This window comes from Lepisosteus oculatus, chromosome 14 (genome assembly GCF_040954835.1).
Source record: "Lepisosteus oculatus isolate fLepOcu1 chromosome 14, fLepOcu1.hap2, whole genome shotgun sequence".
NCBI lineage: Eukaryota > Metazoa > Chordata > Actinopteri > Semionotiformes > Lepisosteidae > Lepisosteus > Lepisosteus oculatus.
Genome location: NC_090709.1, coordinates 45,935,071 through 46,076,867, shown reverse-complemented (window position 1 = coordinate 46,076,867; position 141,797 = coordinate 45,935,071). Strand labels below are relative to the sequence as shown.

The 141,797-nt window shown below is 45.5% G+C and overlaps 4 protein-coding genes, 19 non-coding genes and 1 pseudogene across 23 annotated transcripts; 12 read left to right on the top strand and 12 right to left on the bottom strand.

Annotated features, from left to right (window-relative positions):
- Positions 1 to 4,635: 4,635 nt before the first annotated feature.
- On the top strand, positions 4,636 to 4,754 carry LOC138244865 (5S ribosomal RNA). The gene has a single exon (XR_011193480.1). It is a non-coding gene; the product is annotated as a 5S ribosomal RNA (ribosomal RNA).
- Positions 4,755 to 12,912: 8,158 nt separating this feature from the next.
- Positions 12,913 to 12,984, bottom strand: trnap-agg (transfer RNA proline (anticodon AGG)). Its single transcript has one exon. It is a non-coding gene; the product is annotated as a tRNA-Pro (tRNA).
- A 22,874-nt stretch (positions 12,985 to 35,858) lies between these two features.
- Positions 35,859 to 35,931, bottom strand: trnak-uuu (transfer RNA lysine (anticodon UUU)). Its single transcript has one exon. It is a non-coding gene; the product is annotated as a tRNA-Lys (tRNA).
- A 3,848-nt stretch (positions 35,932 to 39,779) lies between these two features.
- Positions 39,780 to 39,861, bottom strand: trnal-uag (transfer RNA leucine (anticodon UAG)). The gene has a single exon. It is a non-coding gene; the product is annotated as a tRNA-Leu (tRNA).
- Positions 39,862 to 43,524: 3,663 nt separating this feature from the next.
- trnay-gua (transfer RNA tyrosine (anticodon GUA)) lies at positions 43,525 to 43,612 on the bottom strand. The gene is given in 2 exon segments: positions 43,525 to 43,560; positions 43,576 to 43,612. It is a non-coding gene; the product is annotated as a tRNA-Tyr (tRNA).
- Positions 43,613 to 44,367: 755 nt separating this feature from the next.
- On the top strand, positions 44,368 to 44,679 carry LOC138242642 (histone H4-like). Its single transcript, XM_069198193.1, has one exon. The coding sequence runs from the start codon at positions 44,368 to 44,370 to the stop codon at positions 44,677 to 44,679; it is 312 nt and encodes a 103-aa protein (XP_069054294.1).
- Positions 44,680 to 44,958: 279 nt separating this feature from the next.
- LOC138243793 (U7 small nuclear RNA) lies at positions 44,959 to 45,014 on the bottom strand. The gene has a single exon (XR_011192411.1). It is a non-coding gene; the product is annotated as a U7 small nuclear RNA (small nuclear RNA).
- Positions 45,015 to 48,242: 3,228 nt separating this feature from the next.
- LOC138243711 (U1 spliceosomal RNA) lies at positions 48,243 to 48,393 on the top strand (annotated as a pseudogene).
- Positions 48,394 to 49,460: 1,067 nt separating this feature from the next.
- Positions 49,461 to 49,533, top strand: trnaf-gaa (transfer RNA phenylalanine (anticodon GAA)). The gene has a single exon. It is a non-coding gene; the product is annotated as a tRNA-Phe (tRNA).
- A 1,641-nt stretch (positions 49,534 to 51,174) lies between these two features.
- Positions 51,175 to 51,230, top strand: LOC138243792 (U7 small nuclear RNA). The gene has a single exon (XR_011192410.1). It is a non-coding gene; the product is annotated as a U7 small nuclear RNA (small nuclear RNA).
- Positions 51,231 to 51,536: 306 nt separating this feature from the next.
- LOC138242641 (histone H4-like) lies at positions 51,537 to 51,848 on the bottom strand. The gene has a single exon (XM_069198192.1). It carries the CDS (start codon positions 51,846 to 51,848, stop codon positions 51,537 to 51,539), a length of 312 nt encoding a protein of 103 aa, XP_069054293.1.
- Positions 51,849 to 52,602: 754 nt separating this feature from the next.
- Positions 52,603 to 52,690, top strand: trnay-gua (transfer RNA tyrosine (anticodon GUA)). Its single transcript is given in 2 exon segments — positions 52,603 to 52,639; positions 52,655 to 52,690. It is a non-coding gene; the product is annotated as a tRNA-Tyr (tRNA).
- Positions 52,691 to 56,308: 3,618 nt separating this feature from the next.
- On the top strand, positions 56,309 to 56,390 carry trnal-uag (transfer RNA leucine (anticodon UAG)). The gene has a single exon. It is a non-coding gene; the product is annotated as a tRNA-Leu (tRNA).
- A 15,262-nt stretch (positions 56,391 to 71,652) lies between these two features.
- Positions 71,653 to 71,724, top strand: trnap-agg (transfer RNA proline (anticodon AGG)). Its single transcript has one exon. It is a non-coding gene; the product is annotated as a tRNA-Pro (tRNA).
- A 2,115-nt stretch (positions 71,725 to 73,839) lies between these two features.
- On the top strand, positions 73,840 to 73,911 carry trnap-cgg (transfer RNA proline (anticodon CGG)). Its single transcript has one exon. It is a non-coding gene; the product is annotated as a tRNA-Pro (tRNA).
- Positions 73,912 to 76,026: 2,115 nt separating this feature from the next.
- Positions 76,027 to 76,098, top strand: trnap-cgg (transfer RNA proline (anticodon CGG)). The gene has a single exon. It is a non-coding gene; the product is annotated as a tRNA-Pro (tRNA).
- A 2,116-nt stretch (positions 76,099 to 78,214) lies between these two features.
- trnap-cgg (transfer RNA proline (anticodon CGG)) lies at positions 78,215 to 78,286 on the top strand. Its single transcript has one exon. It is a non-coding gene; the product is annotated as a tRNA-Pro (tRNA).
- Positions 78,287 to 80,403: 2,117 nt separating this feature from the next.
- trnap-agg (transfer RNA proline (anticodon AGG)) lies at positions 80,404 to 80,475 on the top strand. The gene has a single exon. It is a non-coding gene; the product is annotated as a tRNA-Pro (tRNA).
- Positions 80,476 to 102,952: 22,477 nt separating this feature from the next.
- Positions 102,953 to 103,025, bottom strand: trnaf-gaa (transfer RNA phenylalanine (anticodon GAA)). Its single transcript has one exon. It is a non-coding gene; the product is annotated as a tRNA-Phe (tRNA).
- A 1,717-nt stretch (positions 103,026 to 104,742) lies between these two features.
- On the bottom strand, positions 104,743 to 104,815 carry trnav-cac (transfer RNA valine (anticodon CAC)). Its single transcript has one exon. It is a non-coding gene; the product is annotated as a tRNA-Val (tRNA).
- Positions 104,816 to 115,713: 10,898 nt separating this feature from the next.
- On the bottom strand, positions 115,714 to 117,273 carry LOC138242739 (zona pellucida sperm-binding protein 3-like). The gene is made up of 7 exons (XM_069198286.1): positions 117,119 to 117,273; positions 116,865 to 117,039; positions 116,670 to 116,787; positions 116,385 to 116,485; positions 116,234 to 116,307; positions 115,884 to 116,066; positions 115,714 to 115,805 (listed from the first exon to the last, which is right to left on the bottom strand). Exons 2-7 carry the CDS (start codon positions 116,987 to 116,989, stop codon positions 115,798 to 115,800), a joined length of 609 nt encoding a protein of 202 aa, XP_069054387.1. The 5' UTR covers positions 116,990 to 117,039; positions 117,119 to 117,273; the 3' UTR covers positions 115,714 to 115,797.
- Positions 117,274 to 117,278: 5 nt separating this feature from the next.
- LOC138242738 (uncharacterized) lies at positions 117,279 to 118,162 on the bottom strand. The gene is made up of 2 exons (XM_069198285.1): positions 117,515 to 118,162; positions 117,279 to 117,413 (listed from the first exon to the last, which is right to left on the bottom strand). Exons 1-2 carry the CDS (start codon positions 118,148 to 118,150, stop codon positions 117,294 to 117,296), a joined length of 756 nt encoding a protein of 251 aa, XP_069054386.1. The 5' UTR covers positions 118,151 to 118,162; the 3' UTR covers positions 117,279 to 117,293.
- A 7,114-nt stretch (positions 118,163 to 125,276) lies between these two features.
- trnar-ucu (transfer RNA arginine (anticodon UCU)) lies at positions 125,277 to 125,369 on the bottom strand. The gene is made up of 2 exons: positions 125,333 to 125,369; positions 125,277 to 125,312 (listed from the first exon to the last, which is right to left on the bottom strand). It is a non-coding gene; the product is annotated as a tRNA-Arg (tRNA).
- Positions 125,370 to 141,020: 15,651 nt separating this feature from the next.
- trnai-uau (transfer RNA isoleucine (anticodon UAU)) lies at positions 141,021 to 141,114 on the bottom strand. Its single transcript has 2 exons — positions 141,077 to 141,114; positions 141,021 to 141,056 (listed from the first exon to the last, which is right to left on the bottom strand). It is a non-coding gene; the product is annotated as a tRNA-Ile (tRNA).
- Positions 141,115 to 141,797: the final 683 nt, after the last annotated feature.

The window sequence follows — 141,797 nt, the reverse complement described above, 5'->3', positions numbered from 1 at the left end:
GCCAGAGGGCGGTCCTTCTCTGTCCTGTCCCTAGTTTCTGGTCTGCTGTCCTTCCTGTCCCTCTCTTTCCCTTGGCTAAATATTTCAGGGTCTTGCACTCTGTCCTCGCTCAGCACTGACGTTCGGATGTCCTGAGACCCGCCTAGCACCAGGGCGCCCCACGTCCGCTCCCTGAGGGCACAGGTTTCTATACGGCATTCCTGAACTCTTTGCACTAATGAGCCCGGGCCTTTTTCCCGTATCGCTGCTAAGCATATGGGTCTTTTTCCGCCCTCCTGCTCCCCACGGTTAGTCCCCTTGGACGTCCGTGACAAGAAGGCCTCGATGCAGGAGAGGATAGCACTCGGCTCTGTTCTCTCTCTTCCTTCCTCATCAACTACACTTTCCATGACAGACTTGGAGCCTACCACTTTCCTGAAAAAGAAGCAAGTACACTTCTCATTTTCTTCCAAGAACTGCACTCTGCTTCTTAACAGCACTCCTCGACTACTTTCTTCCGCTATGCTCCGGACATCCTTTTTTAAAAGGGTGATATCCTCGAGCACATCGAAGCCACTGTCTCGTGTAGAGACGCTGCAGCTGCCTCTGTTTCCTGGCTAGCACTCTTCTCCGTCTGGCAGCAGCCTTCCTTCCCTCATCCATGAAAAAGGCCTTTGTCCTCACCTTCACCTCCTCCCACCACTCTCCTACTGACTCGTACAGACACTGCAAGGACAGCCACTGTGATAGTTTCTCCTTGTAGCGGGATACTACCCCCTCATTCTCTAGCAGCTTTGTGTTGAGTTTCCAGAGGCCTGGGCCAAAGACAGTCCCGCCCTGGAGTTCCACTCTACACCCTAAAGCCTGATGATCTGAGAAGAAGACAGGCTGAAGAGTGACCCCAACAACTTTCACTCTCTCTGAGACAAAGCAATAGTCAATTCTGGAGCTGCTATTCCTCCCTGACCATGTATATCCTGCTATTGTGGGATATATACATCTATATGTGTCTGAGAGTTTAAAGTCTTGAACTAAGTTTTGCAGGGCCAGTGAGCTGGAATCCAATTTTATCGGAGAGCTAGACTGCCTATCTGTGTGCTCTAAGATACAATTAAAATCCCCTCCCACTATCACGTCTGTGCTACATAACAATAGGGGAGAGAGTGCTTTGAGTAGCTCCACCCTTCCTCCAACGTCAGTAGGACAATACACATTGATTAGACGCAGGTTAACGGTCCACCATTCCACATCCACACACAGCAACCTGCCATCTATGACCCTCTGAATACTTTTCAATTTGAATGCCCATCCTTTGAAAAGAATGGCCACGCCAGAGGTTCTGTTGTTATTGTCCCCTGACCAATCAGAAGGCCCTTTATCCCACCTATCTTCAAAGCTTTTATACCTCTCTTGATTTACTTCTTTTTCTTTTTCTTCTTACCAATTTCCTGCCAGCCATCCTCTGAATGAGCCTTCATCAGGGTGGCAGCAGTAATAGCGTTCACGGAGTCCATTTCAAGGAAGGGGGTAGAGGGAGGGGTGCAGGGGTTCCAGCTGTCCCCATCACCATGCTCTCCTTCCTCCTCGCTCGGGGAGAAAACAGAGTCATTTTTCCTTTTCCTCAAGTCCAGCTCCTGGGAGCACTGAGGGGAAAGGGGTGCAGCCGATGCACCAGTCTCCTCTTCCCCCTCACCCACCAGCTGCTGCAGATCCTCCGTGATGGACTGGATGGAGGAGAGGAGGGCATCTGTAGGACTTGCAGAGTCTGAGAAAAGCAGCTCTGCTGAATCCTGGGTATCCTCGCTGGACCCGCTTCACCGGGGGACCCCACACTGGCCCTCGTTCTGAGGAGCAGGAGTGGGGGAGGGGTCCTCGCTGTTCTCGGGGGTTTTCAAACCCTCGTGCTTGTCTGGTGCAGTCTGCAGTTGTGGGGGCGTAGTGGATTTCTCTTCCACCGGCCCCGGAGCCACAGCAGGACTGATCCTGGCTGGAGGCTGAGAGTCTTTGTCCAACAAGGGTTCTTTGTTTGACTTGTTATTTGCTTTGGATTTTCAGGCCGGTTTGGCTGAAACAAGCACTGCCTCATCCTTTCTCATTTTGAGTTTATTGGCGTAGGCGTGAGGGCAGTTCTTAAAAACGTGTCCTTCCGAGCCACATAAATTGCAATTTGGCAGCATTGAACAGTCAGAGGATAAATGTCCCTGTTTGCCACAGGTCTTGCAGCATTTCACAGTGCAGGACAATGCCAGGTGTCCCACAGCACCACAGCGCTGACACACCTTTGGTTGTCCCACATAAAAAACATAGCCATTGCAGGTGCCCAGCCGGATTGTAGAGGGCAGGTGCCTTAAGCCTCCATTTACATTGTCCGGTAGCAAACGAACCTCGAATTTCCTTGCCTCCTGTTTTTATACTGTCAACATCTCTAACCTCAGTTCCATGGTGGACGGTGCAGTACTGGTTAAGCCAGGTTTGAATGTCCTCCGTCTTTGCCAGATTCGAGAACATAACAACATGCACTGTTTTCCTCTCTCTCTGTGTCAGAGGCTGCAAGTTGACCTTCTCAAGGGCAGGAACTTTCCCTCTTTTTGCCTCAAACACATCCACACATCGTTCAAACAGAGAATAGGTAGCAAAAACAACCTCAAATGCTTTCTGACCTGGGAGAGCGAAGATGAAATCCAAGTGCCGAGGTTCAAAGCCAAGTTCCTTCTGCAACACTTTTCTACTGAACTGCATGCGATCCATGAAGAGGTCATCCAAAACCTCAAAACGCACAGCATTCTTGCGGGATCCAAAAGTTGCCATTTCGTAAACTGCAAAACAAACACTGCTTCCACAAAACAAGCAAACAATCCAACTACTCCACCTACAGGATGATCAAGGTATCTCCACTGCCAGGTAAGTATAAGTTATATAAGGCCCTGCAAGCGGCCCGGACCCACAGCACAAAGTGCGCAGCCTAGCCCAGCTCCTCGCCCCGCACGCCACTGCCTCCTGCTGGGCCCACTCTTTCGCACACTCACACGCCACACTAACACTCAAAAGGGTGGGCAAAACGAGAAAACGAGCACGCCGTTTCCTACACATCTGCAGTCGCCAATGCGCATTCGCTGCATGTCCCGGGATGCAATTCGGCCTCATTTGCATAACACCAGACCCACAAATCGCTACGCAGGCTCGCGTCGTGCGCCTGCCACGCACCGAACAAACACTGGAGCCTTTTCAGCAATTTCCAAAAAATGGGCCTGCTCGCCTGCCCACAAGGCTCCGTCTCTTACCCGCTCTCCAGAGCCTGCTGCCTTCTGTGCTGTTCTCTCGGCACCACTGCAGCGCACACAACACGCTCCGCCGCAGGGAAGGCTCGCTCCGTGTGCACACGTCCTTTCAATGCCAGTTCAACAAGTGCTCCGCATTAGCGGCGTCAGGGCTCCGGCGTGTCACACCTCACCTCACCTCGCACAGCCCCCTCTTCGAATGTCTGGCGCTGGGCATGCCCCACTCTCCTCCACCTTATCTTATCGCGTGTGACCACCGACAATGGCCACAATGTCGGGGAATGGCACCTGTAAAGTGTTAATTGGGGCACAGGAACAGCCCGTCTCGTCCTGGGGGCCGGCTTCAAAGACAATAAAGCAAACACAGCGTGGCGGGGGAAGAAGACGACACGACACATGCAGGTACATTCAGCTCTGGCGGGAACGAGTCATTTGTCGGTCTTTTCAAGTGCTGGGAGCCGAGTAATCCTTCGCTTGTATCGTTTCTCCCCTGTGACTAGATCTCACCCTGCGACTCTCGACTGGGCTCACCCACGGCAGCCCAGCAGGTGTGAGCCTAGCCGGCACCCGGATGGGAGATTCCCCCCGGAAAAGCTCAGGTTGCTGCTGCTCCTGCAAGAGGTGTGACTGGGACCAGTAGGGAGCGCTCACCCTGCGGTTTGTGTGGCTTTCTTATGCCCCAGCATCCTGATGGCGACCCTCCTTGGCCATTAAGAAATCCCAGGGCGTCTCTCAAAAAGAGCCGCCGGGGGTGTCACTCTGGTGTTAGTGTTCCCCTTTACCAATCAGTCGGGGTCTCCTCCTAATCCCCGTCTCATATGTAACAATCAATGACGAGGCCCCCCTGTCCCGCGATATTGTATTTGTCCCCTGGCCGCTGGCTGGCGCCGTGAGATTTAGTACTCGCGCAAGAGAGCGCGAACGCGGTCCCCTGCCCCCCACAAAGTGTGCGCTCCAGGTTCCCTCTCGGGGCTCTGCAACACAGCGGAAAGGCAGCGAGAAGGAGCCTCTTGCTCTGACGCCGCAAGGCCACAAGAGGGCGGAGGCGCAGAGCGCCCGGCCGACATGTTGGACTGGTGTGCTTTATGTGCTGAAATAAACACGCGACAGCCCAGAAATGTTTTGAGTGCTGTGCACTGGAGGTTTTTGTCTTGTGAAGACTTGCCTTGTGCTCCTCCAAGCAGTTTGTTTGTTCTCCTCCAGTGCGGGACAAGCCAACACAAGGGAGCACATTCGCCAACATCCAGGTACGCAATGTGATTTGGAAAGCAGCTCCTTTCCAAAGAGTTGCACACGAACGATCCTTCAGTCCCGCTCGGGGGGCACGGAGCCCCAGCCACACACAGCTTCAAGTAGCGAGTCAGGCGCCATAGCTTTCGCTTGTGGCCACACCACCCTGAATGTGCCCGATCTCGTCTGATCTCTGAAGCTAAACAGGGATGGGCCTGGTTAGTACTTGGATGGGAGACCGCCTGGGAATACCAGGTGCTGTAAGCTTTTAAGCGCAGGAGGCGCCCTATCCCCGCTCGCTCATTCCCCTGTTCACACGTGCAGTGCGGCTTGTCCGTCTGTTTATTTGTCAGCTTTGGCGAGACACGGGTGCTTGTGTATTAGCGTGAGCGTTTTTTATTCTGATCATGAACAGTTTTACAAGTCCGCAAAGGATCGAGGAAAGGTTTATCGCCAGCTGAAAAGAGACACAGCGCTTCGGCTGTGGAGACTTGTTCGGCTGGCGTTCGGGGAGTCGCGTTTTTCAGAATTGTATTGAGATCGTTTTCCACAGAGCTCAGATGTCAAAGCACAGCAGCAGCTCTCCACAGCGATCCTCTATAGCGCCCTTTCAGCTCCGTCCTCATTGGAAGGAAGCAAGAGTGAAAGGCTGAAGTGAAATAGAGCGGGGACGAAGGCAGTGAAGAGAGAGAACGTGGGAAGAAGAGAAAAACGCAAGGGAAAAAAAGCAGCGTCGTAAAAGAGGTGACGGAGCTGTCCTCTCTATAAGAAGGAGAAGAAGAAGAGGATTTGTTTGTCTTTAGTAAGACTTTGTTTTTTGTGAATTTTTGTGTTTTTTTGGTGTTTTTTGTTGATTTTTGAAGCCCTCCCCTTCAGCCTAGCTCTGTTTGGGGAGGGGAGAGACTTTTGGTTTTTTTTTTGTTGCTTTTTTGTTGCTTTCTGAGTCCTGTTTGTGTTTTAATGGAAGGAAAAAACATGGAGGCAGAGAATGTTATTGTAGTGGAGGAGGAGAGTGGTGTAGGAAAGAGAAGGATGAGGAATTCGGACCGACCCCCCCGGCGGGTTTTTGCAAGGGCGCATACTGTTGTGGTGGATGTGAGCGGCGTGGAGAAACCGTCTGCGGGTGCTATTATCGCAGCTGTGCACGGCGTCTGTGGGGAGGGCTCTCTTTTTGCCTGCCACCCCCGGACGCCAAAAGAGTTTGAACTGACTCTGGACTCAAAGGAACATGCAGACACGGTGACTGTGGGGCTGGATGTGCAGGCCACACCCTGCTACTGACGCTGGCTGGAGCGGAAGGAGGTAGTGGTGTCCTTCCTCCATTTCCCGGCATATATCTCAAACGAGACTATCAAGGAGAAGCTGAGTAGCTGGGGGGTGAGAGTGATTTCGGACATCAGGATGTGCCACTACCCTGGGACCACCATTGCTGATGGCATGAGGTTTGTTCGGATTCGCTTTCCCGAGCATGTACAGATGCAGCCATTCAAAATGGGTGAGGTATTTCGCGGCATACCCCGGTGGGCGTGTCGCGGTATCACGCGGTAGCACGCAGTTCACGTGTGTCACGTGACTAACTATCCGGCGTCGCCTTGTAAAACCGCCAGGGGGAGCTTAACCTCTCATGTACAGCATTTGAGCCTTTAATTTTGAACTGTGTATTACAGCATGTTAATCATCAGTCATTAAAATGTTGGTATATTTTATGAAAGCAAGATTGCTCAGTTGGACAAAAGTACACAACCTACCTTTATCAGAAATATTTATGCATCAAAGCCTTTACTGAAGATATTACTAATAGTATTAATAATGGATGACTTTGGACAAGCTGTATACTCAAAGTATAATTTCTTTAGCACATTTGTACAAGCACTTGGAATCTGTCCAAGCCATACTTTGTCAGGCATTTTGTTTTACTTCAAAGGGCATAAAAACTTCCTTGCTTTTAACAGGGCGTTTCATAATTTCTGACTACGAAAATGATTTAAAATGCGACACCTATCATGAAAAGAAAAAAATACACACCAGTATTCCATTTCTCCCTAAACATTGTAAGCTTCGAAGTCTTTAACTAACGTGATACCGGAGTCAACAAGCATACTTTTAGAATTTGATTAAAAGGGAATATAATATGGAATCGCGTATCTCAAGAATTTAATAACGGTATGATTATATCCGTGTACTGCGGCAGAGCTGTGTAGGGCTGTTTCGCCTGCCTGTTCATGCGAGCTGTCTTGTAGCCTACTGGTCTAGGTGCGTGACTACCAACTAGCAGTTTGTGTGTTCAAATCCAGCTGGTGCTGGGTTTATGTTTCTAGGTTTATATTATGCATTTCATACGGTCAAATTACTTTTGAGCAACTAATAAGAAGCGCGAAACGGTATGCGTTTTACTTTCGTTTTGTGCTGGAACCCGTGGATTGATTAGAGATATCAAGTACATACAAGTCATTTTTTAAATGTTGTAGTTCGTCTTGAAAAAATGTTACGAGTACATCATCTATCAACAATCACACAGGTTCTGTTTCCATATTGCGGATTTTGGTTAGGTATTATCAAATCCGGTGGCGCTGTTAGTTTACTGAGTCCCATGTCACATGGTCTGTGATTGAAACCTGTAAAACTGGTTTAATTCATCACAGCCAGCACTCTTCAGGTGTGAGGGTCAAGGGGACAAGGGGATCGTGAGCTGTGTCTAGGTGAATGGTTCCCTCACGAGCTTCTTTCCAGTGACCTTGCCTGGGGGCACCGCCACCTCGTTGATCTACCAATATGCTGACGACACCAGACTGACGTTGGCGGAGATCTCGGCCATTTTAGAGGTGGTGCAGGCCTACTGCGCTGCCTCGGGCGCCAAGGTAAACTTGGAGAAGTCTGAGGTCATGCCGGTGGGGAGGGCAGACCTTGCCCCGCTCTTCGGCTACCCTTTCAGGGTTGAGACGGGTCACCTGAAGGTCCTTGGCATCTACATTAACGCTGATGAGCAGGCCACTGGGCTTCTCCTGTGGAAGGAGAAGCTCATTAAGATGAGGGCCAATTAAATCGGTGGAGACACAGGTCCCTGACCCTAAAGGGAAGGGTCCTGCTCATTAACACACTGTGCCTGTCCCTCTTGTGGTACCCATTGTCTGTGATGCCTCTTCCTGAACGGGTAGAGAATGAGATTAGGCAACTGGTGGTTGGATTCGTGTGGGAGGGGAAGCCTCCGCGGGTCACTCATGACATCCTTATTGGGGAAATCTCCAGGGGTGGGCTGAAGCTGTGTGATGTAGGCCTGAAGCTGAAAAGCTTTAGGCTGAAAGTAGTGAAGAAGTTCCTTGACCTGGATAATGTCAGCATTTGGAAGATTGGTATGGCAAGCTACCTCGAGACTTGCGGGGGCTTGGGGCAGGAGACCCTCCTGGTGAGGCTCACTCCGGGGTTGATAAAACATCTGCCCTCCTTTTACAGGGAGGTCCTGCTGGCGAGGGGGTAGTTCATGTCCCAGCATGTCTCCTACACGTCGGAGACCCGGGCCCAGCTTCTGGAACAGCCTCTGTTCCTCAACCCCCTGCTGGTGTCTCGATGGAACAGGCAGCTCTACGGGGCTGGCATATCCAAGGTCAAGGATCTTCTTTATGAAGTAAAGGACGGATTTCTGCCCACCCAGGCTATTGTCGACGCTGTGCGAGAGGTCGACGACGAGCTGCCTGTCAGTAAGATCCGTCAGGATTACGAGCAGCTCAAACTCGGTCTCCCGGACAGTTGGCTGGAGAAGCTCCATCTACAAGACGGGGCAGCAGGCCCGGGCTGGCCGGAGCTGAGGGTGAAGTGGGGGGACCGTGGGGTGGACCTCCTGGGGTGCACCACCAGCATGTTCTACAGGCTGATGATGGCGAAACGCTTCAGAGTGCCGGTCTCAGAGGTGTTCTGGGGTAAGATCTTCCCCCAGCTCGAGCCAGGGCGTACTTGATGGTTCTGCTGGATGGCCTGTTTCGCTCTGTTCGAGGAGCTGTTCTTGACGGGGTGCCCTAGAAAGAGCTGTTCCTCTTTGGGTACCGCGGGTCTGAGGGGGGGGGTTAACGCCATTTTAGTGAACCTCCTCCTCAGCCTAACGAGGACAGCTGTCTGGGAGAGGAGGAACCTCATGATGTACAATGGCCTGAAGCTTGTCAGGCTGTACATTGCCAGGGTGAAGGACTGCTTCTCTCTCAGCCTGGACTACTGCAGGGCTGAAAGGCGGATGGCCGACTTTCGCAGGATCTTCTTAAACAATAACATCTTTGTAGACCTGCGGGAGGAAGGCTTGTACTTCCGGCTCTGAGATGGGGGTGTCTTTGAACAAAAGACACACACGGCTCCACCCTTTTCCATCCCTGAATAGAATTGGACAGTTGAATAGCATTTAATTCACATCGAATAGCATTGGTCCCTGAATAGCATTGGTGAAGCTCAGCAGTGGGCCACTGGGCACAATTTCTCACCGTTTCCATAGTGTAGTGGTTATCACGTTAGCCTCACACGTGCAATGTCCCCAGTTCAAAACAGAGCAGCTTTTTTTGTTGCCACGCACACTGTTTGGGGATTCGCCTATGCGCTGTGATCGAACAGACCCACTCACCTCTTAGTGTGGCGGGATCTGCACAGTGCATGTCGCAGCGCTTTCTGCTTTCACTTCAAAGTGCTTCCTGATGTCGAGTCGTGTGCTGTGCAGAGGCTCTGAAAGCGAGAACAATGAAAAGGTGCACAGTGCTGTGAAAGAAAACACAGAGAAGTGAAAGGCAGTCCTTTCTCTAAGACCGGGGTAAAGTTAGCTTGAAGTTCGAAAACGATTTTGGCACGCCTGTAGTGCTTTCGCGAAATCTCTTAGAGTTACAAAAACACTTGCTTTGTGTATAAAATGCATTGTGAATGCTTTCTCAGCCTTCACTTTGTCATTTTTATGACTTTTTTTTACCACGCTCAAATATTGTTTTGTCCATATCTTCACAATGGAAGCACAGAACGTCTTCAAACCAAATGCATTTAAAAGACCACAACTTCTGGAAATTTCCACATTCTCTACATCAAACTTTCAGTGAGCTAATTTCGTTTTTCATTGATGCATAATTACGCACTAACTGGAACCCGGGGGACCGCTGTGTGCACATGTTCACAATGCGAGAAATACTGTTCAATACGGCTTCATGCGAAAAACCCGTATATTACCTTAGGAAGCAGAACAGTGCAGTCTCCAATTACCCAGACTGTAAGATGACAAGATGAGTTGATGGAAAGAGCACAAAAGTTCAGCTCGTACAATAGGCAACGAAGGTCCCAGCGTCGTCATCGCACTTGAAAGGACTGCCTTGCAGACCAAGGGCAGTGGGCAGTGCCCGGTAAGAGGGACAGAGGCGGTAAGACATGATGCTGAGAAGCATGAACCAAGGGGGATGAGCTCAAATGGTAGAGCGCTCGCTTAGCATGCGAGAGGTAGCGGGATTGATGCCCGCATCCTCCAGGTCTGAGTTTAGAGCTCCAGGAGCCTGGTGCTCTCATTTAGCCTCTGTGACTTCTGACAGGTGCTCCTCCGTTGCGGAGAGAATGTCCTTCAATTGTCAAGCGTTGAAGGGCCACACCTCCTTCCCAAACTCAGTCTGCACTGAGTGCGTCTCCGGCATTTTCTCGTCCAATTTGTCAGCTTAGCAAGTGAAAAGTATATCCGAGTGAAAACAGTGCTGATAATACTCTGAGGAATTGTTAGAAGACGTGCTTTTGATCATCGATTGCTTAACAATCACATTCGTTCGACTTGAGCAATCAAGCTCGTAGTTTTCCTTCAAATCTTGAAAACTCTCAGTGAGAACATCATAGGCTGCAGGACGCCCCGTAACTTGATTACTTCAACAGAAAGAAGAGCAGACAGCTCCACAAATATGCGAGGCGCAGAGAGCGCAAGGCGAGCCGCACACATTTCGGTGGCTGAGAGAGGGCAGTTTTTGCTTCTGCATTTCCCAAGTAAGGACGCATGACAACAAGCGATCGCGGTGCTCATCTACGACATAGTGGTGATGAGTTTTCAGTACGTGTTCTTTTGAACGAGCAATGAGGTTGCCGCCTCGGACAGCTGACTGCACGCTCTCATTGTGCCACGTGATGAGAATTCACCAGGCTCGTTCAGTCATTAGTCACATTCCATCGTTTGCCATAAGCAGACGCTGCGAAGTGATGTGGATATCAGTTCCCAGTCTTGTGGAAGAGGAGGAAAAGAGCACACAAGGGCTCATCCGGGAGTTGAACCCCGGACCTCTCGCACCCTAAGCGAGAATCATACCACTAGACCAAGGAGCCACAGCAGCACTTTGCATTTCACTCTGTCAGCGAGCTTGAGGATGGGGGAGAGGCGTCATTCGCTCGTCCAGTCAGACCTTCATCAATAAGTCAAGAAAGCCGCAATTACACGACTGCCTTGTAGACGAAGGGCAGTGAACTGTGCCCGGTAAGAGGGGAACAAGCGGCACTAAGTGACGCCGAAGCATAAGCCCCAGCGAGGGGGGTTGGTTTGTATGGTACATCGCTTGCTTTGCATGTGGGAGGTAGCAAGATCAATTCCCGCATCCTCCAGGTGTGTGCTTAGAGCTTGATGTGCCAAAAGGTGTCCTTTAGCCTGTGGTCACGCCTTGCATGGAGAGCATCGTGCAGCTGTCAAGCGTTTCGCAGCCACGCCCCCTTTTCATCTTCTCTCTGGCTTAAGCGTCCCCGCCACTCTCTCTTGACATTTCATGTCAGCTTGTCAGAAGTCCGAGTGACATTTTTAATGGCTGAGTGAGGGCACGATGCTGAAGCAGAGAGGCCACTTCAGCCAGAGAGACTTGTGCTAGGTGAGATCTGAAAGACGGACTCACAACAGAAACAGACCAAAAATGTATGGGTGAGATCAAAAGGCAAATGCAATATTCAGCAGAGGGCGTCTAAAGATTAGGGAACGGGCGACTGAAATCCATGTGAGGCAAACTTTCCGGTGTGTGTCCTGCAGCTGGGTTTGTTGGCGTAATTGGTAGTGCGTCAGTCTCGCCATCTGAAGGGCCTGAGTTTGATGCTCACACGGGGAAGGCTGCTTCCTCTCTTGCTCTTTTCAAACACTTGCGGCAACTGTTCGCTCATAACCACGTCTGGAATGCGTGACCTTTACACGGGCGAGAAGCAACGCCGCATCCCTTTTCTAAAGAACATTCACATTCAGAAATAAGTCAAGAAATTTGCCATTACTTTCGCTCGCACTGCTGTCAGCCTGCCCATGTTGACCAAAGAAAGATTCACTCGGCGTCAACATGACAGAACAGCGATCACTTGAAAACAATGTTCCACACTCCGTAAGCAAGAACTTCAGTGTTTGCAGTCACCCGATATGCCGATAGTCAAAGGAGCGCAAAACACGAAGCGTCAAAAGACAAGATGAGTTGATGGAAAGAGCGTTGAATTGATGAGCACAAAAGTTCAGCTCGTACAATAGGCAACGAAGGTCCCAGCGTCGTCATCGCACTTGAAAGGACTGCCTTGAAGACCAAGGGCAGTGGGCGGTGCCCGGTAAGAGGGGCAGAGGCGGTAAGACATGATGCCGAGAAGCATGAAGCGAGGAGGATGAGCTCAAATGGTAGAGCGCTCGCTTAGCATGCCAGAGGTAGCGGGATTGATGCCCGCATCCTCCAGGTCTGAGTTTAGAGCTCCAGGAGCCTGGTGCTCTCATTTAGCCTCTGTGACTTCTGACAGGTGCTCCTCCGTTGCGGAGAGAATGTCCTTCAATTGTCAAGCGTTGAAGGGCCACACCTCCTTCCCAACCTCAGTCTGCACTGAGTGCGTCTCCGGCATTTTCTCGTCCAATTTGTCAGCTTAGCAAGTGAAAAGTATATCCGAGTGAAAACAGTGCTGATAATACTCTCAGGAATTGTTAGAAGACGTGCTTTTGATCATCGATTGCTTAACAATCACATTCGTTCGACTTGAGCAATCAAGCTCGTAGTTTTCCTTCAAATCTTGAAAGCTCTCAGTGAGAACATCATAGGCTGCAGGACGCCCCGTAACTTGATTACTTCAACAGAAAGAAGAGCAGACAGCTCCACAAATATGCGAGGCGCAGAGAGCGCAAGGCGAGCCGCAAACGTTTCGGTGGCTGAGAGAGGGCAGTTTTTGCTTCTGCATTTCCCAAGTAAAGACGCATGACAACAAGCGATCGCGGTGCTCATCTACGACATAGTGGTGATGAGTTTTCAGTACGTGTTCTTTTGAACGAGCAATGAGGTTGCCGCCTCGGACAGCTGACTGCACGCTCTCATTGTGCCACGTGATGAGAATTCACCAGGCTCGTTCAGTCATTAGTCACATTCCATCGTTTGCCATAAGCAGACGCTGCGAAGTGATGTGGATATCAGTTCCCAGTCTTGTGGAAGAGGAGGAAAAGAGCACACAAGGGCTCGTCCGGGAGTTGAACCCGGGACCTCTCGCACCCTAAGCGAGAATCATACCACTAGACCAACGAGCCACAGCAGCACTTTCCATTTTAATCTGTCAGCGAGCTTGAGGATGGGGGAGAGGCGTCATTCGCTTGTCCAGTCAGACCTTCATCAATAAGTCAAGAAAGCCGCAATTACACGACTGCCTTGTAGACGAAGGGCAGTGAACTGTGCCCGGTAAGAGGGGAACAAGCGGCACTAAGTGACGCCGAGGCATAAGCCCCAGCGAGGGGGGTTGGTTTGTATGGTACAGCGCTTGCTTTGCATGTGGGAGGTAGCAAGATCAATTCCCGCATCCTCCAGGTGTGTGCTTAGAGCTTGATGTGCCAAAAGGTGTCCTTTAGCCTGTGGTCACGCCTTGGTCATTACTGAATGGTCAACGCCTTGGTCATTACTGAATTTAACTCCATTTCAGATGATAAAATGAATTACAGTAAATCTGAGGCTGTTTCTGTAGATGGATCCAACAACACTTCGGAGTCCTTTCCGAATGTTCCATTTAAATGGACTAAATTCACCCAACCTTAGAGAATTAGGGAAACTAAACTAAATGTCCAAAATCATTTGGAACTCTGGCATAATCTCCCTCTTTCCCTTCTGGGCCAGATCAGTTTAGTTCAAATGAAAGTCTTGGTGTACCTTCAGTGCCAACATCTCCTCTCATTGTGTGTTTTCATTATGTATGTCTTGTGTATTTTTTTGTTGTTGTCATTCTGTAAAGCACTTTGAGAAGCCACCTTCAAAAGCTCTATATAAAATATTTATTATTATTATCAAGTCTTTTATACCCTCTGCATTGCTCTCCATGTGGCTGACCAGGAGGGTTATCACTGACAAGCACATGCCAGGTGTATTTGATGAGGTGAGAGGCCCAGACACAAGCTGAGTTTCTTTCAGCTGCTTGTAGAGAGGGGTGGTCTTGGCTTGTCAGACAAACTATTTTACAACTAGGCTTGTCTCTCCTGGTCATTGTGGGTTTCATTCTTATGTTAAAGAAAGATGATGAACATATTAACTAACTTTGGGAATCTTTAAGACATAGTATAAAAAACATTATACACATGATTGGGGATTTATTTATTTGAGGATGGCATCTTAATGTGTTTTCAGCAACTACAATCACAATTTAATCTTCTGCAAGAACGTTGTTGGGTTTTCTGCACACATGACACTTCGTCACGATGTAGATGCCTGCATCCCCAGATATTTCTCCTTGTAGCAATGTAGGAAATTTCATTAGGAAGAATAAAAATTTCACATTTTGTTTCTTCCTTCTGCTCTGTGTTATACACACTTGTAACACACAGGTAATGTGACTAAATGAGTTCATAAATGGGCAAGGGATCTTAGGTATGAAAACATGAGGAGGAGGCTAGAGGTTGTAAATTCTGTCTGATGAATGTTTACATGCAATCGATTTAAGGAAAACCCAATATTTATGTTATTACAGAGATTACATACCACAACCTTTCTTTAAACAGAGTGAAGGATGCCCCTTTATGTGTACAATTCTGCAGCAAACTCAAAACATTCATTATTATTGAGACTGCAGATTATTTTCATGTTTTTGAGGTTTTATTTCCCAGGACCTGAGGGGTGGTTTTCATGTTAAAATAAAGGAGCCTGGTCTCTCTACCCTTGGCCTACCTTCTAATCAGCTGTGTTGATTAAAATACATTTCTGTCAGCTAAGAAATGTATCTTAATCATCAGAAAGAAGAAAAACACATCTGTTACACTTTGGTTTAGAGACTGTTTTAATGTACTGCTCCATGAAAGGCTTAGTGCATTTCTGAAGGGAAATGAAAGATATTTCCTGAAATCATGGTCACCTCTTATAGAGTATTGGCTAGTGGAGTTAAGAGAATTACTGCTGAAGGGTCACTGTGTGATAAGGAGGAACACCTTCAGGCCTTCCATAGACTGAGGGAGGAGGGGAGCTCTGCTGGATGGAAGGGTGGCTGGATCTGAAAAGAAGAAGGGACAAATGTCACTAGAGATCTAGAATGGTGTAAGAGATTTTATTGTTTCTGTACTCATATCCTGTTGTATAGTATGTTAGTTGTATCCAGGAGCCTGCAGTAACCTCACCCTGCAACTCACAACTGACAGCCCACTGAAACTCACAGTTCTACTTTCCAGTTCGGATTTTAAAAGCTGAATGATCTGTAAACTCAAAATAATAAATCCTGTCTTTTTAAAGAATATTTTACAATAGTGTTTTCTTTAAAAACAACTTGCCTGTAAGAATTTAAGAAAGTACATATTCTAATAAAATAATTCTGATGAAACATTTCCCTGTGACAGTTTTGTTACACCGTGGAAAACCAGCAACTGAGGGGGACAGATTTCGTGGACATCTGGTCTTTATTGTGCATAACTCCTGTCACAGAACTGCATAAACCTAAGTGCCATAAAGTGGTAACCCCCAAACAGAAAAAATGCAACAGTGTCTTCACCCGAAATGAATAACATTCCCTTTCTGAAAATGAAACAATCTTAGTTGTTCCAGACTTCCTGAAGTAGGCTGGCAAGCACAACAAAAGCAATTAAAAGTCAGTTATAAAGTTTTTAAGACTGTCTGGCCATGGAGAAGGGGATATGGACTGTTCTCTCACAGGAACAGAGGGCTCCACAGGGGGGTCGACCTCGTCTGGGAGTCTAGTAGGGGCAGCTTCAGTCTCAACAATAGCTTTGGAGGTGGAGGTGGTGTACCAGCGTGACCCATCAGAGAGGCGGAAGGTGGCAGGACCCAGCTGCTCTGTGGCCTGTAAAGGAGAAGACTAAAAGACTGGAGCTTGTACTCATGATTGGGTCTCCTGGTCTGGACCCGATCCTGCACAGTGATTCCAGGCAGCTTCACTCTATGTGACCTGTCATACCACCTTTTCATCTGCTGCGGTTGTTCTGCCATCCTGCTGTGGGTGCGCACTGGAGGGGTATGCCTGTCCAGCGGTGTTTGTAGCTCATGACCGAGCATGAGGAAGGCTGGTGAGCTGCCAGTCATGGCATGCTGTGTGGCCCTGTAGTGAGAGTGCAGAGGAGCACGGCTGAGAAGGAACAGCCCTCAGACAGGTGGGCTCTGATTTTTGAGAGTCTGATTGAGTCGTTCCACATCCCCATTCACCTTTGGGTTGTAGAACGCAGAGACCCAAACTCTCCAGACACAAACTGTGGCCTGTTGTCTGAGGTGAAGACAGTTGGCAGCCCCCAGCAGGCAAAGAGGGATTCCAGGAAGTCTGTGAATGCCTGAGTTGTGACTGATCCTGTGGATGCTACTTCTGGCCATTTTGTATGTAGGTCATAGACCACTATGAGGAAGTGCTTTTGGAGCAGGACACCATGTAGCTCCCCACAGATGTCCACCTGGAGGTGATCCCAGGGGCTGAAGAGGTGGCAGAGGAGGCAGGCCTCACAGTTTCTGATCAGTGTCTCTAAATCACGATCGATTCCTGGCCACCACACGAGATCCTGGCAACATTGTTTGACCTTAAGAATGCCCAGATGGCCTTCATGTGGAGGACACATACTTGGAGACTGGCTAGAATAACCATACAGGTCCCCTGGGCAACACTGGAGTAATTCCAGCAAGAGAGCTCGTCTTTGACATGAAGGAAGGGGCCCAGTTCAGCAGAGACTTTGGAGGGCCAGCCCAGGCATATAAAGGTGCGCAGCTGAGAGAGCACTGGGTCCTGTTCTGAGGCCCTCTGTAGGTCCTGGAGTGAGACTGTGGCCTGAAGTGGAGTGTGGAGCATCTGGATGAGGTCGGACTCAAGTGTGTCTGAATAACGGCCTCCAGGCAGGTTAGAAAGGAGTGGGACAGTAAATCTGCAACTACATTTTCACATCCTGGAGTGAACTTTAGTATAAAATTATATTGATAGAGTCTCTCAGACCAGTGGTGGAGTCTGAGTGGTCAATGTCCTCTTCCTGAAGTGGCGAGCAGCACAGTGAGGACCTTGTGGTCCATCTGTAGCATAAATGTACGACCATTCAAATACATGTGCCACATCTCACATGCCCAGACGCAGGCCAGGGCCTCTCAGAGTACTTCTGTTCAGTTGGACTGAGAGCCCGGAAGGTGAATAGGTTGGTGATAGGTTGTTTCACCCCATTGTGAAGATGGGACAGTACAGCTCCCACAGCGGTGCTGGAGGCATTGCTGGTGATGAAGGTTAGGCTGGAGAGGTCAAAGTGTGCCAGGACAGGCGATGAGGTGAGCTGATGGCTTCAGAGCAGGCAGGCATCCAAACCGAAGGGGCATCCTTTTGCAGTAGCTGCTGCAGTGGGGCTGTAGTGGCTGAGTAGTATGGAGGAAACTAGAGGTAGTAGGCAGTCATCCCAAGGAAGGAGGTGACCTGAGCTGGTGTGGAAGGCTCTGGGATGCAATGAATGGTATCGATGTTGAACTGCAGTGGGGTGAGGCCAGCAGCTGAGAGGCAAAAACCTACAAATCCGATGGCATCAGTGGCCACATCTCTCTATTGAGGGTGAGGTGGTGGTGGTGGTGCTCATCATGGCTGGCAAGGGTTGGGCCATGAACCGCAATGTCATAGAGACAGATGACCATTCCTGGGATTCCAGCAAAGATAGTCGACATCACTTTCTGAAAAAGCTGGGGGCGGAGCTCAATCGGAAGACACCAATGTGTGTGATGACAACTGTCAAGTTTCAACTGGCAGGGTGAAGAGGAATCTAGAGATAGGACTGACGAAGATCCAATTTCGTAAATACAGTGGAACCCGAGAACTGTGAGGTGAGGTCTTCCACTGTGGAGAGTGGGTACTTATCTGGTATGACAGCTTTGTTTACTGCCTACAGGTCCACGCAGACTTGCAAACCCCTGGACTCTTCTTCGCAACCAACAGATTGGACACCCATGGGGAGGTGTTGACTGGTTCAACGATGTCCCCCTCCTGGAGCCTCTGAAGTTTGGCGGTGACCTCACCACGGAGGGCCAGTGGGATGTGGTGCAGTGGCTGGACGACTGGGCACACGGTAGTGTCAATCAGGGACGTGATTTAAAGCAGTGATGCACCGCCCCGGTGGCGTGAGAGGGTGAACTGCAATTCCCGCAGCACCTGGGAGGAGACTCACACAGCTGCCACGTGTGCAGCATGTCTGGGTCTTGTGTGAGCGAGTCCTGGCTGTCCAGCCGCTGCGGCTACTCCACATGGCCGGCAGTGAGTGCAGGAGAAGGAGTAGGGCAGCACGCTAGTGTAGAGGACAAGGCAGCAGAACCCTGAAAGCTTTAACAACTCTCAGTTGTTTGTTGCCTTTTCCCCCGCAGTCAATCCATTACTAGGAATGCTTATGGCAGGTTGAAAACGGACCCTTGTTAGTTTAAGAAATCAATGCATTCATGATTTTACATGGTTTTAAAGACAGCTATACACACAGAGAACAAAAACGACACTGCTGATGATTTTTCCCAAGCTGAAACACAGTGCACCTTTCCAAGCCATTTGATAAAGACCACCCACTGAGAACTGTAGCAGAACTTGATGGATGCTCAGTTTTTAGCAACTTTTATGTCTTTGTTATACATCTGTGATTGAAAGAACCATTTTTGGATGTTTATCACGTCTTTATCCTTTTCTGTGTGTGCGCATTGATCTAAAAGTAACTGATAAGTCAGTAAGTTCTAGTAAAAAATGCAGTAACCAAAACCACATATCTTATTGTTTTTTGTGTAGTAATATAAGTGAACAACCAAAACAGTCACATAATGTCTTGATCTAGTTTAATACAGGTATTCTTTTCCTTTCTCAACTTTTTTTTTCAAGAAATCCATGCAAGTTGTGAAACATGAAGTACAGTTCATGATCATCAGGGCTGAGGAAAAACTTCCATCTGTGAAGATAGTTCCAGCGATTTATTTTCTTTAATAAAAACCCACAAATGGAGAAATGCAATGTCTGTGACTTTCTGTGGCGTAATCTCAGCGAAAACAGGTCGAACTACAATAAGTAAACAATTGAGTACTCAAGTCAATATCACCGGGAATGTCCAATAATGACCAACATATTCATCCATGGAACTGTTATCCTCAGCTAAAATGTTTAAAATTACACACAGATTTTTTGCCAATCTTGATCTTTCGCAAAAATGATAGATCGCCAGCATTTTTAGATTAGGACTGTAGAGTTCTGTCGTTATATTTTGGTATATTTACCTTAATTTTAATGAAAATGTAATGATAAATGTTTTAATCATTATATTAATATAGTAAATTGCAATATGTAGCATAAACTGTACATATTGTATAAAAAAGCTAAAGAACTTATAAAGTGATTAACATTTCCTTGATGTCGATTTACTAATTATGTCTCGGCTTCATTCAATTAATTTCCTTTGTGACAGGTAATTTCTTTCCGGTATTTTTTTCTGGTTCTGTTATTGATCACTTACGAACCTTATTCTCATTAGCAAAATGTCACCTACAAAGTCACTATGAAACTGGTATCGGGAAAAGTTTCTTAATATTTCTTTTGATTAGCATGCAAGAAAATTTGATTATTACCTATAGAATTTCCCGCCAGCGTGGAGCTTGAATTCACAACCTTGAGACTCAGTGTTCAAGAGTCACAGAAGAGGTCAGCCTGGTCTTCAGTTTGCCAACGATAAGCTCCGGCAGTGCTCCTCTGTAAAGCAGATTGTTCGGATCGGTTATGTGGGACGGCACTTCGATACTAAGATCGTTTGCAGCACACGCATGGTTTCCCCCTTCACGCAAAAAACATAGACGAAGGAAGCTCTCTTGTCTTGGGCTGCTGACTCCCGGATTTAAAGCGCTCTGGGTGCCAGCTAAGTCTTTAACAAGCACACTATAAAGACAGGAATTACACTTTGCTCACGTCACGCATGGAATGGCGAGGGTACTTGTTCCAATATTATCTAGTCTCACCTCATATGGTGCCGATTCCTGGTTTTCATTTAAGAAAGAGCACTGCAAACACCGTAAACAGTGCAAAACGTGTGATGAAAAAAGTCTTTTCCCCCCTTTGTCTAAAGCAGAACACAGCGGAGTCATGCCGAGGGTTGTGAGATCAAGATTTCAGTGGAGCACTGTCGTCTACGTCTTTAGCTACATGAGTTGGACATCCTCTTGTACACGGAAAGCAGATTGAGATCCTCTGACATGAAAAGTGCCATATAAAAGCCATTTCTCATCCTTTCTCTTAGTGGTGGAGCTATCGCATGTAAATGAGGCAACTTGCAAGGCGAGCAGGCTCGGTGCACACCGAACGCAGATGTCTCAGAGCAGTTGAAATGTGTCCAAGTGGCTGTCAAAGGACAGCACTTCGCCGGCACCGTGGCTTAGTTGGCTAAAGCGCCTGCCTAATAAACAGGAGATCCTGGGTCCGATTCCCAGTGGTGCCTTTCTTCCTGTCTTACTGTACAGAATTTATCCTTACGGGCAAATCCACCGGGGTAAAGTTAGCTTGAAGTTCGAAAACGATTTTGGCACGCCTGTAGCGCTTTCACGAAATCTCTTAGAGTTACAAAAACACTTGCTTTGTGTATTTCTCAGCCTTTACTTTTTCGTTTTTATGACATTTTTTTGACCAAGCACGAATATGCTTTTGTCCATATCCCCGCAATGGAAGCACAGAACGCCTTCAAACCAAAAGCATTTTAAAGACCACGACTTGTGGATATTTCCACAGCCTTTACATCAATCTATCGGTGAGCTAATTATCTTTTTTTAAACCTCCGGTTTTTCATCGATGCGTAATTACGCACGAGCTGGAACCCAGGGGACCGCTATGTGCACACGTTCACAAAGCGAGAAATACTGTTCAATACGGCTTCATGCGAAAAACCCGTATATGACCATAGGAAGCAGAACAGCGCGGTCTCCAATTACCCAGACTGTAAGCACGGGAATAAAGCTTTGTTTGATTTCTGAAACCCTTCCTTTACGTCCTGTTTTCATTCAGGTAAGGGTCAACTATATTGAAAATACCACTGACAGCAGGAAGATTAAAATATTCTTTACTCAGCAGCTTATTAAAAACAGCTCCCATGATGTTCAAACCGATTTTTTACACAGAACACTGACACAGCTTTGTGTTCTGAATCTCTTTTTCTCTTGCTTTTATTTAATGTGGCACAATGCACTGGGATAGGGGTATTCTGTTCACAAACCAATAGCATTTAAACCACAGCACCCACAATGCTGCAGGTAAGTGTTTTGCACACTAAGCAGGTCATCTGACTATTCCCAGCTTTGTTTTGGGTTATGGAACCTTTATTTTTTTATGATTTTCTGAAGATAACACTACAGGTGGGATGGGTGGGTCGTCTTCATGGCTCAATAGCATTTCAAATACAGCACCCACTCTGCTGAAACCAAGTGTTTTACACACCAGACAGGCCCCCGAACCTCGTACAACCTTGCTGTGGCTGTGGCCCCTTTCTTTATTTTTTAATGAGTTTCTGAAGATAACACTACAGGTAATACACTGGGACAGGTGGGTCGTCTTCATGGCTCAATAGCATTTCAAATACAGCACCCACTCTGCTGAAACCAAGTGTTTTACACACCAGACAGGCCCCCGAACCTCGTACAACCTTGCTGTGGCTGTGGCCCCTTTCTTTATTTTGTAATGATTTTCTGAAGATAACACTACAGGTAATACACTGGGACAGGTGGGTCGTCTTCATGGCTCAATAGCATTTCAAATACAGCACCCACTCTGCTGAAACCAAGTGTTTTACACACCAGACAGGCCCCCGAACCTCGTACAACCTTGCTTGGCTGTGGCCCCTTTCTTTATTTTTTAATGAGTTTCTGAAAATAACACTACAGGTAATACACTGGGACAGGTGGGTCGTCTTCATGGCTCAATAGCATTTCAAATACAGCACCCACTCTGCTGAAACCAAGTGTTTTACACACCAGACAGGCCCCCGAACCTCGTACAACCTTGCTGTGGCTGTGGCCCCTTTCTTTATTTTGTAATGATTTTCTGAAGATAACACTACAGGTAATACACTGGGACAGGTGGGTCGTCTTCATGGCTCAATAGCATTTCAAATACAGCACCCACTCTGCTGAAACCAAGTGTTTTACACACCAGACAGGCCCCCGAACCTCGTACAACTTTGCTGTGGCTGTGGCCCCTTTCTTAAATTTTTTTATGATTTTCTGAAGATTACACTACAGGTAATACACTGTTACAGGTGGGTCGTCTTAATGGCTCAATAGCATTTCAAATACAGCACCCACACTGCTGAAACCAAGTGTTTTACACACCAGACAGGCCCCCTAACTTTATATAACCTTGCTGTGGCTGTGGCCCCTTTCTTTATTTTTTTATGATTTTCTGAAGATAACACTACATGTAATACACTGGGACAGGTGGGTCGTCTTCATGGCTCAATAGCATTTCAAATACAACAGCCACACTGCTGAAACCAGGTGTTTTACACACCAGACAGCCCCCAGAACCTTATACAACCTTGCTGTGGTTGTGGCCCCTTTCTTTATTTTTTTATGAGTTTTCAATATGGCACCATTAGACAGGCGGTACATGGGGATAGTACATCGTGCTCTTCACGAGTCAATAGCTCTTCAAGCACAACAGCCACAGTGCTGCAACCAGGTGTTTTACACACCAGACAGCTCCCCTAACCTTATACAACCTCGCTTTGAGTTGTTTAACATTTCATTCAAATCACTTGGGTTCATCAATCATTTGATCATTTTTCAGCGTGGAATAAACCTATTACTTGTTCCTTGGAGATTACCATCTGCTGATAAGATATGATCGCTATATTGACCATATACAATTTCTTGCATAAGGAATTCATATTTTGCATACACCGATCCCCCCGGAGTCCCAAGTGATTCTGGTTTTGGAAAGCTAAAGGACAATGAGCTTCACGATACCAGGGTGACAGTGGGTGGTCAAGTCTCCCCTAAACAATGGATCTTGTCAGATTATGATGTCAGTGCATTTAATAAATGTTGTTGAACTCTCTTTAGCCCAAATACAGAGGAGCCCAGACCCAGAATGTTACACATACTGACAGAGAGTGATCTCATTATGTGTGTTTTGATTTTAACAACTATTTTTATTGTTTGCTAGAACCAAAACAATTTATGTTAGACATTTTCATCTTCAGCCAAAAATACAAACCTGTGTACGTAGTGTGGTGCAGGTTCTTGTCCCATCCTGCTCTTGGTCCAGGTTGGAGGGTTACACCGATTCTGAATCTTGTAAGCTGGTATGGATGGGTTTGGGGGTGTTGATACCAGAGTGGTCCAGGAGGGGGATTCAGGTGTCTCGGGGGCATTCTTGTTTTTCTATGAGTTCAGGTTGATTCTGTTGGTTCTGTCATGAATCTCCCTCACGCAGGCAAGCGCTCCCGCATTCCCTCGAGCTCTCCCCATACCAAACGTGCACATGTCAATCAGTCCTCTACTTAAACCCTCATCTGTCCCCCGGTCATTGCTCACGATTGAGATTCTCTCCCGGAGCTTACCTACTAACTACGCCTTTGCCTTACTATGACTTCTCCCCTGGACCTCGACCCCGCTTTTCCGACAACTGCTTTAGCCACTCGATTTTGTACCTTCGCCTGTTTTACGCTTTCTCGGATCCTGACCCCAGCCTGTCTCTTCATTTACGCCTCTGCCTACCGACGCAACTTCTACGCCTTCCCGGACTCCGACCCCTGCCAGTCCCTCGACTACACCTTCGCCTGTCGATTCTGTGCCTACGCCTGTACTACGCCTTCCCGGACTCGGGCCCCTGCCTGTTTACTCCGACTACGCCTGCGTCTCGCGCCAACCCTACCAAGGGCACCGCATTGGATCCCTATCCTCAGCAGTCAGCCCCTGCGTGACAGGTTCTGAGTGTCTTGGTTACATCCGTTTGTGTGTATAGATGAAAAAGCTATTGAAGAGCACCCCCACACCCCCCACCCGTCTCGGTGGAAGTTGCCATGTTCAAAAAATCCTAAAAAGATAATTAAAGTTGCACACAACAAAGCATGACTGTGAAAGGTCAGGAGGCCTGCCTAGTGAGCACAACACTTGATTACAGTCAAAAAAACAATTAAAAAATAAATAAATGTTCCACAACTCAAAGCGAGGTTGTATAAGGTTAGGGGAAATGTCTGGTGTAAAACACCTGGTTGCAGCACTGTGGCTGTTGTGCTTGAAGAGCTATTGACTCATGAATAGCACCCCCCAATCCCCATGTGCCGCCTGTCTAATGGTGCCATATTGAAAAACTAAAATTCTTATTAAAAAAATAAAGAAAGGGGCCACAACCACAGAAAGGTTGTATAAGGTTCTGGGGGCTGTCTGGTGTGTAAAACACTTGGTTTCAGCAGTGTGGGTGCTGTATTTGAAATGCTATTGAGCCATCAAGACGACCCACCTATCCCAGTGTATTACCTGTAGTGTTATCTTCAAAAAATCATAAAAAATTAAAGAAAGGGGCCACAGCCACAGCAAGGTTATATAAACTTAGGGGGCCTGTCTGGTGTGTAAAACACTTGGTTTCAGCAGTGTGGGTGCTGTATTTGAAATGCTATTGAGCCATGAAGATGACCCACCTGTCCCAGTGTATTACCTGTAGTGTTATCTTCAAAAAATCATAACAAATTAAAGAAAGGGGCCACAGCCACAGCAAGGTTATATAAAGTTAGGGGGCCTGTCTGGTGTGTAAAACACTTGGTTTCAGCAGTGTGGGTGCTGTATTTGAAATGCTATTGAGCCATGAAGATGACCCACCTGTCCCAGTGTATTACCTGTAGTGTTATCTTCAGAAAATCCTAAAAAATATAAAGAAAGGTTCCACAACCCAAAACAAAGCTGGGAAAAGTCAGAGGACCTGCTTAGTGTGCAAAACACTTGCAGCATTGTGGGTGCTGTGGTTTAAATGCTATTGGTTTGTGAACAGAATACCCCTATCCCAGTGCATTGTGCCATATTAAATAAAAGCATGAGAAAAAGAGATTCAGAATGCAAAGCTGTGTCAGTGTTCTGTGTAAAAAATCGGTTTGAACATCATGGGAGCTGTTTTTAATAAGCTGCTGAGTAAAGAATATTTTAATCTTCCTGCTGTCAGTAGTATTTTCAATATAGTTGACCCTTACCTGAATGAAAACAGGGCGTAAAGGAAGGGTTTCAGAAATCAAACAAAGCTTTATTCCCGTGCTTACAGTCTGGGTAATGGGAGACTGCGCTGTTCTGCTTCCTATGGTCATATACGGGTTTTTCGCACGAAGCCGTATTGAACAGTATTTCTCGCGTTGTGAACGTGTGCACACAGCGGTCCCCCGGGTTCCAGTTCGTGCGTAATTACGCATCGATGAAAAACCGGAGGTTTAAAAAAAGATAATTAGCTCACTGATAGTTTGATGTAAAGAGTGTGGAAATATCCACAAGTCGTGGTCTTTAAAATGCATTTGGTTTGACGGCGTTCTGTGCTTCCATTGCGAAGATATGGACAAAAGAATATTCGTGCTTGGTCAAAAAAATGTCATAAAAACGAAAAAGTAAAGGCTGAGAAAGCATCCACAATGTATTTTATACACAAAACAAGCATTCTCGCAACTCTAAGAGGTTTCGTGAAAGCGCTACAGGCGTGCCAAAATCGTTTTCGAACTTCGAGCTAACTTTACCCCGGTGTTAGGACGCGAGTGTGTACATGTGTTTGATTTTCGTTTCACTGATTCTCATTGAAGATTTGGGAATTAACGACGAAAGAATCAGTTGCCTCAGAAAGCAGAAGGTTTGGTTCTCAACGATATTGAAGACACGCCCATGTAGAGCAGCTGTGATGATTCGTACTATAAAAGACCAAGTGTTCAAAGTGACGTCTGCGTTTACTGTTTAGACTTTTCATCTCGGGCGCACTTTTAGAAAGCAAAGATAGAGCAGTTGTGTTGAATCACACTATGACTGCTGTCAGCAGAGTGGTGCAGCGGAAGCGTGCTGGGCCCATAACCCAGCGGTCGATGGATCGAAACCATCCTCTGCTATCTACACTTTATGCACGATTGATAAGCACACCATCAATTTAATGAAGTGCATTAAAACTGTTTTTTTTTTTCTCTCGTGTGTATGAAAGCTTCACACTTAAGGTACTCTTTCATCTTTACCGATAGCAGATGCCCAAATGTATCTTTGGTTGTTCTGTGATCCTTCATAGTTTCCTCAATTCCTTCAAATGAACATCCATATCAAAGCAATTATGTATATATATATTACAATTAAGGTACATCAAGTTCTCCAACAAATCTGTGTTCTAATTTTAAAATCTTTTTGCTAAGGATACAACGGGTGTATAAATGAATTCTCCCAACAGCCAGTTAAAGAAAAATTCCACACGTGAAAATGGTTTCTTGGACATTGACTTAGGTACTTAATTGTTTACTTGTTGTAGTTCCACACGAGTTAAACATGAAGATTTCCTGCAACATTCAAGAGGGTTTGCGAAGAAATCCCTTTTCAATTTTTAGCAGAGATTATGTTTACATCATCACAATCTGTAGCACATCCCTGAGTGCGTTTGACCCACCAGCCCTTTGTTTAACAGCTGCACAGGGACACATTCCCGTTGCTTTTCACAAATCACTTGCATTTTTTAGCAGCATTTCTTCTGTCCTGAGAAGCAAGATTTGTATTTTATCTTTCAGAAGTTGTATGAATTTCTTGAAGTTCAGAAACAACTTGTTCCAGAAAAGAAATGAACACTTGCTTCAAAGTAAATCAAGACGTATATCTCTCTCGCTGCGTTTGCTCTAATCTGTCCATCTCTCTCTCCTCTTCTCTCTGGCAGTCTGTGCAGAGTATCTGAAGGGGATGTAACACCCCTTGGAAAAGAAGAAAAATTCTGAGCCAGAATAAAAAAAAAACATTATTCTCTTTTCAGTCAGATTCACAGCTTAGACTCACACTCAGACAGAAGCTGAACTCCGTACTTCTCTCTATCCTCACAATCCAGAACCAGAACATATTCAGACAATCAGTGCTGCTACATGAACAATATCAGACAGAACAACCTGGACTCCAGTCACATCTCCCCCCTTTTCTCCTTTCTCCCAGCCCTCTTAGAGACATAAAAGAGCTCCTGGTTCTCCTCTCTGTGAACTGGGCTCAGGGGTCACTGATCTGTCAGCTGTGGGCTCTGTTCCAGGTCAGAAGCAAGAAGCTTCTATTAACCCTTTCCAGGACTTCCAGCCCTTCAGTATTACTTTCTTTACTGTATATCACCCTCCAAACATGTTTTTTAAGTGTTCTATAACACAAGTGTGAAATTATCTTAGTATTTATGTAATAAACACCAGTATTGACACTCTGATCAGTATTTTGATTATTAGTAGCCGATGGTCTGATGGTCGTGACTACAATAGTGACTAGTTGACCAGTCTGTAGCTCTGAGCAGTGGGACTCAGATCACACAGAAGAAGACCTGTCTGTGTGTGATTCTACAGCAGTCCTGGAATTCAGCTGCTCTCACAAGTGTCTCACAGACAGTCTTATAAATGTACAATTAGATGAAGTCTTGTAACAGTTATACAGTTAATTTAAATCATCAGACTACCTATAGAGCTGAGATTAGTGTGTGTTCCAGAGCCGCTTGCAAATAAAAACACTTTCTAGAGTCCAGGCCAACTTCCAGAGAGCTGTGAGTTCTCTGTTTTTATCAGTATTAGTAATAATGGCAGAAGTAATTCCCACGCAAATGATTATTAACGAAGACAGACATCAGAAAATATCGCCTTTGCAATGATGTCACTCCTCTTCTTCATGAATTTTCTTTAATGACAGGACATTTCTCTGTCTGAGTGCCTGCTGCAAATAGTGTGACTAGCCATTTCTCTCCAATATTTTCTAGTTCAGTTATTTATCGCATATGAAATATTATTCTCATTAAGAATATTTTACCTGCAAAGTCACAGTGAAACTACCACGGCGAATGAACGTTTTATGGGTGGAAAACGTTCAAAAGACTTAATGCTCCAGGGAAGGTTTGAATTATAACTCCACTGTGCACAGCTACATGCATACCACACACTGACCAACTGTGCCACTGGACCTCTGTAAGGCAGGCTCCTACACCGATTGTAAAACTGGCACAAACGTAGGGCGAAACACTGGGTTTGGGCTGTGGATACATCTCCACATGGGTGAAAGGGACAGTAAAATAGTAAGGTAAATAAAAGATACTGAAATATACAGTATGTGCTCACTGTAATGTAGGAAGAGGTGGTCAACAAGCAAAACAGCTTTGTGGATAATGTGAAGTGACATTGTTTTGTGTCAATTAGCCCACGAATTGTGCTTCATGTGCCTTAAGCTGTGCAATTTGTATGGTTGTTGAATGAGATTGGTTTCTTCACAAGCCCGGTCAATTGCCAGAGGAGAGTGTTGTAACAGAAGAAATAAGGTTCTTGATCCCGAGATGAAGTAAAACAGATGAGTTTATTGCATGCAAGGAACAATAAAGCCGAAGTCTTGTTTCCCACAAGAAACAACAAAACCGAAGTATTGTTCAACGTACTGTTACAAACTTTTGGGTTATATAGCGTTTTCTTCTCCGTTTCTGACGTCACTCGGTCTGATGGTAAAGAGGGGGGTTCATGGTATTTGGCCAGTTTACGATGTTCTGGGCAAATGGTCAGTTTAACATTACACCCAGGGGGGTTCCTAGCTTGCATCTGCAATCCTTATCAGTTAACCCCCTTTCCTGCCATAAACCCCAGCTTGTGACTTAGAAGTCTAAACCCCCTACAGAAAGGATTAAATTCAAACCCCCGTCTTCACATCTTTCTTCATTCCCCCCTTATAAAATATGGCATACGTCAGTGTAGCCTATTTTTATACATACAATGTCAGGGCAGATCTTTCCTTTCTTGGCGAACAGGTATGTATTGCCATGTCATTGTACGTTCCACGGTTATAGCAAGATGTGATACATGTTTTTGTGAATGTGATGATTACAATTATACATATAAACAATACTACTCCTACAGATAAACACTATAAAAAGGTTCCACCCCAGGCCCCAAACACAGACTTTACCCAAGACCCAATTCCCCAATTTTCAGTATAATAGTCCTGATATTTCTGTCCCTCATTGTAAATGTGTTGGGCCAGATCTGAGATGTGCTCAGAATTATCAGGAATATATGTGCAACATTCAGTGCCAATTACTGCACAAGTTCCTCCTTGGGCCGCCAGTACATAATCTAAAGCTAGTCGGTTCTGCATGGCCACTGTTCTGAGGGCTACCATCTCATCATTAACAGCCTTCAGACTAGATGAGGTAGAAGTTGCTAATTCTTCTAAAGTCGAGGCCATTTGAATTAACTCTCAACTCAGAAAGTTCATGCCGGCTTGTGGAAATATTATACCTAAATAATATTCCCAATCAGCCAATTTTCTTTGTGGTCTGTGGTTAGGTCCGAAGGGGCTGTGGATATGAACACGGATATGAGGAACCACATATCCTAAATAACATGAGCCAGACCACTGGGCTGGCAACCATGGGTAGGCTCGTTTTCCACAAATGAAATATGTTCCGTTTGGCGCTCCCCATGCCTCTGAAAATAAGAAACTTATACCGAATTGTGGGGTGTTTCGCATCCTGGAATTTGGAAGGTAGAGGTGGATATATTTGCAGCGATGGTAAGGTTGCAACGACTCCATCCAACCAAGTGCAGACCATTAGTGTGCTGAAAACATATGTTTCCCTCACGTTCCTTATTGAGAGTCAGGTATGGTGGTGTATGGCTTCTGTTATATTTAGGAGCGTAAGAGCCTGTGAAACTCGTGGGCTCTAAGCCTTGCTCCTGTAGATATTGTAATGTTGTGCAGGTTAAAGTCGTGTTATGGCAACCCCCCATAGTTTGTCATATTAAAATCTCCTAAATTTTCCCTCCAAATGATCATGCCTATGACTTCCTCGAGACGCCAAGGAATGGCTCCCATAGGAAGTCCTCCCTGTACATATTTGGGTAATGCGGCACACACCCAGCAGGCACTTTGGTTGGTTTTCTTAGCTGTCAGATAGGAGAGGCCTAAAAAGGAATTAATTCCATGTTCTCCTTTGTGGGAGAGATGATCATTAATTCCTGCGGAACATAGTCCTACAGCAACAATTATTGTTATAAACAGAAATGATTTCATTCTGGGTCTGGGGATGAGGCTCGTCGGCAGTGTGACGCGTGGATCCAGCGATCTTTTCCTTCCACTCGAACCGCAGACTCGGTTGTCAACAGGATCTGGTAGGGTCCGTCCCACCTGGGCTGGAGAACCTGTGAAGGAAATTTCCTGATCCACACCCACTCTCCTGGGATGAGGTTGTGCCCTCCTTCAGGTGGTGGTGCCCACGCCTCCAGGACCTGCTCGCGGGCTCCTTGGGTGGCCTCTGTCAGCTACTTGCAATAAAACATAGGAATGGTTGATCCATCTGAGGAAACCCCAGTCTCAGCACCTGTAAGAGAACTTGTTTAAAATTATTACAGGCGGCTTTTGCTGCGGGAACCAAGGCAATCTTGTCCTTGTACTGCACTCCCCCCTTAAGCAGATCTGTTAAGAGTTGTGCTCACCCTGTAAAAAAAACATTGCACCCAGGCCCTGTTAAAATTTCACAATGCTAGACACAAAAGGGCCTTATCATAACTGCTTCTATTAGACACTCTAAAGCTGAAGCAACTCAGACTTGTGGGTTTCCTCGTCAGGGGAAGCACTCAGAATACCATCAACATACTGAGTGATCACAGCCAGTTGAAGCCACGTGATACCCTGTTCTGGATAGTCATTCTTTGTAATACATGATATTCCAACCCAATAGATCTGGGATAAAACCACCCATTAAAATCTGGTACTCAGCAAGTAAAACTTGCTGCCCCAATACTCCTGTGGCCTCCTGCCGTCTTCCTATATGCATTACTCTATAGCACACTGTTGAACAGAGGAGTGAAACAAGCATGACAGTAGGGCTCCAGTATCCCCTAACAGAGAAACCACCACTCCATTAACAGTACATTTTTAACCACTGGACTGGGACAGACTTAGGGAGGCTTCAAGGGATTTACAGGATCTAATCGTTAGGTAAACAGATTTTCTCACAAGACGTTATTCTCCCCAGTCTCGATTCTAAACCTACAGTGTTTCAGCATGTCTGGTTTCGAGACATTCGAATAAAACCAAATTGTTTCCACTATTGCAACTAATTGTATAAATTACAATTTATAATAATTTATAATAATACAAAAACTGTTTAACTACTTTTACGTCCACCTGTACTGTACTTATACGTTTCAGACGCTCTTATATTTTCCAATCTCCTTAAGTTGATTTTCGTCAAGTCTCTTTAGTTACATCTCTAGCCAGTCCCGCTGGCTAAACACACTCACACCGTCATTTAGTAGACCGCAACTCACAGTTACACACATACATGCCGGCACACAAATTCATAAAACACACATACACATCGAGAATATATTTTTCTCTTCGTAATACAATGTGCTGTATTCTTGTTTTACTTCTACATGAATCCTTTTAATTCCTGAAGCGCACTCCAGGTTCGCTGCATTTCTAATTTCGGGTGCGGTACTTTAGCCCACCGGTCAATATCTTACGGTTTTGGATTTGATCGTATGGGGGAAATCAGGGAAAGTAGGTGCGATTGCAGACCCCCTCGACGGGGTGCGAGACAGTGTTAGAGTGGCGCTGTCATCAACGGCGCCAGCCCCTGCTACATCAAGTCCTTTCCCACTTCGAGTGAGAGTACAGATCTGCGGGCGCCCTCCCTCTAACAGGGGAGACCCTGATCCGTCTTTATCACACTCATACCAAGTATTATCCCAATCAGACCCCCCTTCTCCATATGGCCACTGAGGGAATTGATCCCAATTATTTTCGTTTCCTGCCTGTTTGTTCCCCTGTGGGAGAGCAGGATATAACTTAGTCGCTGGCTGCAGCACATTAACCAGTGCAGCGTGACCAGGAGTTAATTCCTAATTCGTTTCTCATTCTCCTGTACTGCCTCTTTTAGCTTTTTTTCCTATACTCTTTCATAGCGAGTAAAGTATATTTTCTTCCGGGTTTTTATTTTCCCCGTAAACACACTTTTAAGTCACATCCCAATTTCTTTCTTTTTCGTCATGTATCTGCCACTACTGGTGCCGGCCGTGCACCAGGGTGGGAGCTACATGCTTGTGCTTTTGCCAATCAATACTCATATGCTTTCTTTACAGGCGTCTTCGCCCCGAATTCCCTCTGACAAACTCAGCTTTTTCCATATTTTTCTCCTTCTTTTCCGTCAACTTACACTTTTCCGATATTTAAACGGACCCTTCCACCACTTTCTCAAACCATCAGTTAGCGCACATGTTCGGTCTCTTTAAGATTTACTTTTGTTGTGTGTGAGGTAACAGCTCATTCAGTAGGGGGATGTTTTCACTTGGAAAAACCTGTGCATTACTGCACTCATTCAGCCAAGGGCGTCTGTTACCTCCGGATCTAAATACCTCTCAGAGACTTTAGAGAGGATTTACACCGCACTGTTCACAGGTAAGAAACGAGACCTCGAAAACCCCCTTTCTTGATCAGTAATTCACCATCCCCAGAACGCCAGCATTGCTGCTTTTGCCCCGGGGTGGACTTACGCACTGAGCTCAATCAGGGCGATTCTCGGGTCTCCACGTCCTTTAAATCCTGCTACTTAATGCTTTGCTCTTTTATTATGAGGTGTGTTTATGTTAGTGTCGTGCGTGTGTATATGTATTTCACAAACAAGGAAAACACCAAAAACATACATACATATATCTCTTCTACTCCTGTTTCCTTTAAAACAAAAAAAAAACCACGCCACGCCAGAAACCACGCCACTCCAATCTGTGCACGATCAAGGCGTAGCTAATCTCAGGTACCCGGGCGCAATTAAGGCCCACACCGATCCCGAGCCACAGAACTCCGGGTGCAATTAAGACCCACACCAGTCCTGAACTACATGCATTTAATGCACCACTTGCTCTAGAACCCAGGGCGCAATTAAGCCCCACACCGATTCTGAGCCTCAGAACTCCGGGTGCAATTAAGACCCAAACCAGTTCTGACCTTCAGAACTCCGGGTGCAATTAAGACCCACACCAGTTCTGAACTTCACGGTAAGGGTCCAAAACCCGTTCAAAACTCCACGCGCAATTAAGGCATACACCAGCTTCGAACGCCTGTACACAATACCGCGGAACCCCTGCCAGACCAAATTCTTGGCTTACAGCAACCAACCCATTACATACACTGGTGCCTTCCCCGGGCCAGAGGAATTCAGAAACTCACGTTTACTCCGTCATCTCGGGCGATTCTCGCAGGGAGCAGAGATTTCCCAATCGGTCAGAGAGAGTCGGGACTTTTAAATAAAAGAGGAGTCCTTACCTCTTAGTTATGTGCGCGCTGACCGTCTCTCCTGCCGATGGGAAGTTCTGCGCCTTCTGGAGCATCCGCCGACTACGCCAAATTTGTTGTAACAGAAGAAATAAGGTTCTTGATCCCGAGATGAAGTAAAACAGATGAGTTTATTGCATGCAAGGAACAATAAAGCCGAAGTCTTGTTTCCCGCAAGAAACAACAAAACCGAAGTATTGTTCAACGTACTGTTACAAACTTTTGGGTTATATAGTGTTTTCTTCTCCGTTTCTGAAGTCACTCAGTCTGATGGTAAAGAGGGGGGTTCATGGTATTTGGCCAGTTTACGATGTTCTGGGCAAATGGTCAGTTTAACATTACACCCAGGGGGGTTCCTAGCTTGCATCTGCAATCCTTATCAGTTAACCCCCTTTCCTGCCATAAACCCCAGCTTGTGACTTAGAAGTCTAAACCCCCTACAGAAAATATTAAATTCAAACCCCCGTCTTCACATCTTTCTTCAAGAGCTTGCCTACACACACCTTCATGAAGACTCTCTTTAAGATGATTACACCTTTCATTGTCAAGTCGCCTCCTTTGCATACAATAGTAGCACCAACACTAAGAGAAAGGATGAGAAATGGCATTTATCAAATGATTGCAGTGTTTGTTTGACTGAGGATCCTTGTGTGCTGAACTGGCCTCTGGAGAAGTGTAGTGCAGTAAAGGAGAAGATTTGTGTCACTCAAGGCTGTAACGGAACAGAACAATACAATTACAATACTTTTATGAGAGTAAATAATACTGGTGCATCACAGTTCTTATAATGGTGAAAACAGGAGCAACTTCTCTATAGTTTTGACTGAAGTATTTAAACGGCAAGAAATAATATCACTATGCAATTAATTAATGCAATTGAGCTCCTCTAAATGTTCTAGTCTGATGAAACAATGTACAGAATTAGGTGACAATATCAGAATTCATTCAAATACACAAGATTAATTTTCAGCAGCAAAAATACACTTGAAAATATTTTACAAGAAAGAAACCTTACATTCACCTAAATCAACATTCACCCTCTACATTAGCAGAGAACAGCAGGACAGTTAGTTTGTGTCACTGGACACTCTGTCACAGAGGCTGATCTCTTCAGACTTCAATGAGTCTTCCAACTTGTCGTAGCTGTTGAAGAAGCACCTGTTGAATCTCAACCGAGATTTCCTGAGAAATCGTTCAGCGAGTGATTCCTCCCTCTGGACTCTGCACTGAGCTGAAAGCTGCGCGAATTCCTCACTGTATGTCCTGTAACTGTTACATGCGCTCTTGTGTAGATTATCTACTTGGAGAAATGTGACAAGAACACATTGAACTTTTTCCATATGTGAAGGAAAATGCTAAAGAGCCTGAAAACTTTGAACATTTAAGTTTGCGTGCTTAATATACTGTATATTCTTTACTATACTTTACTTTACATACTTGGGGTGGAGCAGTGGCTCTGTGGCTCAGGATCTGCGCCTGTGGTTGGAAGGTTGCTCGTTCAAATCCCTCTGCCAGCATTTACAAATTTACAAAGCCCACAGTGGATGACATTTGGTTCCGGCACACATCAGTTGCTTGGAATATCATTGTAATATTTAATTTGCTTTCCCGTCAAACCACTTTTATTCAGTTTATTCAGTTCAGTTATTCCAGGGTGTGAAGAGAACTCAAATTTTGTAAATACCTGTACATATTTTAATAGAGTGTAAATCTTCAAAGTGTTCTGTCACTTCAAAAGCAGATTACAGGAGCAGGGATTGAACCCACATAGACATTTGCTTATTGAGCTTAAGTCCAACACCTTAAACACTCAGCCATCCCTAAAAACAGTTTCAGCTCTCTGTTACACAGCTCACTGAATATATTTGTTCATTGAATATATTAATTTAATATATTTGTTATATTTTTGAATGGAATGGGACTGTACACTGGTGGTTCCCAGGGGAAAACAGGGTTATTGAGCCATTGGGTATTCTGAGAATAAATTGGGTGGGTGAATGTAATCGTGTGGTAAAGTAAAACAGTCTTCTTAGATGAAGCACTACAGATGCAGCCCCTGAAAGTGTATAAGACTTAAAATTTATAGTACTGCTGACACACATGGAGCCTCTACATCAGACCGAAATAGCGATGTGTTCGCTTAATTGTGCTGAGGATCTCCTCATGAATCTGTCTCATTCATCAGTGGAAATAGAAGCCGTCACTGTAAACTTGGACGTGATGTTCCACAGTGTGGCTTTCCTCTTGTTGTATTCAAGAGTACTCACTGTGTGAGCTCCTCACTGCGTTTCCTTTTCTTTTCCTGTGATTATCTACATGGAGTGCGGTGACAAAATAGTCTTGAACATTTTCGGTTTGTGAAAGGAAACACTAAAGAAAATACAAGTGATTAACTTTTAAAATATCGACAGTACAGCTAGAAGAGTGGAACATAAAATACGATTTATAATTAAATTCACAATGCACTTAAGGAAAACACAAACGCCTGAACAGGGACTTGAACCCTGGACCCTCAGATTAAAAGTCTGATGCTCTACCGACTGAGCTATCCAGGCTCTGGAAAGTGAGTGCCACTGTCGGGATCCTCGCAAGTCACATGTCTCTTCTTGTGCCGAAGCGCAGTCATACAGTACCTGACCCGTCTGGAATGACCGCTGATAGACTTTATCCAGAAGCGACGGCACCACTCCCAGTAGAATGAGTGAGAAATACAGCATGACATGGGGAGGTAAGGGGCTCCCACAATTCATCTTTCCTCACATTACTGATTTTTTCAATAGCATTTTGACCTTATTTCACAGTCAGATTTTTTCGCATTTAATAAGATCTTAAAATCAACAACATTAAGAACGAAAACAAATGGAACATTTTTTGGAACAACAATTAAAAAAAACGTTTCAATGCCTTGGTTCTATAAATGTGCATACCCTTTATAAAGGGAGTTGTAACTATGCTGAAATTTAAAGAGCATTTCTGTAGAGAAAAAAACATTTTTTCTGCCTTGATGTTAAGCTCAGGGAGCCTGCCTTTTAGAAATTATATCTCTAAACACCTTGCGCAGCCTCCCGAGAGACTAACAAATATTGTTTTGAGAAATTGGCTCACACACCGGAAGGCACTAACGTTTCTCTTCGTTAAAGTATGTCAGTAACTGTTTAACCCAAAATGTTTGTAATTGTGAATTTGTTAAAATTCAATAAATAGTCTATCAGCAGCAAGAAATTATTATGAAAGTAAGATTTTTTTATATCATAAACTGTAAGACATGAAGAGAGTTTACAGGTCGTATCCTTCGCTTTGTCTTTTAAATTAAGCGTTCGGGATTCAAACCTGTGTTCGGACTGTTGTGTTTCTTGAATTTCTTGCAATCATCAAATGTCGTTGTTTGGTCCATCAGTTTTTTTCTCGGTTGTACAATGGAATTCGCGCAGTTTTCAGCTCAGTGCGGAGTCCAGAGGGAGGACTCGCTCGCTGAATGATCTCTCAGGAAATCCCGGGTGAGATTCAAAAGGTGTCTTCTTCAACAGCCACGACACGTCTGAAGACCTCTGGATTTCCTGAATATGACATAAAATTAGTTCAAATCATTTGGTAGTTAACAGAACTAAGTGCCTTAGAGGTACATTTAAAACAGCAGAGCAACACCGTAGCACTTCGAGTGTGCCTGAGTTTAATTGTGTGAACTTGGCTCTCTATGAACACGAGCAAAGAGTTCACATTCAACAGAAGATTGCAATGTGAGCACAGTAATATAAAGCACCTGGAGATGCTGGGACCTCATACATGCAAAGCATGCGCTCTACCACTGAGGTATATCCCCAACAGACTTATTAACAGAACTGAGATGTGCTGATGCTCCCTGAACACAATCCACCACTAACGAAGGATGCCTGCAGTTTCCCACTTTTGCGTTTCCTCTACTACAGAGTAAATTCATAGGAATGAAGAAATAAGGAAGGAAAAATAACAGCATCGAAACTTCCAGAGATTGGTTAAAATGAACCCGTTATTTTTATATCCAGTCACACGGGCGACGATGATTGATTTATCGATGGGGAGTGCTTTTTTACCTACTGTTACGATCCCTGCCTCCCGGCAACGGAAGAGGCAGAAGTAGGCGTAGCCCTAATCCATCAGTTTACCTATCAGTTTTCCTATTCACCACCACACCCCCGTCTCATCCTACTTAAACACCTGTCTTTCCCTACCTCGTTGCTCAGTATTGGTTTTCCTTTAGAGCTTCCTGGTTGCGCTACTCCTACTCCTACTCCTACTCCTACTCCTACTCCTACTCCTACTCCTACCCTGTGTTCTTCTTGGCTTTCGGCTTTCGGTTTACGGTTTTCTCCCTTTTGACTACGGCTTTTCGGATCACGGCTTGGCTTCGTTACTTACGCTCTGTTTTGGATCTCTGGCTACCCCTGGACTATCGGATTGCTCTTTTGTCTACGATTTCGGATCACGCTTCGGCTTCGGTAACTCGTTCCCTTTTGGATCTCTGCCTTCCCCTGGACTCTCGGCTCGTTCCTTCTACTACGGCTTTCTTTGGATCACGGCTAGGCTTTGTCAGCTCCTGGAAGTGGGTTCTCTCACTGGTTTCGGTCCCTCTTACCGAATCCATAACACCATAACACCTCCTCACTCGACTACCTTGATTAAACTACGCATAGAACAACAGCAGTACTGATGATTTTCATGGACCGACTTGTTTTGTGCAACTCGAGTGATAAACTCCTGTCTGCAAATATTGTAGAAGAACGAAAAAGGGCGAAACAATGCTCCAACCACAGGAATGGTAACAGGAAGGATCATGTTATTTAATATGTCCTTTGGAGATGCCTTGTCAACGCACACAGGCGTTAGAGCTGGACAAATAATTGATAGTGGTGTTTGTAAACAATCATGAAACATGTTATTTCTAAACCAGGAAGAAAGGAGCAGACTTAAACTTTAAGAGACAGAAACAACACCTTATCACAGCTAACATTAATTAAAATGACATCACAATAAAAGAACGGAGCCTTGAGTGAATCAAATTAGTTTTCATTGGACGTCTGTCTCTTCATAACTTTGTAGGTGAGAGGGAGGATTGCGGAAATGTGCCGGTGTTTCTCAGAAGTGAGTTGGTGGTATAGGTGCCTTCTAAATAATTGAGCCGGGTTTGAATCCCGGTAAGTGCATCCCCAAATCTTTTCAAGAAAATCTGTGATCCGGTAACATATCTTTTGAAACTAGCATTCAAGGTAGGATACGTGTTCTTAAATACCAAAAAACTCTATAAGGAAAAAGCAGATCTCTGTACACAAGACAGCAGTGCGATCTTAGAATTCCTGTGTTGTTGACGGATTCAGACTCCTTCTCAGAGGTCTTTGCTCACCAAATAACTTTGCAGCTGAGGAAGAGCACCCCGGAAAATACCAAACACAACCAGCGAGCGTGTTGGTTGCTCTTGCTCTTAATGCAAGGAGCTGTTTTTTTTTAATCATTATTAACCAAAAACAGCAGCACAGGTAGGTCGCATTTGTGATTATGTCACTTCTCTGCTTCAGCAAGGTCAATAAAAGACTCTGAAAGTAGTAAAGCAAAACTGAACTCAAAATCATATTAGGAATTCTGAGCGAAATATCCATACAGGTAATCCAATAAGAATGTTGAAATATTTGAATATCATCTCTCTATATATTTCGCTGCTTTTTACCAGGAGTAAAACTATTGGATTGAAGGAATGCTAACCGCTGGGTTAAAATGTATAGTTGTTATTTGGAGAAATCTGTAAACTTGTGATCTTATATGTTTTAAAAGACAGCACAGGAAAAAACGACAGTGCTGATTATTTTCCGGAGGCGGAGCACTGATGACCTATCCGAGCTGATTGATAAAGCCCACCCAGTGGATACTCTAGCAGAACGTCAAAGAACATTCACCTCTGTATCCAAAGAAACCACAGGAACAACATCAGGAAGCACAATCAATTCCCCTTTTAAATCTTTCCTGTAAGGTATGCTATGTGAATTCATGAAGTTAATCCTCTGATCTCTTTTGATCACGAACAAAGTACTTCTAATGGAGCGCTATGTTCAAAGATTTAATAAGCTTTACCCCTGCCAACGATTCGGCGTGAAGAATTAAAAGTTTCACAGACAAAAGCAGCTCACCACCATAGCCAATATTAAATTTACTTGCCGGTACACTATCATGTGCACTGCCTCAAAAGTGATCTTGGCAGATGTTGTTCCCTACATAAAGCTGAACGTGCCAAAGAGAATTTCTGTTGAGAAAACAAAATATTTTTTCTGCCTTGATGTTAAGCCTGTCTTTTAGAAAGTCTATCTCTAAACACCTCCCGCAGCCTAACAAAAAGCTCTTTTACTGATCGTATTGCAGGTCTTAAAACGCTAACATTTGGCAGCGGTGGGATTCGAACCCACGCCCCCAGAGAGACTGGAGCCTAAATCCAGCGCCTTAGACCGCTCGGCCACACTACCTTCCTCCATGTCTGTCTTCCTCACATTCCTGGCTTGGAAAATGCCGGGGGCTTCAGCTCTTGTCGTCGGATCTAATGATATCATGACATGTGGAAGTGACTGCACCTTCATCTTCCGAGATGCTTTCAATAGCACAAATGCTACTTTCACCGGCACAAACATAGCAATAACGAAAGAGGTGGGTTTCATCCTTTGTGCTGTTTGTAGGGGCGCAACTCTATGTCGATCTACTGACTTGAAGAGAAAAAATCAAAATCCTCTGCTATTACTGTTGCTTTTTTCATAGTTTCTTTAAATCCTTCATTTGAACATGGATTTTGAAGGATATTGATGATAATACCACATAAATTGTGGTTTTCTTGTGATCGCCAATTTTTTTCAAATATCAGCCTTTTTTACAGTTCCTTGCGTGTTTCACAAGGTATAAAAGCCCCCCTCGCATCCTCAGCTAACATATTTTAAAATTACAATAGATTATACAGCATGCATGTTTACATTTATATTAAAATTAAAGTAAATATACCAGAATACATACAGTGTTAACCCAATAATTCTTGTCAGGTTCTCCAACAAATCTGCTTTGTTATTTTAACATGTTTCAGCTGAGGGTGCAACAGGAGCATAAATGAATTTTCCCGCCAGCCATTCAAAGACCAAATTCCATGAGTGAACATTATTTTCTCAGAAGCTGCCGGTATTGGACTTTGCTGGTGGTAATGAATTATGTCCACAACTGTTGTAGTAGTTCCTTCTTGAAATTCGACACGTGCAAAGCACTTGTAATATCATAGGTGTTAAAGTTCGCTGAGTCTATTCGAGTCATGGTGTGTATCCCTGCCTATCATTGGGAGACGGGTAGCTTTTTTACACTCAGATTCCAATCTTCAATGCTTTGTGTCAGAGCTTACATAACTTTCATTTTCTCACATTTTCTGACGACTGTTCCAAAGGGGCACCCTGTCAATTCTGAATACTTTTCAAAAATCTGCCTGCATGTTTGATTATTGTCATTTCATTTCGAAAAAGTTCAATATTGATCATAACTAAAGAAAATAATGATCACGAACAAAAAAGGGATAAAGATGCGAGTCGATCTTGAATCACAGCTGGGTGACACGGTCTTCTGTTCTGATATGGTTGTATGAGAAACAGGAGGAATCGCCAATCTCCTATAGAACATAAGTTGAATCAGGAGTGAGACATTTCGTATACTCGTGCATATGTCAACGCCTGACCTACATCGTAAAACTAACATTAAGTTGTCAGAGACATTCATTTATATACAAACGAGACAGACCAAGTAATAATTCTACATTAGTTCAGGTGGGTAAACCTGAACTAACTAACTAATAAACCTATTAATAATTCTACATTAACGTGTCCTACACTGATCAGACTAATTGACATGGTCTGATTCAGAGCCTGTGCAGTTCGTGCTAATTACAACAAGGACAGTTCTGAACCCTCATCACCGAACTGAGCACAAGTTCAGCTGTTCTCCAGTTTTGTTACGCATGGTTTTTCATTGCAATTGAGTTCAGAGCTGGAGCTGAACTCCAGACAGTACAGTGTTTTGGGTAAGTTGTCGAAATTCGCATGAGGCTGCAGACAACTTACCTAAAGTGTGTTCTATAGCTTTCAGGTGGAGTTCATTTATATAAAAGAATGTAAGTGGTATAAACGAAACAAGCCAGACGGCAGCCCAACCTACAGTATAATTTTCTGATGGAAGTCCTGACACGTTATTCATTACGCCACTGACCCTGCTATTGTAGTGCTAAAATAAAACACGTTTTCTACATTTATGTCTGTTTAAAAATTACTATCTAAAAAAGACAAAGGGTTTGTGAGTCGCTCTAAAATTCCGCTTCATTTTGAATGCAAATAAAAACCATTTTGTTCCAAGAAATCATAAATTTGTCACATCCTTCATACTACTAATAAGTATACGAATAAATACTCGGAAGAAGCCGCTCAGGTATTAGAGAGATTTAAAATCGGATCGGAGGATTTAGAGTCAAGACTGCAAACCAACAGCTGACACAGGTCTTTTATAGAACCGTTTTGATGTCCTCTACTTTGTCCCCGTGACGTCATTGTCCTGCTCACAGCCGAGCCCGACACATGTCTGGTTTCTGTCGCTGGGCGCTCACCCTGCAGTCCATGCGGGTCCTGATACCCCAGTACAATGACGGGGACACTAAACTGTAATCAGGTGCCGTCCTTCAGCTGAGACGTAAAACCGAGGTCCTGACTCTCTGTGATCATTCAGGAGAATGGTGGTGGTGGAGGGGAGTCCCCATTACCTGTAAAGCGCATTGAGTGGAGTATCCAGAACAGCGCTATATAAGTGTAAGCAATAATGATGATGATGATAATTATTATTATTATAATGTAAAATGCAATAAAAAAAATCAAACTTTGATTCAAAATAGATTAATGTAAAAACTGATAAAGCTAATGCTTTTTTCAGGGCTATGTCTACTTTTTTTAAAAAAAGCGAAGTCTGTCGCGATTGTGAGAGTTAGAGAATGTGTTCCGGCGGGTGCCTTCATATCATGAGCGTCAGTCTCGCCCGTAGCTGCGAGACGGTTAAAAGCGCACAAGTGATCTGTGGACGATGTTCGGGGAAGAAATAATTCTGTTTTCAGCACAGGGAGTGAGAATGAGCTCAGCCCGGCTCCCAGCAGAATCCATTCTGGTTTGGTTACTGTTAGACTGTGCGTCTGAGGCTCTTTGGATCGCAACGTAAAAAAAACAATTGCTCACATCGTGTGACTTCCACGACAGGAAGGAAAGATATCACTTTAAAAAATCAGAACTGAAGATTTGGATCCTGGGCCTCAACTTAAAAATAAACAGAGTTTAACGACAGGAAATTGATTCCAGTTGTCAGATCACGTATGTGCATACCTTAACTTTGTGCAACAACCTGAAACTTTCAGGTACCATAAATAATATTATTGCTAAACATATGCCATTCTAATCTGCAAGCGACCAGAATATAGAACACAAATTTTTGTATAAAAATGCATTAAGTCCTGTTCTACACCTGCATGCTTTGGAAGCGCTGGCCTACCTGTATCAAAATATCAGATTGTGTTTCTGCAACATTTCATGCATAGTACGCCATTTTATCTAAAACAGTCACAACGAGGGCTTTACATGCAGTCTGGGGTATTTTCCCCTTTTATATTTTTGCCACTTTATATCGAACCTGTTATACTCCCAGAAGTGCACAGTAGCTTGTACTTAATAAAAATGTACAATTCACCGCTGGTATAAACAGATGTGTGCCGTGTTTGCCTTTGTAAGCATTTGTTTAAAAAATAAGTTCACAATATGATAAAAACACAGAAAGCACAAACTTTATAATACAATGATACAAAATCAATACCAAATCATTATGCCAATTAAGTAACTATCCTTTGAAAACAGAGAACACCTTTATATCTACAAAAAACTTGACATTGTATGTATTTTTGAATTACAAAGCAGACAGTGTAGTCCCTTAATTCAAAGATCAGATCTTGGCCAAAACAAGACAATCAGACGTGGGCTGAATTCGGAACAGGAGCCTTTGCTTAGTCGATTATTGAGCTTTTGATCAATGTCTGAATAAAACGTTTTTAACTCTTTGATTAAATTACACGAAAAGCACCTTCCTTCGAGCCAGAATCAAACCAGCGACCTAAGGATTCCCTGTTGACTCCACTACAGTCCTCTGCTCTACCAACTGAGCTATCGAAGGAATGCTGTGGCATTGCTTTCTGGCACATACTGCCCAATGAAGTAAAATGTGAAATGGGTGATTTAAATCCCACTTAGACATCAAGTTTCCAACTCGTTTCCTTAGTCTCATTTACCTTGAATTTAAGCCACGAACCAGGATTCTATTGTATAAACTTCCAGGGATATTACAAAATGTTTGATGGGGCATCAATCATTCCAGGCGAAAATTGATTCCTTTTTTTTACTCGAGGGATCATATTAAACATTTCATTAGTCTCGAGAGGAGGATCACCATGAGACACAAAACAAACAGTTTCTTTCTGTCTTTATTAGAAAGTAGCGTTTGTGCTACATTAATAATATTTTCGTGGAAATAAAGAAGTTGTAAATTTTAAAAATTTATATTTGAATCGAAATGTGGTTTTGAGTTAAATATTAGCGTGTTCATGTAATTAGTTTGTGTTTGTCATTAATATATATATATATTGCCATGTTACTAGAATTTGTAACTGAAGTTTACTAGTTGTGTTTTTTATAATGATTAGACATTTGAATACAATATTGTATATAATGTATAATTTGAACTACATATTGTTCAGGTGTGAATAATTGTATATTTTAAGAAAACATTTCTAAAACAAATCATTGGCTTTATTTACTAGTTTCTACACCTATAAAAATCTTTCTTTGATGTATAATAGAAATCAAAGAAAGATGTCTATTATACATCAAAGATGAGCAGTGTGTGTCGTGTTCACAGCTGATAACTAGAAGATGTCTGGAAGAGGCAAAGGCGGAAAGGGACTCGGGAAAGGAGGCGCTAAGCGTCACCATAAGGTTCTCTGTGACAACATCCAGGGAATCACCAAGCCCGCCATCCGCCGCCTGGCTCGCCGTGGGGGAGTGAAGCGGATCTCCGGGCTGATCTACGAGGAGACCCGCGGGGTGCTGAAGGTGTTCCTGGAGAACGTCATCCGCGACGCCGTCACCTACACCGAGCATGCCAAGAGGAAGACCGTCACCGCCATGGACGTGGTGTACGCGCTGAAGCGCCAGGGCCGCACCCTGTACGGCTTCGGAGGCTAAACAGGAGCGGAGCTTCACTACTGGACCCCGACGTATAAACCCAAGTGACCCAGTGACATTTGTCACTGCTGAGGTTGCTTTATGGGTCTATTTTCTATACTGTGCTGATCAATTGGAAATCAAATGGCAAAAAAGACCCGTTCCCACACCTAAGGTCAAATATTAGGAATCAAAACTGCTCAAGATTTCCAAGTGCAAGATCTTTTTATTCATAAAAGACCCTATTTATGTTGTATGAGAAATATTAATATTAATACAGAATCTTTTTTCACCAAATAAATGGGCTTCCTGACTTCAGAAAGCCTTCTAGACAAATACTAAAAGAGCAAAAATTCAATTTGGTAAATGAAATGAAAACAAATACCCTACCAAACAGGCAATACAGGCCATTCAGGATGATAATACAAAACCATTTATAATTCAACAAATAAAACCTGTCAACTGGTAATCACCACTTATCATAAAAAATAAGTAGCAATACACAGTAGGGGACTCTTGGGTGCAAGTTAAATCCATGCAAGAAGGGGGTTTAGTGTTATATTTCCAAATCAGATATGCAAATGAGAGATCTGGCCCAGCCAATCTCAAAGCTCCCTTGGTCTGGAATGGAGCTGCTCCCCTCTTCTAGTTATTCACACTGGAGTTAGGTTACATATTAGCACATTTCATCTAACAGTTGCTGCAGAAACAAAAACGTAAACAAATGACCTGGAATGTGACCACACCTATGAGAATGTAGTTCAACAGATAACTTGTAAACCTTGTCATAAGATTTTTTTTGTTCTACAAAATATACTTTATTCCGCAAAAAAAACATCTCAAAAGGAACATCTCACACATATTAACACTCCATGTAATAAAAAACAACGGCGGAACGGAGATTGATTGCATTGGTGAAGGAGGTGTCCCTCGGCACCGCATCCGTCGCACTTTTTGGCTGCCCGGCAGGTTTTTGCCAGGTGCCCCTCTTTGTTACAGTTGTGACATCTGACGATGTCACACGTGTTCTCCTTGTGGCCGGACTGTCTGCACTTCTTGCAGAAATCCGGCATCCTGGGGTAGTAAAGGTACCCCCTGTCGGCTCCGATGTTGAAGCGGGCCGGGGGGTGCTGGAAACCGTCGACGCCCTCTAGGTCCTCTTTCAGGAGGACTCGGTACTGGCGTTTGCCGTACAAGACGCTGCAACTGTCCCTGATCTCCATCGGTTTGCCCACCACAGTTACATACCTCCCTAGGAACGCTGTTACCAGTTCCATTGGTACGTAGGGGTTGTATGTGAGGACTGTGATGGTCCTCTGGTTTGTCTTCCTCATAGGCTCCGGCCTGAAATCAGAGAAACGGGGGTGCTTACCTTTTTCTCTGATCATTTTCGTTGCCTTTTCATATGAGGTGACCGTGGCCATGTAGGCCTCCATGTATCTCTCTGCCTTGTTGTCTTGCAGGCAGTAGAGATCTCCGGCCACCAACTGCAGGATCCCTCTCAGGAAGGTAATGAAAAAGGATTTCGCAGTTGGCATCGTCTCTGTTTTCCTGGTCCAGTGGAACTGGATCAGTGTCTTCTTGTCTGCCATCTGGAAAGGAGAAAAAAGAAAAAAGGAGAGAAAGAGAGAGAGCAAGGTCCTGTGGAGAGGAGGGTTTAGCTGCTAAAGGAGCAGCGAGTGAGCCCTGGACTTTGTCCTTGTGGGCAAAGCCCAGCTGGGTGCAGGCGCAGGAGGAGAGAGAGAGAGGGAGCGGATAGTGCTTCCGAGTCTCGAGGAAGAAAGTAAGCACCGCGGGCAGGCCACGAGTACCTACTCCCAGCCAAGAGGCCAAGGAGGCAGAGAGAGAGAGGGAGCGGATAGCGCTTCCGAGTCTCGAGGAAGAAAGCAAGCACCGCGGGCAGGCCAAGAGTACCTACTCCCAGCCAAGAGGCCAAGGAGGTGGAGCAAGAGAAAGGGGGAGGGGAGAGGAGAGAGCAGAGAGAGAGAACGTTGCTGCCGGATCCCACCCAGCTCAGCTGCTGCTTGGCCTTAACCCCCTAGGCTCAACCTAGGGCGATACCAGCTCAAGCACTCTTCAGGATCTTCGATCGCCTTCTAGAACTTTGGAACTGCGGGCATGCCTCTTGAACTTGATCTTAGCCAAAAGGCCGATAAAATTGGATTCCAGCTCACTGGCCCTGCAAAACTTAGTTCAAGACTTTAAACTCTCAGACACATATAGATTTTTATATCCCACAATAGCAGGATATACATGGTCAGGGAGGAATAGCAGCTCCAGAATTGACTATTGCTTTGTCTCAGAGAGAGTGAAAGTTGTTGGGGTCACTCTTCAGCCTGTCTTCTTCTGCGGGACTGTCTTTGGCCCAGGCCTCTGGAAACTCAACACAAAGCTGCTAGAGAACTTTTGGAGAAGAGATGGGAACAGTAAATTGGCAGAATAAATTGCCAATCTTAAACAAAAAACTGATGCAATGGAAGGACCGAGACCTCACCATGACAGGGAAGGTGCTGGTCATCAAAGCCGAGCTCTTGCCTGTCTTGAATTTTCTGGCTTCTACCTTCCCAATCCCACACCATGTTGCGGCGGTGCTGAGGAGATTGATGTTTCAATTTCTATGTGGTGGGAAGCAGGAAAGACTCAGAAGGGAAATAATGTACAGGCCGCTACCCTCAGGGGGGAAGTCTGTCCCAGATATTGCTACGAAGCTGCTGTGCTTTTTCCTGGCCTCTGTGCTGAGAGGCTTTGCAACAGCACCTGCAGCGCGTACCTGGACTTATTTTTCCAGGCTCTGGGTAGGTAGGGAGGTGTTCAGAGTGAGGGGTGTCGTTGCACCCCAGAACAATACGCAGACCCCTGTGGGCATTTTAACATCAGCCAAAACAAGGAAGGTGTGGAAACACACATCCTCTAAGTTTCTGTGCAACATTCACAGAGATTTAGCCTGGAGTGTCGTCCACCAGTGCTTACCGGTACGAACTTTCTTGTACCGTAGGGGCCTCACCCCCAGCCCTCTCTGCGTTAGGGTGGGCTGCGGCGAGGAGGAGACTGTGACCCATCTCCTGTGGTCCTGCTTTTTTGCTAAGGCCTTCTGGGCACAGTTTGAAGATTGGTTGCAGGCTCTCTCGACCCACTTTACCCTGACCGCTGCTTTCGTCATATACGGCATCTCTCCTGTCAAACTTCCTCCTGACGTGTTTGACAGGATCTGGGCCGTGGTGAACAGTGGGAAAGACGCCCCGTGGAGAGTGAGGAACATGGGGCTATTCAAAGGCATCGAGGTCCCAGTCAAGGCAGCAGGTAGCCTGGCCCTGTTCATCACCCGAGAGAACTATTACCTCAGAGATCTTTTGAGAGAAGGGAGGGAGGAAGCAGAAAATCTGTGGGAAATAGAGAGCATAGGTCAATATCTCAAGAGACTGTGAAAAACATTATCATGTTTAAGTAAAGAATGTGATTTGCACCAGAAAAAAAGAAAATTGTTGCTATGTAACTGTTACCGTGTCAAAATGTAATGAGGTGTGATCATATATACTGTTTTAAGTATGTATATTAATGTAAAGCTTTCTGATTTGTGATGTCCTGTATTTTTTTTGTGAAAAGAAAAAAAGGTTAACCCAGAGCGAGGTTTGGCCATTGCACTCCGGCTGTGCTGACCCCTGCGAATTCCCCAAATGTGGGAATCTCGACTACATAATTTCTGGTAGTGGGGGACTGTGTTCGCGCTCTTTTGGTCCAATATCAGATACGAAGAGTTACGACACCAGGGGCTGCGATAGGATCCCAGTTCGAAAGGAGTCGATGCCACTGCTGGTTCCCGGTTTCTTTTAGTTAGAGGTCCAGAGAAGCATTCATTCCCTTTTCAAAGTCAGTCGTTTTGCTGTAGTCTGCATTATTTAGGCTGATTATCGAGGTTAGCCTTTATTTGGTCATGGGGGCCTCGGTACTGTATGCTAATTCTCAAGACAGTTTCACCCGTTTTCTGATTGCTAGGTTCTGTACCAGTGCAGACATGTCAAACAGTGAATGGCTGTACCTCTATTGTATCCGTGCTCCCTCTCTTTTAGCCCAGGTTCCATCTGTCTCCCAGAATCACCAGGGCGCACACACACACACCCGTGCCGTTGAAGTGCTCTGCTTCATTTCTAAGGGCAACTCAACATTCACTCCTACCCCGAGTGCAGAAAAGACAGCGTCCGCAGCAACAACAGCTCAGGTCTCTGCACAGGAGCTAAGCTGCCCCCATCTCCTCTGCTCTGCGGCTCCAGCGGAGTGGAGTCCTGCCTGGAGCCGTGTTTGCAGGCGGCGGCTCCCCGCGCCCTGTCTGTGCGTCGTGTCCAAGAGCTCCTGGGAGGAAGAGAGAGCCCTCCCACTCGGGGGCTTTTCCACGGTCTGTGTGAGGAGGGGCGGGTGTGTCCAGTAGCTTATCGAGCGGAAGCCTGGGGCGGCGGAGAGCTGTGATCGTGCAGACCTTGAGGTGTCACCTCTTTGTCTGCTTTCCCGCCCCCCCTCCGCCCAAGCTCTGCTCCAAAGTAGCCCGGCAACCCCTCACACCTGCACGTGTCACAACCTAAGGTGCGGTCATGAGACACCCATGGGGTGTCGTTCTGTTCTTGCTAATTGTTTCCTGCCCGTCGCAGGCAGGAGTCCATGCAAGGAAGATGCGCTGGACAGAGCTCAGAGGGCGCAGCTGGGTGGCTTTCCTTCTGAATGTCGTTCCTGCAACACTCTCCCGCTCCTCTTGGTGCGCTCATGCCGCAACACGGAAAGGCTGGAGCAGGTGGTTGTGTGTTCTTCGCACCGCCGAAATAGCTCAGGTGGGAGAGCGTTAGACTGAAGATCTAAAGGTCCCTGGTTCGATCCCGGGTTTTCTCATTTTGTTTCATCGCGCCCTTTGTTCCTCTCTCCAGCACCCCCTGCCTAAAGTGACGCTTCCCTTTCTCAGCCCGAAACGCAAGCGAGACATCAGCAACGGTCCCTGCGGGTTTCCGTAGTGTAGCGGCTATCACGTTCGCCTAACACGCGAAAGGTCCCAGGTTCGAGACCGAGTGGAAACAGCCTCGTTTTGCACGCTCCTGTACTTCACAGAGGTATTGAGCGACCGGTCATTTGTTCCCAATGTATTTCCGGTGCCTTCATGCACTCTTGTACCAAACGCACGTTCCTTCTGTACGCGGAGCCGATCATTTGCAATTGGGCTGTGCCGACAGACCAGGTCGAGCTCTGTCGGCTCAAAAGCAGCGCAGGACCTGCAAGAACAACAGAAAGATTAGCATCCAGCAGGGGCCTCTTAGTGAGCCCAAGATCTCATCAAGAATCGGCTCCAGCAACAGGGCTGGGCGCATTGTTCCATTCTCCGACAACTCTTGGTGTAAAAAAATCCCTCCTGGTCTCTGCTTGAATTGCACTTTCCTGCGTTTGCTTTGGTGTAACTGGCTTCCCCTGCATGGGCGAATGTGAAGAAGATCCTTAGTAAGTCATTGAAGAAAACCGAGAAGAGGTCGGAGTGGCCTCTGTCGTTCATCAACGATCCAGTCAGGCAGTACTCCTCTGTAAAGCGCCGTTTGTTCACATCGATTGGCTTTTTTTTGCCTTCATTCGTGCAAGTAGTAAAAGCAGACACCCCTTTAGGGAGCCTGTCAGCACCCGGAGTTTTCCCCTTCTGTAAGCTCTCCATAGCCTCTCAGCTCTTCTGCTGTCAAATCCCCCTCAAGTACTTCCCTATCTTCTTCACTCAAAACGTTTTCTAGCTTTGAGGTAAAAAAATGAATTTCTTCATCCTTTACCTCTGTAGAGCTGTACAGCCTTGAGTAGAAGTGTCACCCCCTCTGCAGCCAGAGGGCGGTCCTTCTCTGTCCTGTCCCTAGTTTCTGGTCTGCTGTCCTTCCTGTCCCTCTCTTTCCCTTGGGCTATATATTTCCGGGTCTTGCACTCTGTCCTCGCTCAGCACTGACGTTCGGATGTCCTGAGACCCGCCTAGCACCAGGGCGCACAGGTTTCTATACGGCATTCCTGAACTCTTTGCACTAATGAGCCCGGGCCTTTTTCCCGTCTTGCCGCTACGCATATGGGTCTTTTTCCGCCCTCCTGCTCCCCACGGTTAGTCCCTTTGGACGTCCGTGACAAGAAGGCCTGATGCAGGAGAGGATAGCACTCAGCTCTGTACTCTCTCTTCCCTCCTCATCAACTACACTTTCCATGACAGACTTGGAGCCTACCACTTTCCTGAAAAAGAAGCGAGTACACTTCTCATTTTCTTCCAAGAACTGCACTCTGCTTCTTAACAGCACTCCTCGACTGCTTTCTTCGACTATGCTCCGGATGTCCTTTTTTAAAAGGGTGATATCCTCAAGCACATCGAAGCCACTGTGCAGCATCGTGTAGAGACTATGATAAGTGGTGATTACCAGTTGACAGGTTTTATTTGTTGAATTATAAATGGTTCTGTATTATCACCCTGAATGGCCTGTACTCAAGGTTTGGTAGGGAATGTGTTTTCATTTCATTTACCAAATTGAATTTTTGCTCTTTTAGTATTTGTCTAGAAGGCTTTCTGAAGTCAGGAAGCCCATTTATTTGGTGAAAAAAGATTCTGTATTAATATTAATATTTCTCATACAACATAAATAGGGTCTTTTATGAATAAAAAGAACTTGCACTTGGAAATCTTGATAAAGCTGTGTGCTTCCATACACTCGAGCAGTTTTGATTCCTAATATTTGACCTTAGGTGTGGGAACGGGTCTTTTTTGCAATTTGATTTCCAATTGATCAGCACAGTATAGAAAATAGACCCATAAAGCAACCTCAGCAGTGACAAATGTCACTGGGTCACTTGGGTTTATACGTCGGGGTCCGGTAGTGAAGCTCCGCTCCTGTTTAGCCTCCGAAGCCGTACAGGGTGCGGCCCTGGCGCTTCAGCGCGTACACCACGTCCATGGCGGTGACGGTCTTCCTCTTGGCATGCTCGGTGTAGGTGACGGCGTCGCGGATGACGTTCTCCAGGAACACCTTCAGCACCCCGCGGGTCTCCTCGTAGATCAGCCCGGAGATCCGCTTCACTCCCCCACGGCGAGCCAGGCGGCGGATGGCGGGTTTGGTGATTCCCTGGATGTTGTCACGGAGAACCTTATGGTGACGCTTAGCGCCTCCTTTCCCGAGTCCCTTTCCGCCTTTGCCTCTTCCAGACATCTTCTAGTTATCAGCTGTGAACACGACACACACTGCTCATCTTTGATGTATAATAGACATCTTTCTTTGATGTCTATTAGACATCAAAGAAAGATTTTTATAGGTGTGGAAACTAGTAAATAAAGCCAATGATTTGTTTTAGAAATGTATTATTAAAATATACAATTATTCACACCTTAACAATATGTAGTTCAAATTATACATTATATACAATATTGTATTCAAATGTCTAATCATTATAAAAAACACAACTAGTAAACTTCAGTTACAAATTCTAGTAACATGGCAATATATATATATATTAATGACAAACACAAACTAATTACATGAACACGCTAATATTTAACTCAAAACCACATTTCGATTCAAATATAAATTTTTAAAATTTACAACTTCTTTATTTCCACGAAAATATTATTAATGTAGCACAAACGCTACTTTCTAATAAAGACAGAAAGAAACTGTTTGTTTTGTGTCTCATGGTGATCCTCCTCTCGATACTAATGAAATGTTTAATATGATCCCTCGAGAAAAAAAAGGAATCAATTTCCGCCTGGAATGATTGATGCCCCATCAAACATTTTGTAATATCCCTGGAAGTTTATACAGTAGAATCCTGGTTCGTGGCTTAAATTCAAGGTAAATGAGACTAAGGAAACGAGTTGGAAACTTGATGTCGAAGTGGGATTTAAATCACCCATTTCACATTTTACTTCATTGGGCAGTATGTGCCAGAAAGCAATGCCACAGCATTCCTTCGATAGCTCAGTTGGTAGAGCGGAGGACTGTAGTGGAGTCAACAGGAAATCCTTAGGTCGCTGGTTCGATTCCGGCTTGAAGGAAGGTGCTTTTCGTGTAATTTAATCAAAGAGTTAAAAACGTTTTATTCAGACATTGATCAAAAGCTCAATAATCGACTAAGCAAAGGCTCCTGTTCCGAATTCAGCCCACGTCTGATTGTCTTGTTTTGGCCAAGATCTGATCTTTGAATTAAGGGACTACACTGTCTGCTTTGTAATTCAAAAATACATACAAATGTCAAGTTTTTTGTAGATATAAAGGTGTTCTCTGTTTTCAAAGGATAGTTACTTAATTGGCATAATGATTTGGTATTGATTTTGTATCGTTGTATTATAAAGTTTGTGCTTTCTGTGTTTTTATCATATTGTGAACTTATTTTTTAAACAAATGCTTACAAAGGCAAACACGGCACACATCTGTTTATACCAGCGGTGAATTGTACATTTTTATTAAGTACAAGCTACTGTGCACTTCTGGGAGTGTAACAGGTTCGATATAAAGTGGCAAAAATATAAAAGGGGAAAATACCCCAGACTGCATGTAAAGCCCTCGTTGTGACTGTTTTAGATAAAATGGCGTACTGTGCACGAAATGTTGCAGAAACACAATCTGATATTTTGATACAGGTAGGCCAGCGCTTCCAAAGCACAAAAATTCGTATTCTATATTCTGGTCGCTTGCAGATTAGAATGGCATATGTTTAGCAATAATATTATTTATGGTACCTGAAAGTTTCAGGTTGTTGCACAAAGCTAAGGTATGCGTATACGTGATCTGACAACTGGAATCAATTTCCTGTCGTTAAACTCTGTTTATTTTTAAGTTGAGGCCCAGGATCCAAATCTTCAGTTCTGATTTTTTAAAGTGATATCTTTCCTTCCTGTCGTGGAAGTCACACGATGTGAGCAATTGTTTTTTTTACGTTGCGATCCAAAGAGCCTCAGACGCACAGTCTAACAGTAACCAAACCAGAATGGATTCTGCTGGGAGCCGGGCTGAGCTCATTCTCACTCCCTGTGCTGAAAACAGAATTAGCTCTTCCCCGAACATCGTCTACAGATCACTTGTGCGCTTTTAACCTTCTCGCAGCTACGGGCGAGACTGACGCTCATGATATGAAGGCACCCGCTGGAACACATTCTCTAACTCTCACAATCGCGACAGACTTCGCTTTTTTAAAAAAAAGTAGATATAGCCCTGAAAAAAGCATTAGCTTTATCAGTTTTTACATTAATCTATTTTGAATCAAAGTTTGATTTTTTTTATTGCATTTTACATTATAATAATAATAATTATCATCATCATCATTATTGCTTACACTTATATAGCGCTGTTCTGGATACTCCACTCAATGCGCTTTACAGGTAATGGGGACTCCCCTCCACCACCACCATTCTCCTGAATGATCACAGGACCTCGGTTTTACGTCTCAGCCGAAGGACGGCACCTGTTTACAGTTTAGTGTCCCCGTCATTGTACTGGGGTATTAGGACCCGCATGGACCGCAGGGTATGCACCCAGCGACAGAAACCAGACGTGTGTCGGGCTCGGCTGTGAGCAGGACAATGACGTCACGGGGAAAAAGTAGAGGAAATCAAAACGGTTCTATAAAAGACCTGTGTCAGCTGTTGGTTTGCAGTCTGGACTCTAAATCCTCCGATCCGATTTTAAATCTCTCTAATACCTGAGCGGCTTCTTCCGAGTATTTATTCGTATACTTATTAGTAGTATGAAGGATGTGACAAATTTATGATTTCTTGGAACAAAATGGTTTTAATTTGCATTCGAAATGAAGCGGAATTTTAGCGCGACACACAAACCCTTTGTCTTTTTTAGATAGTGATTTTTAAACAGATATAAATGTAGAAAACGTGTTTTATTTTAGCACTACAATAGCAGGGTCAGTGGCGTAATGAATAACGCGTCAGGACTTCCATCAGAAAATTATACTGTAGGTTGGACTGCCGTCTGGCTTGTTTCGTTTATACCACTTACATTCTTTTATATAAATGAACTCCACCTGAAAGCTATAGAACACACTTTAGGTAAGTTGTCTGCAGCCTCATGCGAATTTCAACAACTTACCCAAAACACTGTACTGTCTGGAGTTCAGCTCCAGCTCTGAACTCAATTGCAATGAAAAACCATGCGTAACAAAACTGGAGAACAGCTGAACTTGTGCTCAGTTCGGTGATGAGGGTTCAGAACTGTCCTTGTTGTAATTAGCACGAACTGCACAGGCTCTGAATCAGACCATGTCAATTAGTCTGATCAGTGTAGGACACGTTAATGTAGAATTATTAATAGGCTTATTAGTTAGTTAGTTAGTTCAGGTTTACCCATCTGAACTAATGTAGAATTATTACTTGGTCTGTCTCTTGTTTGTATATAAATGAATGTCTCTGACAACTTAATGTTAGTTTTACGATGTAGGTCAGGCGTTGACATATGCACGAGTATACGAAATGTCTCACTCCTGATTCAACTCATGTTCTATAGGAGATTGGCGATTCCTCCTGTTTCTCGTACAACCATATCAGAACAGAAGACCGTGTCACCCAGCTGTGATTCAAGATCGACTCGCATCTTTATCCCTTTTTTGTTCGTGATCATTATTTTCTTTAGTTATGATCAATATTGAACTTTTTCGAAATGAAATGACAATAATCAAACATGCTGGCAGATTTTTGAAAAGTATTCGGAATTGACAGGGTGCCCCTTTGGAACAGTCGTCAGAAAATGTGAGAAAATGAAAGTTATGTAAGCTCTCACACAAAGCATTGAAGATTGGAATCTGAGTGTAAAAAAGCTACCTGTCTCCCAATGATAGGCAGGGATACACACCATGACTCAAATAGACTCAGCGAACTTTAACACCTATGATATTACGAGTGCTTTGCACGTGTCGAATTTCAAGAAGGAACTACTACAACAGTTGTGGATATAATTCATTACCACCGGCAAAGTCCAATACCGGCAACTTCTGAAAAAATAATGTTCACTCATGGAATTTGGTCTTTGAACGGCTGGCGGGAAAATTCATTTATACTCCTGTTGCACCCTCAGCTGAAACATGTTAAAATAACAACGCAGATTTGTTGGAGAACCTGACAAGAATTATTGGGTTAGCACTGTATGTATTCTGGTATATTTACTTTAATTTTAATATAAATGAAAACATGCATGCTGTATAATCTATTGTAATTTTAAAATATGTTAGCTGAGGATGCGAGGGGGGCTATTATACCTTGTGAAACACGCAAGGAACTGTAAAAAAGGCTGGTATTTGAAAAAAATTGGCGATCACAAGAAAACCACAATTTATGTGGTATTATCATCAATATCCTTCAAAATCTATGTTCAAATGAAGGATTTAAAGAAACTATGAAAAAAGCAACAGTAATAGCAGAGGATTTTGATTTTTGCTCTTCAAGTCAGTAGATCGACGTAGAGTTGCGCCCCTACAAACAGCACAAAGGATGAAACCCACCTCTTTCGTTATTGCTATGTTTGTGCCGGTGAAAGTAGCATTTGTGCTATTGAAAGCATCTCGGAAGATAAAGTTGCAGTCACTTCCACATGTCATGATATCATCGGACGACAAGAGCTGAAGCCCCCCAGTCCAAGCCAGGAATGTTAGGAAGACAGACATGGAGGAAGGTAGTGTGGCCGAGTGGTCTAAGGCGCTGGATTTAGGCTCCAGTCTCTCTGGGGGCGTGGGTTTGAATCCCACCGCTGCCAAATGTTAGTGTTTTAAGACCTGCAATACGACCAGTAAAAGTGCTTTTTGTTAGGCTGCAGGAGGTGTTTAGAGATAGACTTTCTAAAAGACAGGCTAAACATCAAGGCAGAAAAAATATTTTGTTTTCTCAACAAAAATTCTCTTTGGCATGTTCAGCTTTATGTAGGGAACAACATCTGCCAAGATCACTTTTGAGGCAGTGCACATGATAGTGTACCGGCAAGTACAGTACATTCAATATTGGCTGTGGTGGTGAGCTGCTTTTGTCTGTGAAACTTTTAATTCTTCACGCCGAATCGTTGGCAGGGGTAATAGCTTATCTTTGAACAGAGCGCTCCATCAGAAATACTTTGTTCGTGCTCAAAAGAGATCAGAGGATTAACTTCATGAATTCACATAGCATACCTTACAGGAAAGATTTAAAAGGGGAATTGATTGTGCTACCTGATGTTGTTCCTGTGGTTTCTTTGGATACAAAGGTGAATGTTCTTTGATGTTCTGCTAGAGTATCCACTGGGTGGGTTTTATCGATTAGCTCAGATAGGTCATCAGTGCTCCGTCTCCGGAAAATAATCAGCACTGTTTTTTCCTGTGCTGTCTTTTAAAACATATAAGATCACGAGTTTACAGATTTCTCCAAATAACAACTATACATTTTAACCCAGCGGTTAGCATTCCTTCAATCCAATAGTTTTACTCTAGGTTAAAAGCAGCGCAATATACAGAGAGATGATATTCAAATATTTCAACGTTCTGTTGGATTACCTGTATGGAGATATCGCTCAGAATTCCTAATATGATTTTGAGTTCAGTTTTGCTTTACTACTTTCAGAGTCTTATATTGACCTTGAAGCAGAGAAGTGACATAATCACAAATAGTCTTATTAATATTTCAGTTAAATCTTTTTTTCTGTAGTAACATCAGTTGATATTAATATTAGTCCTGATTTATAATTTTTTGTCATGGTTGATCTTAAATAATTTTGTAATTAGTTTCAGTTTTGAAAAATCATGCAGAGAAGCTACCAAAACTGGTATAGTTCATATAATGATTAATGCAATAGCAGCATTTTGGGTTGAAAACAAAAAGTATATCTTGGTATGAATCCTAACACTTCATAGGCAGCGTTCTAGGACTTCTCGCTTCAGATAAAGTTGTCAATACATCATAGATTTCTACTCAATCAATATCAGCAGTGTTATCACTACCGAACGCTAAATATAGATCCTGGCAATACTTCGTGAGATCTTCGTAAGAAAATCCCAAATACTACGGAAGGAATCAAATTTATATGTTTCTTTGGATCGAGAAGATGATCATTATGAGACTCAAAACATGCCTGTCTTTTCTTTTTTCGAGGACAAATGGATTATTGAGGTGTAAAGATGGGTTCAAAACCAAAATCACCTGCTATCGCTGCTGTTTCTTCAAATCCTTCAACTGATCATCGATATCGAGGAATAATATATAGTTTCTTCAAATCCTTCAACTGATCATCGACATAGAGAAATAATATTATACAATTGTGGTTTTCTGTTAATTGCCAATTTGACTGTAATTACATCTTCGTTTACAGATGTCTTGCATGTATCACAAGGTATAATAGTCGTCGTGCGTCCTCAGTTAAAATGTACGACAAAAGTACAACATTTATGGTTACATCCATATTAAAATGAAGGTAAATATACCAAGATATTAAAATACAATTGTACAGTCCTAACTTAATAATGCCTGTGAAGTTTTCCAACAAATCCGAACTGTAATTTTGAAATATTATAGCTGAGAATGAAAAGAGAGTACAAAGATCAAATTCAATGAGTGAAAATGCACCAGTAGTTCTCTAAACTGAGTTTCTTCCCTGAAATGACTTGCTTGCGAAGCACCAAGCAGCCTTGAACGGATCGCGGAAATCAAATATACAGTACAGATGGATTCAGAGTGTGCTTTCCAACTTTTGTGCAACAATTACCTTTGATAGGGTGGAGTTGTCTTCACAATCTGGGTTAAATAAAAAGGAGTGACGTCAGTGTTAAACAGCTTTCCTTCTTGGAGAACAACGGTTGTGTTCCATATTTCTAATTATTTTGGTTTCAAGATCGCAATTTAGTGTGAAACATAAAAGCTAGCTGGATAAGCTTTATTAATTTCCCTCATGGGATCAATAAAGTATCTACAGCAGTGGTTCTCAAACTTTTTGGACCAAGTACCACCCCTAATCCAACCAAAGCATCCAAGTACCACCTACAAGTCATCATCTCATAGGAACCCCAGAAATAAATATTATAATAATGAACTTTATTTGATATAGCGCCTTTAAAGGTGGCTTCTCAAAGTATTTTACAGAAAAAAAACATTAACAACAACTAATAAAAAAGCACCATTTCAGTGAGAGGGGTGAGCCTATTTAGTTGAGCAAAGGAGATGTGAATTAATTTTTCGAGCCTTGATACAATTCACAACAGAGTCTAACAGATATTAAATCGTCAGGCATTTTCTTGACGGCAAAGGTCTCGCGGTGGATGTTGTAATGCGTACATTAATTTCTGGAGCAACCTCTCTAATTCGTGCAACTGCACCGTTATGTCGGCTTGTCATTGCTCTAGCACTGTCTGTACAAACTCAGACGCATTTTATCAAGTCGAGGCCATTCTCTTCGAAAAATTCATTCAGAAGCTGAATAATGTGCTCTCCTGTAGTTCCTGTTGGTAGCGGTTTACAGAACAGAAAGTCTTCATGGGACATACCCTCAAACTCGTATCTAACGTAAACGAGCAAATTGGCCAAATCGACTACAGACTCATCTAATTGCAGTGAAAAACATCTGCTCATCTTAACGCGCTCTATGAGTGTACTTTTGATATAATCCTTAATTTCAATAATTCTATGAAAGACTGTGTCTTTCAGGGGGAGGGGGGCAGCAGGTCGAGCTGTTTAGCAGCTTTTTCTCCACACATAATACGTGTCAGCTCTTTTGCCAACGGTAAATAAGGTTCTTCAAAAATAGTGTAGCTTACCTGCTTTAGCAATCCGCAAGCTTGCATTTTTCCGCGTTTCTGTTTTTATTTCCGTATTTAAAGTTTTTATTTCATGCGCATGGGAGCGAAACACAGAGACGCTTGGTGTATTTTTCTCAAATTCGAACAGTTCTTAAATATTTTTCTGTTATCACTCTTTCGTGTGCTCACAAGATTGCCTGCGTTCGTAGCACGTATTTCTATGCATTCCTGTGTTTACAATGTTGGCATTGTTCCAAAATCACGCACATTCTCCTTTCTCCCTATTTGCTGGAGATACAATAGCTTTTTTTAAATACAATTGGTCACTTGCATCCGTAGCACGCATTCCTATAGAGTGGTATAGAATTACAGAGTATCTCTTGTGTCCACTGAAGTATTAGCATGCACTGTATCGTAGTACGTAGGCTGCGTATTCGACACGTATTAAAATACAAAATATGAAAACCCGTCCCGATTTTTCAGTGCACACTACACAGTTCCAGGGTCATTTGGCGTACCACCTGGTGGCACTCCACGTACCACTGCCGGTACGCGTACCACAGTTTGAGAACCACTGATCTACAGTATCTATAAATCTCTTACACGTCATTTACAATGGCTTTTCAACTAATAGCCCGTGCAGGGATCAAACCCTAGCTATTGGTACAGTACGAGTTGCGTAAGGCTCTGTAACGCGCAGATGAGAAACTAACCTCTACTTCTTCATTATATACACAGTGAGCTATATATGCGAGCTAACTGCCTCCTACGGGCTCTGTATTTGATTGCGGTACAAGACCGGCCGTGGAGATAAAGTGAGACGGGTGTGTACATTAAAAGGCTCATAGTGTCCCTGGGAGGGCTCAAACCACCACCCTTTTGGTTAACAACCGAACCACAAAGACTCATGTACAGCTTAACACTTCTCGGTCTCAGTGAAAGTGATACACTCCGTAAAATTTCCAGAGATTCATTTATTTTTAAAGGAAAATCACCAACAGCGGCCGAGATCTACTGGAGTTTTTTCATTCAATACTGCGATTTCTGAAGGGTACTCTGTGAAAATACGAGTTTTGACGAGAAGGGATGGACATGTAAGGTCAAAAGGCTTGGGGAATTGAACTTTAAGGTGAAGACTGCGGGTTCAGTAGCAGCAGAACCTGATCAGTATCAGTTGACTCCGATATACTTTGAAAATGAACTTGGGGATTTAGAGTCAGACGTGCTACCGTTGCACCATGGGGTACTTAAGTTAAAAAAATAGGGAAAAAAAATCAGTGTTCCTGGATCTGTAATTGAGAACAACACCTGCACAAGAGCTGCGCAGGAAGAATAAAATGTGGTCTGGGATGAAGAGACTCTCTTCGGAAGAGCGGCGCTCTTCACAGGAGATTTTTTTTTGTGAAGTTGATTTGTCTCCTTTGGGAAATTCAAAGGTGCTGATAGCCGTGGCGCAAAGGTAGCATATCTGACTCCAGATCAGAAGGCTGCATGTTCAAATCACATTGAGGTCTGCTTTTCGTTTTTCAGGTTCTGCTCGTCCTAAACACGGAATTCACACCATGTAGTTGAGTTCTATCTGTACACCACATAGATAATCTAAACAAAATAGAGCCCTACTGGACATACAGTTAGGATCTCACACAGCGAATACCCTTGAACACAAGAGAGAAGGCACAGTTCACATCTGCGAAACATCACATCCGTCTTAAGAGAGAGCTACATCAGAGAATGGAATCCCGGAAGTTTCAAATAACTTCTTTTAATACAGGTTCAAGCAAACCTGAAAGTTAGGGAGTTTCCGGACACTTTTGTTTTATTAAAAAGTGTCTGAAGCCTGAAAATGTAATTTGAAAAAAAAAACCGCTATTGGACATTAGCAGGTACTTTTTGTAACGATTTGCTATTTCATGCTGGAAAACAAAGGAAACAGACCCAATGTTTGCTTTTAGGTGCGGTTCATTACATAATAGACATCTATTACTGAGGAGCTTGAATAAAATTTACACGAGCCAGGTAGAAGTCGAACCTACAATCTTATGATTCAAAATCAGATGCGTTATTTATTAAACTGCTGGTATTTCACATAACCGGAATTCCCCCATAGTGTGCTCAGCATCGCTACTAGTAATATACCGCCCCGTCTAAAATTTCAAAGTGAGAAACATGTGTTTTCCGATTTTTTATGATTTTTAAAATATTATTTCTTTAAATCAGACAAAGGGTTTATGTTTCGCACTGGAATTCCGATTGATTGAGAATTCAAAGAAAGACTGTTTTCTTCCACAACACCGTATAATTATTACATCCACCAGACTCTCCAACTTCTCCAGACCTTGCTGGGTGAGCATTTACTCCGATAAATTAGGTCACGTATCATGTTAAATCACCTCTTCTCAACACAACATTTCCTGGTGCACGTTTTCTCTATGAAAAAAAAGACATTTTTCCCTTGCACGATTTCTCGTTTTTTTATCAAAGCGTACAGAAATAAAAAAGAAGAAGAAATAGTGTTGCAAAAGAACTCTGTCGCCCTTGGGAGATGTCAAACGCATTGGACATGAAAATGGCAGATAAAAGCCAGTTCTCTTCGTTTCTCAGTGTCGGGGCTGCTATGTAAAAGAGGCAATTTGCTCTGAGAGCAGGTTCAGCGCTTTCTGAACACAGATGTCTCAGAGCGGTGTGTCCAAGTGGCTGTAAAAGGTGAAGGTTGTCCTGTCACCGTAGCCTAGTTGGTTAAAGTGCATCTTTATTAAAGAAAAGAACTGCGGTTTGAATCCCAGCCGTGTATTTCTTCCTATCTTGTAGTACAGAACGTATCATTTCGGGCAATCACAAAGGGCTTGATTTCGTTAAAAGCATGTGTTCATTTCCTTTCTGGAAAACTTGTTTTTGATGAAATTCACACAGCTTGTGAAACATGAAATTCAGTTCTTGGTTATCAGTGCAGAAGAAATATTACCGGCTGGCAAAATAAACGGTAAGAGATTTTTTTTTTTGATTCGAGAAGAGACTCCACCAGTCAGTCTCTGTGGCGCAATCAGTTAGCGTGTTTAGCTATTAACCGAAAGGTTGGTGGTTCAAGTCCACCCAGGGATGGGTTTCTTCTGTGATGTAAACATTGTTTTCACATAGGTCGATTGGATTTCTCAGCTAAACCATAGCCATTTTAATATTTGTAGGAAATGTGACTGTTCAACACTTGTCAAAAATGTCCAATAATGCCCAACATCGCAACTCCCCAGAAAACCATATTCACCCAAGAAAAATGATCGTTGAATCGTCATTTATACTCCCGTCACATCCTCTGCTGAAATATTTTAAAAATACAATGCAGATTTGTTTGAGAACTTGACAAGCATTGTTTTGTTAGCACTGTGCAGTTGGATTTTGATATTTGGACATATTTACCTTAATTTTAAACTGTAAATACTGTACAATCTATTTTAATTGTGTTGTAATATTAAAATATGTTAGCTGAGGATGCAAAGGGGTGAAAGGGAAAGGTCAGAGGGTATAGTAACAACAAGGTTAGGATTGGTGGAGGTGGTAGGGGTGTTGATGGTTTTTCTCTGTAGAGGATGATTGAGTTTTTTATCCTTCTCTGAAGTGAGAAACTGGAAGAGTGCAGTTGAGAGATCTGATGAGGTTAGTTATAAAAGGAAGTTGATGTGGAGCTGTTAGCCGTAAGAATTCCTTAATGTCTTTGATGTTGTCATCAAAAATAAACTGCAGTAAGCAAAGATAAAAAGAAAATTATCTGTGCATACTGCCCTGTCTTTCTAACACCTGAAGAAGGCTCCATGGCCAACACGTCGTGTTTCCTTTCTTCTCTTTTCAGCATGGAATAACCCTTTACTTGTTCCTTTGCAGCCTACGCATGCTGACGCAGCTACTCACCTGATATTTAACATTCCTATAATCACAACTATGAATGTCCACTGTGGGTATTTTTTCCATGATTATTTATTCTATCATTGGAGCATATTTTATGTCATACCGAAGTGTCATAATCACCGAATTTTTTTTTCATTTAGAAAGTCAGAAAATGATAAATCACTATGAATTGCATTAAGCCTGTTCTGATCTAGAGTTTCTATATACTTTAACATGCCATGTTCACAATGTCACAACTCAGAAATGCAACAGTGAAGTGTTGTAATTACCAATGTACATAGTGTTGGAACATTGAGATGTTTTGGTAATGAGGAAGGAGGGACATGCCATGTTCACAGGGTCATATTTGAAAAATTTCCTAAAGTTCAGGATTTTGATAGTCTGTTCCATTGTCTCTCACACCTCAGTGTCAGAATTTTTAGATGTTTTTATAACCAGGGGGTAGGTTTATAGCAAGAAGCAGGAAGTGCCATCACCCGTTGCTCATCCTCGGTTAACCATATATTCTCATATGCCATGTTCTAAATGTCCCATTTATATTAAAAAGTTCTTGTAAAATGCAAGATTTTAAGACTTTTTATGATCAGAAGGCAAGGTTGTGGTAAATATGCAGAAAGTGCCTGTGAACTTATGTTTTGCCTTTGTCTTATTTACTTATTGTGTTTGTGTTATTGTGAGTTTTGAAAATTGGTTTACAATTTTCTGAAATGTGTTTCACACAAAAATGTTATTTGGATAGTCACTACTTACATATTCCCATTTACTGAGGATAAATACAGTAATCCATCCTGATTAGTACTTTTAAAAATTACTGTAAAGAGCCATCTACAGGCGAAAGGCGGCATAACAACACAGCAGCAGCATTAAAGGCAGAAGAAGAAGCTGGCGAATAAGAAGCCAGCTTCAGCCTCGTTAATGCAATACCATTGGGTGAGGTGGAAAAATATTTCTTGCTCTGAATCCTAACATTTTTATAGGAGGTGTTCTAGTACTTCTTGCCTCAGATAAAATTGCCAATACACTTAATTTCTACTCCATCAATATCAGCAGCGTTATCGGTACTGAGTCCTAAATGTACGTCCTGTCATCATATAAAATGTCAAAAGATTCGACTGCATTCAACTGATCAAATTTCTCTTCGATGACAGTTATAATTTTATCCAAAATACATCCGAAACAAATTTGCACTGTTTTTTTTTTTTAATCCAGAAGAGCATCATCATGACTCAAAACATACCTGTTTTTTCTTCTTTCCAGGAGGAAGGATTGTTCAGATTCAAACATTGGTCCAAAATCAATGTACTCTCCTATCGCTGTTGCTTCTTTAAATCATTCATTTGAACGTCGATATTGAGGGATGATATCGTACAAATTGTGGTTTTCTTTTAAAGCAAATTATATTAAAATATGAGCCTCTGTTATAGTTCTCTTGGAAGTTTCGGAAGGTATAATAGACTCCCTTGTGCCCTCAGCTAAAATATGATAAAATACAACAAAATGTATTTACATAGAACAGCATTTATGGTTACATGTATATTACAATTAAGATAAATATACAAAAGTATTAAAATACAAATGTACAGTCCTAGCATAATCATGCTGTCCAACTGTCTTTTTTGCTTGTCAAGTTCTCCAACAAATCTGTGTCGTAATTTTAAATATTCTAACTAAGGATGCATCGAGAGCATAAATGAATTCTTCTGCTAGCCGTTCGAAGGTCAAAGTCCTTGGCTGAATATGATGTCCTTGAATGTTGGTCATTATTGGCCATTCCCAGTGATATTGACTTACATACTTAATTGTTTAACAAAAACATTCACATTTCTTGCAAATATCAAGTGGGTTAAGGTTTTGCTAAGAAATCCGAATAAGTAGAGATGAGGTTTACATTGCAATAATGAGAAGTGCATTTCTGGGTGGGCTCAAACCACTTACCTTTTAATTAACAGAGACTCACGTGTGTCCTTTTCTCCATTTGCAAGCTTAAAAAAAAGAAAATAATGCTTTTTTCTTACCAGCCTGCGATATACAAGGCAAGATTTGTATTTCATCTTTAACAAGCTGTATGAATTTCATGAAAAGCAAGTTGTTCCAGAAAGAAAATGAAAACTTGCGTTAAACAAAATCAAGCTGTACGTAATCATCCATAGTGATACATTTTGTAAGACAAGACAGGAAGAAAAGCACTGCTGGGATTTAAGCATCTCCTGTTTAAGAGGAAAGCATGTTAACCAAATCAGCCAAAGTGCCCTCAGTGTATCAACACCATGTCTGAGTCAGTGATTGCAGCTGACTGTCACTGGAGGACAGTTCATCGTGAACAAGTCAGCCTGCATAATGAGGGGGAAGAGACTGACTTCTGTGATGCAGTATCGACAGATACTAACCTTCTGTCCAACTGTTCTCTGCTGCATTCTGGAGTAGCAGGTAAATATTGGTTTCCATGCGTGTGTAGGGGTTTTGTGTATTTACTGGGACAATTATTTATTGTAGCAGTAAGTCACAAAATGATTCTTTGATGGCTATTAGAAAACCGACTTTGCGGGTTAACTCATTAACGCTCACACACAGATACTAATACACTTATTAATACATAAAATGTGCATATAAACATAACATATCTTAAGAGTGTGGGTTAGCAGAATACAAAAGGTATATATTAAATCATGAAGAGTTCCAAACCAAGAGGGACATACATTCAGTATACCATTCATTTAGACTGTTTCGTAAATGAACTGGGATTACAACTTCTACACTAGATACTCAAAAGCAAGTACATCACTCATAGGTATTAGATTGATATCAATTGTGGTTGAGGTAACAATTGAATTCTCGAGCTGTAATGCAGAATGTTGAATACTCATCCGATCTGTGTGGATTCAGATCTCCCGCAGACACAAAGAAGCAGTGGCAGGCTGTTGTTGTGTGCAATCGGCACTCTCTGGCTCGGTGCCAGGCAGTGGCCGGTGCGGCTGGTGAGAAGGAGAGGAGGGAGAGATTCCTGCTGCGATGCGCTGCTGATGCTCTTTGAAGACCGGCTAGTTAGTGTTGGCTGAAACTAGCAGAGCTTGTGCACATGGAAAGTGACTACGGGTCCAAGCCAATCACACTCTTTAGATGGGAAGAAGACTAGTTCGTTCCCGATGTAGCGCTAGTCCTGAATCCTGAGATTCAGCTGTCGACAGTTCCAACCGTAGTTCACTCGTTGATCAGGCGAACTTTGAAGGTGGAGTACCCGTGGTTCACGGGGCTTGCTGCTGGGCTAACCTCGGGCGGATCCTTTGGTTATGCGTGGGCAACCTCCGTTCTCGACTCTTAAAACAAAGTTAAGTCCTGGCACTCGGACACACTGGCCGTCACGTGATTGTCCGAGCTGAGTCTGAGAACGTCCTGGAGGGGCACCTTCTGGGCATCGTGCTGCCTGTTTTATCTGGAGGAACTACGGTAGTTCAGTGGCTTAAAGTTCCGCGGGCATTCGAGACCCACGTGGGGTTACCCTGCCCTACCAGTTCCTGATTGGCTGATTGAGGTGGAGGATGAGTAACAGTGACCTCTGACCTTAGGGTTGTAAAACTTGGGATGAACCTCTCCCATGGAATCTCCCAGACAGTAAGGCGCCAGAGATGACCACTTATTAGGGTGGCTGGTGAATCTCAGCCTTGGGAGCTGTTCCTTATCAGGAAACTCTATCAGCTAGAAAAACACCTTAAATGTGAACCAGATGGAATGGCCTCTCTGTATCCAGCTGCACTGAGATGAGGGAGAGAGGGACTGGCAAGGGAGCAGCAAACTTAATTCCTGTATTTTAAATATGCCTTGCCGCTACAGAAGTGTCCTTAGAAGAAAAACATCTTCTATGATAGTGGTACAGTCCATCACACCCCTCCTATAGCCTTTCAAAGAGAAAAAAAACTGACAACAAAGTATGTCTATGTGTGGTAATCAACCAGGTCTTACAAACATTCTTAAACCCTTCCACCTCCTTTCATCGCAAATGATTTGTACATGTTAGAAGGTTAATTTTGGCTTCTGATATTATGGTGGATTAAGAGTCCTGAAATCTTTGTAGAAGTACAAAGATGAAAGAAAGGGCAGTGTAATCATGGCCAAGAGAAGGCAAATGTTGGACTATCTGCTTGGATTGAATGGAGCAAAACGTAGGCAACTCCTTGAGCAGAACCTGCTTCATCCTTCAGACTGGGGTTTCTGAAGATCTGTACATTTGAACTTTCAAAGTGACTAAAGTAAAGGAGTTTTCCCTTTTTACCACATAATTCCCACAGATCAACACTAACAGAGAGCCTAATTCCAGACAGGATTCAATCACTGTCTCTCAGGCATCCCAGCAGTGGATTTCATGACTTCAGAAAGCCATCTTCACCAGTGGAGAACTAAATGCTCTGAGGTTTACTGGCAGAGTCTCACACTGGGTAATGTTAGATGTTGATAAATAATGTCCTATGGAATTCTACTATTGATAAATTCTACTATGGAACTGCGATGTGTCTTGAAAAAAATCTTCTATGATAGTGGTACAGTCCAGCACAGCCTTTAAAAGAGAAAAAAAAACAAGGTAAGTCTAATCAGTCTAAATGGTGTAATCAACTAGGTCTTGCAAACATACTTAACCTCTTCCAGCTACCAACATTACAAATGCTGTTTACACATTAGATGGTTATTTTTGGCTTCTGATATTATGGTGGATAAAGAGCCCTGGAATCTTTGTAGAAGGACAAAAGAAGGAAAGAAAGGGCAGTGTAACCATGGCCAAGAGAAGGGAAATGTTGGGGAGAGCTTTTTTCACTTTTTATCATTGTTTTTCCAGCCCAACAAAGATCAACATATATGAGCAGGCGTCCTGTGCCAAATCCAATCTGCCTTCCTTCCAATCATACAGGAATGTGAGTGAATTAAATATTGACATATGAAAATACACAAAAATATGCAATCACACTGTAGTGTGCTTTCTGAAGGCACCAGTTCTGTAGGGTTTGGGCATTTACTGGGACAATTATTAATTGTAGCAGTAAATCACAAAATTGATTCTTTTGATGGCTTTAGAATCCAACCATGCGACATAACTCAAACAACGCACACACACAGGTACTAATACACGAGGATACATTTATTAATACATAGAATATGCATATAAACCTAACAGATCTTATCGAGAGGGTTATCAGAATACAAAAGGTATATATTCAATCAGATACAAAGTGTTACACATATCAAAAGGACATACGTTCAATATATCATTCATTTAGACCGTTTCGTAAATGAACTTGGTTATAACTTCTACATTAGATACTCAAAACAAGTACATAACTCTTAGGAATTAAATTGATATCAACTGGTTGGGATAACAATTGAATTCTCGAGCAGTAATGCAGTGAAGTTGAATACTCATCCAATCTCTGGGGATTCAGATATCCTGCGGACTCAAAGAAACAGTTGCAGGCTGTTGCTGTCCAATCCGCGCTCTCTGGCTCGGTGCCAGGCTGTGCTGTGCGGCTTGCGACGGTGCGCTGCTGATGCTCACTGACCGGCTAGTTAGTGTTGGCTTTAACTAGCAAAGTTTGCGCACAGGAGAAAAGATGACTGTGGGTCCCAGCAAGTCAGGAAGAAGACCAGTTCGTTCCTGATGAAGCGCTAGTTCTGAATAGTGATTCAGCTGTCCACAGTTCCAACCTGTTCACGAGGCCTGCTACTGGTGCTAACCTTGGGTGGATCCTCTGGTTACTCTCTGGCAACCTCCGCTCTAGACTCTTAGAACAAAGGAAAGTTCTGGCACTCGGACACACTGGCCGTTCCGTGGTTGTCTGGGCTGAGTCTCAGGATGGTCAGGAGGCGCTCTGTGAGAATGTCCTGCCCTTGGGAGCCTTCTGCTCCTGGGCTGTCCTGCCCTGGAATTCTCCTTTGAATTCCCTTTAGAAAAGTCCACAGAATTCTCCTGAATCTTACTACAGGCTCTCTGTGTTTCTTGTTTTTACCTGGAGGAACTTCAGCTCGTTGATTGGTGAAAGTTCCATGGGCATCAAAGTCCCACGTGGGTTACTTGGCCCTACCAGTCCCTGATTGGTTGATCAAGGTGAGATATGAGTCATTTACTCCTGACACCTAGGAATGCAGTCCAGATGTCCATCTGGCACTCCCTAGACAGATAGGCGCCAATGGATGACCATTGATCATGATAGCCAGGCTTAGCTAAGTGCATCCCCCTTTGGGAGCTGTCCCTTATCAAAGGAAACCTTAAATCAGCCTGCATGAATAGTTTCTCTGTGGCTGCACCACAGAGATGAACAGAGATGGGGCCTCATTTGGGAAGGCTCAGAACACTTAATTCTTTCTTATTAATAAGCCTCGCTGCTACAACACATATGCAGTTTGAGCAAACATAAGACAATAACCAAGTACCACAAACTACCAGGCATCTAGTATCATTAGCAGTTCAGGTGGGGAGCTGCATCACCATGTGTAGGCTGCAAAGGAACAAGTAATAGGTCTATTCCATGCTTAAAAGAAAAGAAAGAAAACACAACATTTCAGCCGTGGAGCCCTCACTCCTGAAGAAGGCTCCACAGCTGAAACGTTGTGTTTTCTTTCTTCTCTTTTCATCTAGTGTCATTAGCCTTTTAACAGTTCCTGTCAAAATAAAATAGAAATGGATAACATTCTAGAGAGAGTTTGAAATACCAAGGTACAATTTAAAACATATCTCTTCCACTACAACCACAATATTTTGGAGAGATCGTTGAACCTCACTGTTCTGACATGTCCGTTAGCCTCCGTCCTGCTTCAGCAATGAATGTGGCGGGGCACATTCTGAGGGAGATGAGGTCAATCATGTGGCAGGAAAACCACGCTATGCTTTTTTTTGAGATCCTGAAAAGGACAGAAGGGCCATGTATATGTGTGCAGCTGGATATGTAATTACAGGTGGCGTAGCAGATTCTGCTGAAGCCCCACTGCGTGGTGTGGACGGTAGCTGTGTATATTGCAGCAGAATTGTGCATGTGAGATCAAGGGGGCATGTCATGTGTTTCAGCACTTCACTCCCTTCAGTAGAACATGATTCCCTGAGTTCGTTGGATGACCTGTGGACCGATCTTTCACGATGAAGAAATCCTTAAGAAGAATAGATCTCGGCCCACCATCCCAATGCCTCCGTCTCAAAACAGCAACCTCCCACTGCCCTTAGTCTGCAAGGCAGTCCTTTCAAATGCGATGACAACGCCTAGACCTTCGTTGCCTTTTGTACGAGCTGAACTTTTGTGCTCATCAATTCAACGCTCTTTCCATCAACTCATCTTGTCTTTTGACGCTTCGTGTTTTGCGCTCCTTTGACTATTGGCATATCGGGTGACTGCAAACACTGAAGTTCTTGCTTACGGAGTGTGGAACATTGTTTTCAAGTGATCGCTGTTCTGTCATGGTGACGCCGAGTGAATCTTTCCTTGGCAACATGGGCAGGCTGACAGCAGTGCGAGCGAAAGATATGGCAAATTTCTTGACTTATTTCTGAATGTGAATGTTCTTTAGAAAAGGGATGCGGCATTGCTTCTCGCCCGTGTAAAGGTCACGCATTCCAGACGTGGTTATGAGCGAACAGTTGCCGCAAGTGTTTGAAAAGAGCAAGAGAGGAAGCAGCCCTGCCCCGTGTGAGGATCAAACTCAGGCCCTTCAGATGACGAGACTGACGCACTACCAATTACGCCAACAAGCCCAGCTACAGGACACACACCGGAAAGTTTGCCTCACATGGATTTCAGTCGCCCGTTCCCTAATCTTTAGACGCCCTCTGCTGAATGTTGCATTTGCCTTTTGATCTCACCGATACATTTTTGGTCTGTTTCTGTTGCGAGTCCGTCTTTCAGATCTCACCTAGCATAAGTCTCTCTGGCTGAAGTGGCCTCTCTGCTTCAGCATCGTGCCCTCACTCAGCCATTAAAAATGTCACTCGGACTTCTGACAAGCTGACATGAAATGTCAAGAGAGAGTGGCGGAGACGCTTAAGCCAGAGAGAAGATGAAAAGGGGGCGTGGCAGCGAAACGCTTGACAGCTGCACGATGCTCATCAAGCTCTAAGCACACACCTGGAGGATGCGGGAATTGATCTTGCTACCTCCCACATGCAAAGCAAGGGCTGTACCATACAAGCCAACCCCCCTCGCTGGGGCTTATGCCTCGGCGTCACCTAGTGCCGCTTGTTCCCCTCTTACCGGGCACAGTTCACTGCCCTTCGTCTGCAAGGCAGTCGTGTAATTGCGGCTTTCTTGACTTATTGATGAAGGTCTGACTGGACGAGCGAATGACGCCTCTCCCCCATCCTCAAGCTCACTGACAGATTGAAATGGAAAGTGCTGCTGTGGCTCGTTGGTCTAGTGGTATGATTCTCGCTTAGGGTGCGAGAGGTCCCGGGTTCAACTCCCGGACGAGCCCTTGTGTGCACCTTTCCTCCTCTTCCACAAGACTGGGAACTGATATCCACATCACTTCGCAGCGTCTGCTTATGACAAACGATGGAATGTGACTAATGACTGAACGAGCCTGGTGAATTCTCATCATGTGGCACAATGAGAGCGTGCAGTCAGCTGTCCGAGGCGGCAACCTCATTGCTCTTTCAAAAGAACACGTACTGAAAACTCATCACCACTATGTCGTAGATGAGCACCGCGATCGCTTGTTGTCATGCGTCCTTACTTGGGAAATGCAGAAGCAAAAACTGCTCTCTCTCAGCCACCGAAACGTGTGCGGCTCGCCTTGCGCTCTCTGCGCCTCGCATATTTGTGGAGCTGTTTGCTCTTCTTTCTGTTGAAGTAATCAAGTTACGGGGCGTCCTGCAGCCTATGATGTTCTCACTGAGAGCTTTCAAGATTTGAAGGAAAACTACGAGCTTGATTGCTCAAGTCGAACGAATGTGATTGTTAAGCAATCGATGATCAAAAGCACGTCTTCTAACAATTCCTGAGAGTATTATCAGCACTGTTTTCACTCGGATATACTTTTCACTTGCTAAGCTGACAAATTGGACGAGAAAATGCCGGAGACGCACTCAGTGCAGACTGAGGTTGGGAAGGAGGTGTGGCCCTTCAACGCTTGACAATTGAAGGACATTCTCTCCGCAACGGAGGAGCACCTGTCAGAAGTCACAGAGGCTAAATGAGAGCACCAGGCTCCTGGAGCTCTAAACTCAGACCTGGAGGATGCGGGCATCAATTCCGCTACCTCTGGCATGCTAAGCGAGCGCTCTACCATTTGAGCTCATCCTCCTCGCTTCATGCTTTTCGGCATCATGTCTTACCGCCTCTGCCCCTCTTACCGGGCACCGCCCACTGCCCTTGGTCTGCAAGGCAGTCCTTTCAAGTGCGATGACGACGCTGGGACCTTCGTTGCCTATTGTACGAGCTGAACTTTTGTGCTCATCAATTCAACGCTCTTTCCATCAACTCATCTTGTCTTTTGACGCTTCATGTTTTGCGCTCCTTTGACTATCGCCATATCGGGTGACTGCAAACACTGAAGTTCTTGCTTACGGAGTGTGGAACATTGTTTTCAAGTGATCGCTGTTCTGTCATGTTGACGCCGAGTGAATCTTTCTTTGGCAACATGGGCAGGCTGACAGCAGTGCGAGCGAAAGTAATGGCAAATTTCTTGACTTATTTCTGAATGTGAATGTTCTTTAGAAAAGGGATGTGGCGTTGCTTATCGCCCGTGTAAAGGTCACGCATTCCAGACGTGGTTATGAGCGAACAGTTGCCGCAAGTGTTTGAAAAGAGCAAGAGAGGAAGCAGCCCTGCCCCGTGTGAGGATCAAACTCAGGCCCTTCAGATGACGAGACTGACGCACTACCAATTACGCCAACAAACCCAGCTGCAGGACACACACCGGAAAGTTTGCCTCACATGGATTTCAGTCGCCCGTTCCCTAATCTTTAGACGCCCTCTGCTGAATGTTGCATTTGCCTTTTGATCTCACCGATACATTTTTGGTCTGTTTCTGTTGTGAGTCCGTCTTTCAGATCTCACCTAGCACAAGTCTCTCTGGCTGAAGTGGCCTCTCTGCTTCAGCATCGTGCCCTCACTCAGCCATTAAAAATGTCACTCGGACTTCTGACAAGCTGACATGAAATGTCAAGAGAGAGTGGCGGAGACGCTTAAGCCAGAGAGAAGATGAAAAGGGGGCGTGGCTGCGAAACGCTTGACAGCTGCACGATGCTCTCCCTGCAAGGCGTGACCACAGGCTAAAGGACACCTTTTGGCACATCAAGCTCTAAGCACACACCTGGAGGATGCGGGAATTGATCCTGCTACCTCCCACATAAAAAGCAAACGCTGTACCATACAAACCAACCCCCCTCGCTGGGGCTTATGCCTCGGCGTCACCTAGTGCCGCTTGTTCCCCTCTTACCGGGCACAGTTCACTGCCCTTCGTCTACAAGGCAGTCGTGTAATTGCGGCTTTCTTGACTTATTGATGAAGGTCTGACTGGACGAGCGAATGACGCCTCTCCCCCATCCTCAAGCTCGCGACAGATTGAAATGGAAAGTGCTGCTGTGGCTCGTTGGTCTAGTGGTATGATTCTCGCTTCGGGTGCGAGAGGTCCCGGGTTCAACTCCCGGACGAGCCCTTGTGTGCTCTTTTCCTCCTCTTCCACAAGACTGGGAACTGATATCCACATCACTTCGCAGCGTCTGCTTATGGCAAACGATGGAATGTGACTAATGACTGAACGATCCTGGTGAATTCTCATCACGTGGCACAATGAGAGCGTGCAGTCAGCTGTCCGAGGCGGCAACCTCATTGCTCGTTCAAAAGAACACGTACTGAAAACTCATCACCACTATGTCGTAGATGAGCACCGCGATCGCTTGTTGTCATGCGTCCTTACTTGGGAAATGCAGAAGCAAAAACTGCCCTCTCTCAGCCACCGAAACGTGTGCGGCTCGCCTTGCGCTCTCTGCGCCTCGCATATTTGTGGAGCTGTCTGCTCTTCTTTCTGTTGAAGTAATCAAGTTACGGGGCGTCCTGCAGCCTATGATGTTCTCACTGAGAGCTTTCAAGATTTGAAGGAAAACTACGAGCTTGATTGCTCAAGTCGAACGAATGTGATTGTTAAGCAATCGATGATCAAAAGCACGTCTTCTAACAATTCCTGAGAGTATTATCAGCACTGTTTTCACTCGGATATACTTTTCACTTGCTAAGCTGACAAATTGGACGAGAAAATGCCGGAGACGCACTCAGTGCAGACTGAGGTTGGGAAGGAGGTGTGGCCCTTCAACGCTTGACAATTGAAGGACATTCTCTCCGCAACGGAGGAGCACCTGTCAGAAGTCACAGAGGCTAAATGAGAGCACCAGGCTCCTGGAGCTCTAAACTCAGACCTGGAGGATGCGGGCATCAATCCCGCTACCTCTCACATGCTAAGCGAGCGCTCTACCATTTAAGCTCATTCCCCTCAATTCATGCTTCTTGGCATCATGTCTTACCGCCTCTGCCCCTCTTACCGGGCACCGCCCACTGCCCTTGGTCTGCAAGGCAGTCCTTTCAAGTGCGATGACGACGCTGGGACCTTCGTTGCCTATTGTACGAGCTGAACTTTTGTGCTCATCAATTCAACGCTCTTTCCATCAACTCATCTTGTCTTTTGACGCTTCGTGTTTTGCGCTCCTTTGACTATCGCCATATCGGGTGACTGCAAACACTGAAGTTCTTGCTTACGGAGTGTGGAACATTGTTTTCAAGTGATCGCTGTTCTGTCATGTTGACGCCGAGTGAATCTTTCTTTGGCAACATGGGCAGGCTGACAGCAGTGCGAGCGAAAGTAGTGGCAAATTTCTTGACTTATTTCTGAATGTGAATGTTCTTTAGAAAAGGGATGCGGCGTTGCTTCTCGCCCGTGTAAAGGTCACGCATTCCAGACGTGGTTATGAGCGAACAGTTGCCGCAAGTGTTTGAAAAGAGCAAGAGAGGAAGCAGCCCTGCCCCGTGTGAGGATCAAACTCAGGCCCTTCAGATGACGAGACTGACGCACTACCAATTACGCCAACAAACCCAGCTGCAGGACACACACCGGAAAGTTTGCCTCACATGGATTTCAGTCGCCCGTTCCCTAATCTTTAGACGCCCTCTGCTGAATGTTGCATTTGCCTTTTGATCTCACCGATACATTTTTGGTCTGTTTCTGTTGTGAGTCCGTCTTTCAGATCTCACCTAGCACAAGTCTCTCTGGCTGAAGTGGCCTCTCTGCTTCAGCATCGTGCCCTCACTCAGCCATTAAAAATGTCACTCGGACTTCTGACAAGCTGACATGAAATGTCAAGAGAGAGTGGCGGAGACGCTTAAGCCAGAGAGAAGATGAAAAGGGGGCGTGGCTGCGAAACGCTTGACAGCTGCACGATGCTCTCCCTGCAAGGCGTGACCACAGGCTAAAGGACACCTTTTGGCACATCAAGCTCTAAGCACACACCTGGAGGATGCGGGAATTGATCCTGCTACCTCCCACATAAAAAGCAAACGCTGTACCATACAAACCAACCCCCCTCGCTGGGGCTTATGCCTCGGCGTCACCTAGTGCCGCTTGTTCCCCTCTTACCGGGCACAGTTCACTGCCCTTCGTCTACAAGGCAGTCGTGTAATTGCGGCTTTCTTGACTTATTGATGAAGGTCTGACTGGACGAGCGAATGACGCCTCTCCCCCATCCTCAAGCTCGCGACAGATTGAAATGGAAAGTGCTGCTGTGGCTCGTTGGTCTAGTGGTATGATTCTCGCTTCGGGTGCGAGAGGTCCCGGGTTCAACTCCCGGACGAGCCCTTGTGTGCTCTTTTCCTCCTCTTCCACAAGACTGGGAACTGATATCCACATCACTTCGCAGCGTCTGCTTATGGCAAACGATGGAATGTGACTAATGACTGAACGAGCCTGGTGAATTCTCATCACGTGGCACAATGAGAGCGTGCAGTCAGCTGTCCGAGGCGGCAACCTCATTGCTCGTTCAAAAGAACACGTACTGAAAACTCATCACCACTATGTCGTAGATGAGCACCGCGATCGCTTGTTGTCATGCGTCCTTACTTGGGAAATGCAGAAGCAAAAACTGCCCTCTCTCAGCCACCGAAACGTGTGCGGCTCGCCTTGCGCTCTCTGCGCCTCGCATATTTGTGGAGCTGTCTGCTCTTCTTTCTGTTGAAGTAATCAAGTTACGGGGCGTCCTGCAGCCTATGATGTTCTCACTGAGAGCTTTCAAGATTTGAAGGAAAACTACGAGCTTGATTGCTCAAGTCGAACGAATGTGATTGTTAAGCAATCGATGATCAAAAGCACGTCTTCTAACAATTCCTGAGAGTATTATCAGCACTGTTTTCACTCGGATATACTTTTCACTTGCTAAGCTGACAAATTGGACGAGAAAATGCCGGAGACGCACTCAGTGCAGACTGAGGTTGGGAAGGAGGTGTGGCCCTTCAACGCTTGACAATTGAAGGACATTCTCTCCGCAACGGAGGAGCACCTGTCAGAAGTCACAGAGGCTAAATGAGAGCACCAGGCTCCTGGAGCTCTAAACTCAGACCTGGAGGATGCGGGCATCAATCCCGCTACCTCTGGCATGCTAAGCGAGCGCTCTACCATTTGAGCTCATCCCCCTCGCTTCATGCTTCTCGGCATCATGTCTTACCGCCTCTGCCCCTCTTACCGGGCACCGCCCACTGCCCTTGGTCTGCAAGGCAGTCCTTTCAAGTGCGATGACGACGCTGGGACCTTCGTTGCCTATTGTACGAGCTGAACTTTTGTGCTCATCAATTCAACGCTCTTTCCATCAACTCATCTTGTCTTTTGACGCTTCGTGTTTTGCGCTCCTTTGACTATCGGCATATCGGGTGACTGCAAACACTGAAGTTCTTGCTTACGGAGTGTGGAACATTGTTTTCAAGTGATCGCTGTTCTGTCATGTTGACGCCGAGTGAATCTTTCTTTGGTCAACATGGGCAGGCTGACAGCAGTGCGAGCGAAAGTAATGGCAAATTTCTTGACTTATTTCTGAATGTGAATGTTCTTTAGAAAAGGGATGCGGCGTTGCTTCTCGCCCATGTAAAGGTCACGCATTCCAGACGTGGTTATGAGCGAACAGTTGCCGCAAGTGTTTGAAAAGAGCAAGAGAGGAAGCAGCCCTGCCCCGTGTGAGGATCAAACTCAGGCCCTTCAGATGACGAGACTGACGCATTACCAATTACGCCAACAAACCCAGGTGCAGGACACACACCGGAAAGTTTGCCTCACATGGATTTCAGTCGCCCGTTCCCTAATCTTTAGACGCCCTCTGCTGAATGTTGCATTTGCCTTTTGATCTCACCCATACATTTTTGGTCTGTTTCTGTTGTGAGTCCGTCTTTCAGATCTCACCTAGCACAAGTCTCTCTGGCTGAAGTGGCCTCTCTGCTTCAGCATCGTGCCCTCACTCAGCCATTAAAATTGTCACTCGGACTTCTGACAAGCTGACATGAAATGTCAAGAGAGAGTGGCGGAGACGCTTAAGCCAGAGAGAAGATGAAAAGGGGGCGTGGCTGCGAAACGCTTGACAGCTGCACGATGCTCTCCCTGCAAGGCGTGACCACAGGCTAAAGGACACCTTTTGGCACATCAAGCTCTAAGCACACACCTGGAGGATGCGGGAATTGATCCTGCTACCTCCCACATGCAAAGCAAACGCTGTACCATACAAACCAACCCCCCTCGCTAGGGCTTATGCCTCGGCGTCACCTAGTGCCGCTTGTTCCCCTCTTACCGGGCACAGTTCACTGCCCTTCGTCTACAAGGCAGTCGTGTAATTGCGGCTTTCTTGACTTATTGATGAAGGTCTGACTGGACGAGCGAATGACGCCTCTCCCCCATCCTCAAGCTCGCGACAGATTGAAATGGAAAGTGCTGCTGTGGCTCGTTGGTCTAGTGGTATGATTCTCGCTTCGGGTGCGAGAGGTATCGGGTTCAACTCCCGGACGAGCCCTTGTGTGCTCTTTTGCTCCTCTTCCACAAGACTGGGAACTGATATCCACATCACTTCGCAGCGTCTGCTTATGGCAAACAATGGAATGTGACTAATGACTGAACGAGCCTGGTGAATTCTCATCACGTGGCACAATGAGAGCGTGCAGTCAGCTGTCCGAGGCGGCAACCTCATTGCTCGTTAAAAAGAACACGTACTGAAAACTCATCACCACTATGTCGTAGATGAGCACCGCGATCGCTTGTTGTCATGCGTCCTTACTTGGGAAATGCAGAAGCAAAAACTGCCCTCTCTCAGCCACCGAAACGTGTGCGGCTCGCCTTGCGCTCTCTGCGCCTCGCATATTTGTGGAGCTGTCTGCTCTTCTTTCTGTTGAAGTAATCAAGTTACGGGGCGTCCTGCAGCCTATGATGTTCTCACTGAGAGCTTTCAAGATTTGAAGGAAAACTACGAGCTTGATTGCTCAAGTCGAACGAATGTGATTGTTAAGCAATCGATGATCAAAAGCACGTCTTCTAACAATTCCTGAGAGTATTATCAGCACTGTTTTCACTCGGATATACTTTTCACTTGCTAAGCTGACAAATTGGACGAGAAAATGCCGGAGACGCACTCAGTGCAGACTGAGGTTGGGAAGGAGGTGTGGCCCTTCAACGCTTGACAATTGAAGGACATTCTCTCTGCAACGGAGGAGCACCTGTCAGAAGTCACAGAGGCTAAATGAGAGCACCAGGCTCCTGGAGCTCTAAACTCAGACCTGGAGGATGCGGGCATCAATCCCGCTACCTCTCGCATACTAAGCGAGCGCTCTACCATTTAAGCTCATCCCCCTCAATTCATGCTTCTTGGCATCATGTCTTACCGCCTCTGCCCCTCTTACCGGGCACCGCCCACTGCCCTTGGTCTGCAAGGCAGTCCTTTCAAGTGCGATGACGACGCTGGGACCTTCGTTGCCTATTGTACGAGCTGAACTTTTGTGCTCATCAATTCAACGCTCTTTCCATCAACTCATCTTGTCTTTTGACGCTTCGTGTTTTGCGCTCCTTTGACTATCGGCATATCGGGTGACTGCAAACACTGAAGTTCTTGCTTACGGAGTGTGGAACATTGTTTTCAAGTGATCGCTGTTCTGTCATGTTGACGCCGAGTGAATCTTTCTTTGGTCAACATGGGCAGGCTGACAGCAGTGCGAGCGAAAGTAATGGCAAATTTCTTGACTTATTTCTGAATGTGAATGTTCTTTAGAAAAGGGATGCGGCGTTGCTTCTCGCCCGTGTAAAGGTCACGCATTCCAGACGTGGTTATGAGCGAAAATTTGCCGCAAGTGTTTGAAAAGAGCAAGAGAGGAAGCAGCCCTGCCCCGTGTGAGGATCAAACTCAGGCCCTTCAGATGACAAGACTGACGCACTACCAATTACACCAACAAACCCAGCTGCAGGACACACACTGGAAAGTTTGCCTCACATGGATTTCAGTCGCCCGTTCCCTAATCTTTAGACGCCCTCTGCTGAATGTTGCATTTGCCTTTTGATCTCACCCATACATTTTTGGTCTGTTTCTGTTGTGAGTCCGTCTTTCAGATCTCACCTAGCACAAGTCTCTCTGGCTGAAGTGGCCTCTCTGCTTCAGCATCGTGCCCTCACTCAGCCATTAAAAATGTCACTCGGACTTCTGACAAGCTGACATGAAATGTCAAGAGAGAGTGGCGGAGACGCTTAAGCCAGAGAGAAGATGAAAAGGGGGTGTGGCTGCGAAACGCTTGACAGCTGCATGATGCTCTCCATGCAAGGCGTGACCACAGGCTAAAGGACACCTTTTGGCACATCAAGCTCTAAGCACACACCTGGAGGATGCGGGAATTGATCCTGCTACTTCCCACATGCAAAGCAAGCGCTGTACCATACAAACCAACCCCCCTCGCTGGGGCTTATGCCTCGGCGTCACCTAGTGCCGCTTGTTCCCCTCTTACCGGGCACAGTTCACTTCCCTTCGTCTACAAGGCAGTCGTGTAATTGCGGCTTTCTTGACTTATTGATGAAGGTCTGACTGGACGAGCGAATGACGCCTCTCCCCCATCCTCAAGCTCGCTGACAGATTGAAATGGAAAGTGCTGCTGTGGCTCGTTGGTCTAGTGGTATGATTCTCGCTTAGGGTGCGAGAGGTCCCGGGTTCAACTCCCGGACGAGCCCTTGTGTGCTCTTTTCCTCCTCTTCCACAAGACTGGGAACTGATATCCACATCATTTCGCAGCGTCTGCTTATGGCAAACGATGGAATGTGACTAATGACTGAACGAGCCTGGTGAATTCTCATCACGTGGCACAATGAGAGTGTGCAGTCAGCTGTCCGAGGCGGCAACCTCATTGCTCGTTCAGAAGAACACGTACTGAAAACTCATCACCACTATGTCGTAGATGAGCACCGCGATCGCTTGTTGTCATGCGTCCTTACTTGGGAAATGCAGAAGCAAAAACTGCCCTCTCTCAGCCACCGAAACGTGTGCGGCTCGCCTTGCGCTCTCTGCGCCTCGCATATTTGTGGAGCTGTCTGCTCTTCTTTCTGTTGAAGTAATCAAGTTACGGGGCGTCCTGCAGCCTATGATGTTCTCACTGAGAGCTTTCAAGATTTGAAGGAAAACTACGAGCTTGATAAAAGAATCAATTTAAATGTTTCTTGAAAAACGGATCCTTCTAAATATCGGAAGTCCAACGTCTCATGGAAACTGTCTGTGTAACGGTCTAACGTGATAACGTGATAACCACTACACTATGGAAACGGTGGGAAATTGTGCCCAGTGGCCCACTGCTGAGCTTCACCAATGCTAGTCAGGGACCAATGCTATTCGATGTGAATTAAATGCTATTCAACTGTCCAATTCTATTCAGGGGTGGAAAAGGGTGGAGCCGTGTGTGTCTTTTGTTCAAAGACACCCCCATCTCAGAGCCGGAAGTACAAGCCTTCCTCCCGCAGGTCCACAAAGATGTTATTGTTTAAGAAGATCCTGCGAAAGTCGGCCATCTGCCTTTCAGCCCTGCAGTAGTCCAGGCTGAAAGAGAAGCAGCCCTTCACCCTGGCAATGTACAGCCTGACAAGGTCTGGCTTCAGGCCATCGTACATCATGAGGTTCCTCCTCTCCCAGACAGCTGTCCTCGTTAGGCTGAGGAGGAGGTTCACTAAAATGGCATTAACCCCCCCCCCCCCCTCAGACCCGCGGTACCCAAAGAGGAACAGCTCTTTCTAGGGCACCCCGTCAAGAACAGCTCCTCGAACAGAGCGAAACAGACAATCCAGCAGAACCATCAAGTACGCCCTGGCTCGAGCTGGGGGAAGATCTTACCCCAGAACACCTCTGAGACCGGCACTCTGAAGCGTTTCGCCATCATCAGCCTGTAGAACATGCTGGTGGTGCACCCCAGGAGGTCCACCCCACGGTCCCCCCACTTCACCCTCAGCTCCGGCCAGCCCGGGCCTGCTGCCCCGTCTTGTAGATGGAGCTTCTCCAGCCAACTGTCCGGGAGACCGAGTTTGAGCTGCTCGTAATCCTGACGGATCTTACTGACAGGCAGCTCGTCGTCGACCTCTCGCACAGCGTCGACAATAGCCTGGGTGGGCAGAAATCCGTCCTTTACTTCATAAAGAAGATCCTTGACCTTGGATATGCCAGCCCCGTAGAGCTGCCTGTTCCATCGAGACACCAGCAGGGGGTTGAGGAACAGAGGCTGTTCCAGAAGCTGGGCCCGGGTCTCCGGCGTGTAGGAGACATGCTGGGACATGAACTACCCCCTCGCCAGCAGGACCTCCCTGTAAAAGGAGGGCAGATGTTTTATCAACCCCGGAGTGAGCCTCACCAGGAGAGTCTCCTGCCCCAAGCCCCCGCAAGTCTCGAGGTAGCTTGCCATACCAATCTTCCAAATGCTGACATTATCCAGGTCAAGGAACTTCTTCACTACTTTCAGCCTAAAGCTTTTCAGCTTCAGGCCTACATCACACAGCTTCAGCCCACCCCTGGAGATTTCCCCAATAAGGATGTCATGAGTGACCCGCGGAGGCTTCCCCTCCCACACGAATCCAACCACCAGTTGCCTAATCTCATTCTCTACCCGTTCAGGAAGAGGCATCACAGACAGTGGGTACCACAAGAGGGACAGGCACAGTGTGTTAACGAGCAGGACCCTTCCCTTTAGGGTCAGGGACCTGTGTCTCCACCGATTTAATTGGCCCTCATCTTAATGAGCTTCTCCTTCCACAGGAGAAGCCCAGTGGCCTGCTCATCAGCGTTAATGTAGACGCCAAGGACCTTCAGGTGACCCGTCTCAACCCTGAAAGGGTAACCGAAGAGCGGGGCAAGGTCTGCCCTCCCCACCGGCATGACCTCAGACTTCTCCAAGTTTACCTTGGCGCCCGAGGCAGCGCAGTAGGCCTGCACCACCTCTAAAATGGCTGAGATCTCCGCCAACGTCAGTCTGGTGTCGTCAGCATATTGGTAGATCAACGAGGTGGCGGTGCCCCCAGGCAAGGTCACTGGAAAGAAGCTCGTGAGGGAACCATTCACCTAGACACAGCTCACGATCCCCTTGTCCCCTTGACCCTCACACCTGAAGAGTGCTGGCTGTGATGAATTAAACCAGTTTTACAGGTTTCAATCACAGACCATGTGACATGGGACTCAGTAAACTAACAGCGCCATCGGATTTGATAATACCTAACCAAAATCCGCAATATGGAAACAGAACCTGTGTGATTGTTGATAGATGATGTACTCGTAACATTTTTTCAAGACGAACTACAACATTTAAAAAATGACTTGTATGTACTTGATATCTCTAATCAATCCACGGGTTCCAGCACAAAACGAAAGTAAAACGCATACCGTTTCGCGCTTCTTATTAGTTGCTCAAAAGTAATTTGACCGTATGAAATGCATAATATAAACCTAGAAACATAAACGTGAGCAGTACTTAAGCACTGTAGTATCGGTGTTAAGACATACCTCTCAAAAACTGTAAATCAAGTTAAAAATATCTCAAGACCGATTCTGGTCGTAATGAAACCATGCAAGGGAGTTTTTATGTCCGTTGCAGTTCTTTTGCAACATGAATATAATTATATCGTTATTAATTTCTTGAGATACGCGATTCCATATTATATTCCCTTTTAATCAAATTCTAAAAGTATGCTTGTTGACTCCGGTATCACGTTAGTTAAAGACTTCGAAGCTTACAATGTTTAGGGAGAAATGGAATACTGGTGTGTATTTTTTTCTTTTCATGATAGGTGTCGCATTTTAAATCATTTTCGTAGTTAGAAATTATGAAACGCCCTGTTAAAAGCAAGGAAGTTTTTATGCCCGTTGAAGTAAAACAAAATGCCTGACAAAGTATGGCTTGGACAGATTCCAAGTGCTTGTACAAATGTGCTAAAGAAATTATACTTTGAGTATACAGCTTGTCCAAGGTCATCCATTATTAATACTATTAGTAATATCTTCAGTAAAGGCTTTGATGCATATATATTTCTGATAAAGGTAGGTTGTGTACTTTTGTCCAACTGAGCAATCTTGCTTTCATAAAATATACCAACATTTTAATGACTGATGATTAACATGCTGTAATACACAGTTCAAAATTAAAGGCTCAAATGCTGTACATGAGAGGTTAAGCTCCCCCTGGCGGTTTTACAAGGCGACGCCGGATAGTTAGTCACGTGACACACGTGAACTGCGTGATACCGCGTGATACCGCGACACGCCCACCGGGGTATGCCGCGAAATACCTCACCCATTTTGAATGGCTGCATCTGTACATGCTCGAGAAAGCGAATCCGAACAAACCTCATGCCATCAGCAATGGTGGTCCCAGGGTAGTGGCGCATCCTGATGTCCGAAATCACTCTCACCCCCCAGCTACTCAGCTTCTCCTTGATAGTCTCGTTTGAGATATATGCCGGGAAATGGAGGAAGGACAACACTACCTCCTTCCGCTCCAGCCAGCGGCAGTAGCAGGGTGTGCCCTGCACATCCAGCCCCACAGCCACCGCGTCTGCATGTTCCTTTGAGTCCAGAGTCAGTTCAAACTCTTTTGGCGTCCGGGGGTGGCAGGCAAAAAGAGAGCCCTCCCCACAGACGCCGTGCACAGCTGCGATAATAGCACCCGCAGACGGTTTCTCCACGCCGCTCACATCCACCACAACAGTATGCGCCCTTGCAAAAAGCCGCCGGGGGGGTCGGTCCGAATTCCTCATCCTTCTCTTTCCTACACCACTCTCCTCCTCCACTACAATAACATTCTCTGCCTCCATGTTTTTTCCTTCCATTAAAACACAAACAGGACTCAGAAAGCAACAAAAAAGCAACAAAAAAAAACCAAAAGTCTCTCCCCTCCCCAAACAGAGCTAGGCTGAAGGGGAGGGCTTCAAAAATCAACAAAAAACACCAAAAAAAACACAAAAATTCACAAAAAACAAAGTCTTACTAAAGACAAACAAATCCTCTTCTTCTTCTCCTTCTTATAGAGAGGACAGCTCCGTCACCTCTTTTACGACGCTGGTTTTTTTCCCTTGCGTTTTTCTCTTCTTCCCACGTTCTCTCTCTTCACTGCCTTCGTCCCCGCTCTATTTCACTTCAGCCTTTCACTCTTGCTTCCTTCCAATGAGGACGGAGCTGAAAGGGCGCTATAGAGGATCGCTGTGGAGAGCTGCTGCTGTGCTTTGACATCTGAGCTCTGTGGAAAACGATCTCAATACAATTCTGAAAAACGCGACTCCCCGAACGCCAGCCGAACAAGTCTCCACAGCCGAAGCGCTGTGTCTCTTTTCAGCTGGCGATAAACCTTTCCTCGATCCTTTGCGGACTTGTAAAACTGTTCATGATCAGAATAAAAAACGCTCACGCTAATACACAAGCACCCGTGTCTCGCCAAAGCTGACAAATAAACAGACGGAAAAGCCGCACTGCACGTGTGAACAGGGGAATGAGCGAGCGGGGATAGGGCGCCTCCTGCGCTTAAAAGCTTACAGCACCTGGTATTCCCAGGCGGTCTCCCATCCAAGTACTAACCAGGCCCATCCCTGTTTAGCTTCTGAAGTGGAAATCTAATAAGTAAATTGATTCTTAAAAATGTAGAGAGCTTTGAAAAAAATATATTGGTGCTTTTAGATAATATATTTCAAGGATGTAACTGCTGTGCTACAGTACGTGCAGAATTTTAGAAAACAGTTCGTCAACAAAGTACACTGTTTAGGTTAGTTTAGAATACAATGTACCAAAACAATATATGCTGTCTGGGTCATTAGAATTAGCTGAAAGTAACTGATAAACTTTGAATAACAAATCTAGTTTTTCTTCTCTCGCTCTATGATGTAATCTGTTTTCTCTTATAGAAAGGGGAAGTTTTAGAAGGGATCAAGTGCTGAACTTTTTTACAGCGCAACGTCTTATAAAAACCCTGTACTGCTTGTAACAAATTGAGTCTCTGGTTGCACTTTGCAAAGTGGCAGCAGGGCTCCCAATATTGCAATATTGAAATAAAGACCTTACTCAGGTGAGAACTCTCTCTTGTGGCTTCCTTGATAGTTATATTTCCATGACAATTTGGGGGCTCGTCCGGGATCACAAACCTGAGCGCGAACGGCTGCTGAAACTCCATCCGGACCCGGACAATTTTAGCAAATTGGACGAACCTCGGAGGATAAACTGTTTATCCTTCCAGAGACGCGTCTGGAGAATTGGCAGCTGTCTGACGCCAGTAAGTGATCCTTTAAAATTAATAGTTTGAGAAGCGAGCCACAGGGGTGTTCTCACGCGGGTTTGATGAGTCCAGGACCAATATAAAGAACTTATCTTAACACAGACGTGTGGTTTTTGCTCTGCGGAGTAGTTAATGTGATAAGGTTCTAAGTAAGGCACCGATCGGTAAAAATGGGAAATTAAAATTCAAAGACGAAAATGGGACCGAGCAGTCCAGCAAAAGTACATGTACGACAAATTCGGAGAAACAATTATAGCCTGGGTTAGAGTAAAAAAAATTATGTTCATGAACTGTAAAGCTAGGGTAATAGGTGTAAGGGAACTTGCACATAATTTATATATGATAATTAGGGGCCCATAACTATGAAGGATCTTTGTAAGTGAATCAGAATGGACAGAGGAAAGTTGAATTAGGAAAAAGAAGTTTCCTGAAGAAGGGGAAACTTAGAAGAGAAGGAGAAGAAAGGAAAGAAAATGAATTGGAAAACTTATTTAATGGAAAGAGGAATCACAGAAATAATGGGAAGCTTAAAAAAAGACTAGTCTTGAAAATAAAGAACAGCAAGCTGCAGCTAAAGTCATGGCCATGTGTACTCAAAAGAAAAAGTCTCCACCGAAATTAGAAAGCGGTCCGGAGCCACTTGTTTGTGAAATGCCAATGTGCACTTTTCCAGGTCCAGAAGGAACTCCAGCATATGTACAGTACATTGACATTGGTCTCCTGGTGAATTATTTGCATTAGTTAAGTCTTTTCCTAAATTGCCTGATGATCGTAAAGAATTTAGAAGAAAGGCAAGCGTCTTGTTCTTGATTGTCTTAAGCCTAATTACAGTGACATAACCTTGTTGCTAGATCATATTGTTCCTAAAGGTTTACAACGTCCTCTAAAAAGGAGGAGGCAGATTGGCGGATACGTGACCCAAATGATGAAGAAGTATCCATCTAAATTAAACCACACGGACATGGAGAGGAAAAGTTAGGCGGCCGCTTCTAAAAAGAGGTAAGGACTCCTCTTTTCTAAAAAGTCCCTTGTCCTCTCCATGTTGCTGTGGTGGGTTCAGGGTTTTCCTGAAGCTGAAGCGAGTACAACAGAAAAATGAGTTAATGGTGTATGTGTCTTAGATGCCTGTTTTGTGAAGGTGGGGTAGAAAAGGAGGGATTGCTGAAGGAATAGCATCTCGCCCTGCCCGTGTGAAAAAATCCAGGTGTTGCATCCTGGTACACGACTGCAGTACGGCTGAAGGTAGTAACTAGAACTGTACTCGCAGAAGAGCCGAAAATGGTAACTCGATTCAACTGTGTGTTTAAAGCCAGGATTTGGAACCTGGTCCGTGTTCCCGAATTGTGATAGTTCGTCAGTTTGTCTCGACTGGGGGATTCCGCGGGGCGCGTGGGAGACGTGAAAATGGTTTGGTGTGAAGAAAAAAAAAGTTTGATTAATCCAAAGTGAAACTTAAAAGAAATATGTCAGACGGAATTTAGGCTGAACAGGAATGTAGAAAAGTGTATGAACATTTGGATAAAAATAAACAATATTTAGAGGAATATTTGAGAATTCAACAGAATATCATAGATGAGACGCAAAAATCTCTGATGGAAAAGCTAAAAGCAATGGCTGAACGAAACGAAGATATATATGCAGAAAAAGAAACAGCAAAAGAAGAAATAGAACGCCTTAAGAGAGAATCTAGGAGAAGGGTGGGAATTAGTGTGGAGATTTTTGAAAGAGCATTACCCACCGAAAACTGATTAGAGAAAAGTAACAGCATGTCAGCAGAAGGAAGTGAGGATGTTTCAGATTTTACAGAAAGGTTTATAGCTTTATGGATAGTATACTCGGGGTTAGCCGATGAGAAGGAAGTGAATGAAGATACTTCCACAGTAATAAAACAAATTTACTTGAGTGGGTTAAAACCTGATGTTGCCAAGAATGTACAACTATGCTTTCCTGATATTACGGACAGCGGAGACAGATTTGATTTAATAACTCGCGAAGCATGCATGCAGAAGTGCGAGCGCTGCAAATGGGAGGTAAAAAGACTCCCAAGGAGGAGAAAAGGGAGCCGCCAGTTTGTCGAAATTATTGTGCGACTTTCATGTTATACCGAGATATAAAACCCCAAAGACAAAACTATTAATAAGCTGGTGTGCAGTTACTAAAAAAAAATGTGTTTTTTGGAGAAATTGGAAGAAAGAGGCTTGATTTCACAATTAAAGACCATGTCAGAAGCTGAAACGAGAGCCGTGTGTGAACTAACAGTTTTAATCTAGTAAACACCTCTGTAGCCTTCCTAAATTTATCTCAGGATTGAAATAATCTTACAGTGTGCAGTAACTGGGGGACACAGGAGCACAGCTGTCCTGTTTTTAGACTAAAACAGCATAAAGATGTGATATAAAGTTTTCTAACGGGTAACAGGAGGCTACAGGAGAAGGGGTGCAAGGGTTGTGTTTAAAGCAAATATAAGCTGTCACAGTCTGCTTGGGAAAATATGTACAGTTTCAACTACTGATGTGGGTGGGGGACACCCCAGACCTATTTTAGGCCCAGACTGCAGCATTTTATAAGGAATTACTGCATGAAATAGCATTTATGTAAACTAACTCAATAGAGTTATGTGATATTGTGATTGTTTTACCTAATGAGGGAATCCATAAGGCCGGGCTACTCCAAGTATTGGATCTTGAGAGGAAAAAAAGGAGTATAAAACCAACTACATGATAAAGCCAGGGTGAATGCCTTCTCAGAACGAGCTTGTCTAGTGACGTATTGGTTTAAGGGGGGTAGTGCAGTCTAAAGACAAAATTGCCTTGACCCCTGCAGCAGAAACCGTTTTTGATGTTTTGAAACAAGCTTTCTTGCAGGCACTGGCCCTGGACTGTATTCCCTCAGACAGATCATCTGTATGTAATCTGTATGTAAGTGAAAGAAATGGGTTGTGAGCCGTTGTGCTGGTGCAGGAGCATGGAGATAGGCATCGTCTAGTGGGTTATTATTATTCAGGACCCCTTGATGCGGTGGCCAAGGGGCCGTGTTTATGTGTTGTGCAGGCTACCTGCCTGGCTGTATAAACTGTGAATAATCTGGTGTTGAACTAGCAGACCGAATGAAAAGATTTAATTGAAACTTGTAAATATGCTAAATGGAAAACTGTAGCAATTTATATAGACTGTATATATACATTTGGTGTATGCCACAATTTTGGATGGCAGTGAAGGAATAGGGATTTCCCCAACATGGAAGGGACTCCAGTCAAGAATGCTGGGTTTGTCTCTGAACTGTTAGAAGCTTTGCAGCTGCTGACTGAAGTAGCTGTGGTAAAGTGTAAATCACATAATAAAGAAATGTTTCCAGTAACTCGAGGGAACAACTTTGCAGATGTAGCTGTCAGGTGCGCAGTCCTGGTAGAACAGGAGTCTGAGACCCCTGTGAGACCTCTGTTGGTGAAAAGGGGACAGCTACAGGATATTCAGGCTGAGGCCTCTAAAGCAGAGAAAAGGACATGGTTAGAAAAGTGTGTGGTGCTGCCAGCACACTGGACGCCCTGCATGCCCTCACAGCCTAATGCCCTTTGTAGCTCGACAAATGCACTCAGTTGGACACCTGGGTGCGAGTCAAATGGTGTGCTGGTTACCCAAACCTGGGTGGGGACTGTGTTTGAAGCAGTAGCCACTTATGTGGTATCTCAATGTGATGCTTATCAAAGGAACTCAACTACAGTTCAGGTGCAGGTGCTACAGCTCAAACGGCCTGCTCCTGAGAAACCTTTCATGCAGTAGCAAATGTTTACAATTTACATTTGTAAAGGGAAACCTTGGCTCTTATAATCTGTTTTCCCAGTGGGTTGCTGTCACTGCCTCTGTGTCTACCAAACACTTGATGATGGAGATAAGCCCTTGGTGGGCACTGCCCTACCGCTTGTATTATGATCAAGGGACAGGCTGTGGCTGCATTATTCGGGGTAAATGGACTGAGATCACCCTCAGTCTGCTGGAACAGTGGAATGAAGGAACAGAACTCTTAAAGATCGACTAGACCTCAGACTGAAGGAACACCATGGGATGCGGGCTGGATCAAACAGAACTGTGTAATAGAGCCTGTTTGATATCATCACAGGCCAATCAACGAAACTTCCTGGAGGGATGAATTTGGCTAATGGATTGTTGAATTTGCTAATTCTCTATTGTAGTTTTGTAGGTTGTTAAAAGCATGGGGCTGGTGAATAGGTGCTGGACGCTTGGAGACCTCCAGTAGAGGGAAGACACGACCTGATACCTGGCGAGTGGGTGTGGGTGAGGAAGATATACCCTGCCAGATGTTGCAACCCTGCTGGGAAGGACCATATCAAGTGCAACTGACTACCGACTCTGCCATCTGAGTGACAGAATGAGATCGCTGGATCTACGCATTGCGTTGACACCGAACCACTGCACCAGAGACTGAGTGAACATTAATTATTATATTGTCACTGTTTCTGTGTTTGTTGAGCTTCCTGAGGGGGGGCGACAGTGTACCTGTTAAGTGTAAGGAGCTTTACTTTGATAAAATGGGGATATGGAATCAATACTTTATCAGTCAGCCACAAATAATAACCAGAGCTCATGTTGGGATTGTATTGCTATAAAAGATGCTCATGGGAGTAATCCCCTTTGATAGAGGTGATTATTTAGGTTTACTGGCATGGGTAAATAGCCCTGCTTTTAGTCTGAGTGTAACTCAGATGTATTAGAATGGAAATAACTGTATGCTCCTTGCTATAATCACAGTTTTAGGCCATTCTCTATTAGTGTGATAGACAGCTGTTTAGGTGAGCAAAGACTAAACAGTACTTGTATTCTAGACAATTATTAGCAAATTAATGACTTAGCAAAGCACATCTATGATGAAGAAAAATATATATCATAATTATAATCCAGATGATTGGGGCATTGGTGCATGGCTACAGTCTGTGCTAGGAACCTGGAGAGGGTCTCTGGTTTAATACATATTTGTGTGTCTGGTATTATTCATTATGATCATACTGTTAATATCCTGCTTGAAAAACATGTGGACTAAAGCTGCTGCTTCTGTGCTAATTGTACGCCCTGAAGGGATCATGAAGGTCAAAAAATGATTTCATGGGAAAGGTTCTCTTATCTAGTGGCAGAACCTGATGGGTAGAACAATATAGTTTTAAGGGGGGTTACCCTTGGGAGTGATTCCCCTAGATGCAAATTATTATTATGGTTCATAATAATATTGTTCATAATAAGATGTTTTGCAGGAACGGACCAAAGAGAAATTTTACAACTTCAGCTGGAATTGTTCTGCAAAACGGCACAGCTGAGGCAGTGGAACAATGTGTAGATTTTTCTAAGAGTTATTACCCAGCTGTTGACCAATCTTGTAAAAAAAAACCCTAAGAAAAATGCTGGGCTCCAGCGCACAGGGATTTACCTGTGCTGTAAGAACTAAAGCGTGAATAAGGAGACTGGATTCTGGTGAAAGACAGGAAAAAGAAGTGGTGTTCGCTCAGGTGGAGGGGAACGTACCAAGGCTGCTGATCACTGCGACTACTGTGAAAGTCACGGAAAGGGTGCCCTGAATTCATGCTTCCCACTGTAAAAAGGTCACAAACGAACTGAGCAAGGCACAGGAGTGATGTCTCCACAGGGATAGATGGGGATCACATGCTTGGGACTGATGTGCCCAGCCCTTTTCCTTTTTATGTGGAAGCCTGTCACCACCCAGAAAGAGGAAGAATCTAAACGCGAAGCCTCTTTGTATACAAACTGGCTGAATGAAACTGATAATGAGGGGGATATGAGTAATTTGTGGTATAAACTTATAAATCATACTGTAAAATTAAAGAAATGTAATGCATCTTGTTATGTATGTGCTTTAATGCCTCATTCTACAGCCTCACCCATTTCTCTCCTGGTTAGAATCACTGTTTGGGCCAGGGGGAATGTTTTTCTTTAAGTTACTAACACCGATTATAGTAGCTGTGATACTTGTCTTCCTGTTTTTGTGTTGCTGTACGACATATATTTTTCCAATGCTTTGAAATATGGTAATGAATATGTTTGCGCATCAGTATGTTCTGATAAGAACGCAAGAATCCGAAGTATGGGAGCCTCCTGGGAGTCCATATTGTAACACCCTCGCCTGGTGGTGAGGAGGAAGCGCCCCTAGGCGCTCGTAGTACAGCTGGGCATGCTGGGAGTGGTAGCCGGGGAGAGTCTGAGGGTCAGCACGATGACCAGCGGCTGACCCTACCTGTGTAAATAATGGCCTAGTAATTCTAGTGCCCTGTGTAGTCCTGTAAAAGTATAGTGTGTTGTTAGGTAATTACCACCCTAAATATGTGTACGTGTTCCATCAGTCTCGTCATGTGTGTGTAGATCCTGTGTTTGGTTTTGTGTGGTTGTAAACGAATAAAGTTAATGCTTGTTTGTTAATCGCGTCTCCACTCGTCCTTGTTCTGAAAAGAACCTGCAAACGCTACATTGGTGTCAGAAGCGGGCAGAATGGACAACTCGTGGCAGACACTACCCGATTCTGTTAAGCACCGGCTGACGCTGGAAGAAACAGAACCCATTGGCAGCGCACATAGGGAGCCTGAGCAACTCCTGGGTGCGATAGGTGGCCACAGCCCTTACCAGGGCTATTCAATAGTGGTTCTGCCGGTAGAATTGGGGCAACTGGCCGCTACTCCTGGTCAGCGGGCACCCCAGAGGATACTCTCCCTGCCGGAGCCGATCAGAGATTCCCACACCCATCAGCGCGGGTGCGACCAGGTCGCTACAATGGGGAAGCGCCCTGGGAAATCTACGAGGTGCAGTTCCAGCTCGCGGCCCGGACGAATGGCTGGAGCCGGGCGGAGATGGAAGGAGTGGCCTGCCAGGTGCTCCTGGACGTCCCGGAGGAGGACAGAGGCGAATACACGGCGCTGGCGGCGGCTCTCCAGCTGCGTTTCGGTGTAGAGGAGGCACCGGACTTGATGCGGGAGAGGCTGGCCCTGCGGCGGCGCCGACCAGGAGAGCGACTGGGCCCTGTTGCCGCTGATGTCGCGTTCCTCGCCCGCCGAGGATACCCAACTTTCCCCCGGGAGGCGCAGCGGGAGATGGCTCTCCAGGCTTTTCTCAAGGCCCTCTCACCCGAGGAGCTGCAGCGCCACGTGCAGCTGGCCGCGCCTACATCGCTGGAGCAGGCCTTGGCCCTTGCTACACGGGCTGAGGCGGTGTTCGGGGTGACTGGAAGTGCCAGCAGACGCAGTGCGCCCTGCCGGCTGACCGAGACGGCGACGGAGGAATCCAGCGAAGGGGAAGAGGAGCCAGCCCGGGCAGCGACCCCCGCGGAACAGCCCCGCACGCTGATTTGCAACCGCTGCGGGAAGAGAGGACACCGAGCCCGGTTCTGCCGGGCACCCGAACCTCGCACTCCCCGATTGGCGTAGGGAAATGGGAATGGGGCAACTCAGCGTGGGGAAGGCCGCCCCTCGAACACCTCAACCCCCGCTCCGGAGAGCGTTGTTAAGACCGGCGCCCCTCACGCCACCGTGGGGCGAGTCGGCTGTAGCCGGGGCCTGTACCTCCACTGCAAAATCGAGGACCAACCTTGCCTGGCCCTACTCGACACCGGTTCATCGGTAACTCTACTCCGGCCGGGCGTCCTCCCCGACACCGAGGGCACCAACCCCCCAGGATGGGAGGCCTCCAGCCTGCGGCTAAGGACCGTAACGGGACAGCTCGCTGCAGTCCGGGGGAAACAGGTGCTTGCCTTCCGTCTAGGTGCAGCGATGGTGCGCCACCCCTGCTACCTCGCACCCATCCAGGAGGACTGCATTCTGGGGCTGGACGTACTGCAGCGAGTGGGGGCCAGTTTGGACTTGAGTTTGCAGGAGTTGGTGTGGCAGGGAGAGCGACTTCACCTGGTGGAGGGCAGGCCCGTCGAAGGCCGAGGGACGCGGGCTTGCCAGAGCCGGGGGAAAAAGAGGCAGTGGCAGCGGCGGAGGCAGTCGCCGGGGAGCGAGCATGTCGGATCCTGCCCCTGAGTTGCTCAGGCTCTGTATGTGTGCTGCCAGTGGGCTCGGTCTCTTTTAAAGTCAGCCAGTGCTTGACAGAATAAGCTAATGTCTGCCACGGTTTGTCCATCCTGCCCACTTCTGACAGCAACGTAGCGCATTCAGGTTTCTTCAGGACAAAGGATTAGTGGAGACGTGATAACTTAACCAAGCAACTGTTTTTATTCTTTAACAACCACAAAACCAAACACAGCATCTACATACACATGAGGACACTGACGGAACACGTACACATCTTTAGGGTGGTAATTACTTATCAACAGGCTATACACTTATATACACTTATAAGACTACACAGGACACTAAAACTACCATGACACTGTTTACATATGCAGGGTCAGCTGCAGGTCATCGTGCTAACCCTCAGACTTTCCCCGGCTACAACTCCCAGCCTGCTCCGCGGTACTATGAGTGCCTACGTGCACTTCTTCCTCACCACCAGGTGTGGGCGTTACAATCGAGGAGCCGAGAGATCATTTCAGCATTTTGCGTCTGAATGGAAAACACAAGCGACCAACTCGGAATGACTTGCCTTTGACAGTTTTCAAAGTGTTCTTTGTGCATGATGGCTGTGCCGCCTAACAGATACAAATGGGTTGTACAACTTCCCAGAATCACCAGGGCACACACACACACACACACACCAGTACCGTTGAAGTGCTCTGCTTCATTTCTAAGGGCTACTCAACAGTCACTCCTACCCCGAGAAAAGAAAAGACCTCAGTTGGGAGAATGTTAGACTGAAGATCTAAAGGTCCCTGGTTTAATCCCCGGTTTTGGCATTTTGTTTCATCACACCCTTTGCTCCACTCTCCAGCGCCCCCTGCCTAAAGTGACGCTTCCCTTTCTCAGCCCGAAATGCAAGCGAGACACCAGCAGCAGACCCTGCAGGTTTCCATAGTGTAGCGGTTCCGTTACACCCTGCCTGGATGTTCGCGAATGTGGTCCCTTGTGTTAGCTTGTCCCGCACTGAACAAACATGTATCAGCTTGTTCCCTTCTCCCACCCCTCTCTGTGTACAGTACAGCCTCCTGTCCTAACTGGAGGACCTCATCCAGCAGTGTTTGTAGAGATGCCAAAGTACCAGCTTGTTCCACACCCCCACCCTTCTCTGTGTACAGTAGAGCCTCCTGTCCTGACTGGAGGAGCTCACCCAGCTGTGTCTGGAGAGAAGCCTGAGTTTCAGCTTGTTCTCCCCTCCCACCCCTCTCTGTGTACAGAAGAGCCTCCTGTCCTTACTGGAGGGGCTCATCCAGCTGTGTCGGGAGAGAAGCCAAGGTATCAGCTTTTTCCACACCCCCACCACTCGCTGTGTACAGTAGAGACTCTTGTCCTGAGTGGAGGAGCTCACCCAGCTGTGTCTGGAGAGACGCCAGGGTATCAACTTGTTCCCCTCTCCCACCCCCTTCTGTGTAAAGTAGCGCCTCCTGTCCTGACTGGAGGAGCTCATCCAGCTGTGTCTGGAGAGGAGCCAGAGTATCAGCTTGTTCCACACCCCCACCGCTCTATGTGTACAGAAGAGCCTCCTGTCCTTACTGGAGGAGCTCACCCAGCTGTGTCTGGAGAGAAGCCAGGGTATTGGCTTAATCGACACCCCCACCCCCACCCTTCTCTGTGTACAGTAGAGCCACCTGTCCTAATTGGAGGAGCTTGTAGGCAGGGTATCGGCTTTAACAACAAGGCTGGGCAGTTTGTTCCCTTGTCCCAACCCTCTCTGTGTACAGTAGAGCCACCTGTGTTAACTGGAGGAGCTCATCCAGCTGTGTCGGGAGAGATGCCAGGGTATCGGCTTGTTCCACACCTCCACCCCTCTCTGTGTACAGTAGTGCCTTCTGTTCTAACTGGAGGAGCTCATCCAGCTGTGTCTGGAGAGAAGCCAGGGTATCAGCTTGTTCCGCACCCCACCTCTCTCTGTATACAGTAGTGCCTTCTGTCCTGACTGGAGGAGCTCATCCAACTGTGTCTGGAGAGAAGCCAGGGTATCGGCTTGTTCCACACCCCCACCTCTCTCTGTGTACAGTAGAGCCACCTGTGTTAACTGGAGGAGCTCATCCAACTGTGTCTGGAGAGAAGCCAGGGTATCGGCTTGTTCCACACCCCCACCTCTCTCTGTGTACAGTAGAGCCACCTGTGTTAACTGGAGGAGCTCATCCAGCTGTGTCGGGAGAGATGCCAGGGTATCGGCTTGTTCCACACCCCCACCCCTCTCTGTGTACAGTAGAGCCTACTGTCCTTACTGGAGGAGCTTGTAGGCATCCTTTCACGAGGCACCAATAAATGTAGGCGTCTTGTGCATTTACTGGGACAATTATTAATTGTAGCAGTATGTCACAAAATGATTCTTTGATGGTTATTAGAAGACCGACCCAGCGGGATAACTCAGCAACGCACACACACATGGATACTAATACACGAGAATACATTTATTATTACATAAAATGTGCATATCAACATAACAGATCTTATAGTGAGGTTTAGCAGAATACAAAAAGTATATATTCAATCACGAAGACTTACAAACCAAGAGGGACATACTTTCCGTATATCAATTATTTAGATCATTTTGTAAATGAACTTTGTTACAACTTGTACAATAGATACTCAAAAGCAAGTACATGATTCATAGGAATTCAATTGATATCAACTCAGGGTGAGGTAACAATTGAATTCTTGAGCTGTAATGCAGAATGTTGAATACTAGTCCGCTCTGTGGGGATTCAGATGTCCTGCGGAGGCAAAGAAGCAGTGGCAGGCTGTTGCTGCGTCCAATCGGCGCTCTTTGGCCCAGTGCCAGGCAGTGCTGTTTCGATGTGAGAGAAGGAGAAGGAGGAGAGAGATTTCTGCTGCGGTGCGCTGCTGATGCTCTCTGAAGACTGGTTAGTTAGTGTTGGCTTAAACTAACGAGAGTTTGCACACAGAAAAGTGACTGCAGATCCGAGAAAGTCACAATCTTTAGACAGGAAGAAGACTGGTTCGTTCCCGATGTAGCGCGAGTCCTGAATACTGATATTCAGCTGTCCACAGCTCTGACTGTAGTTCACTCGTTGATCAGGTGAGCGTTCGCGGTGGGTTCACGAGGCTTGCTGCTGGGCTAACCTCGGGTGGATCCTTTGGTTACGCGCGGGCAACCTCCGTTCTCGACTCTTAGAACAAGGAAAAGTCCTGGCACTCGGACACATTGGCCGTTATGTGACTGTCTGAGCTTAGTCTGAGGATGTCCAGGAGGAGCTGGAGTTTTACCTGGAGTTACTACGGTCGCTCATTGGTTGAAAGTTCCATGGGCATTCGAGAATCATTTTGTGACTTACTGCTACAATTAACAATTGGCCCAGTAAATGCACAAACCCCTACATTTATTGGTGCCTCGTGAGAGGATGCCTACATTTATTGGTGCCCAGTGTGAGTAACCATGCACTCTGACCTTGAGGTTGTAAACCACTTGGGATGAGACTCTCCCTTGGAATCTCCCAGACAGTGAGATTACCGTGGTTCAACAACGACATTCGCAATAAAATAAAAGATAGATCCATCGCATTCAAATCGGGGGACAAAGAGCTGTACAAGAAATCACGGTATGCATTACAGGAAGCCATAAAACGCGCCAAACGGAGCTACAGAGTGCGGCTTGAAACGCAGTGCGCTGACACCCGGAGGCTGTGGCAGGGATTACAGTCAATCACAGGATTACAGTCAATCTCCTGCAGCCAGGAGATTGACACGAACAACGCATCCCTGCCTGACGAGCTGAACCACTTCTATGCCCGCTTTGACGCTCTGAACACGGGCAATGCTGAGAAGACCCCAAGTGTGCAGGGCGAGTTTGTTCTGAAACTCTCAGAGCAGGACATGCAGAAGACTCTGAGCAGGGTGAAAATCCATAAGGCTGCAGGGCCTGATGGGATACCACCTCGAGTCCTAAGGACATGTGCAGCCCAGCTGACCACAGTGTTTACGGACATCTTTAACTCCTCCCTGTCACAGTCCATGGTCCCCACCTGCTTTAAAAAAACCACTATTGTTCCAACCCCCAAAAAGACAAAAGTGACATGCCTGAATGATTACCGCCCAGTAGCATTAACATCTGTGGTGATGAAATGCCTGGAGCAGCTGGTGTTGTCACACATCAACTCATCCATCACAGAGTCCCTGGACCCCTTGCAGTTCGCCTACCAGAACAACAGATCAGTGGATGATGCTGTTTTCCTGGCTCTGCATACAGCCTTGGAACACCTGGCTGTATGCAGCATTCTCACATAAGAACTCGTATGTGAGAATGCTGTTTGTGGACTACAGTTCAGCATTCAAATTCCATCATACCCAGTCAACTGGTGACAAAGCTCAGGGGATTAGGTCTGTGCAACTCTGTCTGCAACTGGCTGCTGGACTTTCTTATCGAGAGACCACAGGTGGTGCGGATAGGCAATAAAACATCAACACCACTCACCCTGAGCACTGGAACCCCACAAGGCTGCTGTCTGAGTCCAAGGTTGTACTCCCTATTTACTCACGACTGCACAGCAAGACACAACAACAACCGCATCATTAAGTTTGCCGATGACACCACTATAATAGGACTGATTAGTGATGATGATGAGTCCACTTACAGGGATGAAGATGTACAGCTGCTTAGGTGGTGTCATAGCAATAACCTGGACTTGAACATAAAGAAAACGAAAGAGCTAATAGTGGACTTTCGGAGACACAGGCCATACACTCACAGCCCACTCAGTATTGATGGAACGGAAGTGGAAACAGTCACCAGCTTTAGGTTTTTGGGAATTCACATCTCTAAAGATCTAACCTGGACTGTGAACACTGACTCTATCATGAAAAAGGCTCAGCAGCGCCTTTATTTCTTGAGGTGCCTCAAGTGATGGGGGATGCCAATACATGTGTTTGTGAACTTCTACTGCTGCACCATCGAGAGCATCCTCACCAACGGGATCACTGTGTGGTATGGCAACACCTCTTCGCGAGAAAAAAAGGCACTGCAGAGAATGGTCAAGATGGCCCAGAAGATCATCGGCTGCAGTCTCACCGAGATTAAACACCTCTATGAGGACCGCTGCCGTGGTAGAATTCTGGCCATCACAGAGGACAGTCACCACCCCGGGCATGAGCTCTTCACCCCACTGCCCTCAGGCAAGAGATATAAGAGCATACGGACACTTACCACTAGATTCTTCAATAGCTTCTATCCACAAGCAGTGAGACTGGCGAACACATTTAGCCATCCCCCTCGGACCACACCTACACCATCACCATCTACCTCATTGTAATTTATTTATTGTACGTCTCCAGTCATTGTTTACACGTCTGTATTGTTTACATTCAAACTGTCTGCATGTTTACTTGCACATTGTCTATTGTTTGTTTGTACATTGTCTTGATGCACTGTTTGCACTTTGTTTTGTTTTTTACACTTGTTTTACAAACGAGAGACTTTCTGTAAGTAAGAATTCCATTGTACCATTACCGGTTACATATGGCAATAAAGTTCAAGTTCAAGTTCCAGTCCATCACGGAGGATCTGCAGCAGCTGGTGGGTGAGGGGGAAGAGGAGACTGGTGCATCGGCTGCACCCCTTTCCCCTCAGTGCTCCCAGGAGCTGGACTTGAGGAAAAGGAAAAATGACTCTGTTTTCTCCCTGAGCGAGGAGGAAGGAGAGCATGGTGATGGGGACAGCTGGAACCCCTCCACCCCTCCCTCTACCCCCTTCCTTGAGATGGACCCAGTGAAAGCTTTTACTGCTGCCACCCTGATGAAGGCTCATTCAGAGGATGGCTGGCAGGAAATTGGTAAGAAGAAAAAGAAGAAGGTAACAGGTGAGACAGAAGAGAAATGTGTTTTGTAAAGACTGGTTCAACTTTCTTATGTAATATGGCTCTAAACATAATTTCCTTTAACACCAGAGGTATCAATGACAGAGTTAAATGCCAGTCTGTCTTTGATTACCTCCAGCAGAGAGAGGGAGATGTGTTGATGTTGCAGGAGTGTGCTTTAGCCTATCAAGAGAGGTATAAAAGCTTTGAAGATAGGTGGGATAAAGGGCCTTCTGTTTGGTCAGGGGACAATAACAACAGAGCCTCTGGTGTGGCCATTCTTTTCAAAGGATGGGCTTTCAAATTGAAAAGTATTCAGAGGGTCATAGATGGCAGGTTGCTGTGTGTGGATGTGGAATGTGTCACGCCCGACATCCCTCCCTAGAGGGCGCTCCACTGCTCTCATTATTGTTCGTGTGATTTAGCTCTCCAGGTGTACCCTTTTAGTGTTACTATTTAAAGACCAGCTCCTCCAGTCCTCGGGTCTCATCATTAGGGTAAGATGTCGTGAGGCCCGCCTAGTACCAGGAAACCCTACGTCCGTCTCCTGAGGGCATAGGCCTCATCCCCGACACCTCCCGCTTCCTGAGCCCGGGGTCTGGAGGATCTCGCCCCGTCACCCTTGGACCTCCATGTTTCGTTCGTCTGTGTGCTCCCCTCTCTCGGGGATTTTAACTTTGTCGCGTTCCAGGATGGATTTCCAGTTGATGGACTTTCGGACTGTGCTTTGACCTGCCCTTGGACTCGTTTGGATTTGGATGCCGTTTTGTCTTCCCCGTACACTGTCTCACGGACTGTCACTATTATTTTGTGCACTATTAAACCCCTGTGTGTTCCTTTTTACCACGCCTCCTGTTTTCTCCAGCTCTTACCGCATCGCATAGGGTCTTCTACAATATCTGACACGGATTCCAGTCCGTGTCCGTTACAGAATGGGGGACCGTTAACCTGCGGCTAATCACTGTGTATTGTCCTACTGACGTGGGAGGAAGGGTGGAGCTACTCAAGGCACTCTCTCCCCTATTGTTATGTAGCACAGACGTGATAGTGGGAGGGGATTTTAATTGTATCTTAGAGCACACAGATAGGCAGTCTAGCTCTCCGATAAAATTGGATTCCAGCTCACTGGCCCTGCAAAACTTAGTTCAAGACTTTAAACTCTCAGACACATATAGATGTATATATCCCACAACAGCAGGATATACATGGTCAGGGAGGAATCAGAATTGACTATTGCTTTGTCTCAGAGAGAGTGAAAGTTGTTGGGGTCACTCTTCAGCCTGTCTTCTTCTCAGATCATCAGGCTTTAGGGTGTAGAGTGGAACTCCAGGGCGGGACTGTCTTTGGCCCAGGCCTCTGGAAACTCAACACAAAGCTGCTAGAGAACGAGGGGGTAGTATCCCGCTACAAGGAGAAACTATCACAGTGGCTGTCCTTGCAGTGTCTGTACGGGTCAGTAGGAGAGTGGTGGGAGGAGGTGAAGGTGAGGACAATGGCCTTTTTCATGGCTGAGGGAAGGAAGGCTGCTGCCAGACGGAGAGGAGTGCTAGCCAGGAAACAGAGGCAGCTGCAGCGTCTCTACACGATGCTGCACAGTGGCTTCAATGTGCTTGAGGATATCACCCTTTTAAAAAAGGACATCCGGAGCATAGTCGAAGAAAGCAGTCGAGGAGTGCTGTTAAGAAGCAGAGGTCAGTTCTTGGAAGAAAATGAGAAGTGTACTCGCTTCTTTTTCAGGAAAGTGGTAGGCTCCAAGTCTGTCATGGAAAGAGTAGTTGATGAGGAGGGAAGAGAGAGTACAGAGCTGAGTGCTATCCTCTCCTGCATCGAGGCCTTCTTGTCACGGACGTCCAAAGGGACTAACCGTGGGGAGCAGGAGTGCGGAAAAAGACCCATATGCGTAGCGGCGAGACGGGAAAAAGGCCCAGGCTCATTAGTGCAAAGAGTTCAGGAATGCCGTATAGAAACCTGTGCCCTCAGGGAGCGGACGTGGTGCTAGGCGGGTCTCAGGACATCCGAATGTCAGTGCTGAGTGAGGACAGAGTGCAAGACCCGGAAATATATAGCCCAAGGGAAAGAGAGGGACAGGAAGGACAGCAGACCAGAAACAAGGGACAGGACAGAGAAGCTCTACAGAGGTAAAGGATGAAGAAATTCATTTTTTTACCTCAAAGCTAGAAAACGTTTTGAGTGAAGAAGATAGGGAAGTACTTGAGGGGGATTTGACAGTAGAAGAGCTGAGAGCCTATGGAGAGCTTACAGAAGGGGAAAACAACGGGTGCTGACAGGCTCCCTAAAGGGGCGTCTGCTTTTACTACTTGCACGAATGAAGGCAAAAAAAAGCCAATCGATGTGAACATACGGCGCTTTACAGAGGAGTACTGCCTGACTGGATCGTTGATGAACGACAGAGGCCACTCCGACCTCTTCTCGGTTTTCTTCAATGACTTACTAAGGATCTTCTTTACATTCGCCCATGCAGGGGAAGCCAGTTACACCAAAGCAAACGCAGGAAAGTGCATTTCAAGCAGAGACCAGGAGGGACTTGTTTACACCGAGAGTGGGCGGAGAATGGAACAATGCGCCCAGCCCTGTTGCTGGAGCCGATTCTTGATGAGCTCTTGGGCTCACTAAGAGGCCCCCGCTGGATGCTAATCTTTCTGTTGTTCTTGAAGGTCCTGCGCTGCTTTTGAGCCGACAGAGCTCGTCCTGGTTTGCCGGCACAGCCCAATTGCAAATGATCGGCTCCGTGTACAGAAGGAACGTGCGTTTGGTACAAGAGTGCACGAAGGCACCGGAAATACATTGGGAACAAATGACGGGTCGCTCAAGACCTCTGTGAAGTACAGTTGCGTGCAAAACGAGGTCTCGAACCGAGGACCTTTCGCATGTTAGGCGAACGTGATAGCCGCTACACTACGGAAACCTGCAGGGACCGCTGCTGGTGTCTCGCTTTCGTTTCGGGCCGAGAAAGGGATGCGTCACTTTAGGAAGGGGGCGCTGGAGAGAGGAACAAAGGGCGCGATGAAACAAAATGCCGAAACCCGGGATCGAACCAGGGACCTTTCGATCTTCAGTCTAACACTCCCCCAACTGAGCTATTTCGGCGGTGCGCAAAGCCCACAGCCACCTGCTCCAGCCTTCCTGTGTTGTGGCATGAGCGCACCAAGAGTAGCAGGAGAGTGTTGCAGGAACGTCACTCAGAAGGAAAGCCACCCAGCTGCGCCCTCTGAGCTCTGTCCAGCGCATCTTCCTCGCATGGACTCCTGCCTGCGACGGGCAGGAAACAATTAGCAAGAACAGAACGACACCCAATGGGTGTCTCATGACCGCACCTTAGGTTGTGACACGTGCAGGTGTGAGGGGTTGCCAGGCTACTTTGGAGCAGAGCTTGGGCGGAGGGGGGGCGGGAAAGCAGACAAAGAGGTGACACCTCAAGGTCTGCACGATCACAGCTCTCCGCCGCCCCAGGCTTCCGCTCGATAAGCTACTGGACACACCCGCCCCTCCTCACACAGACCGTGGAAAAGCCCCCGAGTGGGAGGGCTCGCTCTTCCTCCCAGGAGCTCTTGGACACGACGCCCAGACAGGGCGCGGGGAGCCGCCGCCTGCAAACACGGCTCCAGGCAGGACTCCACTCCGCAGGAGCCGCAGAGCAGAGGAGATGAGGGCAGCTTAGCTCCTGTGCAGAGACCTGAGCTGTTGTTGCTGTGGATGCTGTCTTTTCTGCACTCGGGGTAGGAGTGAATGTTGAGTTGCCCTTAGAAATGAAGCAGAGCACTTCAACGGCACGGGTGTGTGTGTGTGTGCGCCCTGGTGATTCTGGGAGACAGATCGAACCTGGGCTAAAAGAGAGGGGGCTTAGCCCTCTTCCATTTGCTAGTTCAAAGTTGTACAACCCCTTTGTATCTGCTAGGCGGCGCAGTCGTCGTGCACATAGAACACTTTGAAAAGCGTCAAAGGCAAGTCATTCCGAGTTGGTCGTTTGTGTTTTCCGTTCAGACGCGAAATGCTGACATGATCTCTCGGCTCCTCGGTTGTCATTTCTGCTCCGTAAAGGGATCACAGCACGCGTCGGCTTCCAGCATGCTGGGTCGGGACACGATGCCGGGGGTTGGAGAGAGCGATGTCTTCCTCGTTAGTATAGTGGCAAGTATCCCTGCCTGTCACGCGGGAGACCGGGGTTCGATTCCCCGACGGCGAGTAGCTTTTCTTTCACCTCCTTAGAGAAATGACTGCCTTTCACTTCTCTGTTTTCTTTCACAGCGTCGTGCACCTTTTCATTGCTCTCGCTTTCAGAGCCTCCGCACGGCAGTCGACTCGACATCAGGAAGCACATTGAAGTGAAAGCAGGAAGCGCTGCGACATGCACTGTGCAGATCCCGCCACACTAAGAGGTGAGTGGGTCTGTTCGATGCACAAAGAACGCTTTGAGAAGCGTCAAAGGCAAGTCATTTCGAGTTGGTCGTTTGTGTTTTCCGTTCAGACGCGAAATGCTGAAATGATCTCTCGGCTCCTCGGTTGTCATTTCTGCTCCGTAAAGGAATCACAGCACGCGTCGGCTTCCAGCACGGTGGGTCGGGACACGATGCCGGGGGTCGGAGAGAGCGATGTCTTCCTCGTTAGTATAGGACCTGTCACCTGTCCCCACCTGTCACGCGGGAGACTGGGGTGCGTCAGGACGCGCCTTGAAGTGAAAGCAGGATGCGCTGTGACATGCACTGTGCAGATCCCGCCACACTAAGAGGTGGGTCCAGTGGGTCTGTTCGATCACAGCGCTAGGCGAATCCCCAATCCCCTTTTGTGCCTGGCGACAAAAGACGTCTGTTTCCGCCCGGTTTCGAACCGGGGACCTTTCGCGTGTGAGGCGAACGTGATAACCACTACACTACGGAAACGGTGGTAAGACGTGCCCAGCGGCCCAGCGCTGAGCTTCGCCAATGCGATTTAGCTGCTTCCAGTGCCTTTATTGGAGTGCGCTGATGGACCGTGCTCTCTCTCCAGAGACCAGCACGCCTGTCATGGACGGAGCAGGAAAGGCGGCGCCACATTCTACAGCCCTCTCCACGCAATCGACGAAATCGGGCTGCTGAAGTGGAGAAAATCGCCTCTCCAGAAAGTGCAAATATCATCTTGGAGACTATAAATCCTATTGCCGAAGGTCAGCCCTGTCTACCAGAGTAACCCTCCCACAGCGATGATCAGCTCGTCTCACACGCGAGACGTTTCGGTTGGAAACAAGCGCCCCCTCTTCTCGCACGTTTTGCACGTTCGAGTAGTTTTAATGCGGCTCTTTCGTACACGGTGCTGATCTTTTGGAAAGCAGGAGGCAAAACCGAGTCGAACCGCCTGGGTGAAAACCAGGAACCCTAACCGCTAGACTATATGGCAGCGAACAACCATGCTGTTCCGGCATCATGCAAGCAAACTACATAAATATGAGAAAACACGCAAGTGAGTTGTCACTCAGAGTGTCGAAGGGTCGATGTATACTGGGGCTCAGTTGAAATGCAACGTCAGGACTTTTCCGAATTATGTCACACGAAGAGAGCACAGCCCTTTCCGCCCTGCCGCGTGTGTCTCGGTAACTCGCTGTGATCGTATAGTGGTCAGTACTTTGCGTTGTGGCCGCAACAACACCGGTTCGAATCCGGCTCACGGCAGAATAGGGGCGTCTGCTTTTACTACTCGCACGAATGAAGGCAAAAAAAAGCCAATCGACGTGAACGAACGGCGCTTTACAGAGGAGTACTGCCTGACTGGATCGTTGATGAACGACAGAGGCCACTCCGACCTCTTCTCGGTTTTCTTCAATGACTTACTAAGGATCTTCTTCACATTCGCCCATGCAGGGGAAGCCAGTTACACCAAAGCAAACGCAGGAAAGTGCATTTCAAGCAGAGACCAGGAGGGACTTGTTTACACCGAGAGTGGGCGGAGAATGGAACAATGCGCCCAGCCCTGTTGCTGGAGCCGATTCTTGATGAGCTCTTGGGCTCACTAAGAGGCCCCCGCTGGATGCTAATCTTTCTGTTGTTCTTGCAGGTCCTGCGCTGCTTTTGAGCCGACAGAGCTCGTCCTGGTCTGTCGGCACAGCCCAATTGCAAATGATCGGCTCCGCGTACAGAAGGAACGTGCGTTTGGTACAAGAGTGCACGAAGGCACCGGAAATACATTGGGAACAAATGACCGGTCGCTCAAGACCTCTGTGAAGTACAGGAGCGTGCAAAACGAGGCTGTTTCCGTCTGCTTTCAAACCGGGGATTTTTCGCGTGTGAGGCCAACGTGATAACCGCTACACTATGGAAACGGTGAGAATACAGGCCCAGCGGCAGTGAGTATTCAACTTCATTGCATTACTGCTCCCAACCAGTTGATATCAATTTAATTCCTAAGGGTTATGTACTTGTTTTGAGTATCTAATGTAGAAGTTGAAAACTTCTAAAGTTCTAAATGAATGACATACCGAACTTATGTCCTCTTGATATGTGTAACTCTTTGTAACTGAATGAATTTATATCTTTTGTATTCTGATAACCCTTACGATAAGATCTGTTAGGTTTACATGCATATTCTATATCTTAATAAATGTATCCTCGTGTATTAGTACCTGTGTGTGCGTTGTTTGAGTTATATCGCATGGTTGGATTCTAAGACCATTAAAAGAATTAATTTTGTGATTTACTGCCACAAAAATAATTGTCCCAGTAAATGCCCAAACCCCTACAGAACTGGTGCCTCGTGAGAGCACACTACAACAGTGTGTGATCTCCTGTCCCAGCCTGAGGAGCAGACAGCGAGTCTGTCTCTCAAAATTACTAATAATACAGTATGTGATTCCCTGCCCCAGCCAGAGGAACAGACAGTGAGCCTGTCTCTCAATAATAATAATCCAGTGTGTGATCTCCTGTCCCAGCCTGGGAAACAGTGAGTCAGCCTCTCAATAATTATAATACAGTGTGATCTACTGTCTCAGCCTGAGGAACACACAGTGAGCCTGTATCTCAATAATAATAATACAGTGGTTGATCTCCTGTACTAGCCTGAGGAACAGACAGCGAACCTGTCTCTCAATAATAATAATACAGTGTGTGACCTCCTGTCCCAGCTTGGGGAACAGTGAACCAGACTCTCAATAATAATAATACAGTGCGATCTACTGTCTCAGCCTGAGGAACAGCGAGTTTATCTGTCAATAATAATAATACAGTGTGATCCCCTGTCCCAGCCTGAGGAACAGTGAGCCTGTCTCTCAATAATAAAAGTACAGTGTGTGATTTCCTGTCCCAGCCTGAGGAACAGACTGTGAGCCTGTCTCTCAATAATAATAATACACTGTGTGATTTCCTGTCCCAACCTGAGGAACAGTGAGCCTGTCTCTCAATAATAATAATAATAATACAGTGTGTCATCTCCTGTCCCAGCCTGAGGAACAGTGAGCCTGTCTCTCAATAATAAAAGTACAGTGTGTGATCTCCTGTTCCAGCCTAAGGAACAGACAGTGAGCTTGTCTCTCAATAATAATAATACAGTGTGTGATCTCCTGTCCCAGCCTCCAGGGAACAGACAGTAAGCCTCTCTCAATAATAATAATACAGTATGTGATCTCCTGTCTTAGCCTGCGGAACAGACAGTGATCCTGTCTCTCAATAATAATAATCCAGTGTGGGATGTCCTGTCTCAGCCTGAGGAACAGAGAGTAAGCCTGTCTCTCAATAATAATAATTCAGTGTGGGATCTCCTGTCCCAGCCTGAGGAACAGACAGTGAGCCTGTCTCTCAATAATAAAAGTACAGTGTGTGATTTCCTGTCCCAGCCTGAGGAACAGACTGTGAGCCTGTCTCTCAATAATAATAATACACTGTGTGATTTCCTGTCCCAGCCTGAGGAACAGTGAGCCTGTCTCTCAATAATAATAATAATAATACAGTGTGTCATCTCCTGTCCCAGCCTGAGGAACAGTGAGCCTGTCTCTCAATAATAAAAGTACAGTGTGTGATCTCCTGTTCCAGCCTAAGGAACAGACAGTGAGCCTGTCTCTAAATAATAATAATACAGTGTGTGATCCTCTGTCCCAGCCTGAGGAACAGACAGTGAGCCTGTCTCTCAATAATAATAATACGGTTTGCTGTGCTCAGCTGGTTCGGCGTCTTCGTGTCGTAGCGCCGCAACGGTGTGTTTTCCTTCCTTCTCCTTTCAGCCCAGAAGAAACATTTTACTTGTTCCTTTTGTAACCCATGCATGCCGACGCCTGTGTTGTGTTGTGGATTTTCCCCTTCTTGAATTTGTACTCCTCCTCCCTCTCTCTCCCTACCTCTACCTCTCCCTCTCTCTACCTCTCCCTTTTCCCCTCCCTACCTCTCTCCCTACCTCTACCTCTCCCTCTCTGTACTTCTCCCTCTCTCCCTAACCCCCTCTCTCTCCACCTCTCTCCCTCTCCCTCGCCCTCCACCTCTCTCCCTCTCTCTACCTCTCTACCGCTCTACCTCTCCCTACCCCTCTCTGCTCTCTCTCACTCTGGAGTTTATTTTCCAGACAGAAATCCAGCTCCGTCCCTCCTGTGTAAGATTGGTGATGCAGGATGAGAGCCTCTAACCGAGAGCACTGCAGCGGCAGGTTCTGTGGTCTGTTTCAATTCCGCCCGCGATGAGACACCCAGGAGAAATGAAGAGCCCCAGGCGCGGTAGAAAATCACCCAGGAAAGAGACTTTCAATGTAGGAAAAAAAAGTCGTTAGTAACGGACATAATATGTTTGTTTTGTTTTTTTAATCGCTGCGATGTGTGACTAAGCTCATACGACTAAGAGTTGCCCCCTTTGTCTAGATCTGGTAACCTGCTTCTCGCTGGTGGGCCAGATCGTGTCCCCCGTCACTATACTGGGGCAATAGGACCCACACAGACCGCAAGGTGAGCGCCCCCTGCTGGCCCCACAGAGAGGGAGAGGTAGAGGTAGGGAGAGAGGTAGGGAGGGGAAAAGGGAGAGGTAGGGAGAAAGGTAGGGAGAGGGAGAGGTAGAGGTAGGGAGAGAGAGGAGGAGTAGAAATTCAAGCAGAGGCCTGAGTGGAGCACTGTCGTATGGCCCTGACATCAATCCCTCAACTCTCTGCATAAAGCAGTGTCTTACGGCCATGACATCCCACCCCCACCACTCTCAGTGGAAAGCACTGTTGTATAACCATGACATCCCACCTCCACCGCTCTCTGCGAAAAGCAGTATCTTCAGGCCCTGACATCCCACCCCCGCCACTCTCTACGTAAAGAAGTGTTGTATGGCCCTGACACCCACCCCTCCACTCTCTGCATAAAGTAGTGTCGTCAAGCCCTGACATCCTACCCCCGCCACTCTCTACGTAAAGCAGTATCGTCAGGCCCTGACATCACACCCTCACCACTCTCTGCGGAAAGCACAGTCGTATAGCCCTGACACCCACCCCTCCACTCTCTGCATAAAGCAGTGTCATCAAGCCCTGACATCCCGCCCCCGCCACTCTCTACGTAAAGAAGTGTAGTATGGCCCTGACATCCACCCCTCCACTCTCTGTGTAAAGCACTGTCGTATGGCCCTGACATCCCACCTCCACCACTAACTGCGTAAAGTAGTATCGTTAGGCCCTGACATCCAACTCCTGCCACTCTCTGCGCAAAGAAGTGTCGTATGGCCCTGACACTCACCCATCCACTCTGTGCTTAAAACAGTGACGTCAAGCCCTGACATTCCACCCCCTCCACTCTCTGCGTAAAGCACTGTGGTCTGGCCCTGACATCCCACCCCCTCCACTATCTGCATAAAGCAGTATCATCAGGCCCTGAAATCCCACCCCTGCCACTACCTGCTTAAAGTGTCGTATGGCCCTGACATCACACCCCCACCACTATCTGCGTAAAGCAGTATCTTCAGGCCCTGACATCCCCCCGCCACTCTCTGTATAAAGCACTGTCGTATGGCCCTAACATCACACCCCCACCACTCTCTGCGTAAAGCAGTATCTTCAGGCCCTGACATCCCCCCGCCACTCTCTGTATAAAGCACTGTTGTATAGCCCTGACATCACACCCACCGCTCCATTCTTTGCATAAAGCAGTGACGTCAAGCCCTGACATCCCACTCCCGCCACTGTCTGCGTAAAGAAGTGTCATATGGCCCTGACACCCACCCCTCCACTATCTGCGTTAAGCTGTGTTGTCAGGCCCTGACATCCCACCCCCGCCACTCTCTGTGTAAAGCAGTGTCATATGGCCCTGACATCCCAACCCCGCCACACTCTGTGTAAAGCAGTGTCACATGGCCCTGACATCACACCCCCAGCACTAACTGCGTAAAGTTGTATCGTCAGGCCCTGACATTCCAATCCCGCCACTCTCTGTGTAAAGAAGTGTCGTATGGCCCTGACACCCACCCGTTCACTCTGTGCTTAAAGCAGTGACGTCAAGCCCTGACATTCCACCCCCTCCACTCTCTGCGTAAAGCACTGTCATATGGTCCTGACATCTAACCCCCGCCACTATCTGCGTAAAGCAGTATCGTCAGGCCCTGACATCCCACCCCTGCCACTTCCTGCGTAAAGAAGTGTCGAATGGCCCTGACACCCACCCCTCCACTCTCTGCATTAAGCAGTGTCGTCAGGCCCTGACATCCAATCCCCGCCATTCTCTACGTAAAGAAGTGTCGTCAGGCTCTGATATCCTACCTCCTATACTCTCTGCGTAAAGCAGTGTCGTACGACCCTGACATCCCACCCTCGCCACTCACTGTGTAAAGCAGTGTCGTATGGCCATGACACCCACCTCGCTACTATCTACATAAAGAAGTGTCGTATGGCACTGACATCCCATCCCCACCACTAATTGCGTAAAGTAGTATCGTCAGGCCCTGACATCCCACTCCCGCCACTCTCTGCGTAAAGAAGTGTGGTATGGCCCTGACACCCACCCGTCCACTCTGTGCTTAAAGCAGTGACGTCAAGCTCTGACATCCCACCCCCGCCACTATCTGCGTAAAGCAGTATCGTCAGGCCCTGACATCCCACCCCTCCACTCTGCATAAAGCAGTGTTGTCAAGCCCTGACACCCACCCCTCCACTCTCTGCGTAAAGCAGTATCGTCAGGCCCTGACATCCCACCCCCGCCATTCTCTGCGTAAATAAGTGTCGTATGGTCCTGACACCCACCCCTCCACTCTCTGCGTAAAGCAGTATCGTCAGGCCCTGACGTCCCACCCCCGCCACTCTCTGAATAAATAAGTGTTGTATAGCCCTGACACCCACCCCTCCACTCTCTGCATTAAGCAATCTTGTCAGGCCCTGACATCCCACCCCCGCCACTCTCTGCGTATAGCAGTATGGTCAGGCCCTGACATCCCACCCATGCCACTCTCTGCCTAAAGCACTGTCATATGGCCCTGACACTCACCCCTCCATGATCTGCGTAAAGCACTGTCGTATGGCCCTGACATCCCAGCCTCGCCGCTCACTTCGTTAAGCACTGTCGTATGGCCCTGACACCCACCCCCGCCACTATCTGCGTAAAGCTGTATCGTCAGGCCCTGACATCCCACCCCTGCCACTCTCTGCGAAAAGAAGTGTCGTATGGCCCTGATACCCACCCCTCCACTCTCTGCGTTAACCGATGCTGTCAGGCTCTGACATCCCAACCCCGCCACTCTCTCCGTAAAGAGTTGTCCTATGTCCCTTACACCCACCGCTCCATTAACTGCATAAACCAGTGTCTTCATGCCCTGAAATCCCACCCCTGCCACTCTCTGCGTAAAGAAGTATCTTATGGCTCTGACACGCACCCCTCCACTATCTGCATAAAGCACTGTCATATGGCCCTGACACCCACCCCTCCACTCTCTGCCTAAAGCACTGTCATATGGCCATGACACCCACCCCTCCACTCTCTGCCTAAAGCACTGTCATATGGCCATGACACCCACCCCTCCACTCTCTGCGTTAAGCACTGTCATATGGTCCTGACACCAATCCCTCCACTCTCTGCGTAAAGAATTATCGTATGGCCCTGATATCCTACCCTCGCCACTCTCTGCGTTAACCCCTGTCGTATGGCCCTGACACCCAACCTTCCACTCTCTGCATAAAGCAATGTTGTTAAGCCCTGATATCCCACCCCCGCCACTATCTGCGTAAAGCAGTACCGTCAGGCCCTGACATCCCACCCCTGCCACTCTCTGCGTAAGGAAGTGTCGTATGGCCCTGACACCCACCCCTCCACTCTCTGCGTTAAGCACTGTCATATGGTCCTGACACCAATGCCTCCACTCTCTGCATAAAGAATTGTCGTATGGCCCTGACATCCCAGCCTGGCCACTCTCTGCGTTAAGCACTGTAGCGGCAATGCTGGTTAATAAGACAGAATTAAGTGTTGCTGTGCTTTTCCAAATGAGGCCCCATCTCTCCCTTCATCTCTGTGGTGCAGCCACAGAGAAGCTATTCATGCAGGCTGATTTAAAGATGTTTTCTTTTGATAAGGGACATCTCCAAAAGGGGGATGCACTTAGCTAAGCCTGGCTATCATGATCAATGGTCATCCATTGGCGCCTATCTGTCTAGGGAGTGCCAGATGGACATCTGGATTGCATTCCTAAGTGTCAGGAGTAAGTGACTCATATCTCACCTTGATCAACCAATCAGGGACTGGTAGGGCTGAGTAACCCACGGGGGACTCTGATGCCCATGGAACTTTCAGCCAATGAATGAGCTGAAGTTCCTCCAGGTAAAAACAGGCAACACAGAGCTCCAGTAGGATTCTGTAGACTTCTCAAAGGAGAATTCCAGGGCAGGACGGCCCAGGAGCAGAAGGCTCCCAAGGGCAGGACATTCTCGCAGCGCGCCTCCTGACCATCCTGAGACTCAGCCCGGACAACCACGGAACGGCCAGTGTGTCCGAGTGCCAGAACTTTCCTTTGTTCTAAGAGTCTAGAGCGGAGGTTGCCAGAGAGTAACCAGAGGATCCACCCGAGGTTAGCATCAGCAGCAAGCCTCGTGAACAGGTCAGAACTGTGGACAGCTGAATCACTATTCAGAACTAGCTCATCGTCAGGAACGAACCGGTCCTCTTCCTGACTTGCTGGGACCCACAGTCATCTTTTCTCCTGTGCATAAACTTTGCTAGTTAAAGCCAAAACTAACTAGCTGGTCAGTGAGCATCAGCAGCGCACCGTCGCAAGCCGCACAGCACAGCCTGGCACCGAGTCAGAGAGCGCGGATTGGACAGCAACAGCCTGCAACTGTTTCTTTGTGCCCGCAGGAGATCTGAATCCCCAGAGTTTGGATGAGTATTCAACTTCACTGCATTACTGCTCGAGAATTCAATTGTTATCCCAACCAGTTGATATCAATTTAATTCCTAAGAGTTATGTACTTGTTTTGAGTATCTAATGTAGAAGTTGTAACCAAGTTCACTTTATGAAACGGTCTAATTTAATGATATACTGAACGTATGTCCTCTTGATATATGTAACACTTCGTAACTGACTGAATATATATCTTTTGTATTCTGATAACCCTCTCGATAAGATCTGTTAGGTTTATATGCATATTCTATGTATTAATAAATGTATCCTCGTGTATTAGTACCTGTGTATGTGCGTTGTTTGATTAATATCGCATGGTTGGATTCTAAAGCCATCAAAAGAATCAACTTTGTGATTTACTGCTACAATTAATAATTGTCCCAGTAAATGCCCAAACCCTACAGAACTGGTGCCTTCAGAGAGCACACTACATTGTGATGACATCTTTCTGTATGATCAGGACAGGAGCTGCAGGTCCACTGTGTTGTGGCTGCAGTACAGTTTTAGCTTATTATTACAATACTTTTTAACAGCGACAGATTCTTAAGATCACGAGGTGTTTATGATATTATTTCAGTATTAAGCTGTTACTACATTCGGAACTGTCCCATAGGATTCAGTGTTCCATTAGTTTGGCACTAAACTGCTTAGTCTATTGCAGGAATTGTACTTAGTCCTGTCTCCTGTCCTGTAGTGTCCTCTAGAGGGCAGCAGCTGTTTCCTTGGGCTCATTGCAATTGGGAACATTGTGATTACTGAGCAGGGCACTTAAGTCAGCAGACGAGCGCGTTGCAAATCGGTATTAATCTGGCGTACAGAGCTGCATGCTAATCTCTGGATCATCTCCAGTTAATGTGATACTGTTCTTACCTTGCAGTTGACCCAATCTGAATACTGGCACCAACCCTGTTATTACAAAGAAACTTCTTGTGTATCTACCGTGATACATAAGTTTGGTGGAGAGGTTTGGCAGCCCATATTCAGTCAAAGATGTGTGTGCAGATCACTGTGATATATAGGCATCAACAAACTGACAAATACAATATTAAATGTTTAACTGATAAAACCCAAATGAACCAAACATGTATAAATTAGTGGTGGAAAGGAGTCTTTTTATATAGCAAAAGGTCTCTTATCCTTTGGTAAGAACGTTGGGTATATAACCCATTGTCCTCAATATTAGAAATGAACCCTTGAGCATTGCTGTTGTACCAACGATCCTCAAAAGTGCTGCCATTACCACTGTTCCATAAAATCCTAACATTACCTGTCTTGCATAAATTGTAGAACATGCCGTCACATTTCAGTTGCTTCTCAGTAGCAGTTTGATCTATTATCACCCTTACTCCCCACATCATAACCTTCACTCTTCTAATTATAGTCTCCTAACTGTCCCCCAAGCCCGTCTACACTGTATGGGTGACAGGGCCTTCTGCTGTTATGCCCCCAAGCTCTGGAACTCTCTCTCCAAGGATACCAGAGTCACCTTCCCTAAACGCCTTCAAATTCAGACTCAACACCTTCTTCTGTAGAAGAGCCTTTACTGAACTGGTTCCATTCTTTACCCCTCTGCTTCTACTTTTCTCCTCAATCTATTGGAATTGTTTTATCCTGTGTATTCTAATTGTAATTCTGTCAAGTGCTTTGAGAAGCCACCTTCGGAACCATTATATCAAATAGTTTATTCTAAATCCTTGAAACTTTAATAGGGCACTGCAGTAGGGCTAAAAATTGACAGCCTTAGTGGGCCATCATGATTTGTGCAAATTATAGGTAGTCACAAAGGAAGACTAGGATTCACTTGAAATCCATGACACGGGACACTGAAACAGTGGAGAGTCTTTGTGTAGTAAGCGTTCAGTCTCAATCTACACCCTCTGTGTTGCTGGTAGAGGTAGTTGTGAACACCTGTCTTCCGGATCAAGTACTGGGATCTCCAGTCTCAATCCTAATACTTCTCATGACTGTCCACTACCACTGCTGTGAAACCAACACCCATAACATAAGACCTCCGAGATTCTAACTGCACCATTATTCATTGATGTTCACGCACCAGTATTATTCCTCTGCTAAGGAAGGGAAAGCCTACTTTACACCAAGCCCCTGTTGACAATTCCTTCCTTGTGTTATTTTAGTCAGTTTGTGCAGCCCAGAATAGGACACCAGATCTCACTCTTATTGGGCATTACAGTAGCAACTCACTCCATAACCACTACCCCTCTCGGAAATGGGAGGATTTCCAGTATATTGAACACCTCTGTCTCTGTCACACTGCCCTGCCCAAGGAATAGTGCAGCCATCTTCCCCCAGTACAACACTTTATTACTCCAGCCATTTTCAGTCCTCATTGGCAGCAATATGGGAAGCATTCTTGAAAGGGGAACCCCCACAAATACTTCCATTGATTAATGGGTCTCACTTCCCTTGAACTCCTCCACCCCATTCAAACCTATAAACCATAAAGAAACAAGGGCAGGCAGAAGGGTCTTTCACAGCTTTATTGAGATGTTGCCATTACAAGGCGAGTGGAGGCAGGAGAGTCACAAGGGCCAGGCTGGAGCCTTCATTCAGGCACCTGGGGAGAAAGAAGGAGAACAATCCAGCTGAACTGCAAGACACCACCCCTACAGGAGCTCCTCCTGCCAGACCCTACCTGTCCACTGGCCAACATCTCCAAAGTCATCTGCTCCCTCCACATCCTCACTGGTGCTCTCAGCATCTTCACTGGAGCTCTGAGGGTCTCCCTCCACATCCTCAGTCCAGTCAGCTCCCACATCCAGAGGAGCTTCTACTGGTGCCACAGCCACCCGGCTGCTGGTCACCAGGCTCCTGGTACCTGTGGACAAGCAACACCCAGGAGTGAGGGATCTGCTATACCCAGAGACCCACAGTCTACTCATCTAAACCGTCCCTTTGTCCAGCATGGGATCATTCCTCAGTTGTCCAAGCATGGTTGTCTCTTGGGCAGAGATGCATCCACAAGGGATAGAGAACCAGACCCACCTTCATTCCAACTGCCAGCACACCTGGACTCACAGCAGGCACAGACCTCATGGTCACCATACAGCTCCTCCCACCTGGAGGAGAGGAGGACAGGTGAGGCCTCCACCTGGCATGTCCCAGAGCACCCTCAGCTGGCTCCTTGCAGAAGTACCTCTTAGCCTCCCTGTTGTAGGTGCAGGACTTGGTCCTTGGTGTTGCTTTAGTAGGAGCCACAGCCATGACACAGTGCATGTACAGCTCAGTCACTTCATGCTGCAAGAGGGAAGGTCACAGCATTAAGGGATCAAGGCCAATAGAGGACAGAGAAGGACCTTCTGCCATCAGTGAAGGCAAGCTGGCAGCTCTAGGCACTACAGCTGCCACAGTCTGGTTCACATCTAGATCATGGTTGTGAAAGCAGACCATGGATCAGTAGAGCAAGAAGGCTGAGCAGCACCTTCCTGGACAGCTTCTTCTGGAAGAGGAAGGCATCAATTGTGAAGCGGAGCACATCCTTCTGCTTGGAGGGGACAAACCTGGACAGGCAGCCATCTGCCTTGCTGTCCACCATGCACCTGGGGACAAGGACAGGGATGAACCCCTGCAGGCTCTCGGGGCTCCTGCCCACCTCTCCTCCCAGAAGGGGCCGTACCCCAAGTTGTCGATCACAGGGAAACGGGGCTGGGAGTGCTGGTCTGGTTTCTCCGTTACGTAACACGAGTGGATGTACAGCCTCTGCTCTGCTGTGGCAAAGTAGGCAGTGGCCTGGAAGTACATGGGCTGACCCAGGAAGTACTCATCCTTAGGAGAGAGCCGGACCCAGCGGGCTGGAGAGAGAGAGGCAGCATTACACCTGCACACAGCACCCCCTGCAGGCAGGAGGAGCCACTCACTCAAGGAGCTTACAGTTGGTGGTGAGCAGCACAAAGCTGTGTTTGTTCTTCAGGTCCTTGAAGAAGGTCCTTCTCCTGGCCCACGTGGGGACATAGCCAACCTTGTAGGAGTAGTGGAACCTGCAGGACAGAGGGGATGAGGGGCATCTGGACACTTTCCTAGCGGCTTCTCAGCAGCAGAGCCCTGCCTACCTGTTGTAGGAGCACTTGACAGGCACAGAGAAGGGAATGAAGCGATGCACAGGTGCACTGGAGGAGGGCGGGGCATAGCGGAGAGTGTTGGAGTACACCAGGCGGCCCTGGACAACCTGCAGGGTCACAGAGGAAGGGATATTCCCAGGAAAGGCAACCCCGACACTGGTCCTACAGCTCACATTGATACACTGCCTGTAGATGAAGACCTGCTTACCGATCGCTCGGTGCCGCACTCGTGAAGCCCGTAGATGAAGTAGAAGTAACTGCGTGTGGTTCGGCTGACGCTGCAGTTGCCCAAGGTCACCTCCGATGGCCGACAGCTGAAGCCGAACAGGAGCCGACTGACCCTCACGTACATCCTGCTGGAGTCACACCACACAGCCACTCCTCGGGTGCCCCCGATGGCCGGGCGAGCCGGCTGCCGCCCTCGCTGGGGAGGAAACAGGACGCTCTTGATGTAGGCGGGTAAGGGGCGGCTGCCGGCTTCGGGCTTCATCTTCTCCTTGTCGAAGTAGGGCGAGTACGCGTCTCTGGACACGGGAAGGCGGCGAAAGTCGGGAGCCAAGGACTGCGAGTCGTTCTCGCTTGCAGACAAGTCTTCGGAGGGCGCATCTGCCAGGTTCAAATCCTCCAACTGGGCTGCGTCTTCAGGAGCCGGGAGGTCGGCCTGGAGCGCCAATTCCCGAGAGTCCCAGCCAGCCGGCCCGGCGGAAACCAGTGCGGGGAGCCCGGCCCCTGTGCACAGGCACAGCATAAAGAGAAACGAGCGCATCGCCAAATTAACGTCCCGCTCAATTGCTACAGGAGTAAAATAAGTAAACCACAAAACTGTGTTGAAGCAAGAAAGCATAAAGTGTGAACGCGGTGACTAGGTTTTTATACTGGCAGGACCTGTTACCGCACACCTGGTCACACAATCAACACAATCAATTACATACAGAGATCCGGATTGTTCTCAGCGTCTAATTAGAACCTGATTTCAGTCTGAGGCGGGACTCCGTGAAGCCGCCTGAACATTTTCCCGTGTGTATCTGACCTCAGCGGAGGAGTTCCACGCAATTTCGACAGAATTAAATCACCCACACGTGTAAAATTTGCTCAGATTAATTTATTGTTCAATTAGTTTCTAATTTCCGTGGAAAGTGTGTTAAACTCGCTGTCAGACAGAGTACGGAACATGCGACACGTCCGTCCACACTTTCTTTTATCGAGGGGGCTGTTCTATCAACACGTACCGCAATGAAAATAATTTTACTATTTTTCATGTGTAATTGCATGTCATATTAAAATGTGTAATACAAGCATTTCTTTGCTTCCCAGTAAAGAAATACTGATCAGCTTTTGACATGATCTGATAATAATTTGTCTGATTTTCCAGAAATTGCTTTTGCTTCGCAGCACTGAGAACCTATGGAAGCCCGTTTCCGCCAGGGAGTAAAAAAAACGCACTATGGTATCTCAGAATTGTGACTTAGAATCATAGAATTGCGACCTAAAAACTCAGAATTTTGACTTTATCTCTCACATTTGCGACTTCGAAAAGCCCATATTTCATTGTCTGACCTTTTGTTATTGTAATGAATTCGGGTTCTAGGGCTTGTGCCCTCGCCGCTCCCACCCTACTTCGTGCCTCACTCTATTGGCTCAAACCCAGGTCTTGCTAGCTAGAACCCGAATCCGTTACAATAACAAAAGGACAGACAATGAAATATGGGCTATTTCGAAGTTGCAAACGTGAGATATAAAGTCGGAGTTGTGAGTTACTAAGTCGCAATTCTGAGTTACTTAGTCGGAATTCTGCGATACCATAGCGCGGTTTTTTGTAACTCCCTGGCGGAAACGGGCTTTCATACATTTCAATTAGTCTGATCAGTGCAGGACAAGTTAATGTAGAATCATTACTATGTCTGTCTCTTGTTTGTATATAAATGAATGTCTTTGACAACTTAATGTTAGTTTTTAATTTAGTTTTACGATGTAGGTCATGTGTTAACATATGCACGAGCATACGAAATGTCTCCCTCCTGATTCAGCTCATGCTCCATAGGAGAGAAGAGATTCCTCCTGCTTCTCGTACAATCATATCAGAACAGAAGCCCGTGTCGCCCAGCTCTGATTCAAGAGCGACTCGCATCTTCAGCCCTTTTTTTATTCGTGATCCTAATTTTCTTTAGTTAAGATCAATATTGAACTTTTTCTAAATAAAACGACAATAATCAAACATGCAGGCAGACTTTTAAAAAGTATTAGGAGCTGACAGGGTGCCCCTTTGGAATAGTTGTCAGAAAATGTGAGAAAAGGAAAGGTACGTAAGCTCTCACACACAGCATTAGAGATTGGCATCTGATGGAAAAAAAAAAACTACCTGTCTCCCCAGCATTTAACGGTGCTGTTGTTTTGATTTTACATATTGTTAGCATTTTACTGAATTGTTAAAAGATTGATACACAAATCGCTAAATAAGAAAACGTAAAAACCCTAGCTTTAAGCAATTGGCCATTCATATTCCTGAATTTTAAATCCCTGTGTTTTTCTGTATCCGAATGCCTGGTGCAGCTAATTTGAAAGCAGAGTCTACCATTTACAGAAGCGTATTGTTGCCACCAAGGAAAAAAAAATCCTGAGTTTACAGGAGTAAAGAGCACCGTTTAGAAAAAACACACACGTCTCAGGCCTTAACCATGACAAGGATGGGATTTGAACCTAGACGAGCAGAGCACAATGAATTAGCAATCCAAAAAGTGACTACTGTTTAACTTTCTTTTCGCTTGCTCGATTTGTAGTACGCTCCTAAATCCTTACAACCGATAAACAAAACGGCTTCATGTGCCACAGCATTCTGCTGCAGGTACGGTTTGCACCGTGTATTAGGCGAACCCGAATTAAATATTTAAAATATGTGAAGAATTTCATGAAACCTGAAAAAAGATCACAGCCAATGTCAGCAATTCAGAGCCTGTAGGCAGCTTCAACAGAACAAAACGATCTGAAGCCGCAATAATTTCATAGAGTGTATTGTGACACTCTAACCACGTTGTTGCTATTACTGCTACTTCTGCTGCCGTTGCTTTAAACTCTACTCAGCGGGCAAGTAAAGTTGTACAAAGAATAGACTACTTTGAGCCGTCCAAATTCCATTATGTGAATTTAAGCTTTTTTTTATTAATAACGGCATTAGTAATACAATGCGTGCTCAGAAACCTTACTTATTAGCTTATGAAGCAATAGTGTTTCGACAATTTGCGGTCTTCAAAAAGTAAACGCTGAAGTTTTTATACTTCCTTGTGAGCAGATCACCTTTGATTTAGAAAAGGAAAACTTACTCCCCTGTTGCTTTCATTGCAATATCTGAATCGAGACCCAAGCGCTAAGAAAGCTGAAAAACGCAGAAGTCATAAACCCGATTTTAATTTAGACACACATTTTCTAATGCAGCCTTCATTACAAGACAGTCTATTTCTCGAAAGCGTGTTATGTAAAAAAGAGAAAAACGAAAATATATGGATGACAATATTGAAAAGCTTAAGATTTTACTTTTGAGAAACTGTCATTTTATGTATCTAGATGCTTTTCAACCACTGCTTTTAGAACTTTGCTGTGCTTCCTGAATCATTTTCAGCGTTATAAACTGGGTGTGGAAGTAGCGATCACTTTGTAGAGCAGTTGATAGACTGGAGCTGTTCAGACTACTCTTGTTATTTCTCAAATGCTTCCATCATTTTTCTTTCAGGCTAGGACGCGAGTGTGTACATGTGTTTGGTTTTCGTTTCACTGATTCCCATTGAAGATTTGTGAATTAACAAGGAAAGAATCAGTTGCCTCGGAAAGCAGAAGGTTTGGTTCTCAACGATCTTGAAGACACGCCCATGTAGAGCAGCGTGTGATGATTCGTACTATAAAAGACCAAGTGCTCAAAGTGACGTCTGTGTTTGCCGTTGAAACTTTTCATCTCGGGCGCACTTTTAGAAAGCAAAGATAGAGCAGTTGTGTTGAATCACACTACGACAGCTGTCAGCAGAGTGGCGCAGCAGAAGCGTGCTGGGCCCATAACCCAGAGGTCGATGTATCGGAACCATCCATTGCTATACACACCGTCAGTCTAATGAAGTGAGTTTAAACTGATTTTTTTCTCTCGTATATGTGCAAGCTTCACACTTACTGTATTCGTTAATCTTTACCAATAGCAGATGCCCAAATGTATCTTTGGTTGTTCTGCGATCCTTCATAGTTTCCTCAATTCCTTCAAATGAACATCCATATCAAAGCAATTATATATATATATTACAATTAAGGTACATATTAAAAATATCAACGCACATTTCTATAATGCTCATTTAATAATGATTGTCAAGGATTGTCAAGTTCTCCAACAAATCTGTGTTCTAATTTTAAAATATTTTTGCTAAGGATACAACGGGTGTATAAATGAATTCTCCCAACAGCCAATTAAAGAAAAATTCCACACGTGAGGATGGTTTTCTTGGACATTGACTTAGGTACTGAATTGTTTACTTGTTTTAGTTGCACACGAGTAAAACACGAAGATTTCCTGCAACATTCAAGAGGGTTTGCGAAGAAATCCCTTCAATTTTTAGCGGAGATTATGTTTACATCATCACAATCTGAAGCACGTCCCTGAGTGCGTTTGACCCACCAGCCCTCTAACAGCTGCAGAGGCACACATTCCCGTTGCTTTTCACAAATCACTGGCATTTTTTTGCAGCATTTCTTCTGTCCTGAGAAGCAAGATTTGTATTTTATCTTTCAGAAGTTGTATGAATTTCTTGAAGTTCAAAAACAACTTGTTCCTGAAAAGAAATGAACACTTGCTTCAAAGTAAATCAAGACGTATGTGTGTGCTCTTATCTGTCCATCTCTCTCTCCTCTTCTCTCTGGCAGTCTGTGTAGAGTATCTGAAGGGGATGTAACACCACTTGGAAAAGAAGAAAAATTCTCAGGAAAATTCTCAGGCAGAATAAAAAATCATTATTCTTTTCTCAGTCAGATTCATTGCTCAGACTCACACTCAGACAGGATCTCAACTCCGTACTGCTCTCTATCCTCACAATCCAGAACCAGAAGATATTCAGACAATCAGTGCTGCTACATGAACAATATCAGACAGAACAGCCTGGACTCATGTCACATTTCCCCCTTTTATCCTTCCTCCCAGCCCTCTTAGAGACATAGAAGAGCCCCTGGTTCTCCTCTCTGTGAACTGGGCTCAGGGGTCAATGATCTGGCAGTTGTGGGCTCTGTTCCAGGTCGAAAGCAAGAAGGTTCTATTAACGCTTTCCAGGACTTCCAGCCCTTCAGTATTACTTTCTTTACTGTATGTCAGCCTCCCAAAATGTTTATAAATGTTTTATAACACACATGAGTGTGGAATTATCTTATTATTTATATATAGTATTTATGTAATAAACACCAGTAGTGACACTATGATCAGTATATTGATTATTTGTAGCCGATGGTCCGATGGTCGTGTCTACAATAGTGACCATTTGACCAATCTGTAGCTCTGGGCAGTGGGACTCAGATCACACAGAAGACCTGTCTGTGTGTGATTCCACACCAGCCCTGGGATTCAGCTACTCTCACAAATGTCTCACAGACTGTCTTATAAATTTACAATTAGATGAAGTCATGTAACAGTTTTACAGATAATTTAAATAATCAGACAGCAGTTTTGGCAGTGGATACATCTCCACATGGGGGAAAGGGACAGTAAAATAGTAAGGAAAATACAAAAGAAGAAACTGAAATATATGCGCTCACTGTAAAGTACGAAGAGGTGGTCAGACAAGCAAAACAGCTTTGCGGATAATGTGAAGTGACATTGTTTTGTGTCAATCAGCTCACGGATTCAGCTTCATGTGCCTTAAGCTGTGCATGCCTTCATGAAGACTCTCTTTAAGATGATTGCACCTTTCATTGTCAAATCGCCTTCTTTGGATACAAAAGTTGCACCAATACTAAGAGAAAGGATGAGGAATGGCTTTTATCAAGCGATTGCAGTGTTTGTTTGACTGAGGATCCTTGTGTGCTGAACTGGCCTCTGGAGAAGTGTAGTGCAGTAAAACAGAAGGTTTGTGTCACTCAAGATTGTTACAGAACAATACAATTACAATACTTTTGTGAGAGTAAATATTACTGGTGCATCACAGTTCTTATAATGGTGAAAACAGGAGCACCTTCTCTACATTTTTGACTAAAGTATTTAAACGGAAAGAAATACTATCACTATGCAATTCATAAATGCAATTGAGCTCCTATAAAAGTTCTAGTCTGATGAAACAATGTATAGAATTAGGTGACAATATCGGAATTCATTCAAATGCACAAGATTAATTTTCAGCAACAAAAAAAGTGCTCAGAAATATTTTACAAGAATGAAACCTTACATTCACCTCAATAAACATTCACCCTCTACATTAGCAGAGAACAGTAGGACAGAAGGTTAGTGTCACTGGACACTGCATCAGAGAGGCCGATCTCTTCTCCCTCATTATGCAGGCTTACCCACTCATGATGAACTGTCCTCCAGCGATACTCAGCTGCCATCATCAACTCAGACATGACGTTCATGTACATATTATACCTTAATATGGCACTGCATTACAATAATTTGATCAAAACAACTGGTGAATAAATAATAATCAAATATTTTTTTCCTTTCTTTTAGTAGCTAAAGACCAAAAAAGAAGCATTTATTCTTTTCCTCTCCTACCAGCCCTTACAAGTCACCCAGTTTTTAGTTTAGAGCTGGATTAAAGCTCCAGTCTCTTTGAGGGTTGAGTTGGAATCCCACAGCTGCCAAATATCTCCAACTATCTCAGTGTTAAGAAGCAAAAAAACTCACATTTGCTGCAGAAGGAACAGGAGAATTTGTGCCATTCAGCCTTATAGCGTGATGTAATTTTCTCATTCTCGTTTTTAGATGCTTGTGATCGAATCTATGATCATTATGAGTGTGGTCACCCTCCATAAAGGTAGCACAGATACAACGTGCCACGTTTTCAGAGAATCACATTAATTACAGGTCAGAAGAAGGCGACAAAGTGTCCCCTAGGCAGTTCAGCGATTTCAATGGTGTTCTCTGTTGTTTAGGTCCAGAATGACACCCGTTACAACCAGGAAACACACAGTGTCAGGCATCAAAAAGACTTCCCAAAACCCTGATCCTCTCCTTGATCCGGTGATGGCATCCAGACATTTCCTGCAACACATCCAGGATACAGTCTTCAACAACACGAGTGAAAAGATAATTCCCAACCTTTGCAATCCTTTGCAAAGAAGGACCGCATGTGCTCAGTGTTAAATGCACTGTTCATTATTAATAATAATACTAATCTTTACATTATATAGCGCTTTTAAAGGTGGCTTTTCAAAGCACTTTACAGAATGACAACAATAAAGTTAAAAAAATACACAAGATAAGCAGGATGAGAATACACAGTTAGAGGAGACAATAGATGGTGGTATTAAATACAGTAGGAACAGAGGGGTAAAGAATAGTGCATTAAAAGCTCTTCTAAAGAAGAGGGTTTTGAGTCTGGATTTGAAGGAGTTTAGAGAAGGTGACTGATATCCTTGGGGATAAAGATCCAGAGCTTTGGGGCAAAACAGGAGAAGGCCCTGTCACCCATAGAGTGTAGTCCAGATGGACTGGGGGACAGATAGGAAAACACAATTAGAAGAGCGAAGGTTGTGAGGTGGGGAGTAGGGCGATAACCCAGACAGGTACTGAGGTGCCAAGCCATGGAGAGCCTTATAGCTGAGCTTGAGGATTTTGAAGTTGACAGGAAGCCAGTGCAAGGACTCCAGGACAGTAGTGATGTGATCACAGTCCAGTGCTAATTTCTTTCTTGTGGCTGCTGGTTCATTTTCAACTGTGGACTCTTAAGAAGTCCTGTATTTGACTTGATCAACACCAATCCCTAGAGGATTTCGAAAGGTTCAATAAAAATGATACATGACTCTGGTGGGACTCAAACCCACAACCTTTGAATGACTTCATTCTATCAATGCCTAGAAGTCCAACACGCTCTCCATTGCGCCACAGAGCCACCTTCCTGATTTCTTATTTTTTTATTTGTTTCATCAAACAAATTGAAATATTAGACAAAGATAACACAAGTAAACACAAAATGCAGTTTTTAAATGAAGGTTTTTATTATTAAGGGAAAAATTCAACCTACATGGCCCTGTCTGAAAAAGTGATTGAGATTTATCAGTCTGGAAAAGTTTATAAAGCCATTTCTAAAGACCAAAATTACCCCAAGAGCACAGCGAAGACTCATCCAAGAGGTCACAAAAAACCCCACAACAACATCCAAAGAACTGCAGGCTTCACTTGCCTCAGTTAAGGTCAGTGTTCATGACTCCACCATAAGAAAGAGACTGGGCAAAAATGGCCTGCGTGGCAGAATTCCAAGATGAAAACCACTGATGAGCCAGAAAACATCTTGATGACCCCCAAGACTTTTGGGAAAATACTCTGTGGACTGACGAGACAAAAGTTGAACTTTTTGGAAGGTGTGTGTCCCATTACATCTGGCGTAAAAGTAACACAGCATTTCAGAAAAGGAACATCATACCAACAGTAAAATATGGTGGTGGTAGTGTGATGGTCTGGGGCTGTTTTGCTGCTTCAGGACCTGGAAGACTTGCTGTGGTAAATGGAACCATGAATTCTGCCGTCTACCAAAAAATCCTGAAGGAGAATGTCCAGCCATCTGTTCGTGACCTCAAGCTGAAGCGCACTTGGGTTCTGCAGCAGGACAATGATCCAAAGCGGGCAAACTTCTATGCCCACTTTGATGCTCTGAACAAGGGCAATGCTGAGAAGACCCCAAGTGTGCAGGGCGAGTTTGATCTGAAACTCTCAGAGCAGGACGTGCAGAAGACTCTGAGCAGGGTGAAAATCCGTAAGGCTGCAGGGCCTGATGGGATACCACCTCACGTCCTGAGGACATGTGCAGCCCAGCTGACCACAGTGTTTACGGACATCTTTAACTCCTCCCTGTCACAGTCCATGGTCCCCACCTGCTTTAAAAAAAACACTATTGTTCCAACCCCCAAAAAGACAAAAGTGACATGCCTGAATGATTACTGCCCAGTAGCATTAACATCTGTGGTGATGAAATGCCTGGAGAAGCTGGTGTTGTCACACATCAACTCCTCCATCACAGAATCCCTGGACCCCTTGCAGTTCGCCTACCAGAACAACAGAGCAGTGGATGATGCTGTCTCCCTGGCTCTGCATACAACCTTGGAACACCTGGACACTAAGAACTCGTATGTGAGAATGCTGTTTGTGGACTACGGTTCAGCATTCAATTCCATCATACCCAGTCAACTGGTGACAAAGCTCAGGGGATTAGGTCTGTGCAACTCTGTCTGCAACTGGCTGCTGGACTTTCTTATTGAGAGACCACAGGTGGTGCGGATAGGCAATAAAACATCAACACCACTCACCCTGAGCACTGGAACCCCACAAGGCTGCTGTCTGAGTCCAAGGTTGTACTCCCTATTTACTCACGACTGCACAGCAAGACACAGCAACAACCGCATCATTAAGTTTGCCGATGACACCACTATAATAGGACTGATCAGTGATGATGACGAGTCCACTTACAGGGATGAAGTTGTACAGCTGCTTAGGTGGTGTCATAGCAATAACCTGGACTTGAACATAAAGAAAACGAAAGAGCTAAAAGTGGACTTTCGGAGACACAGGCCATACACTCACAGCCCACTCAGTATTGATGGAACGGAAGTGGAAACAGTCACCAGCTTTAGGTTTTTGGGAATTCACATCTCTAAAGATCTAACCTGGACTGTGAACACTGACTCTATCATGAAGAAGGCTCAGCAGCGCCTTTATTTCTTGAGGTGCCTCAAGTGATGGGGGATGCCAATACATGTGTTGGTGAACTTCTACTGCTGCACCATCGAGAGCATCCTCACCAACGGGATCACTGTGTGGTATGGTAACACCTCTTCGCGAGAAAGAAAGGCACTACAGAGAATGGTCAATATGGCCCAGAAGATCATCGGCTGCAGTCTCAACGAGATTAAACAGCTCTATGAGGACCGCTGCCGTGGTAGAATTCTGGCCATCACAGAGGACAGTCACCACCCCGGGCATGAGCTCTTCACCCCACTGCCCTCAGGCAAGAGATATAAGAGCATACGGACACTTAACACTAGATTCTTCAATAGCTTCTATCCACAAGCAGTGAGACTGGCGAACAAATTTAGCCATCCCCCTCGGACCACACCTACACCATCACCATCTACCTCTTTATGATTTCTTATCTATTGCACATCTCCAGTCATTGTTTACACGTCTGTATTGTTTACATTCAAACTGTCTACATGTTTACTTGCACATTGTCTATTGTTTGTTTGTACATTGTCTTGATGCACTGTTTGCACTTTGTCTTGTTTTTTACACTTGTTTTACAATCGAGAGACTTTCTGTAAGTAAGAATTCCATTGTACCAGTACCGGTTACATATGGCAATAAAGTTCAAGTTCAAGTTCAAAACACACCAGCAAGTCCACCTCTGAATGGCTTAAGAAAAACAAAATGAAGACTTTGGAGTGGCCTAGTCAAAGTCCTGACCTGAATCCGATTGAGATGTTGTGGCATGACCTTAAAAAAGCGGTTAAGGCTCGAAAACCCTCCATAGTGGCTGAATTACAACAATTCTGCAAAGATGAGTGGGCCAAATTTCCTCCACAGCATTGTAAAAGACTCATTGCCAGTTATCGCAAACGCTTGATTGCAGTTGTTGCTTCTAAGGGTGGCCCAACCAGTTATTAGGTTTAACTAAATGTTATCCACAACTTCAAACACCTGTGAGAAACGGGCAACTGCAGTGTTTCGCCTGCTGGCTCCACAGATAATCCTTTTTTGAAGTTTAAGGAGAGGATTTCTTTGTCAATTCAATTAAACGTTTCAGAAATGCTGAACTATTGATGTTTTTCACACGCAGCACGGGCTCTCCTTTGCTTACAAATATTTTTTTTACACCAATTTACTCAACTACGATTTTGCTGAGCATTTTGTTTGCTTGCTTCCTATTGTATACTGCTCTGATTTCTGTATTGTTCAATTTCCCTGTTGATTTTAATTTCTTGTTTTCTAAGACAATCAGACCAGCTGTTCTCACCTTACCCTGCACTGGAGCCACTCTTTTCTTTCCAAAGGCGTGGAGAGAGATACTACTGCAGGTAACACCCCATGAGAAACATCATGAGTTTCTGGAAAAGCTCTCTACCTGCCCGCTCCCCACACCGACGTGTGTGAGCAGGGATTTAAAGGGACATTCTGAAGTGTAGAAACATTTTATCGTTACATACTTTTTCTGTGCAGTTAGTTCTCCTTCAACTCCGCCCGACAACAGAGGTCGTTTTTAATACAGGAGTAAAGGCACACTGCACATCTGCAAAACATCACGTTAAGGTTTAGGGAGAGCGACATCAGTGATTGGAAGGTACAGATGCAGCCATTCAAAGTGCGCAGTACAGACACATACCGGAGGTAATTGGCTACGGCGTCGCGCATTGTGACGCGCGATGACGCAAAATACCGCGGTACGTGATTGGTTGACCGACAGGGGCACTCGTAGTCCGTTGGTCGGTCGTAGAAAGATTTACAGTAAATGTCTTTACTGTCCACATTTTAGCATTGAATATTCATATGGAATTTTACCACTGAAGGGAAATCTTAGTACCTGAGCATAAAAAGAATAGGAGCATACTGTAACGCGTGTGAAGGCCATAAACGATATTAATTTTGGAACATAAACATACAGTATATGGCTGGTCTCTGTACTTTAAATAAAAAATACACACCAGTATTCCATTTCTCCCTTAACATTTTAAGCTTCGAAGTCTTTAACTAATGTGATACTGGAGTCAACAAGCATACTTTTAGAATTTGATTAAAAGGGAATATAATATGGAATTGCGTATCTAAAGAAATTAATAACGATATAATTATATTCATGTACCGCAACACAAGAATAGTACATGCTGTACATTGTCTGTTGATAATGTTTCTGTAGTGCTTTTTCAGCACTCTGCATGCGACCTTGCTGGTGGCACTGTGGGTTAGGCTCCTGACTCCTACCTCACATGCTGTGTGTTTGAATCCTGCTGGAGTCATGACTTTTTTTTCAACAAACATTTCTTTGAAAAAATAAAACATTTCCCTGGGTCAGAGATTAAATAAAACCTCACTCGCACCAAACAAATTTATATTTCTAAATATCACAACATGATCGAATTTAAGTCATTTTAATAACGATGAATAGTCACCTATGTGTTACAATATAAACATTTATATTGATTTAAATCGCGTTTTGATTTAAATCACAAACGCAGGTTTAAATATATGTGTTTTTTGATTCACAATCAGACAAATGCAACATAAATTGATATCTTTGTCTTCTAAGTATCTTAATAAACTTTCAGCATAGCATTCTCCCCGTTTAGATTTATTTTTCTTGGGATCCTGGGATCAAACATGGAAAGATTAGATTGTAATCGTTTTTTTTTTTAAATACATTTTAGAAAAGTGTAATCTATACTAAAAAGTTGTACACCACCTGCTATAAAGATACATATTGTAATACTTTCGGGTTCGGATAGGACAGGCACGAGAACTCAGACTTGCGGAGTTAAAGCAAGTTAAAGCCTTGATTTTATATATCACCTTTAAAAGTGGCATCTCAAAGCAAAGTAAATACCCAACACTGATTGTACCAATCTGTCATGCTAATAAAGCACCTTGAATTGAGAGAGAGAGAGAGAGAAGGGGAGGGCGAGCAAGCGAGAGAGCATAGCCAGGACAGACAGGCAAATAAGATACACTCCACAGACATTCACAACAGCGACATATCATAAAACATTTGCACATGTAGTTAAATTATTATTTGTTTTTCAGGAAGTTAAAAAAAAAACACTTGAATTACTTATCCAGTCTCTCGAAATAAAATTATTTTTCAAGCAATGCAACTAACGTCGGGCAATGTGTCTTTTTTAATCCAACATTGACAGCCACATCTTAAATCTTGTCAGTCAGCTCTTTTTTCTCTATTTGAATTGTGGCAATTCAAACAACCTGGGATAACAAGTGGTCTCAAAGTCACAGAGCTCACAGAGCTTTCACAACAGATGACAATTCCCTTAGTCCTTCCTTAGTCTTCCTGAAATTGTCAGATTATGAGTGAACAAAAACATTTTATTAAAAATTTAATAAAAATTATTTTTTAATCGCGTATCTAAGGAAATAGCAGTATAACCTTGTTCATGCAGTGGCATGTTACATTATTAATTTGGGTGTCTCCTCTTGCCAGAAAGCTCTAAATTGCATTTTGAGTTCGGTTTTTGACTTTTTTTAAATTGCAACCCATAAATAAAGCTGATACTGTTTAGACTTTTAATTATTTTAAACTGTATTACAGCAGCACAATGCAACGTAAATTGCAAAAATGCACTTGGAATCTGTCCAAGCCCTGCTTTGTCAGGCATTTTCTTTTACTGTAATGGACATAAAAACTCCCTTGCTTTTAACAGAGCGTTTCATAATATCTAACTACGAAAATTATTTAAACTGCTACACTTATCATTCAACCAGAGCTCGAAATATCACAAGGATCCTCAAGAGCACAGCAAAGACTGTATTAAAAGTATACTAGTGACAAATTAGTATACTTTAGATCTTTTTTTCTGATACGGGGAAAATCTGATCATGTTTCTCTATAACAATAAAAAAAACATTATTTTACATATCACCTTTATGTGATATCACCTTAAGGACAGCACATACAAGTGTAAATTGCACAATGGACCGCGCATATAAATTTAAAATAGTCTTCTTTAGGTGTGAGGGCAGGAGTGGATCGCAGAAGGCATAATCAGCAAATTAGGAAAACAAAGAACAGGACAGGTGAGACGTGTATCCAGAGAGCGGGTGATCAGAAAAAGGAACAGCTGTTATGCCCAGGTTTTACGCTCTCTCTGCTGAATGAATAAAAGCATTTTATTAAAAATTATTAAAGCGTTTGTCTGGGTATTTACTTTGTAATCTGTGGTTTCCATCTACTGTATTGCTTTGAGATGCCACTTTTAAAGGTGATATGTAAAATAAAGTTTTTTATTATTGTTATAGAGAAACATGATCAGATTTTCCCTGGTTCAGAATAAAGACGATTAAAATCTGTAATCTTTCCACTTGTATGTCATCGGAAAATACAAGAAGTTTCTGCTTTGTGTAAGGATTGTATCAAAAAGTAATCTAACTGGTGAGAAAGCTGTGCTGCTCAAAGCGCTTTACAGGATAAAAACAATAACAACAATAGTGTTAGGCTGGGCAAACGATTTTTTTATAGAAATACAAAATGAGATATAATGATGTGTTCCGGCTAAGACATTAACAAGTACAACCCCCCTCTCTGCGGGAGTGCTGGCTGTGATGAATTAAACCGGTTTCACAGGTATTTTCAAAGTAGAAGGGGGCAAGATTTCCAGCGAAAGACACCTCCCCCCTCCAAAAGTACATTACTTACTAGTTAAGAAAGCTAGGCTCCTCAATGAAATCGCTTTAACATGCTAATGCGTTGGTGTAACAGTCCGGGCGTGGCAAGCTTCTAATGTCAACCCGACTACGGCAAAAGGAACCCTTCTTTCATTGGAAGACAATGAACATATTCTAGCCCTAACTGAATTAATAGCAAACATGGTTTACATAAAAGACATTTTTCCAAGAAAGTTTAGTCTTTGTCACTAATGAAACCACTAAATAAAGACATAAATATATTTTCATTCCTTCCAGAGGAGCGCATGAAAACGAGTTTCCATCTGCACCATTCTCACTCCTTCTCTGCTATTGTCACAGCTCCTCCTTGTGCACGACCAACACAAGGAGGCGCTGGCACACTCTGGCGAAGACCTGGGATTCGAAGTTACGCCCCTGGTCACTGTGTAATTCCTCCGGCACCCCTAGCCTGGCAAACATCCCCTCCAGCAGTGCATCGGCCACGGTGGGGGCACTCTGGTCCAGGAGGGCATAGGCCTCCGGCCACTTTGTAAAATAGTCCACCACCACCAGGACATAGCAGTTTCCAGCCTCAGTGCGCGGAAACTGGCCCAAAACGTCAACCCCCACCTGCTCCATAGGAGTCCCCACCTGGTGTTGTTGGAGGGGGGCTCCTTCTGGGCCACGGGCACCGCACACGTTCAGCAATACCGCTCCATGTCCCAGTGGCAAAGACCCCAATAAGAAGTTTTTTTTACAGCCGAAATGCCCCACGCCCGGCTGGCCGTGCACCACTCGTGCAGGACCTCCATCTATCACACCATCTGCCCCTCTGGCTCCTTAAAGTGGAGCAGCCAGGTGAGGGACACATGGTCGGTCCTCAACTGGAATTGGGTCCTGAACAGGCACGGCCTGAAGTGGCGGACCGCCACCATCACCGCCAGCAGCTCACGACGGGTCACGCAGTAGTTCCGTTCAGCCTTATTCAAAACCCGACTGTAGTAGGCAACTACCTGCTCCCCATCTGGCCCCTCCTGCGCCAACACCGCGTCCAACTCCGAGACACTCGCGTCGGTATCCAGGATATACGGTAACCACGGATCGGGGTAGGCCAGCACGGGGACCCCCACCAGAGCTTCACGTAACCGGCTGAAAGCCATCTCGCAGCCCGAGTTCAAGTCGAAACGGCGGCCCTTATCGGTGAGGCGGTGCAGCGGGGGAGCGATGCTGGCAAAGTCCCGGACAAACCTCCGGTAATACGAAGCCAACCCCAGAAAGCTGCGCAGCTCCGCGACAGTGCGGGGGGTCGGCCAACCCCTCATTTAGGCGACCTTACCTGGGTCTGTAGCCACCCCTCACAGTCCAACAACATGTCCCAGGAAGGTCACCTCCAGCCTCAGGAGCTCACACTTGCGGGGATTGAGCCTCAGGCCAGCACGGCGGATGCAGGCCAGCACCGCCTGGAGGTTCGTCAAGGCCTGGTCGAAACCCTGGGCATGAACCAGCAGATCGTCCAGATACAGCACACACTGGTTCCACGGGACCGATGCCAGCACCCTCTCCATCAGCCTCTTGAAAGTAAACTGCCAGAGGCTTCGAGCGAGTGGTACCTGCCAGTAGCCACAGCGGAGGTCAAGGGAGCTGAACCAGGTCGACCCGGTGATGTAGTCCTTGGCATCGTCTATCCTCGTCAGGGGGTAGGAATCCTTCCAGGTGACCTCGTTCAGCTTGCGGTAGTTTACGCAGAACCTCCACGAGCCTTCTTTTTTTTGGACCAGTACAGCTGGCGCCGAGGGCTCGCAGAGGGCTTAATCACTCCCGCTGCGGCCATCTCCCGGATCTTTTCCTCGGCGGCGGTCCGCTTGGCGTGAGCCATGCGTCCAGTTGGGATGCGGATGGCAGAGGGTCTCCAGTCTCGATGTCGTGTTGGTAGAGGTCCTCAACGCCGCGCCTCGCTTCCACGCAACCGCCGCCGCCGACTCAGGGGCAGGATCCGGCACGCTCGCTCCCCGGCTCACAGGCCCGGTCTGCCACCGCCGCCACTGACTCTTTTTCCCCCGGCTCCGGCAAGCCCGTGTCCCTCAGCCTTCGCCGGGTCTGCCCTCCACCTGGTGAAGTTGCTCCCCCTGCCACACCAACTCCTGCCGGCCCAAGTCCAAACTGGCCCCCACTCGCTGCAGTAGGTCCAGCCCCAGAATGCAGTCCTCCTGGATGGGTGCGAGGTAGCAGGGGTGGCGCACCATCGCTGCACCTAGATGAAAGGCAAGCACCTGTTTCCCCCGCACTACGGCGAGCTGTCCCATCACAGTCCTTAGCCGCAGGCTGGAGGCCTCTCATCCTGGGGGGTTGGTGCCCTCGGTGTCGGGGAGGATGCCCGGCCGGAGTAGGGTTACCGATGAACCCGTGTCGAGCAGGGCCAGGCAGGGTTGGTCCTCGATTCGTTTCGGCACTGGAGGTACAGGCTATAGCCGACTCGCCCCACAGTGGTGTGAGGGGTGCCGGTCTTCACAGCGCTCTCCGGAGAGGGGGTTGAGGTGTTCAAGGGCGGCCGTCCCCGCGCTGAGCCGACCCGTTCCCGTTTCCCGACACTGATCGCGGAGTGCGAGGTTTGGGTGCCCAGCAGAACCGGGCTCAGTGTCGTCTCTTCCCGCTGCGGTCGCAAAACAGCGTGCGGGGCTGTTCCGCGGGGGTTGCTGCACGGGCTGGCTTCTCTTCCCCCTTGCTGGACTCCTCCGTCTGTGTGGGAATCGCTGGTCAGCTCTGGCAGGGAGGGTATCTTCTCTTTGGGGCATCCACTGGGCGGGAGTAGCAGGCAGTCGCCCCAATTCTACCGGCAGGACCACTACTGGATAGCCCTGGTAAGGGCTGTGGCCACCTGTCGCACCCAGGAGTTGCTCAGGCTCCCTATGTGCGCTGCCGATGGGTTCTGTCTCTTTTAGAGTCAGACAGCACTTGACAGAATCGGCTAATGTCTGCCAAGATTTGTCCATCCTGCCCGCTTCTGACACCAATGTAGCATTTACAGGTTTTTCTCAGAACAAAGGACCAGTGGAGACGCAATTAACAAACCAAGCAATAGCTTTATTCTTTAACAACCACAAAACCAAACACAGCATATACATGCAAATGAGGAGACTGACAGAACACGTACACATCTTTAGGGTGGTAATTACTTAACAACACGCTATATACTTATAAGACTACACAGGGCACTAGAACTACTAGGACATTATTTACACAGGTAGGGTCAGCCGCTGGTCACCGTGCTGACCCTCAGACTCTCCCCGGCTACAACTCCCAGCATGCCCAGCGGTACTATGCACGCCTAGGGGCGCTTCCTCCTCACCACCAGGCGAGGGCGTTACAATATATATATATATATTTTTTCTCTGGTTCTCAGCAGTATCATTGGGCTGAACTCCAGTTAAATGCTTGTCTTAGAAAGATCAAAAGTGAGCGAGGGAAGATGGGTGGAGATTAATGGAAGTTATAAAGGCAATGGGTTGGCTCTGCTTAAGCTTCATTCAGACCTTATTAGGGCAAACTCTATGGGTCAATTGCATCGAACTGAAAGTAGCATACTAACAGGAGTTCAACCCGTGCTTAGAACGCAGATGCCGTCTAAACTTGTGCTCCACCTTAAGTCCAATTGCAACAAACTTTCCTGCTGTGCTTAGTCCGCAGTGCCGAACTTAACCTGTTCTCAATTGCAATGAACACAAAGTAACAACTGCAGCACTCCAGAGTAACTAAAGTAGCGGACTAATTTAAACTGTCTTCATTTGGCTTAGCACCGTACTCGGTGTAACGCAGGATTGCATTAGAAGGCTCCCAAATATAGTGGAAATAATCTGTTGCTTGGAAATGTATTGGAATATTAATTGAAATTGCTTTACACTCATACCATATTTATTAATAATGAAGTTTATTAATGTGTGTATTTACAGAAGTGTCATTTACTATTTATGTTTAATGTCAATCATTACTAGTAGCTGTGAGCTTTAAGATATGCTAGGAAGTGAAGAGAACAGAACAGAGCAAATGGTTATATAAATAGAGTGGGAGCTTTTAATATGTTCTATAAAATTTGGGAGTCAACTGAATAGATTTGCTAAGTATTTTATTGTGATGGGTCTCTGTATTTGTGGTTATCAGTGGAAAGCAGGGATAATAAGGAAATGGGTGGCACCCAAGCACATGTTAAAGAAAAAAACTTGGCTTCTTAAAAGTGATTATGATAGCCACAGGACAGAAGAGACAGTGCACTGTGGTCCAATAATGACTGTGTTGAAACAGCCAGAGTGTGCTGCATGCCATGGAGATGGAAAAGGTAGCTCATCCCAGTCAATCGCAAGGTTGTGTAGGACTGCACATGACCTGATGATGATGGTGCTGGCTCTTGATGGACTGGTATACAAACCAAATGACAGCCAAGCAAAGCGTTAGTTGTTTTACAATTCCGAAAGATTGTTCAAAGTGGCTTCTTGCATTTTTATGACTCCTGTTATAGTGCTTCTCTTGTAATGTTGTAGGATTGTGCACAGGTGTCAGAAGATATAGTCATAAAGAATAACCACAGGCAAAACAACATGCCAGCTTGCTCTTCCCTACTTTGAAAGGAAGATATTGGAACTGATTAAAGAACTTAACTTGAAATGTAAGCTCCTACTGACACAGGAGAGAGAGTTCTGAAAAGTAAGCACAAGGCACACTGTGGATAAATAAATGTATTAATTTAAAAAAATAAATAATGAGAAGGTCAGAGGAACAATAATTGTTGTATTTATTTGCTCAGGTAGTTTTATAAGTTTAACTTTCAGTAAAGTTCTGTTAAAAATAAAACTGGTCATTAGTTGGCGTCTTTTGTAATGATTTAGCAATAGTGACATGTCGGCTTGTTCGACTGGAGTGTTAAACAAAATTAATACAGTAGCATCCTGTCTCAAGTGTACAGCTGCAGTTCTCGTTTGTTTCGTGACTAATTGCAATTGCATTAGTCTGTGTAAAAAAAGACTTCTGCAGCTCCAGTGGTGCGATCGAACTCATGCTGAGATTGAGTTCAAGCCTCACCTGGAGCAGTGTGGCCTATATTTTCAACTATTTAAACTAACTGACCAGTTTAGGTCCTGTTAAGTATTTGCTGGAGATCAGGTCTAAATTAACATGAAAGGAACAAGTAAAGGTTTGTTCCTTGTCAGACCTGAAGAAGGCTCCAAAGCTCAAACGTTGTTTGCTTCTCTTTTCAGCATGGAATAAAATTTTACTTGTTCCTATGCAGTCCACACATGCTGACACAGCTCCCTACTTAAATTACCATCAGCAATGGACCTCCAGCAGACCTATACACAAATATATGAGAGAGGTCTACTGAAACGAGAGGAGCACGATGGAGTACCGAAGACTTGAAAAAGCACTCACTTTTCTGTGTTTTTGTTGTTACCCAGATTTGTTTTTAATGTTCTTTTTCTCTTTGTTTTGAAGTTGTTCTGTTTTTTTTTTCTTTTTTGTAGGTGTTAGACTACTACAGGGATTTACCTAGGTTCTATTAAGACTTCTTTTATCAAAACATATTTTATTAATAAAAGCGTGATTTCTTAATAATCAACTTTAATGTTATCTTTATTAGTAGCTGTATTACAGGTAATGCATGCACAGCCTTTATTATGCTATAGTGAATTTTCAGGTATCCCATGGAGGGAAGAGAACTGAAATTAAGGAAATACTTATTTAAAGGGGTCTTAAAGTCTTAAAAGTGTTCTGTCACATCTGGGTGTTAATTGAATAGATTTGTTGTATTATTTCATATGATTTGACTCTACACTTGTGTTTCTCAGGAGACAGCAGTAATATTGGGGATTTGCGGGTACAGATAATAAATTATACTATACAAGTGTAGAGGTTTGATGGGTTTACTGAGACAATTATTAATTGTAGCAGTAATCACAAGGTTGTTCGTTGTGGTTTTTAGAAAATCAATCGTCAGAACAACTAACAACGCACACACACGGGTTCAATACACGAGATACATTTATTCATATAAATTGTGCACCAAACATATACTAGTCTGCCTGGATACGAGCAGCAGACCTTACTGTGAGGGTTATCAATATACAAAGTATATAATCTCGAAGAGATGCAAACACAAAGAGATACACAACAGAGAATATATGTCAATATATATCGTTCGGTTACCAAATCGCTAATCAGTGTTATTACCCACTGTTACTCTAAACTCGGAAGTAAATACATTACTCATGAATTAAATTGATAACAACTTGTGTTGAGGTACAATTGAATTCTCGAGACGCAATGTAGAACATGGCGTTTACTTATCCACTGTGTATGGATTTGGAATTTCCCGGCACGAACACCAAACCAGCTGACAGGCTCTGTTGCAGCCTCGGTCCCAGCGGTTGTCCAATGGGCGTTGTCCCGGCGTCCTCTGGCTACTGGCCAACCAGTCGAGGTGCAGCTCGGAGTAGGACGGGCGGAGGAATCTGACTGCGGCGCGCAGGGCAGTCGTTGCTCCGAGGGGATCTACCAGCAGTCCGGCTGGCTAGTAGAAAGTCTCTATGCACTATGCACTCTATGCAGTGTGACGGCTAGTCCTCACAAGTCACTCTTTTGCCCAGGAAGAAGCTGGTTCGTTCCCGGTCCAGCGCTGCTTCTGAATAAGCTATTCAGGTTGTCGACGAGGGTCCAACTGTGGGCTGCAGTTGATCAAGCGGAGCGTTCACGTTGGTAGAATTCTGAGTACGTACGGGATCCTCGGCCCCGCGCTTAGAATAAAGTCCTAGTCCCTTTGCAGACAACAGCCTTTGTCACGTGATTGTCTCTGAGGATGCGCGAAAATGGCCAAGGAGAGCCCTGATCTGAGCTTGCGCTCCCTTTTTGACCAAGACACAGGTGTGTTCTGATTGGTTGAGAGTTTGGCGGGCATTGGAGACCCACATGGTGTTACCACACCCTGCCAGTCTCTAATTGGTTGATCAAGGTGAGATACGAGTCACATACTCCTGACACTTAGGAATGCAGTCCAGATGTCCATTTGGCACTCCCTAGACAGATAGGCGCCAATGGATGACCATTGATCATGATAGCCAGGCTTATCTAAGTGCATCCCCGTTTGGGAGCTGTCCCTTATCAAAAGAAAACATCTTAAATCAGCCTGCATGAATACTTTCTCTGTGGCTGAACCACAGAGATGGAGAGTGAGATGGGGCCTCATTAAGGAAAGCACAGCAACGCTTAATTCTGTCTTATTACCAAGCATTGCTGCTACAACTGCTTAAATTCAAACTAAACAGGACTATGGGAATGAGATTTGATTTCGAACTGGGTTTTAAATAAATAGGACCGCTGCACTACATTGTGCTTTATGTAAGACAAAAGGTGGGCTTCCTGTGTTTTCGATAACTCAGTTGTAAGAGCGGAGGAATATAGTGGAAACAGCTGGGAACTCTTTGTTCTCTGGTTTGAATTTGGCTGGAAGAAAGGTGTTTTTTATGTTCTTTAATCAAAAGGTGAAAATTTGTCGTTCACTTAGTTGTCTTATTTTCTAGGCTTGTAGACTCCTCACTCTTCCTAAAAGAAAGTGCTGCAGATAAAGATACAGTAGTTGTCGGAAGTTTCGTTCAGTGGTAGAGCACATACAGGCTGTATGTGGTTGTTTTCAATCGCCGGCGTCTCCACTCTGGATTTCTTCCTAAGCGCGATATCTTTCCTTACTTGTGTGTGAATTTCAGCGCGACACATAAACCCTTTGTCTGTTTTATAAAGATTATATTTTAAATCAGTTAAAACAAAAAAGTACCAATTACATACACGTAGAAAACACATGTATCTAATTTGAAAATGTGGGCAATGTATTACTAGTAGTGGAGCTGAGCTCACAGAAGAGCAGTTGATATTGTTAAACCACGTATTATTTTTAAATGACGCTACTAAGCACTGGCACGGTGTTTGTGCAGTCCTACCCAAGCTTTCTATCGACTGGATGAGTCTCCTGTTCCATCTCCAATTATTTCCGCACATTTCGCCTGTTTCACCACCATTATCATTAGACTATAGCCACTAATACGAGAATACTGTTCTGAAAGACTGTCTTAAATAATAATGTTGAAAAGGGTAATGATAAGAGTTTTTTTCATTAAGGTAACCATACATTTGCCTGTATAGTACAACTTATTATCTGTATCCGCAAATCCCCAATATTAATGCTGTCTCCTGAGAAACACAAGTGTAGAGTCAAATAATATTACAACAAATCTATTCAATTAACACCCCTATGTGACAGAACACATTTAAGACTTACACCCCTTTTAAATATGTATTTCCTTCATTTCAGTTCTCTCCCCGGGATATCTGAAAATTCATTATAGTATAATAAAGTCTGTGCATGCATTACCTGTAATACAGCTACTAATAAAGATAACAGTTGATTATTGATTATTATAAAAGTTGATTATTAAGATATTACACTTTTATTAATAAAATAAGTATTGATAAAATTCCTTGTGAATAATTGTAGTGTCTGGAAAGCAATTGTTCATTACTTAATGACGATATTATTTCCACTACATTCAGGACAGTTCCAATGTAATCTATTGTTCCACTTCGTCTGCTTAGTCTCCTACTTTAGTAACATCTAATGGGGAGCAGCTGTTATTTTAGGTTTGTTGCAATTGAGAACAGGTTTGCTACAGAGCTGCTGACAAATTTCAGCAGCCAGTTTGTTGCAAATGACCCGTTGTAGCTACCAATCAGAAAAAAAACCAAACGCAACAACTTCAAAAGAAAAAGAACATTAAAAACAAATCTGGGGAACAACATAAACACAGAATCTAATGCGAGAGCTTTATCAAGTCTTCAGTGCTCCTCTTGTCTCAGTAGACCTCTCTCATATATTTGTGTACAGGTCAACTGGAGGTTCACAGCTGATAGAAATTTAAGTAGGAAGCTGCATCACAGCATGCGTGGGCTGCAAATGGAAAAGTATAGGTTTATTCCATGCTGAAAATAGAAGTAAACACAACGTTTCAGCTGTGGAGCCTTCTTTGATTGTGACTCGAAATAAATCTTTACTTGTTCGTTTGATGTTAATTTATCTCCATCAAATACCTTACAGTATCTAAACTCGACAGTTGCTCTCAGTAGCTAAAGACACTGCTCCAGGTGAGGCTTGAACTCACAACCTTGGCATGCCTCCGCTGTGCACTGCTGTATAAGTACCGCGCGCTGACCGATTGCGCCACTGGAGCTGTGCAAGTTGTGCTCCTCATACAGACTGACGCTGCACAAACACAGGGTGAAAACGGTTTCGGTTGTGGATCCATCTATACATGGGGAACACTAAAATAGCAAGGAAAATACAAGAAAAGAAACTGAAAGAATTGTGCTAACATTAAAGGGGAACTGAGGGAGGTGGTCAGACAAGTAAATCAGCCTGGCAGATTATTTGTATCGACATTTTTTGAGTCAATCAGCAAACAGATTTCTCTTCATGTGCCTTAAACTGTGCAGTTTGTATCTTCGCTGTAGATAGGTTTCTTCAGAAGTCCAGTAAACTGACATTAATGGAGAACTAGCTGACACACCCGTCGTGAAGACCCTCTGTAAGGTGATTACACGTTTCAATTTCAAGTCGCCTCCTTTACACTCAATTACAGCCCCGAAACTGAGAGAAAGCATGAGAAATGGCTTCAGTTTCAATGTGAAAGTGCAGTACAGGCTCGATGGCTTCACATCTCCCATCAATCACATAAAATTGCAGTAAAGCGATCTAAATATGACTCTTAAGAACTTGGAAAGATGATTATTTTGAGCGTGCCTCCAAGGGTCTACTACGAGGCTTAAGTTGGCTTCTTATTCGCCAGCTTCTTATGCGTGTTTTTCGTTCCACCTTAAATGGTGCTGCTGTGATGTTATGTCGCCTTTCGCCTGT

Bases quoted from the DNA above. Each gene is read 5' to 3' on its own strand.
- LOC138242641 (XM_069198192.1), bottom strand. From the start codon at position 51,848: ATGTCTGGAAGAGGCAAAGGCGGAAAGGGACTCGGGAAAGGAGGCGCT.
- LOC138242642 (XM_069198193.1), top strand. From the start codon at position 44,368: ATGTCTGGAAGAGGCAAAGGCGGAAAGGGACTCGGGAAAGGAGGCGCT.
- LOC138242739 (XM_069198286.1), bottom strand. From the start codon at position 116,989: ATGTACTTCCAGGCCACTGCCTACTTTGCCACAGCAGAGCAGAGGCTG. The intron at 116,486-116,669 runs GTGCTGCTCAGC...TCCCTCTTGCAG, and splicing joins AGAAGAAGCTGTCCAGGAAG to CATGAAGTGACTGAGCTGTA. The intron at 116,067-116,233 runs GTGGGTCTGGTT...GCTTGTCCACAG, and splicing joins TGCTGGCAGTTGGAATGAAG to GTACCAGGAGCCTGGTGACC.
- LOC138242738 (XM_069198285.1), bottom strand. From the start codon at position 118,150: ATGCTTTCTTGCTTCAACACAGTTTTGTGGTTTACTTATTTTACTCCT. The intron at 117,414-117,514 runs GTAAGCAGGTCT...GTGACCCTGCAG, and splicing joins AGTGCGGCACCGAGCGATCG to GTTGTCCAGGGCCGCCTGGT.